The following is a 144,179-nucleotide window of genomic DNA, read 5'->3' on the forward strand; positions in this document are numbered from 1 at the left end:
CCCAAAACTTGGAGGTAAAGATGCTGCCACGGTCTGAAGAGAACAACGGCGGAATGCCGTGCAGAGAGACAATCTGAGAGGTATAAAGCTCCGCCAATTGAGGTGCAGTGATAGACTCTTTGATAGGCAGGAAATGAGCCACTTTAGTGAGTTTGTCGATGACAAGAAATAAAGCATCATTGCCACGCTTGGACTTTAGAAACCCAGTCACGAATTCCATCTCAATGTGGTCAAACTTCCATTCTGGAATGGCAAGAGGTTGAAGGAGACCAGCTGGTCATTGGTGTTCTGCCTTCACTCTTCTGCAAACATCACATTCATTCACGAACTGAGCAATCTCGCGCTTCATTCGAGTCCACCAATAAGCCTGCTTGAGGTCCTGGTATATCTTCGTACTCCCGGAGTGGATAGAGAGCACTGAATTGTGAGCCTCATTCATAATGACCTTACGAAGATCACCTTTAGGCACAACAATGCGATCCTCGAAGAAGCGAGTATCCTTGTCATCAAGGCGATAGCACTTGTACTTGGGTTGACTCTTGGCAGTCCCAATCTTCACCTTCTTCACCATAGTATCAAGAAGTTGAGCCTCGCGAATGTGATCTTCCAAAGTAGGAGAGACTTGAAGGTTGGCGAGGAAACCTTGAGGAACAACTTGCAAATTGAGTTTGCGGAAAGCTTCACAAAGCTCGGGTTGGTAAGGCTTGAGAATCAGACTGTTGCAGTAAGCCTTCCTGCTCAAAGCGTCAACAATCACATTGGCCTTGCCTGGAGTATATTCGATGCACGGGTTATACTCTTGAATCATTTCGACCCAACGAGTCTGCTTGAGGTTGAGATTAGGCTGAGTGAAAATGTACTTGAGACTCTTGTGGTCAGTGAAAATGTCCACTTTTCTTCCCAATAAGAGATGTCTCCAAGTCAAAAGAGCATGCACCACTGCCGCCAACTCGAGGTCATGAGTGGGGTAGTTCTTCTCGTTGGGCTTCAACTGGCGATAGGTATAAGCCACAACTTTCTTCTCTTGCATCAACACTGCACCAAGACCTTGAAGAGAAGAATCGCAGAAGACCTCGAACGGTTTGGATTCATTAGGAGGAGTCAGAACTGGAGCAGTGACTAATTTCTCTTTCAAAGTGTTGAAAGCGATGTCACACTCAGGAGACCAAACATACTTGACGTGATTTTGGAGAAGGTTGGAAAGCGTCTTCGCGATCTTTGAAAAGTTCTCAACGAACCTTCGATAGTAGCTTGCGAGACCAAGGAAGCTGTGGAGTTGCTTCATGTTCTGAGGTGGTTCCCAATTCACAATTGCAGACACTTTCTCAGGATTCACCGCTATGCCCTTGGCAGAGATGATATGCCCAAGGTAGAGAACCTCATCGAGCCAAAACTCCCACTTTGAGAACTTTGCGTGGAACTGATGTTCTCTGAGCTTATCGAGCACCAAACGCAAATGCTTGGCATGATCTTCCTTGTTCTTCGAAAAGACCAAAATGTCATCGAGGTAGACCAAGACGAAGTCATTTGTGTAGGCGTTGAAGATGAAGTTCATCATGCGAGAGAAAGTTAGAGGAGCGTTGACGAGGCCAAAAGACATGACAGTGTATTCATATGAACCATAGCTTGTTCTGAATGTCGTCTTGGGAATATCTTGCTCACGGATACGAATCTGGTGATAGCCCATACGGAGATCAAGCTTGGAGAATACTTGAGCACCTTTGAGTTGTTCAAACAGCTCGTTGATGTTGGGAAGTGGGTACTTGTTCTTTATAATCTTCTTGTTCAATGGACAGTATTCAACACAAAGTCGGTCCATTCCATCCTTCTTCTTCACAAAAAGAACTCCACAACCCCATGGAGAAGAACTAGGTCGGATGAGACCCATTCGCTCTTGAATATCGAGTTGCTTCTTCTGCTCCTTCAACTCTTCAGGTCCAAGCTTGTAAGAACGTTTGCAAACATGTTCCGTGCCCGGCTCAAGATCGATGACGAACTCAACTGGCCGGTGCGGAGGCATTCCTGGAAGCTCTTCTGGAAAGACGTCTTGATATTCGCAAACGACTGGAATTTGAGAGATGGCATCCAGTTCACCCTTCTCATTGAGAGAAAATAGACGGATGGTATTATTCCGAGCGACAAAGACAATTACATCCTCAGACGAATGAGTCAATTGAATCTGCCTGGCGGCACAATCAAGCTGAGCCTTGTGCTTAGAAAGCCAGTCCATTCCAAGAATAAGATCAATATCCGAGTTACCAAGGACCATTGGAGAAGCCAGAAACTTGAAATCACCCATCATGATAGAAATATCCGGAATCTCGTAGTCTGTAAGCAAACATTTACCCGGTCAGACAACTGCTAACGGTTTATGCAAAACTTGAGAAGACAACTCATGCTTAGATGCAAAAGGTCTCGAGATGAAACAATGCAATGCACCAATGTCAAAAAGTACTTTTGCAGGAACATCATTAACAGGAAGGTTACCCATGACGACATCTGACGAGTCCTCTGCCTAAGCTGCATTACTCAAGTTGACCTTGGCGTGCTTGGGGTTATGCTTGACCACAGCTGTACTTGCCGATCTCACAGGAGGAGGAGGAGGGAGACGCCTCTGATTGAAGCATTTGTTGGCATAGTGACCCTTCTGTTGGCACTTGTTGCACGTGACATCGGAAAGCGGACGGTGATACAGAGCACTTGCTCTTGGAGCTTGAGACGAAGTCTTGTTCTGAAAGCCAGGGTTGGGGGGGGGGGAAGATCCACTACCACCTTTGCTCTTCTGCTGATAAGGCTGACGGAACGGAGGAGGAGGAAGCCAATACTTCTACTTCTTAGCCACTTGAGTTGAGGAAGAAGGAGTTGCATCTCTGACTCACTTCTTGGAAGCATCGCACTTCAGTTGAGCAGTCTCTTGCTTCATTGCCATGTTGTAAAACTCATCGTACCTCTTGGTCTCAAAGAGAACGAGAGCTAGCTGGATTTCTTCTCTGAGAACACCCCTGAACTGATATATCATGCTCTTCTCGTCAGGGACGTCTTGCTTAGCAAAACGGGCAAGCTTCTAAAACATCTTGTTGTACTCGTAAACAGACATAGAGCCTTGCTTCAGGTTGCGGAATTCCTCACGCTTGCCTTCAACCACGCTCTGAGGAATATGATGAGCTTTGAAGTCTTGACGGAATTCATCCCAGGTAATCACATGGCCTCCTCTGGAATCTTTGTACTACTGAAACCATTCTGCAGCTTGGTCTTTGAGTTGGAAGGAAGCGAACTTGACAAAGTCCTCAGGCCTGACGTTAATGCACTTGAAATGCTTGCATATGTCCACGAGCCAATCATCAGCGTCTGTTGCCTCAACACAATTGCTGAAGGTCTTTGGCTGGTTAGCAAGGAACTGGTTGAGTGTAGCAAAGTGATTCTGATTGTTGCCTTGGCCCTGTTTCCCTTGATTGCGCTCTTGAAGAAGTTGCATGATCAGCTGCGTGTTTGCATTGGTAGCGGCCATCACAGCTTGCCATGCCTCCGGAGGTGGAGGTGGTGGTGGCGCATCAGGATTCAGAGTCATGCGCGTTGGAGGAGCCATCCTGAAGAGGTTGACATCCATTAGCACATTGACAGACAAATATTGAAGCTGAATCAAACGGGTAAATTGCAACATATAGTCTTCACATCCAAACAAAATGAACGAATGCATTCCAGTAGAAATGGTCACATATCCATAAATTGAGAAGCCACTTAGAATTGATGTAGAAGAATAAAACCAACAAGGTACGGAACAAGAACGAATACTCGGTAAGGATCACCCAATCTCAAACCAAATATCCGTGGAAGAAGAACTAGAGCTACAAGAATTCCCACCTATGAAACTCCCGAACCTTTCCGGTTATGCAATCAAGTGTTGGGGATACAGGGGAAGCATAATATCTCACCCAAATCTAGCAAATCCTACATCCAGCTGTATCCATCCTTCAACACATAACCGAGAAAAACTTCGGAAATTGTCTACCTCATCCTTCGAAAAGCATCCGTTATACAAGTTATGGAAATACTCCCAAACTCCCGCCCCAGTACTGGGTGGCGTCGAGGTTATCTCACCAACAATTGCATAAAAGAGATTTTCAATGTCGGTGAAACTAAACTCAGGTATTCCAGAACAGCAACGATAAAATTGTGACGACAACACCACGGAGCTGAACTCCCCGGGGCACGGCCACAACCCCTAAATGACAGGAGGCACCAAGAACAATGTTCTCGTCACAAATCGATCAGAACGATTCCAAGATACCCGTGTGATCCTAAAAAAATTAGTGAAATTTGAGAAGAGAAGAGTCAAAACTCTACGTCAGGATGCCTTACCAGAGCGATGAAGGGACTGGGGAGTAAAAAGAAGTCCTAACTCTCCGATATATATAATCCTAAATGACTCAAAACATTTTTCTAGACTCCACAACGCCAGCTATTCGATCAAGTAGGGGGGCTCCTAAGGTCGGGGAAGGCTCTGATACCAACTTGTAATGCCCTCGATTCGGCTATATCTCCTATGTGTCGAAGCACGACTTAGAGGCATAACCGCATTGAAAGCAATGTCGCAAGTAAGGTAATATTCACAACAACCCATGTAAATAGATAAAAGGGGTAAAGGTACATAGTTGGCTTACACTCGCCACGTCACACAAATACATGAATAACATTACAATCATCCAATACACTCATGGTCCGACTATGGTACCAAAATAAAAGATCAACCCCAACATGCGACACGGTCCCCGATCGCCCCAACTGGGCACCACTACTGATCATCTGGGAAAGACACATAGTAATGACGAGAGTCTTCATCGAACTCCCACTTGAGCTCAAGCGCATCATCTGGAATGGTATCATCGGTCCCTGCATCTGGTTTTGGAAGTAAATTGTGAGTCACGGGGACTCAACAATCTCGCACCCTCGCGATCAAGACTATTTAAGCTTATAGGTAAGGCAAGGTAATATGTGGAGATGCAGCAAGTGACTAGCATATATGGTGGCTATCCTGTTCGCAAAAGAGAGCGAGAAGAGAAGGCAAAGCACGAACAAAGAACTATGATCAAGAAGTGATCCTAGAACAACCTACGTCAAACATTACTCCAACACCGTGTTCACTTCCCGGACTCCGCTGAGAAGAGACCATCACGGTTACACACGCGGTTGATTCATTTTAGTTAAGTTAAGTTTCATGTTATCTACAACCGGACATTAACAAATTCCCATCTGCCCATAACGGCGGGCACGGCTTTCGAAAGTTCAAATCCCTGCAGGGGAGTCCCAACTTAGCCCATCACAAGCTCTCACGGTCAACGAAGGATATTCCTTCTCTCGAGACATTCCGATCAGACTCGGCATCCCGGTTCTACAAGACATCCTCGACAATGGTAAAACAAGTCCAGCAACACCGCCCGAATGTGCCAACAAATCCCGATAGGAGCTGCACATATCTCGTTCTTAGGGCACACTCAGATTGTCCAAACTTCCGGTAGGCCAGCCCATATTTGCCCCTGGTGGCCACCGGCGGCTGACGCGGTGGACCAACACTCAGAGGAGCACTGGCCCGGGGGGGTTTAAATAAAGATGACCCTTGGTCTCCGGAAACCCAAGGGAAAAAGAGGCTAGGTGGCAAATGGTAAAACCAAGGTTGGGCATTGCTGGAGGAGTTTTATTCAAGGCGAACTGTCAAGGGGTTCCCATTATCACCCAACCGCATAAGGAACGCAAATTCTGGGAACATAACAACGATATGACGGAAACTAGGGCGGCAAGAGTGGAACAAAACACTAGGCATAGGGCCGAGCCTTCCACCCTTTACCAAGTATATAGCTGCATTAAGATAACACGATAATATAGTGATATCCCAACAATAAACAATGTTCCAACAAGGAACGATCTCCAATCTTCACCTACAACTAGCAACGCTATAAGAGGGGCTGAGCAAAGCGGTAACATAGCCAATCAACGGTTTGCTAGGACATGGTGGGTTAGAGATTTGACATGGCAATTTGGGAGGCATGATAAGCAAGTGGTAGGGATAGCAAAAGAGCAAGCATCTAGCAGGCAAAGATAGAAGTGATTTCGAGGGTATGATCATCTTGCCTGCAAAGTTGTCAGAGTTGACTTGATCCTCGTAAGCAAACTCAACGGGCTCCTCATTAGAGAACTCGTCTCCTGGCTCTACCCAAACAAGACAAACAAGAAAAAGTAACACAATCAACCACGTGCGGTGCTCAAACAACATGATGCGAACATGGTATGCTATGCGGGATGCGATATGTGATGCATATGCAAGATTTGACAGGGAATGATTGAACCTGGCCTCTACTTGGAAATCCGAGAGTTCCACTTGAAAGGTGAGGTGATTTCGGTTGAAATCGATATAAAGATCACCGGAATCGGATGCATGTTTTGCAAATGGCAAGCAAAACAAATATGGCACCGGTCTGCGATAATCAGCAAGTAGCCATCTAAAAGCATCAAGATAATTATGCTACAGCACTCAAACATGACAACAAAATACATGGCAGGGATTCACTCATGATTTTTGACAAAAGATGAACACTGAGCTGCGGTCAATTCATCCATTAACAGGTTCAAATAAGCATGGAAAAAACGCAAATTAACACAAGTCTGGAATTTTAACATCAGGTAGCACAATTTAGAGCATGAAAACTACATGCTACAGGAACTTAACATGGCAAATCAATGCGTGGCACGAAGCTACTCAAAGCACTTAACAAAAGTCCCTTAGTGACCTTGAGCCAAAAGGGATCAGAAAATACAATTGCAAGCATGTGAACATGGCAAAAACATAATCAGATCTCAGACTTAGTGAAAAACTGGAGCATGCAAAACAGTTAGCGAGTAGGCATGTTTACGAGCTCGATGCACTCACTACAGAGCATGGCATGAAAAACTAATCATACACCCATCAAGAATACAAGGCATATAAGCTAGACATGGCAAGAACAACAACATAGCACGCACGGATCAATAGCAACATCCTCGGCAAAATTGCTAACAAGTCAACAATCTGCCGGGATTCACGAAATAGCAAAAGTAGAGCTCGATGGACTCAAGATAGGGTGCTCCATAAATGCAAACAAAGACATGGATGGATAGAGCACCACAATGTTAACAAATCATCCTTACTTATCATCCTCAAAAGAGGCACAGATCACTAGGAAACAACATGAACATATGGCATAATGACAAAATCAGGACAAGGACTTGGTGAAATTCTAAGTCCCTGAAATTAGCATTACCGATTGCACTACTTTGCAAGCTTGTGCTAGTCACCACACATATCACAAAAATACATGGTAAGCACCTCTGTAAAGATGGCATGACATATAACAAAACTCATGTAGAGCTCAGGAGCATATCATGCACACATTAAATATGGCAAAAATGACAAATCGCTATTTGATGAAACAGATCTGACAATTTTATCACATAGCCCACTTTGAGAAATGAAAATGAAAATGATGCAATGATATGAAATGATGTACTCTTTGAGACGAACATTTTGATATGCTACACGCACTAATCGGAGCTACGGATGCGGAGTTATAGCATGATGAATAATGCAAATTAGCTAGGGTTTCTCGGGGAAGAAGTCAAACGATCCAGATCTAGAGATCTACTGTAGCAACACTGTAGCAGGGCGCGGACAACGAGGATCCTCGGCGTTGACGAACAGTGCGGCGGCCGGAGCTGAGGAAGCTCGACGGGGCGGCTCGCCGGCTGGAGAGGAAGGCAGCGAAGGGCGGCGGACGTCGGCGGCGAGGTGGCCGCTGACGTGGCCGCCGCCGGTGGCCGGGGCGGCGCGTGCCGGCGACCGGGCCGGCGGACGTCGGTGGTGGGGTGGCGGCCGGTCGGCGATGTCGGCGGCGGGGCTGGAGCGACGTCGAGCACGGGAGGGCGCGGCCCGGTGGTGCGGCGAGGAGGGCCGGCCTCGGGCCCGGCGGGCCGGAGGAGAGATACGGTGGCGGAGGGACAGGTGGCGGGCTCCTATTGGCGGCGGCGGTGCGTCCGGGCGGCGACGGACATGTCCGGCCGCGCGGAGAGGAGCGGGACTAGGGTCAGGGTAGGATGATCCACGAATTTTGGGAGATGAACTATATATAGGGGTAGAAGAGGCTAGGAAGCTCCAAATGGAGTGCGGTTTTCGGCCACGCGATCCTGATCGAACGCTCTAGATGATGGAAAGGTTTTTGTTGGGTTTTGGGCCAAATTTGAGGGGTGTTGGGCTGCAACACAAACGAGGCCTTCTCGGTCCCTCGGTTAACCGTTGGAGTATCAAACGAAGTCCAAATGACATGAAACTTGACAGGCAGTCTACCGGTAGTAAACCAAGGCCGCTTGACAAGTCTCGGTCCAATCCGGAAATGTTTAAATCCCACACACGAAAAGAGGTAGAAAGGGGCACCGGAGGAGATAGGAGCGCCAGAATGCAAAACGGACAACGGGGAAAATGCTCGTATGCATGAGACGAACACGTATGCAAATGCAATGCACATGATGACATGATATGAGATGCATGACAGAGGCAACAACACACGGAGACAAAAACCCGAACCCGAGGAAAATAAAATAACTTAGGCCGCAAACGGCAAGAGTTGGGATACATATAAGGTAAATTACATCCAGGGGTGTTACAGGGCCAAAACCGAGTGGGCACGTTAGAGTGAAAGAGTAACTATCGGATTCTGGGTTCTGGCAAACCCTTCAGGTTCGAACACTGGGACGCTCACGAAGATCTCTCTCTCCCTAGCTCGCCCTCGCAACTATCTCAAGGCCTAGCTCGCCGAACCCAAGGAACAAGTGACACGAGAGATTATACATGTTCGGGCCACCGTTGTGGTGTAATACCCTACTCTAGTGTGGTGTGGTGGATTGCCTCGTGGGCTGAGGATGAACTAGTACAATGGATGAACAACCTCCTAAGGAGAGAGGTGTTCTTGAGCTCGATGAGCTGGTGTGCTTGAGGATGGTCCGAATGATTCATCCCTTGCTATGGTGGTGGCTAGTCCTATTTATAGAGGCCCTAGTTCTCTTTCCAAATGTTTAGGCGGGAAGGGATACGACAACGGCCAATTTTGAAGGCAGACAACTAGTACAAGTTATCCTGACAAAAGGTGGTCTTCGCCTGCCAAAGGCTATGGTGGTGACGCCGTCGTGGGCTCCGCGGTGACCTCCGTCCTGCCGTCCTGCTGGTCTTGGTCTTGTTGCACCGATATGGAAATGTTTGCCTGATGCCTTGGGACTCCTCACCTGCGCCTGCTTCCTTAGCACCAAAGAGGAAACTGGCACTCTGCACCCGCTGGCGCCGGCCTAGCCTTGGTCATCATGGCTCACATCACGCGGACCTCGCGAGATGCCCCTTGCATAGATATATTTGCTCCTCACGAGGCTGCCCTAGAGGAGGTCTTGGTGTCGTCCTCCTCGCGAGGATCTTGAGTGGTTGCTGATGAAGTTGGGCCGTACCTGGCCATTGGTGGGGCCATGCCCTGGGCCGCAGGCAGGCAAATTTGGGTACCCCCCGTTCCCAGGACGCCGACAGTAACATGCGAACGCGGTCATTAAGTGTGCGGAGGATACGCTCGGCATGACTGTTCTGCTGGGAGGTGTAAGGGCAAGTTATATGGAAGGTGGTGCCATGATAGGCGAGAAGTGTGCGGAGAGCGACGTTGTCAAACTCTTTTCTATTTGGAGTGCAATTATGGGGCGACCGAACTAGGTGGTGTCATAAGAATAAGAGGGAGTGAGTGTGGCTAAAGCATTGGATTTATGACGAAGAGGAGAAGTCCACACATCATGAGAAAAATCATCTAAAATCACCAAGTAGAATAGATAGCATGTGTTACTCGCAACGGGAGACGTCCAAGGATCACTGTGAAGTAATTGAAACAGAAAGGTGGAAACTATAGTACATGCAGTAAAGGGAAGGCGAACGTGCTTGCCCAAACGACAAGCCTCACAAGTATGCTCGTCGAGCTTATTACAGGAGAAAGAAAAACTCCTAAGAATCTTACGCAAAACGGCGGGGTTGGGGTGGCCCTAGCGAGCATGCCAAAGGTCGACACCAGTGGTGAGGGCGACGGGTGTGGAGGTGGAGGCACCGGCATGCATGGGATAGAGCCCGTCAGGGCTATCACATCTGGGGAGCACCATCCGGGTACGAGCATCCTTCACAGAAAAACCAACACTGTCAAATTCAACTGTAAGTGTATTTCTCACTAGTAAGACGACGAACGGAAACTAAACTAGTGACTAATTCAGGGGAGACAAGGACATTAGACATAGTGATATGTGTGGAACTAGAAGGAAAACTAGTACTACCGACATGAGTGATAGGTAAAGAAGAACCGTTGCCAACGGTGATGTGAGTGGGAGTATTAACTAGAGTGGAGGGGGATAGGTTAGCAGGATGAGCCATCATGTGCGCAGTAGCACCTGAGTCCATGTACAAGTCGCCACCACCACCTTAGTTACTCGGCGAAGGGGCGGAGTGAAGGGCGGCCAGGAGGGCAGGGTCCCACGGTGCAGGTACCGGCGGCGACCGATGAACGAGGGGTAGCCACCGAGGGGTGGCGGCATGAGCAGAGCACCGTACGGCTGGTAGGGGTGCCGATGAACGCCTGGTGGCCCATGGCGCGGGGACCAAGGAGACCCGGTGCAGGGGCCCGCGAGACTGGCATGTGATAGGCATGGGTGAAGCCCGTCCATGGGTTCTGCCTGGTGGCCCACGGCGCAGGAGCCTGCTGATAGCGGGGCACTACTCCCGCACGTTGTGCCTACTGCTGGCGGCGGCCCCCGCCGCCCCGCTGATTGCACCGGCCCCCGCCACCTTGGGGCTGCTTGGGAGGCGCGGGGGTGCGGGCGTCAGCGGGAAGTAGCCGATGGGCGCAGGTGGCGCACACGGACCAGGCGCGGCCGGTGGAGAAGGACCGCCACGGGTGGTGCCGACGGCGAGGGCGGTGTGCTGGACCCACTCCTTCAGCTTCGTCATCCGGCGCTCCTCAAGTTTGAGGTACGGGGCGAAGCGCTGGAAAGTGGGCTGCGGTAGTAGGGTGAGTTGGATGCCGCTTTGCCGAAGTCCTCATTAAGTTCGGCGATGAGGGTGCTCAACATGAGGTCGTCAGAGACCTTAGCACCGATGTCGCAAAGCTTGTTGGCGAGAATCTTGAGCCTCATGCAGAATTTATCAATGGTGGAATTGTCCTGGTGACAACTGAAGAACTCCTGCTGCATGAAAACAAGGCGCTACAGTTTGTTGTCGGTGAAGAGCGCGTTGATCTTGGCCCACACGGCACAAGCGTTGTCGTCCTCAGTGACAACCGTGTGGAAGATGTCCTTCGAGACGGTCTGGTAGAACCATCGGATGATCGTTGCCTCAATGGCGGACCTCTCCAGATCGCTCCGCATGTACTCTCTATCCACAGAACCGTCGATGTGCTTGGTGAGGTAGTACTCGCGGAAGATGAGGTTGAAGTAGATCTTCTATGCGTAGTACGACGTGGTGGAGCTATTGAGATGGATAGGGACCCGGGCCTCGATGTTGACGTCATAGATGGTGGCGGTGGAGGGCTCCGGGCTGGCGAAGGGGTTCGACGAGCGGGACGTGGAGGAGCTTGGGGAAGACATGTTGGCGAGTAGGGTTAGGGTTTTGGGAGGACGAGGAGGAGGCAGCTGCGGGGGAGACAGCTGTGGTGGCGTGCGGCTTCGGAAGGGCACAACATGGGTAGGGGCAGCGGGCGGCGCGAGCGGCGACGGTGATGGAGGGAGAGAGCGACACGGCATTACGCAGTGGGCGGCACGTCGCAGAGGAAGGCACGGCGCGGCAGAGGGGGCGGCGCGGCAGAGGGGGAGGAAGCGGTGAATGGGGCGGCACGGCGCGGGTAGAGGAGGGGCGCGGCGGTGGTGGCTTGCAGCGGTGGTGGGTGCGGCAGCAGTGGCGACGGTGAACCCGAGGTTAGGACCGAAAAGGATGATACCATGCGGATGGGCAAGTTTGCAATACAATGAACGATGTATTGATGGGGTGCTGGTGCATGTATATATAATTACATGGTAGGCCTCAACGTCAACTATACAGGACTAGGAGGTCGGCCACAACAAGAATATACATGCAACACAAAATATATACTCAACATAGTTGGCCAAACCAAATCAATAGATTAGAGAGAAATACAAAGCTATAATAATCATGCATAAAAGAGTTCAGAGAGGACTCTAATAATATGCATGGATAATCTGATGTTAAACTCACAATTCAGCGGATCCCAACAAACACAGTGCAAAAAGATTATATCGAATAGGTGCCCAAGAACATCGAGGAGAACATTTTATTGAAGATCAAAGAGAGAGAATAAGCCATCTAGCTACTAGCTATGGGCCCGTAGGTCAGTGATAAACTACCCACGCCTCATCGGAGGGGTAGCAAGGTTGATGTAGAAGCCATCTGTGATTGATTCCCCCTCTAGCAGAGTGTCAGAAAAGCCGCCAGATGGTATCTCGCGAGAATAGAAACTTGCGGCAGCGGAAAAGGTTTTTTTGGTGGCTCTGTATTGGTTTCCTGATTTTAGATAATTTATAGAGGCGAAATTAGGTCAAACGGAGCAAAGGTGGGACCACAAGGCATCAGGGTGCGCCCTGGTGCCTTGTGGCCACCTCCTTCGCCTTCTGACTTCTCCTGAAGCTTCTAGGGTCTCTTATGTCCAGAAAAAAATCATGAAAGTTTCGTGTCATTTGGACTTCATTTCGTACTGATTTCCTGGAAAACCAAAAATAGGCAAAAAATAGCTACTAGCACTTGGCACTAGGTTAATAGGTTAGTCCTAAAAATGATATATGATGATATATAATTGCCTATAAAACATCGAAGATTGATAATATAATAGCATGGAACAATCAAATATTATATATACATTGGAGATGTATCACTAATGTTCCTGGTTGTTCCACGCATCAGGAAAAATTTATATTGTAGTAGATGCACCTAGCGTAGGCCAATAAAGACCCAGTTGGGGATGATGGTGTATCCACCATCCATAAATTCATACCATCAGATCTACATCTAACGCATGTGATGTAAGTTATGGCATTTATGCAACATGACTCTCTCTGCACCAATTTGCAGAGCGCCTTAATCTACAAACTAACCACATCCTTCCCTCACCTCATCCAAAAAATCATGAGGAATACATTTTGGGTGAAACCTAATATATTGTAACACCCAGTATGTGAATCCCACATGTGTCGAAGCACGACTTACAGGCATAAGCACATATTAGGCTCGTCACCAGGATGGTTATATCTTCGCACATACCATGTAATGAACAAGGGTGAATACTAGATAAAGGCTTATAGTCGCCACATGTATACAACATAATATTCAATCATTCATACATTCATCCCAAAGAAGACAAGGTCCGGCCAAATGAGAAATGGCATAACTGCCCACGCTACAGTCCCGATCGACCCGGAAATGAAACATACATATGACCATGGTCCTCATGTTACTCCCACTGGAGCTCTGTACTATCACCTATATCTATATTGTTACCTGCAGCTATTGTCTCAATAATCTGTGAGCCACGAGGAATCAGCAATCTCATTACCCAGGGTATCAAAACTAGCGAAGCTCAATGGGTGACGTGTGGGTAGTGGTGAGGTTGCAGCAAGCACCACTACAAAAAAAATACACTCCCGTGATGATACATGTTTGTCACAGTAGGTCGTGTTTTTGTCATGCATGTACATCCATGACGATTTTATGACAGAATCAAGATAGTCATACGTGTGCTGTCGTAGAAGTGTTCCATGACATTACCAAAATTGTCATCACGGAAGTGTCCACTTCCATGATGATAAATCACGCGTCACAGAAGTGCTTTCGTCAAGGGTGACCGACACGTGGCATCCACCATAACGGAACGACGTTGAGCTATCGGGTCAGGTTTTGGATCCGATAACACGTTAATAGCCTCGACCAATGGGAAATTTCCATGTGTAAAATTCTTATGGGCCGAATGAAACACGTGTCAGCTCGTTAGTTGGTCAGATAGGCGCCTATGATATGTCGACACGTGCCACGGCCCACCACTGGCCCATTTAGCTTACAAAGCCATCCCGTTTGACTTGGTCAAAAGTTAACGGGCTGGCCCATGAAAAGCCTGTTAACGGTCTCTTCGCAAATAGCCCATTTTACGGCCCGTTAACTCATGGCCCGTTAGGCCCTAAAGGAAATCAGCCCAACAACATCATGTGGGCTGTCGAATATAACACCAGTCCATTTCACTTTCGGCCCATGTATGGCCCACGACGTCTTTCGGCCCATATGAGGTCTTCGTATCTTTCGGCCCTTTACAGGCCCACGGTGACTCCAGCCCATAATGAACAGTAATTTTCTTTATACCCGTTAACGGCCCGTGATTTACATGGGCCGTTTCCAGCCCATGTTAGCTTTCAGCCTATTGACGGCCCATACGTTCTTGGGCTCCTTTTCGGCCCTCGATTACTTCCGGCCTGTTACTGGCATGTTCCCCTAATGGGCCAAATTTGACCCATGGCAAGAGTCGGCCCGTTACTGGCATGTTCCCCTAATGGGCCAAATTCGGCCATGGCAAGAGTCGGCCCATTACTGGCCTATTACCCTAATGGGCCAAATTCGGCCCATGGTAAGAGTCGGCCCGTTTCTGGCCTGTTAACCCGTTGCGCCGTTTCCAGCCCGTCCTATATTCTGGCCCATTAACGACCCGTTATGCCTGTGATAGAATTAAGCCTTTGCTGTCCTACAGCCTGTTAACGGCATGTTACCGTGATGGGCCGATACCAATTACGCCCGATTACGGCCCATGTAGACCCATTTATCCGATGGCCCGAGGCCCAGCGATTACAGGCCCATTTCTCGACGGCCCATAGGAGACACATGGATCCTACGGCCTGTATATGGCCCATGGTAGTTGCGGCCACTAGCAAACCAGGGAAAAAGAAGACTAGGAAATAAATAAGGCCGAAACTAACACTAGGCTATTAAGGCGATTGCACAGATTACATCCACTCAGCATCAAAGATCGCCACAAGTGCAAATATAGGGAACACCCTACACTATACAAAAATGGCTTGCTGTTTTCTTCAGCCGGTGGCTGCACATTAAGAATAAATTTTGTATCGCACCAAAACAAATTATAACTATATAACAAAAGGAAGGTTGGCATAAAACTTAACAGTCTATTAGATAAATGCACCACCAGAAGTTTAGAAGCTCAGTTCATTTGACTTGACTGTTACGTTTTCATGCTGTATTGTCCGATGGAGCACCATAACCCTCGCCTTCGTTTCCCCTAGGCTCCTGAACAACATAGCAAATGTCTGATAGTCTGGTTTCAAAACCATGCATATCTTGACGACATTGAGCAATGTTTCTCCTTGTTTCACAAAGGATCTCTGTTAGGGAATGGCTTGTGTCTGGAGCGCAGATACAACATTGCTTTGAGCTTGCATATCATGATCATGAGGCAGTTTGGACGATATTGCCTTAACAACCAACCCAGTATTACCAAGGAACGTGCTTTTGGCACTGTTAGTGGACAGGTACTGACCCACTGCAGCAAGAGCTGACATTGCGGTTACAGTTGCCTTGCCACCTTCAGAAGGTGGTGGTTCCACCATTTTTTCGATAGCTTGCTGAAAAGTTGAGGTTTTACATTAGTAGTACCAGGACAGAAGATATTAAGGAGGCAGCAAAACCAAACAAAATAGCTTTGGTCTATATACAGAACTTATTCTGGTGAAGACATGTAAAATATTAGTTGTATTTTATTGCAAAGTACATAATAAAACCAGGTTCCAAACATATGACCATGTACCATCGCTAATGTATTGTCTATTTCTTCACATTGTATTGAGGGCTATGGATAAAGAGACGAAGTTTATAATACGATAAGCATAGTATGACATCATTCATATCACAAAACAACTGAGAACAGACAAACAGGCAATTGTAACGTTGTGTGGGCAAGTCCAGCACGGAACTAGGTTACGGGTCAAGATCAAAGGAACATCACTCCTCTCTTTTAAACCTTGTAAGGTGCAATGATATGCTAAGACAATTGTGTATAAAATTGAAAAGAGTAATAGACATTGGCTACAAACCATGCACTTCAAGGCACAAGTCAGAGTAATTAGTACTTAAAAGGCATGAGGATTAAGGACTTACAACAATGGCTTTGACTCGTGTAGTCATGCCCTTCTTCTTGCTGGTGTGACAGTCCTTGAAGATTTCAACATCATTTGGTTCAGGTACTTTTTGGTCCTTGCGGGCCTTCCTCTGCATTTCGAACAAGTCAATATAGATCTAATAAAATGGTACAACGAAAAGAGTGAAACAGCATCTAATTACAAGAGCCTCACAGTGTGCAATATAGCTACGAGATCCTGTCGTCTGTTGGAATTTCACTTTCGTACGGTTGGCCTTGTTCTTTGAACAGTTCACCTACAAGAAGATAGATTTGTGTGGCACATGCGTAAATAGGACTTCAACATGTGATCTGATCACATATATATAATGTACCTGATACTTCGGATCAGACCAGTGTTTAACAAGTCCCCTCCAGTCTTCATCCGATATATTTTCCACTAGAGATGTTTGGGGAAGTTCACTGTTAGCCTTGCCTCCAGTGAATTGTAATACGACTCACTATAGGGCGAATTCGAGCTCGGTACCCGGGGATCCTCTAGAGTCGACCTGCAGGCATGCAAGCTTGTCTGGTTGCATCATCTTGGCTATCCAACTTGAACCTCATCTATTGAAAATTATGGGAGTCTCATTATCAGCAACCTAGAAAGTATGGGACAGAGCAAGACGATATTACTAGTTTCCATACATAACCATACTTACAGATAAATGGTCGAGGAAGGTGTTGAACTGGGTTTCGTCTTTGTCATTCCTGTAGTGAATCCATGTTGGGAGGATACGTACCTGACACCTAACAGCAACTTCTGCCTATGATACTAACTTGGCTGACTCTGTATCATCACGTGGCCTTTTTAAACCTGCCTCAAAACGGATCTCGTTTCTTCCTCCTCTAGATTTAGTTAACCTATTGAGCATTATCCCTGATGTTTTTTTCCTCTTGCGCCTAGGTGCTAGTCCAACAACGAACATAGGAAGTGTTAGTGTACATCAAACTGTGAGACTACATATAAAGAAGCATGCAACTGTAACTTGACTCCAGCAACTACCTTCTTGCTGTTGAAGCTCACAAGGTTCATCTGATATTGCCAACTCGTCTTGTGTCAAGGGTGCTTGGGAAGTACTGTCAGGTGGCAAGGGAGCTTGGGAACATGCTGCTAGCTCAGTTGACGCACGAGTAAGTCGTGCAGCTGGTAGTACTGTGGTAGGTGTTGCAAGAACTAGGGCTGTCTCTGCTTGTTTGGTGGCAACTATTTGTTTCTGTTTGGCCTTTTTTGCAACTCATGTAGCATGGGATGCCGTGTTTGTAGAATTTTCCGCTGGACTTTGACATTCTATTGCACCATCAGTACCAGCAGAATCTGCAGGATTCATCCGCTTCTCATTCCCTAACATTCTGTGTTTCTTCCTCTTTCTTTGTGCCATGTTAAGTCAAGCCGACAAGGAAAACGAATAACAATTTAGCTCTTGAGAACAAATTGATGCATGATGCAGACGAACTGAACTTTGATGTTAGACAACCACATGATAGGAGGATGTAATATGTATGAAAAATAGGACGGAAGAGATAACTAGAACTATGATGTGTAAACTAAGAAGAAGACATTTCACCAAATTAGAAGCAATGCAATGGAAGGTAGACACCATATGAAAGATGCTACAAATATCGCTCTGCCAAGTTAACAATGTCTCATCATAAATGGTGTTTAAACAAATGTGAAGCAGTACAAGAAATAAATCATATGCAAGATGCAAAGAACATCACACTACCATGTTAGAGGTCTCTCGTCATTAGTGCCATTGCATATTCACAGCATTGCATATTCACAGCTTATGATGTGTAATCTAAGGAGAAGGCATTTCAACAAATTAGAAGCAATGAAAGCTAGACACCATATGAAAGATGCAACGAATATCACTCTACCAAGTTAAAATTGTCGCGTCATAAGTGCCATTTCAACAAATTACTAGTACAAGCTAGAAAAGAATGTGAGATGTAACCTATATCACACTCTGAAGTCAAACGTGTCTTATGATAAGTGATTGTTGCAGGTTACACAACAGTAGTAATTTGATGTAAGAACATGATGTGATAGACAGATATTGTATGTTGTAGAAACAGGAACACATGTCTTCTTCAAGTATAATGTGTAAAGTAAGCAGATGGAATTCAAAAAAATTAGAAGCAATACAAGCTAGACATCACACATAATATGCAACCACATATAACAGTGCCAAGTTAGAGGGAGCACCGGTGATGCTGCACTAGGGGAGACGTGCTCATCATAAACACAGCTTTGTTGAGTGTCTATGCATGTGTAGTCTTGGAAATCATCTTGGGGGTGTGGAGGAGTAGAAACTGTAGAGGCCCTCCGTTCGGAAGGAGCACCTTTATCCGCTGCCTTGCTAACTTCCTTCCGCTTTATTGATTTTGAATTGTCAAGTAAAACCGACAAGAAAAAGCAATAAAATTCTCTCTTCAGAACTCATTCATGCATGATACTGACAACCACTACTTTGATGTAAGGCAAACACATGATACCAGGATGGAATATGTATGAAAAATAGGACGGCATGGCATATTCACAATTGTTTGTGTAAACTAAGCAGAAACCATTCCAGCAAATAAGAAGCAATGCAATCTAGACAACACATGAAAGATGCAACCAATATGACTCTGCCAAGTTAAAAGCGTCCCATCATAAATGGAATTTTAACAAATTAGAAGCAGTGCATGCTATAAATCATATGAAAGATGCAACTAATATCGCACTCCATATACTAAAGGTGTCTCGTCATGTTGATTGATGCGGGATAGAAAAAAAATAATAGTTTTATGTAAGGACATGCATAATAGACCGATGTACTATGTAGTAAATACAAGAAGGCATGTCACATTAATAGGTATAATGTATAAGCTAAGCAGACTAGCACATGCAGTTTAACCAGATTGGAAGAATTACAATCTAGACACCATATGCAACATGCAACCACATATCACGCTGCCAAGTTAGAGCAAGCACCTATGATGCTAGTGTAGGGGAAATGTTGTAATCAACTACAGAGCTACGTTCACTATCTTCATCTAGCATTTCTGTCTCTTGAGAATCCTGTCGAGAGGCTGACGCTGCATTCTTTAAATGAGGAGTAGTCCCCTGCCTACCTGCCTCGTCATAAGAGATTGATGAGGGATACACAAGAACATTAGTTTGATGTAAGAACATGGTTAATACACACATGTACTAGTATGTACCAAAAACAGAAAGGCATGTCATATTCTAAGGTATAATGTGTAAGCTAAGCAGATGCAATTTAACCAAATTGGAAGCAATACAACCTAGACATCCTGCTGGAGTGGTGAGCATGATCATCTAGGACCTGAGAGCCTGGTGGGAGGCGGGCTGCTTCGCCGCCATCGCAACTTTTTAGTTGACTCCCAGGTGATGCCTATCTTTGCTGGGCTTGTCACTGGCTCGGCCAGTGCCCTGACAAGCTATTTGTCTTCTGGTGCTCACGGGATGGTGGTTCATGTAAAAAAATATCTTTCCTTATCTTACCGACTTCGGCCTTTCGAATACAAGCTAGACACCATATGGAACATGCAACCACATATGACACCGTGAAGTTAAGGCAAGCACCTGGGATGGGGGTTCATTGCGAGCGAGGTCATCAACTCCAGAGCTACGTTTACCGTCTCCATCTGCTGACACTGCACCCTTTATAGCGCTGTAACGTGTCTTGCCTACCCGCATATGAAGCTGGAGTGACTTCTCTCTTCTCTTTTTCGCTTCTCTCATGGCAGCAGAGTCTGAAATACCCTTGCATAAAAACACAATAGTGAGAGTAAGGCTGAAGTGTGTGCAGAACTAGTGCACTGTAAAAGTAGCAGATAATAGGTGGCTGAAAAATAAATGACAGCAGACATATGATAGGTCTACAACATTGCATGGCAAACAAAATTCGATTCTACTCCATATGATTTTCTAATATATGAGCACAGGAAATGCAGGTACTCCTCCAGCACACCACCACATGTGGTCATATCTAAGATAACAGTCGACTGAAAATAAATAGGTTAGTCAATTTTTTAATGAACCATCCGATCCATAAGGAACGGGCAGATGGCCTTCGTCTACCTCCTGCCAGTCACTGTTGACGATCTTTCTCGAACCGCCAGCGACCACCGGCCCAGACCCCTGCCTCCCCCGCCCCGCCCTCCCATCGACCTCACACCACTGTCGTGCTTGGCAGCGCCCCCAGGCCATCCCTTTAATCCCGGCCGACCTCCAGATCGGGCGGCTCCAGCTCTAGGCCGCACACGCCCCTGAGATAAACACCAATGCGTTGCTTCCCCGGTGTAATATGCGTACTAGCGCCTGTTACGCCGGGGAATGCTTCCGTTAATTCGGAATCAACTAGCCAGAAATTGAAATTTAGGGGGGTGACGGACCTCTAGCTAAGGTGAAATAGTATATGAGGAGAAGCCTTGTGCATCGCGAGTTACTAGGAACATCTAGTATCAAGAAGAAGCGGTCAACTAGTTTCTTCTGTGGGATGAATATCCTGCAAGCAGAGACGTAAGATTTGCATGAATAAGGGAAGAGGAGTACCTTTTTTGGTTGCCGTTGTGGTCACCTCCACATGTCACGCTGATCTTCTTCTGTTTACCGGGGAAACCGATGTTCTGGAGGGTGCAGGCTTGGACGAACCCATGGCCAAATTGTGGACTGTGTTGCCGTGGCCGTATGTCGGCGGAGGGGAAGCAGATCCGAGGCGGCGAAGGATGGTGTAGTAGGAATAGCTCCGGTGCGGTGGAGGGTGGCGAAGTTGGAGCAGTAGCGGTGAGGCACAGGACGGCGTGGTTGAACTAGCTCTGGTACGGACGACTCGGCCTCGGCTTCAACTACTAGCCATGGAGGGCGTTGCGGTGGACGACGACGTCGGGGTATCGGCTCCAGCGTGATGGAGGAGGGCGGCGGTTAATGGGTGTGATGGGGTGGCGGACGGAGGACGCCGGGGTTTCGCGGCTGGTTGAGAGGTAGTTTTGGTGCCCACGGAGTACGAATGGGGAATCGGACGGGTTGGGGGAACCATGTTTCGGTCTGGGACGCGCTTGTTTTTGGCTTTTTTGAACAGAAGATGGGACGCGCTTGTTTGAAATTTGGGGAAAGTACAAACTTTGCCCCCCTCTTAAATTTCGGACCTACTGCGGGTTGGGGGTAGGATGGTAATCCCAGGTGTCCCAAATAGTGGGCAGTAGCGATTTCGGCCGGGCGCATGTGTGCTTAGGCAGCCATTGTGTATGAATGTTTTTCGGATGCGGTTGCGTGGTGTCTAGATGAAGCTACAAACCTACCCCGGTTTAGACCTTTGGACGTCGGGCCGGTAGGTTTCACGGGTCGGAGTTATTAGAAAAGTAATTTCCTTGTACTACCAAACATTGGTCTCACGCGGTTTCAGGCGAGGAGAGGCTCTTTTGGCGCTTCGTTCGAAATTTTGAAACACAAGCATTCACGTTTAGACTACTCTTGAACTATGAGGATTGACCTAAATAGACAGCGTTATATTTGACCTTGTATGTTTGAAAATCTCATTAAATTATCCGCTTCTTTTTGAAATTTTGACACTTGGAAATCCTATAACTACGATTATTTCGGAATGGAGGAGCTATATTTGAATCTATTTTGTACACGACTACATATGCTATTATGTACAAAATCAGAGCAAAGATTGGTGCCCCCATAATTTAGGTATGGTTTACAAATGCCATGATATCAAATTCAAATTATTGAATGGACTTCATGTTGAATTCAATTTTTTTAAACTACCTTAAGTTGAATTCAAATGTATGCTAGTTCATAGGTAGCTATTTATAATGTCCATTGTGTAACTTTTGTATGTATAATGTGCTTTACACACACAACATGAACTATACTCACGTTTATATTCGATTGCTAAAGTGATGCATTGTATGGAGTTCAAAATACTAACTATGTGGATCAATTGTGTCGAATAATAACATAGACATGATCAAATTCGATAGAATCTAGATGTCTGATGGATCAATGACCGCTCCTTACGCGAATTGCAAATATCATGATCCCATCCTAATATTTGGATACAATTTATGTCTTTAATCAATGTGTAGAGCAGTCTTTTACGTGTATTTTCACTCTCCATCGATGGTCTCTCACACATGCTCACACACTCTCTCCCGAGGTGTCTTTCTCGCACACATGCTCTAGATATAACCCTCCCTCCCTCTCGTAACCATTTACAACTGTTTTCACTAACCTTTATCACAAGCACTCTTCCTCTCGCAAACATACACACGCACAATCCTCATCAACCCTTTCTATATACATGGACCTGCCTACGTGTCTCATGTACGCACATTATCTTTACGCCTGTCTCTCACGCATTGTCTCACACCTCTCTTCCTAATCGACGAGTATGATTCTAGCAGAGCATTCTGTAGGATGGCCCTTAAAGTTAGGTTGGATGAATAGTAATATCAGATATAAAGGGGTTACCTTAGTCCGAGAACCTAGGGTTACAAATCCTAGCCAGCTTTGTCAGTGGACACAGAGTCCTTCACAATTCTGCTATCTTTGTCTTGTACGACTAGTCATCCATGGGTCTTCCTAAATGCGTCACGGGCCGACCAATGTGGCGCAGGATGGAACCGAAAGAAGGGCCTCACCTCGACCCACCGGACCTCATGCGGTGACACACCCTCTGCCCCCACGTCTCATTATCTTTTCACACCCACACATACCAACACAAACACCACACACACAGAAAATTTCCCCTGGTGCCTCTATTCCCCCCCTTGCATATACACACTCAAGGGAATGGAATCTCTTGTCGTGACGTCATATTCGTCTCTCTCTCTAGACCACTCTCATTTCTCGTGCTATCTCTCCCACACCCCCCCCCCCCCCCCGCCCCCTCTATCCATGCCTCTCTCGAATACGTAATACACACACATACCTCTCTAGGCCCCGCCAAATGCATCAACTACACATTCACACATGTTACATCACGTACCCCATTGATCTAAAAAGCCCTCTCTTCACGTTTATTTCGCATACAACATTCCTTTTGAATAAAGTGTGGCCAAAAAATTATTTTAGAGTTTCTACATATATACAACATTACAAAGTTATATGGAGGAGTACGAACGCTAATTTGCATTGCATGGTGCCCACAATGATATTTATTCCGCACTGTGAATTTGTATATTTTTATACTATATACAAAGTTAGTCATAATAAAGAGAAACGAAGAGCATCTCTCTCTCCATCGCATACCCCCCTGTACGCCCCTTTCACGTATGCACACAAAACTATCTCCAGGTCCTCTAAAAGTAAGCCCCCAGAAAATTCATGCATGTTTCATCTTTCTCTCGCGATATATGCAATGACGATCATTGTATTTGAAGCGAAAGCACGATACATACATTGGACTTCAGAATCCACTCATTACGGTCACCATTTATTAGTGGTTATTATACAGTCACGGGCTCACCGTACAACTCTGTATTTGCTCATGACATGACTAGTTGACCAGTTAAACGCTCCACGTGGCACCTCTAGTGTTGCATCACATTATCTCACTACCATCGTGCCCACCTGTCGACTTGTATCTACTCTACATCTACACTCTTATAAAATACATAAAATACGCTCTTATAAAAAACAGAGCGGGCCAGCTGCGGGAGGAGGCTGGCGGTACCATATGGCACCCTGTGGTTGGGCGCGGGCGGCGGCGCGGCGTGTCCGGCGGCGGACGGACACGTCCAGCACGGAGAGGAAGGTATGTAGGGTTTCGCCGGAATTTTTGGGAAGGGTATTATATAGGCATAGAGGGAGCTAGGAGAGTCCAAATGAGGTGCGGTTTTCGGCCACGTGATCGTGATCAACGCTCTAGATGATGGAGAGGATTTTGGTGGGTTTTGGGCCAAATTGGAAGGGTGTTGGGCTGCAACACACACGAGGCATTTCCTCGTTCCCTCGGTTAACCGTTGGAGTATCAAACGAAGTCCAAATGGTACGAAACTTGATAGGCGGTCTACCGTAGTAAACCAAGGCCGCTTGGCAAGTCTCGGTCCAATCCGGAAATGTTTAACCCCCACACACGAAAGGAAGGTAGAAAGGACCACCGGAGGAGATAGGAGCGCTGGAATGCAAAACGGACAACGGGGAAAATGCTCGGATGCATGAGACGAACACGTATGCAAATGCAATGCACATGATGACATGATTTGAGATGCATGAGAAAGACAAAAGAAACACGAAGACAAAAACCCGACAACGAGGAAATATCATAACTTAGTGCCGGAAATGGCAAGAGTTGGAATACATATATGGTAAATTACATCCGGGGTGTTACAGCTATATACCTCCAGGATTGTCTCTCTGCACGGCATTCCACAGTTGATTTCTTCAGATCGTGGAAGCATCTTTACCTCTAAGTTCTGGGATTCCTTTTAGAAGGCCATGGGCACCAACATTCGCTTCAGCACAACCTTTCATCCTCAAACCGGTGGCCAAGTCGAGCGAGTCAATCAAATTCTTGAAGATATGCTCAGGGCTTGTGTCATTTCTTTCGGTATGAAGTGGGAAGATTGTCTTCCATATGCCGAGTTCTCCTACAACAACAACTTCCAAGAGAGTTTGGGCAAGGCCCCATTCGAGATTCTCTATGGCAGGAAGTGTCGTACTCCTCTTAACTGGTCAGAGACTGGTGAACGCGAACTTCTTGGCAATGACTTGATCACAGAGGCTGAAGAAGTGTGCAAAGTCATTCGTGAAAATCTCAAAGCCGCACAATCGCGCCAGAAGAGTTACTATGATAGCAAGCATCGCGATTTGGCTTTCGAGATCAGAGACCATGTCTACCTCCAATTAAAGGTATGCGTCGCTTCGGTATCAAAGGGAAGCTTGCCCCTAGATACGTGGGTCCTTTCAATATCATTGGCAAAAGAAGCGATCTCGCCTATCAACTTGAGCTTCCATCCAACTTTGCAACCATGCACGACGTGTTTCATGTATCTCAGCTTCGCAAATGTTTCAAGACTCCTGACCGCACCATCAACTTTGAAGAGATTGATCTCCAAGAAGACCTGTCTTATCATGAGCATCCCGTTGCTATTCTTGAAGAAACTGAGCGCAAGACTCGCAACAAGTCTATCAAATTCCTGAAAGTGAAGTTGTCACATCATTCCGACCGTGAAGCCACCTGGGAACGCGAGGACCACCTCCGTTCTAAATATCCGGAGTTTTTCCAGTCCTAGATCTCAGGACGAGATCCTTTCGTAGTGGTGGAGTGTTGTAACGCCCCATATGTAACCTGCCATATTTGTATTCCAACTCTTGCCATTTCCGGCACTAAGTTATGATATTTCCTCGTTGTCGGGTTTTTGTCTTCGTGTTTCTTTTGTCTTTCTCATGCATCTCAAATCATGTCATCATGTGCATCGCATTTGCATACGTGTTCGTCTCATCCATCCGAGCTTTTTCCCCGTTGTCCGTTTTGCTTTCCGGCGTTCCTATGTCCTCCGGTGTCCCGTTTTGCCTCTTTTTGTGTGCAGGTGTTAAACATTCTCGGATTGGACCGAGACTTTCCAAGCGGCCTTGGTTTGCTACCGGTAGACCACCTATCAAGTTTCGTGCCATTTGGACTTCGTTTGATACTCCAACGGTTAACAGAGGAACTGTAAAGGCCTCGTGTGTGTTGCAGCACAACACCCCTCCAAAGTGGCCCAAAACCCACCAAAACCCCCTCCATCATCTGGGCCGTTCGATCACGATCGCGTGGCCGCACACCGTGCTCAATTTGGAGCCTCCTAGCTCCCTCTACCTATAAAAAGGCATCTCCCCCGAAAATCACAGATGAAACCCTAACCTCTCCATCTCCTCACGCCGACGGACGAAAAATCGTCGGTCGGACGTGTCCGGTCCGCCCGCCGCCGCCACGTGTCGTCGCCCGATTCGCCCGCCGCCCGCGCACCCACATCGCCGCATCGGCCCGCCGGGGCCCAGGCAGGGCCCTCTCGGCCCAAAGCCGCCGCCGCCCGAGGGTCGCCCGCCTCCTCGCGCCCCGATCGTCGCCTCCGCTCCCCGCTCGCCGGCCGGAGCTCGTCGCCGGCAGCTCCCGCGCCCCCCGCGAGGCGCCTTGCCTCCCGATCTGCCTGAGGTGGCCGGAACCGCCGCCCGCCGCCGGATCCATACGGGGAAGGGCCAGATCCGCCCTTCTCCGGCCTCCCCCTCGCTGGAGCAGCCACCACCTCGCCGGAGTTCCCTCGGTTCACGTGCCCGCGAAGAATCCTAGATCTGAGAGAGGTTGACCTCGTTTTTTCCCTAAGTCCTAGTAATTTTTAGCATACTTCATCGCATCATAACTATGCACCCGTGGCTCCATTTGGGCGTGTAGCATATCAAATTGTTCGTCTCGATGTGTACTTCATTTCATTCCATTGCACTATGTTCATTTGAGTTCATCTTGCTGCCCTAAGTGCTATGTAATGTTAGTTTCAGGTTCTTAACAGATATTGGACATTTTTCATTTTTGCCATGTTTAATGTGTGCCTCATACGAACTTGAGCCCTACATGTGTTTTGAAGTATGCCATGCCATCTTTACAGGGGTGTATGCCATGTATTTTTGTGATCTTTGTGGTGACTAGAACAAGCATGAAAAGTAGCTCTCGTAATGTTGCTGATTTCAGGGACTTAGAATTCTTCTATGTCTTGACCCTGATGATATTTTTATGCCATCTATTCTTGTTGCTACAGAGTGATCCATGTATCTTTTCAGCATGTTCAGTAAGGGTGATTTTGAGATATTGTTTTGCTCGATCCATCCATGTCTTTGTTTGCAATTATGGAGCACCCTAGCATGACTCAATCTTGCTCTACTTTTGCTATAAAATGCTTCCGGTTAATACAATTCTAGCATGAATAATAAACATTTATCATGATATAAGGAAATATATAATAACTTTATTATTGCCTCTAGGGCATATTTCCTTCACGAAGAAGGGCGGAGGTGCGGCCAAGCGAATGGCCGCATAACCCCTCCATGGAGGGGATCGGGATTCATCAAGAGTTCGCCCAATTCGCTGCAAACGCCGGGCTAACTGACTTCATCGCAACTGAGTGTGAACAATACCATCTCCTTACAAATTCCTTTGTGCAAAATTTTCATTTTTTGAGTAGGAATAATCCTCCCGAGGTGCAGTTTAACTTATATGCTGAAACCCGTCAGATACCACTCACTAACTTTTGTGATATATGCTCGATCCCTTTTGACAGGGAAATAAGAGAGCCTAGACCTGTTTGAGTTTGAGGACTTTTATCGTACTCTATCAGTGGGAGATGAGAGGGGCATGTTGAGTGTCACTGCCACTATTTTGCAGTTCCCTTCTATGCATTATTTTGTGATATTCATTGCTAAGTGTTTAATTGCTAGAGAGAAGGTGGGTGCACTCAGTGCTTTGGACTTCGCCATCTTACGTCGTGCATCGCCTGGTGATCTAAATATTGTTGTTGGTACCCGTGGATTCGGCTAGCCATGGAGTGTGTTTGTTGGTTGAGGGGGAGTAAACCTTTACGTTTATTGCTTGGCAACCGCCAATAATGTGTTTAGGATGGAAGATATTGATAACTTTCGGTCGTGACATAAACAGGAAGGGTCCATTTCCCAAAATCTCATTTATCTCTGTTTTTAAAACTTTGAGCTCTAGCACCTCTGCAAATCCCTGCTTCCCTCTGTGAAGGGACTATCTGTTAAATTTTATGTTGAGTCATCACCTTCTCAAATAAGCACCAGATCTGAGAGGATTATTGTCATCCTCGGGAATTGTGTATAGTTAATGTTGGATGCATAATGACTGGATCTTTTCTACCATGAATTACAATGTTTAGTCTCTGCTTGAACTTTGGAGGTGCTCTGCATTTATGTTTTGCGATCTCAGTAAGGGCTAGTGAGATACCATTGTTGTCATATTATATCATGATTGTTTTGACAAAGTGCTGGCATTTGAGATATCTTATTATTGCTCGCTAGTTGATTATGTCATTGATATGAGTTAATATATTTTTTATGAGTTATTGTTGATATGGTTAGTCATGATCTTTACTGAAAACCTGGGTGCTACTTAAGCTTATTTATGTAAACAAGAGCAAAAGAGTTTATAGAAGTTTTTCTTTTTCACTTTTAGATTATCAACTGAATTGCTTGAGGACAAGCAAAGGTTTAAGCTTGGGGGAGTTGATACGTCTCTGTCGTATATAATTTTCCTAACGCTTTTCCTCTTGTTTTGGACTCAAATTTGCATGATTTGAATGAAACTAACCCAGACTGAGGTTGTTTTCCGCAGAACTACCATGGTGATGTTTTTTGTGCAGAAATAAAAGTTATCGAAATGGAATAAAACTTTTTGGAGAATGATTTCAGAATACATAAGAAACACTAGAGCCAAGAACCACCAGAGGGGGGACCCTCGGTGAGCACAACCCACCAAGGCGCCCTCCTCCAGGCGTGCCAATGTGGGTTGTGCCCACCTGGTGGCCCCGCAGGCCCTAATTCCAACTCCTTAAATACCCATATTTGGAGAAAAAATAGGGGAGGAAGTTTCATCGCGTTTCACGATACGGAGCCACCGTAACCACCTGTTCGTCATCGGGAGGACAGATCTGGAGTCCATTTTGAGCTCCGAAGAGGGGGATCTTCAATCTTCGTCATCACCAACCCTCCTTCATCACCAATTCCATGATGCTCCCCACCAGGAGTGAGTTATTCCTTCAGAGGCTCGCTGGTCGATGAGGCGTTGGATGAGATTCATCATGTAATTGAGTTAGTTTTGTTAAGGCTTGATCCCTTGTATTCATTATGTTTTGAGATTGAAGTTGTTATGACTTTTCCTTGCTTAATACTTGTCACTTTGGGCCCGGGTACCTCATTTAATATCTGAAGCGTTTATGCTTTCACCATTATATCTATGTTCTAGATCCGGTCTTGCAAGTCATTGTAACGCCCCATATGTAACCTGCCATATTTGTATTCCAACTCTTGCCATTTCCGGCACTAAGTTATGATATTTCCTCATTGTCGGGTTTTGTCTTCGTGTTTCTTTTGTCTTTGTCATGCATCTCATATCATGTGCATCGCATTTGCATACGTGTTCGTCTCATGCATCCGAGCTTTTTCCCCGTTGTCCTTTTTGCATTCCGACGCTCCAATGTCCTCCGGTGTCCCCTTTTGCCTCTTTTCGTGTGCAGGTGTTAAACGTTCTTGGATTGGACCGAGACTTTCCAAGCGGCCTAGGTTTACTACCGGTAGACTGCCGTCAAGTTTCGTGCCATTTGGACTTCGTTTGATACTCCAACGGTTAACCGAGGAACCGTAAAGGCCTCGTATGTGTTGCAGCCCAACACCCCTCCAAAGTGGCCCAAAACGCACCTAAACACCCTCCATCATCTCGGTTGTTCGATCACGATCGTGTGGCCGCAAACTGTGCTCAATTTGGAGCCTCCTAGCTCCCTCTACCTATAAAAAAGGCATCTCCCCCGAAAATCATGGATGAAACCCTAACCTCTCCATCTTCTCGCGCCGCCGGACGAAAAATCGCCGGTCGAACGTGTCCGGTCCGCCCGCCGCCGCCACGTGTCGTCGCCCGATTCGCCCGCCGCCCGCGCGCCCACATCGCCGCACCGGCCCGCCGGGGCCCAGGCGGGGCCCTCCCGGCCTGAAGTCGTCGCCGCCTGAGGGTCGCCCGCCTCCTCGCGCCCCGATCGCCGCCTCCGCTGCCCAGGTCGCCGTCTCCGCCGCCCCACTCCCCGCTCGCCGGCCGGAGCTCATCGCCGGCAGCTCCCGCGCCCCCAGCGAGGCGCCTTGCCTCCCGATCTGCCCGAGGTGGCCGGAGCCGCCGCCCGCCGCCGGATCCGGACGAGGAAGCGCCGGATCCACCCTTCTCCGGCCTCCCCCTCGCCTTTCCCTCGTCGGAGCAGCCACCTCCTCGCCGGAGTTCCCTCGGTTCGCGCGCCCATGAAGAACCCTAGATCTGAGAGAGGTTGACCTCGTTCTATTCCCTAAGTGCCAGTAATTTTTCGCATACTTCATCGCTTCATAACTTTGCACCCGTGGCTCCGTTTGGGCGTGTAGCATATCAAATTGTTCATCTTGATGTGTACTTCATTTCATTCAATTGCACCATGTTCATTTGAGTTCATCTTGATGCCCTAAATGCTATTGCAAGAGTGCTATGTAATGTTAGTTTCAGGTTCTTAACATATATTGGACATTTGTCATTTTTGTCATGTTTAATGTGTGCCTCATGTGAACTTGAGCCCTACATGTATTTTGAAGTATGCCATGCCATCTTTATAGGGGTGTATGCCATGTATTTTTGTGATCTTTGTGGTGACTAGCACAAGCATGCAAAGTAGCTCTCGTAATGTTGCTGATTTCAGGGACTTAAAATTCTTCTAAGTCTTGACCCTGATGATATTTTTATACCATATATTCTTGTTGCTAGAGAGTGATCCATGCGTCTTTTGAGCATGTTCAGTAAGGGTGATTTTGAGATATTGTTATGCTCGATCCATCCATATCTTTGTTTGCAATTATGGAGGACCCTAGCATGACTCAATCTTGCTCTACTTTTGCTATAAAATGTTACTGGTAGATTGTTTACGTGTTAAGCAATTTTGCCGAGGTTGTTGTAGTTGATCCATGCATGCTATGAGGTTGTTCTTGCCATGTTTAGCTTCTATGACATGTATAATTTCTGGGTGTATGCTTAGTTTGTCATGCAATACCTTGTGGTGAGTGCTTCGAGCTCGCAAACATGCCTACGTGAATCTGTTTTGCCATGTTCCAGTTTTCTGCTAAGTCTGAATCTGTTAACAAAACTTACTATGTTCACATGGTTGCCATTGTATGCTTTGAGTAGCTTCATGCCATGCTTTGCTTTGCCATGATATGTTCCTGTAGCATGTTGTTATCTTTCTCTAAACATTGCTTCCTGATGTTAAATCCTGACATGTTGTTATTTTCACTAAGTCTGTAACCTGATATCTTTTGCACTTTTGTCATGCTTGTTTGAACCTGCTATTAAGTGAATTAGCCGTAGCACAGTGTTCATCTTTTGTCAACCATCTTGAGTGGATCACTGCCATGTGCTTTGTTGTTATGTTAGAGTGCAGTAGCTTGTTGTTCTTGAGGCATTTAGATGGCCTCGTGCTGTTAATCGCCGCTTTGTGCCATTATTGTTTTGCTTGGCATTTGCAAACCGTGCGTCCGATTCCGGTGATCTTTATATCGATTTTGACCGAAATCAACTCATATTTCCAGCGGCACTCTTGGTTTTCCAAGTTGAGGCCAGGTTCAATCTTTCCTTTCCGAAACTTGCATATGCATTGCATATCACATCCCGCATATCATGCCATGGTTTGCATCTTGTTGCTTGCGCATTGCACCGTGGATGATTGTGTCTCCTTTGCTTGTGTTATTGCTTTGGGTAGAGCCGGGAGACGAGTACGTGATCGAGGAACCCGTTGAGAACATTTACGAGGATCAAGCTTACGTCAACTCGGAGAACTTTGCAGGCAAGATGACCATACCCTCGAAATCACTTCTATCTTTGCTTGCTAGATGCTCGCTCTTTTGCTATGCCTATGCTATGATGCCTACCACTTGCTTATCATGCCTCCCATATTTCCATGTCAAACCTGTAACCCACCTTGTCCTAGAAAACCGTTGTTTGGCTATGTTACCATTTTGCTCAGCCCCTGTTATAGCATTGTTAGTTGCAGGTAAAGATTGGAGTTTGTGCCTTGTTGGAACATGTTTATTGTTGGGATATCATTATTATATCTTGTTTACTTTAATGCATCTATATACTTGGTAAAGGGTGGAAGTCTCGGCCTTATGCCTGGTGTTTTGTTCCACTCTTGCCGCCTTAGTTTCCATCATACCGGTGTTATGTTCCTTGATTTTGCGTTCCTTACATGGTTGGGTTGTAATGGGAACCCCTTGAAAGTTCACCTTGAATAAAACTCATCCAGCAAGGCCCAACCTTGGTTTTACCTTTTGCCACCTAGCCTTTTTCCCTTGGGTTCCGCGGACTCAAGGGTCATCTTTATTTTAACCCCCTGGGCCAGTGCTCCTTTGAGTGTTGGTCCGAAATAGGCAGCGTGCGGGGCCACCTCGGGGCAACTCGAGGGTTGGTTTTACTCGTAGCTTGACCTATCCGGTGTGCCCTGAGAACAAGATACGTGCGACTCCTATCTGGATTTGTCGGCACATTGGGCGGCTTTGCTAGTTTAGTTTTACCATTGTCGAGAAGTCTTATAACCGGGATTCCGAGTCTGATCGGGCCGTCCTGGGAGAAGGAATATCCTTCGTTGACCATGAGAGCTTGTGATGGGCTAAGTTGGGACACCCCTGCAGGGATTTGATCTTTCGAAAGCCATGCCCGCGGTTATGGGAAGATGGGAATTTGTTATTGTACGGTTGTAGAAAACCTAAAACTTAACTTAATTAAAATGAATCAACAGCGTGTGTAGCCGTGATAGTCTCTTTTCGGTGGAGTCCGGGAACAGAACACTGTCTCATGTTATGCTTGAACGTAGGTTGTTCTAGGATCACTTCTTGATCATAGTTTCTCGACCATGCCTTGGCTTCTCTTCTTGCTCTCATTTACGTATGTTAGCCACCATATATGTTAGTGCTTGCCGCAGCTCCACCTCATACCTTTTCCCTACCGATATGCTTAAATAGTCTTGATCGCGAGGGTGAGAGATTGCTGAGTCCCCGTGACTCACAGATTACTTCAAAACCAGATGTAGGGACCAATGATACCGTTCCAGGAGATGCGAGTGAGCTCAAGTGGGAGTTCGATGAGGACTTAGGATGATACTACGTTTCCTTTCCAAACGATCAGTAGTGGAGCCCAGTTGGGGTGATTGGGGACATTATGCTTTTGGGGTTGTCTTTATTTTGGTTCCATAGTCGGACCTTGAGTGTATCTGGATGATTGTAATGCTATATTTATGTATTGTGTGACGTGGCGATTGTAAGGCAACTATGTACCTCTTTCCTTATTCAGTACATGGGATGTGTAAAGATTACCCCTCTTGCAACATTGCCTACAATGCGGTTATGCCTCTAAGTCGTGCCCCGACACATGGGAGATATAGCCGCATCGTGGGTGTTACAGTCATATTCACCTATTACATGTTAGGATCCGTAAACCCCAGGGTGACAATAATCGGGATACTTTCCGGTGATGACTGTAGTTAGAGGAGTTCATGTATTCACTATGTGTTATTGTTTTGTTCTGGTTCTCTAGTAAAAGGAGGCTATAATGTCCCTTAGTTTCTTATGGTCCCCGCTGCCATCGGAGGGTAGGACAAATGATGTCATACAAGTTCTTTCCATAAGCACATATGACTATTTACGGAATACATGCCTACATTATACTTATGAACTGGAGTTAGTTTTGTATCGCTCTAGGTTATGACTGTTGTATGGTGAATATCATCCAACGAATCCACCGATCCAATACCTACGAATTTCCTACATATTGTTCTTTCTAAGTTGCTACTGCTACTGTTATAGTTACAACTACTACAAAATCATTGCTATCACTGTTACCGTTACTACTGTTGTTACCCCTACTATCAAAATTGTCATACTACTATGCTACTGATCACTTTGCTACAGATATTTAATCCCTAGGTGTGGTTGAATTGATAACTCAGTTGCTAATACTTACAAATATTCTTTGGCTCCCCTTATGTCGAATCTATAAATATGGGTTGAATACTTGACCCTCGAAAATTGTTGCGATCCCCTATACTTGTGGGTTACCAGCAGACAACTATTTGAACTATCTGGATGAGCAACAATGGTTGTTGCAGTACCCCCATGCCACATCCGAGGGTTGCATCGAGACCGACACTGGCACCGACACTAGCACCGACATCGGCACCGATGCTGGCGAATTAGCAGGTAAAGAGCCCCACCGAAGAGGATACGGCACCCAAACCAGCTCAGCTCTACTAGACTGGTGGTCATGGCGATGGACCCTAGCAATTTCGAGCCAATAGAGCCTCAGGAAGCGCGCATGTGATATGGCAATCGATTAGGGTACATCCTATGGGAAATTTCCACCATCAACGACGAAAAATTAAGAAAGATACCAAATAAGCAGTACTTCCTCCTAACTAAGTTGCACGAGAGATTCTTGTTCTCGGGCTGGGATGAAAAAGAATATCCTTGACCATGGCAAGACCTGGCAATGAAGAATATAAACAACAAAGCCACAGGAAAGTTTAGGGGCGTGTTGTCTCCTTGGAAAGTAAGGGTGAAACATCGGATCATCGTCACAAACGAAACCTACTCCGAGATTGTAAAGGATAATCCGACAATTACGGAAGAGTAGTTTGAAATATTCAAAAAGGGTTCAATAGCTGCCAAAGAAAATTTGGAGTACATGAAGGGGCTCCAAGAAATGAACATGGGGTACCACTGCCTCAGAATATGAGGTTACGTGGGGAAGAGGAAATTATTGGCCAAGGAGGACGCAGAACGCGAAAATCTAGGGCTCCCAGACCCCTCGGGGGAGTTCACTGTGCCGCAGGTGCGTGACATCATCAGGTCTCCGTACCATTGGGACCTACTCAAGAAGGTTTTCGAAACTGGCACAATCACGAGGGATTTCATGAGACTTCTGGTAATTATATATTTACTACCTTACTTTAGACTCTCATCAATTTGACTGCAAGTTTAGACACATTAGTAAACGATCCATGTTCCTTTTGCAGAAAGAGCAACATAGGATTGCGGTCGGAAGTGAATCGCCGATTGAGGCATTGGCTAGGCCAAAGAGGGACACCCCATTCTACTGGGCCTTGAACATATTGAAAAGACTCCCGGTGGACACTCGGTCATCGTATAGACGCGTGCACAGCGTCAGAGATGATGCCATGTGGAAGCACTACTACCGTGAGGAAGCCGAGGAGAGAAATCAAAGATGGAGGTTAAACAAAATAAACATCGACAAGAAGGTTGAGATTGTGGTCGATAAGAAATCAGCTAAGACCAAAGAAGTGATACGGCCTGAGTTGCTGACCGAGGCAGTCAAAGCAGCGGTAGCTGCCGCAAGAGAGGAAATGGTATCTTCTTTTGGTGCCTAGATTCCGGCTGTCATCAATTGGACCAAGTAAAATCCACATAAAGAGGCAGCGAACTTTCACCTTCCTAGCTTCGTCAGGAACAGCTTGTTTAGCATTGCACCAGCACCTGCTCACGCAACCGCACTTGCTCCTGCACCTCCTCCTGCACCTGCTCCCAAACCAGTTCCTGCACCTGCTCATACAGCCCATCCTCCGTCTCAAGCATGCTCAGCGGGGCTTCGTCTTTGGCTGAGCTCGACGCCCTAATGGTAACTACCTTGCACACCAGCCCTCTTCAATATATGTATAATCTCCCATTTCCGTTGCATTTCGGATGTCTCACGTCGCAGACATGTCTTCGCAGGCCGACGAAACCTCGTGCACCATACTGTACACCATTAGCAGCTGAAAGGTGGACATGGGAAAGATGAAGATAGTGAAGCTGAAGGAACAGTTGTTCCACAACCGGCCGATGCCCCTTGGCGTATTCAAGGTTTTTGTGTCCAGTGTCAAAGCGGGCTACAAGAATTTGGCTCCTCCGATATCACCATGGCGAGATGACGACGAGACCCTGCCATGGCATGGCAATTGCAAGAGTTGGGTCATGTTGTGGCTGAAGAGTTTCCTTCATCTGGAGGGTGCTAGGAGCACACCAATGACCATGCAGCCTTAATTAGGAAGGTATGAAGACCACCACCCCACCTACCCAATTAGCGGTGCCTATCATTCCGGGTGATAGCGGAAGGCGTCAGGAAGATCAGGCTCCATTAGTGGCTGGTGATGTCGCCACCGTCGAATAAGAAATGGCTGATGCCATGGACGAGGATTATGATCCTCTACAGTATCTCAATATCAGCAGCTATGACAATGGAGGATTGATGGCTTTGCAGTATGACTCGGGGTTTGAGCATGATGAGTTGATGCTTGAATTGCTGGAGCGGGATCGTCTTAAGGCTGATTTCAAGAAGTCTCTCTTCGTGCAATCATCGTAGGACACACCTTCAGATGGTGCCTTGACCGAGCAGCAGCAGCAACAACAACAACAACAACAACAACAACAACAACCAAATGTAGCTCGCACATTAAGGCTGGCCCGAGAACACTGGGGGCGGTGGTCAGGGACGGTATGATAGGCTCACATCCGGAACCAAAGAAACGTAGGAAGAGACCAAAGAAAGGCCCTAATGCTGCCAAAGTTGCTTCTATGAGCCAGCCGCCTCCTCAGCCTCGAATGGAAGCCCATATACCTGTCAAAGGTGCGGCGAAATACCGTATCCCCGATGATTCGATCCTACCTAAGAAAGCGTTAGAGGCCATAGACGGCGATCTAAGGAGGCTTCATGACGATGTGTTGTTCAGTGAGAAGCCTTATCGCCTCGAAAAATCCAGGATACCCGCTCTACGTGGTTAACATGCCGCAGCTAAGGTTCTACGTCCACACATTCCCCGCGGATAAGTTCTTCCTCCGATTTGATTACATCTTCAACATGTTTCAAATGACAAAGCTGGATTTTACATTCGTCCGCCTTTATGCGTTGTACATGAACTACATCATCAAGCGCGAGCAAATATCTCATATATGTGTCGCTGACCCGTACTTTATGCATGAGGGCTTTTTGACAGTCTGCTCAAAGCACCATGAGTTGCCAATAAGGACAAGGATACGATTCTCTTGCCTTATTTACCCATGTAAGTCATCCCCGGATATTCTTCTTTCGATTTCAATGATTCATTTGCACGCGTGGAAGCTAATTTGAGGTGTACTTATTTTGCGCAGCGAGGGGCGTGCCGTCCTCATCATTCTTTACCCCCGATTCTCCCATGCTCTGTACTTGGACTCGTCAAAGAACATAAATAAAAAGGATTACACACACATCAAGGATGTTCTCAAAAGTGCTATCTAAAGGTACAGCCACCGAGGTGGGGAGATCATGGTCAAGAGGACAAAGAACTGCTCGCCCTTTATCAACCATAAGACCGACTTCTGCTGCATCCAACAACTGAGAGGCACTCTTAGTGATGGATTCTGTCGGTGTTCTAGAAACCAGGGTACCCAGACTTGCCTGCATGCGGCCCATGGCATGGCACCATCAATGGCCTGGTATGGCCCCTCGTCAGCACCGACAACACAAGACCCTCGCGAGGCGGACGATGGCAAGACCTCCAGAGGGAGCGGCCTCCCTAGGCTGGCTCCTGAGGAGCGGAGATTCCTATGCATGTGCTCACCTTGTGAGGTTAAGGTGACACAAGCCGTGATGAGCAAGGCCAGGTGGGCGCCAGCGGGCGCAGTACAGCAGGCTTCCTCTTTGGTGCTAAGGAGGCAAGCGCGGGCGCGGAGTCCCGAGGAATCAGCCAAAGGTTTCCGTTTCCGTGCTACAAGACCAAGACCGCCAGGACAGCAGGATGGAGGTCATCGCCGAGCCCACCACGACGACACGACCAGAAGATTTGTAGGCGAAGACCACCTTTTGTCAGGATAAGATGTACTATTTGTCTCCCTTCAAACTTGGCCATTGTGGGATGCCTTCTCTCCTTTAGTTTGGGGGAGGAGGACCAAGGCCACTATAAACATAGGTTATCCACCACCATAGCGGGGATAGAATCCACTCCTTCCTTCGCAGCTCACACACAAGAACTGACCTCCTGAGGTTGTTCTTCCTCTGTACTAGTTTATCCTCTGCCCACCGCAAGGCTAATCCACCACAAAGCAGGAGTAGGGTCTTCACCGCAAGGTGGCCCGAACCTCGGTAAACTGTTGTGTCCCTTTCCTTCTCCGTTCATCGAGCTAGGCTGTGGGAGCATCGTATAGGTAGGCTGAGGAGATTGAGTTATTTGCATGCACCCCACAGTTTGAATCTTCCTTGGGTCCGTGGAGCCCCGAATCCGACATTTGGCGCGCCAGGTAGGGGTGCGTCGAAGATTCACCTCCTCGTCTGTTGTATCCTGCCCTCACTGCTCGGCTCGCATGGAAGGCGTCGCTCCACTCGCCATGCCGTCGGGCGCATTCAGTGGGATTGCAGGCCACCGAGCTTTCACTGCCGCCATGCGACAAGTGCAGTGGCCGCCAAAGTTCAGGCCGGAGCTGCCGCCTTGATACGATGGCACGGCAGATCCGGCAGGGTTTCTCCTGGCGTATGCGGAGGCTGTCTGGGCAGCCGGCGGCGACGACAAGGTCATGGAGAATTGGCTCCCCATGGCCCGTATAGGTGTGTCGCGCGCCTGGCTCCTGGGGTTGCCGGAGTCTTCACTGGCCTCTTGGGAAGAGCTGTGCGGCCTCTTCATCACGTTCTTCGAGACAACAGTGCCCGACACCATCACGGCCCTCCTTGGCGGCTTGCAGGCTCTGGCCACGGACCGCCACATCAAGCAATTCTTTTGCCAGGCGGGCGCCACCCACGGCCAGCGAGGAGCCCCTCCGGGCTGGGTGGAGCCTAAGGCTGACCTCACCTTCGACTCGAGGGACCACCCCGAGACCACAGTCCGCGCCGGCGTGCTCCCTATGCTCTGCAACCCCACCATCTGCAATGTGGCAGTCACCAGGACCCTCATCGACGATGGCGCTGGCCTCAACGTCCTCTCCACGGAGGCGTTCGGCCTGCTTCATGTGCCTGACGGCCTACTCCTCCCCACCAAGCCTTTCTATGGGGTCTTTGATGGCTCCACCTGCCCCCTACACTACAAAAAAAAGACACATCCGTGAAATTTTGGGCCGAACGAATTTTTTTCTGTCATACATATGACACTTCTATGACGATAATTGTGACAAAACCTGGTATCATCATAGATGTGGTGGGCTCCTACTACTATGACAAAAAATCATGACAGAAAATGGGCTTTTCGTCCTGGGCGGGCCGGAGACGCAGCTGCATGACATTCTTTGGGTCGTCCATGACGGAAAAAACCGTGGTAGAAGCGAGGGGGAGGAAAATTTCAGGGAGTTCCCAGTTACGGTGGGAGGTCGGGGGCTAAGCGTTGCGCGTTTCTCTCGTACACGTACGCGCGTGTGTGCGAGGCGTTAGCTCTAACTAAACCGGAGCGAGGCGTTGGGCTCTAACTGAACCCGAGCGATTGCACTGCAGGCTGCGCGTTACTGAACCCGAGCGATCGATCGATGGATGTTAACTGAACCCGATCGAGCGATTCCTTTGCTACTGTTGCTAACTGAAGCCGATCGATGCTGCCTCTGGGATGAACAGTGAGCGTTGCAGGGGGGTTTGGATGAACAGTGAGCGGTGGTGTTGCCTCTGGATGAACAGGACCCCGTGGTGTGGTGGAGGGCTGTATGAACAGTAGACGGTGGAGGGGTGCCCGTGGAGGGGTGGTTGAACAGGACCCCGTGGTGTGGAGGGCTGGATGAACAGTAGACGGTGGAGGGGTGGTTGAACAGTAGATGGTGGAGTAGCGCGCGGTGGAGGCTGGATGAACAGGAGCACGTGGAAGCTGGATCAACAGGAGCCCGTGGAGGCTGGAGGAGGTCGACGGTGGAGATGAACAGTATCCCATGGAGTCCCGTTTCGCGGTACGCCACACCCCTCCCGATGAAGAAGACCCCCGTTTCGACCGTAGCGCTACAACACAAGTCCGTTTCCTCCGTTTTGCGGTACGCCACACCCCTCCCGATCAACAGGACCCCCGTTTCGACCATAGGAGGTCCGTTTCCTCCATTTTACGGTACGCCACACCCCTCCTGATCAACAGGACCCCCGTTTCGACCGTAGGAGGTCCGTTTCCTCCGTTTTGCGGTAAGCCACACCCCTCTCGATTAACAGGACCCCCGTTTCGACCGTAGGAGGTCCGTTTCCTCCGTTTTGCGGTACGCCACACCCCTCCTGATGAACAGGATCCCGTTTCGAACGTGGCCGGTCGAACACAAGGCCGTTTCCTCCATTCAGCAGTACGCCAGGCCTCATTTCCATCGCCTGTTCCATCCAAGCCCTCCCGATGAACATGATGCATTCCGTTGCCTCCCCATGAACATGACGCCATCTGTTGCCTCCCCATGAACACGACGCATTCCGTTGCCTCCCCATGAACACGACGACGTTGTTTCCCCGTTCCGACCCAGCCATGTACACGAGCCCTGGCCATACGTATGCGCGAGTAGGCGTTCGAGACCCCGCCCGTATGTACACGTACGTGGCCGTATTTTCTTTCTTGCACCCTGGCTGCCTCTACTACGACACGTGCGCGCCTCTACATCGACCAGTATAGATAAATGTACACGTTCGTGACCAGAATGGCAACGCTACGTATGCTTCGACCAGGTGGGTCTCGACTGTCACGCACTTCCTTGCGTGCGAAGATGTAGCTGGTGGGTCCCAGCAGTTAGGGGGGCGAAATACGGTGGCCCGTCCGGTGGGTCTCGCTGTCAGGTGGAGGAATAATTATTTTGCATGTAATCAGGAGGCACTTCCTTGCTGCGGCCATGGACCCAGCTGTCAGCCTCTCCACATACAGTCCACGTCCGATGGAAGCCGTTCCTTGACCACGTTGACCACGCCGCACCGAGAGCACCAGGGCGGTGGACGACGGCAATGCCTAGGAAGGGGACGACATGGAGCCGGGGAAGACGCGGAAGTGGATGCCCACGCGTAGAGGAGTACGAGGGTTCACTAGTTCGCTGCGGTGTGAGGCTGTCGTCGCCGTAGAATAACAGGGGGTGTGGGTGAGTAGAGGGATGGCCTGGCCAGCGGTGGGAGTAGTAGGGGGCGGTGACGCCTCCGCCGCATCGTAGCCGGCCACGGGAGGCAGGAGCACGAGGCACGACCGGCGCTGGTTTGGGCGGCTGGAGCAAGAAGACCAGAGGTTGAAGAAGCACTACGGCCGTTGGATGGACATCGTTCGGTCACTGGAGCTAGAATCGTGCATATTGAGTAAGTTGACAAAGCCCTCCGTCCCCGTCAACTTAGTAGGCCCACAAGTCAGCCTGCCACTATACTGGGTCCTAGCTAATAGGGGGAGTATTCATTTTTTTGTGCGTAATAAAGAGGCACTTCCTTGCGTGTGAAGATATAGCTGGTGGGTCCGAGCTGTCAGCGGCGGTAACGTTTTTTCGCGAAATACAGAGGCCCGTTTGGTGGGTCCCTGATGTCAGGTGGAGGAATCATTATTTTGCGCATAATAAGGAGGCATTTCCTTGCGTGCGGCCATGGACCCAGTTGTCGGCCTCTCCACGTAAAGTCCACTTCAGATGCATGTCAGTCATTGACCATGTTGACCAGGCCGTGCCGAGAGCACCAGGGCGGTGGACGATGGCGAGGCCTAGGAAGGGAACGCCACGGAGGCAGGGAAGACTCGGCAGTTGTTTCCCACGCGGAGGGGAGTACGACTGTACGAGGGTTTACTGGTTCGTCTGCCATCGCCGGAGAATAACAGCAGGTGTGGGTGAGTAGACGGATGGCTAGGCCAGCGATGGGAGTACGGTGGGGCGGTGAGGCCTGCGCGGCAGCGGAGCCGGCCGTGGGGAGGAGGGAGCAGGCAGTCCCGCCGACGCCAGTTTGAGCGGCTGGAGCAGGAAGAGCAGAGATTGAAGAAGCACGACGGCCGTTGGATGGCCATCCAACAGTCACTGCTTGTGCGTCAACCTTTTTTTAGGAAAGCCTCAAATCTGTGGAAAACAGCATACACCCCATCTGCCATTATTTCTAATAATTTACAGCCCATTTGCTAATTATTAAGGTTTTTTTGGAGCCCATATTCTTTTTGTTAGCACTACAGCCCATATTGTGGCCACGGTGAAAAAATTATAGGAAATTTTGCATATTTCGGTGCGGTCCGAACTGTTTTTAATCCCGAAATTTCGAATCACATTCAAACTGATTTTAAAAATAAATGTATATCAATATAAAATCCAACAAATTCACCACGCATAAAATTAATGTAATTTCAAATCTCGAAATGAAAAAAAGATATTTGAAACTAATTGCCAGTTTGATGTGTTTTAAAAATGTACAGCCCATTTCTCATTACTGATGGGCCATTTTCTTGGCCAGCTGAATGAAAGCTCTTCTCGTCTTGAAAGATTTGCAGCCCAACAGGCCTGACAAAGCGACTTACTTGGCAAATCACAAAAAAACTGGGCTGTGGACCCAGCTGTCAGCCTCTCCATGTACAGTACTCTTTCGATGGAATGTCGTTGACCACGTTGACCACGCCGCGTCGAGAGCACCAACGCGGTGGACGACGATGAGGCCTAGGAAGGGGACGACGCGGAGCCGGGGAAGACATGGCAGTGGATGCCCATGCAGAGAGGAGTACGAGGGTTCACTGGTTCGGCTGCGGTGTGAGGCTGCCGTCGCCGCAGGGCCTGGCTAGCGGTGGGAGTAGGAGGGGGCGATGAGGCCTCATCGGCAGCATAGCCGGCCACTGGAGGCAGGAGCAGGCGGTCTCCTCGGCGCTGCTTTGGGTGGATGGTGCAAGAAGAGAAGTGATTGAAGAAGCAGTAGGACCGTTCAATTCAAATCCAGCGGTTACTGCTGCTAGAATCGTTTGTTGACTAAGTTGACAAGCCCTGCGTACGCGTCAACTTAGTAGGCCCACAGGTCAGCCTCCCAACCGGTGCGCCCCAGATGTCAGTGGGAGGAATCATTTTTTTCGCGTAATAAGGAGGCAGTTGATTGCGTGCGGCCAGGCCATCGGAGGGAGTAGGGTGGGCCGGGGAAGCCTGCGCGACATCACAGCGGGCCACAAGAGGAGGAAGCAAGCAGTCCCACCGGCGCTAGTTTAGGCAGCTGGAGCAGGAAGATCAGAGATTGAAGAAGCACGTCGGCCGTTGGATGGACATCCAGCACTAATTGCTGCTAGAATCGTGTGTTCACTGACAAAGCCTTGCGTAAACAAGTCAGCCTTGAAATCTGTGGCGTGTACAACCCATTTGCTATTATTTTTGTAATTTTTACTCATTTTCTAATTCATATGGAATTTATTGAAGCCCGTTTTCCATTTTTAGAATTGCTGGCCATTTTTAGGTCAGTACCAAGGTCAAAAAGTTAACTAAATATGTGGGAAATTTTGAAAATTCGCAATTTTTTCTCGAGAACGAAATATTCTTAATCCAAAAATTAATAGCCATACTAAAACAAATTTAAAAATAAATTAGTACTATGTCATGTTAAATCCAATGAAATACATATAAGATATCAGTGAAGAACAAAAACAAAAAAAAGAAACTTATATCCCATTTACTATAATTTTTTTGGAAGTTTCAACCCCTTTTGATATTACATTTAATAGACATTGACCATACTCTTAAGCCAGGCTGGCATGCATCCCTCCTCGTCTTGAAAGATTTGCAGCCCGGTAATTCGGAGAAAACAAATAGGCCTAGCTTGGGTATTCTTCAAAAAAAATACTGGGCTACCTATTTTCCCAAAGAACTGGTGCATGAGCATTTAGCTTTATTTATTTATTTATTTATTTACTTATTTATGTTTAGGGGACCATGAGCATGTAATTGGGCCGGATTCATGTGAGAGCCTCCCTTCTAGTTAATTATGGGCTTCTCTATTGGGCCTTCATCAGTGGGCTGCATGTTATCAACAAGTGGAAAATGTGTTTCGAGTTTCAAAAAAAATGTGTTCCGTATGATAAATAGTATGCGCTACATACGGTACGGGGCACTAAAGGATCAAACCGTGCAACGACTTCCAAAATATTGTGTTTGTCATTCTAACAACACATTTATTCAACCAACAAACGAAATATACTACTGATTGTACACTGAAAACAACAGCAGCAGCAACCGGGGCTGGGGGTGCAACATAAGCAGTAAGCAGGCCAGGAAAGTGAAGACGCAACTCTCTCTTCCAAACCAAACATCAGCCATCATTACAAAAGGGCTACCAAAAAAGAACAAGTGTATGCATCAAATTAAATAAAGATCCTACTACACCAAGTGTACGCATCTAACTAACTTGCTCAGTTAGACGTTACTATTTATTAAGCTGTGGAGATTGGCTCACGGCTTGAACCAGACGGGTGCCTGACGGGGGAAACTCCAGCCAGCAGGTCGAAGTCTGATACTTGCGACCCTCTCTCCTACTTTGGGCTACAGAGCGTGGCGGCACATATCAGGGTATGGTGCATGCAGAGATGCATGGTACGCTGTGTACACACAGTTTTCCCTGATGAACGAAACCGCGCTGCCATCATGATCCTTGCCGTCGGTTATCTCTTGGTTAATCAGATAATTCAGTCCGACAAATAGAGAGCGTGTACCAATCCTACTTACCAGCCTCAGTCAAAAATTCCTGAAGGCCCAGAGAAGCTGGGATCCTGCTCAAAGACCTTGAAGTGACTGTGATTGTATTCCGCGAAACAACACGCCCGGTACGTGCGAACGATCGTCAATCTTTCACCGTCGTCTGATCGAGCCAGGAACCACCTGCAACCGCCATGCCGCTTTTCTTTGAAAGGTTCTGGGATTAGGAAGGGTAGGGACACCAGGCGGCCTACAACATCATATCAAGTTGGAGTCAAATAAAAAAGGGCTCTTGGTTTAGTCAATCTTAAGAACAGCATGTTGTGAGCATGTTGACAGTAATATAAGCAAGCCATCATGATATCATAGGAAAGTAACATACTGCTGTAACAGCCGTTTGTAGCGATGACTGGAGTAGGCCAGCAATACGTCCAGCCATAGAAGGAGTCGACAACGTAAATGAAGCCCTTGTGTTCAATGGCATCAGAGAACCATAGAGGATGTATGATCCTGCGATGGACGTGCAGATTTATCCACTTACCGTAGTGACCTATCAGATAGGCGAGACCGCGGTTGAAGAACGCAATTAGCATGAAGTCTTTATAATTCGCAGATCTTGTGGGCACTTGGCAGATTACAACCTTGAGCAAATCAAACTTGGTATCATCTTGGCTACTGTAAGATTCCGAGTATTCTGGGTTGCGGTGCCAAAGCAATGCAGTGTTAATCGAAGGAAGGGGGATCAATCGCCGGGTGTAGACCTCCACGAGCATCCAGCTGTCGCGACCGTCGACGAGCACCATCTAAGACGTGTTCATGCCGACCCAGTACATACCATTAATGTAGTTGAGGCTGATGGGGATCGGATCGCAGTCAATGGGGTTGATGCTCGCCACCCTACGATCGTTATGCTGTGTGACACGCCGTTTCTGAAGATCAGGCGGAATCAGCAAGCAAGGAGCTGGCTTAAAAAGCTCCGGCCTGAGGGCTTTGAGTAAACGGTACAGCCCCGACGAGCACGCGACGAGCGGCATGGTACTGAGATTGTCCACACGCGAAACAATGAGCTTGATTACCTCTATGGGGAGAGAATTCCAGCCACTCTTTCGGTGGACGTTGCTCGGTTCTGCTAGTGTTAGTGCTTGGGTTTTGGACGAGGGGGGAGGCGCCTTAGCGGGGATGGAAGATTGGACGAGATTATGTGCAGACAAATATGGAGAAGCGAATATGTGCTGCGGGAAGTGGACAGGTGATGATGACTACTGCGCGCCGCTTGGCTTACGAGACACATACCAGCAGCGTAGTGTCATGTCGATGTCAGACAACTTGCTTGAGTGATCACAGTACTGGTACTCCCTACAATGATATGCCCTAACTTGCTTGAGTAGAGTAGTAGAGTAGGACTCTGCTCTACTACTAGCACCGGAGGAGTAGTATATTCTAATCTAAAATAGTTACAAACTTCAATGCCCGAGCATGGAACGACTACGAACCATACTCAAAGAACGTGTCTACCTGGTGTTTGGACATGGGCGACAACCTCAATGCCAACGGTGCTGATCCCGTTGCACCGTATGTGTTTCTGTCCTTCCTGTTGCTCATATATTCAACTGGCGCAACGTCCCCTACAGCCACTCCCGTTTCATGGACGGCCTGGTCGATGTTGGAATTTTGCTAGTAGGCCTTTATAAGGTGAGCTCTTCTACCACTTGTATGAGCATGACAAGAGGAGACCTACATGTGCGCTCCTCCTCCTTGCTCGCCTCACCACGCCACGCCTCGTCACGATGCGCCGCGGGTTGCGGGATTGAGCCGAGCTGAGGACAGAGCTATACTCCCACGACCTACCCGGCCCGCACTATATAGTTTCTCACCACCGTTCCAGATCATTGCGCCACCAAGCAAGTCTTCTCCATCCCTCCTTTCGGTGTGCACCGGGAGAAGGGACAACAGGCCTCTGGAACCCCACCTCTCGTGATCCTGTACGGGAGAGGGGCGATCAGGTTTTTGGGGAGCGCACTCGCGTGACTGCTGGCAGCGACGACTTTGCGAACGACGACTTCTTCCCTGACCTCGGCAATCTCATCCTCAATGACATGGGCGACAACGTCAATGCTGGCAACCAGTGAGATAGAGTGTGTAGGAAGCGGTTTGGGAATTTGCATGCCTTTCCAACCAGTGAGATACTCCGTACAAAGTACGACAGAGAAATAACCACAGAGAAGGAAGCTAAAAGTAAACAATCAAACGAGCATTTTTTGCATTTGTTTTGCATCAAATTGTTTCACAAGCTTGACTAGTGTTGTTTTTCTACATTTACAAAAACCACATCGTAATGTTAAAACGTGCATTTGCACATACATAAGTAATAGTAGTACTCCCCCCGTCAAGGTGTATAAGTCTTCCCTCTTTCTTGGTCGCGATGCACAACCGAAGATGACTTATTGACCTGGACGGAGGGAGTAGCACAGTCTGCAAGCATATATCGAGAGAGACGTGTAGTGCGATAGTATATAGTAAAGTTTGTGCTATATGCACGTACTTGCAAAATGCGTACGAATACACAAGGTTTCCAAACTTTCCCTTTTACATACTTAATTAAGGATGCTAAAAATTCTTGAACGTTCGGGATTTATCATTTGCGTCCCAAAACTAATGAGATTGCCTTACGAAACAAAATTATACTCCTCCTAAAAGCCACGGCACTCGCAAGAGCGCTTGCGGTGCGCCACGAGTGCCCTGGTGCGCGGCCGTTTCCCAGCGCGCCGACACAACGCCTCTTCCTCAGCCTCGCAACTCGTGAGGTGCTGATTGGCGGCTTGCCGGCGGGCGAGCGTGATCTCACCGATGTGGTGATCCGGCACCAACAGGTACTCCTTGCTGGAAGCGTGCACCCGGTCCACGTACCGCCAAGCGTAGATGAGGCGCTTGGGCCCGACTGCACTCAGGGCGTTGGCACGGGCGTCCTACACCACCCTCACGGCCCTCGCACGAACCTTCTGCCAAAGAGGCAATTGCCTGACTCTATCGGACGCGACATAGGCCTCCCAGGCAGCTTGTTCCGCGGTGCGCTTCTCTTCCTCGGCCTTCTTCTCCGCCTCTATTTTGGCGTGCTCTGCTAGAGGCAAAGCCTCCCACAAGGCAACATCCATTTCTTTCCAAAGCTCCTCAAGGCTGGGGGGATCGGCGGGCGGCGCGGCGTTCTCCTTGTAGCGGGGAGCCGACGCGTCCTCCGGCACGCGTGCTGGTGAGATTGGGAACGCCGACGCGTCGCGGCGAGGAGCGGAACACCGACGCGTCCTCCTCGACTAGTGGCAGCGAGGAACGGAACGGCGATGCGTCGCGTCGCGGCGAGGAGCGGAACACAGACGCGTCCTCCTCGACTAGTGGTGGTGAGGAACGGAATAGCGACGCGTCGCGTAGTGGCGAGGAGTGGAACACCGACGCCTCCTCCTCGACTAGTGGCGACGAGGAACGGAACGGTGACGCGTGACCGTTGGCGCGGTGCAACGAGGGGCTCCTAGGGCTTGGGAGGGGCGATGCCATGGTGGTCAACGTGAGAGGGAGGGGAGGAGATAGCGATGAACATGAACATGAGGGGGAGGAGATAGCGCTGTCATGGGAGGCGCAGTATTTATAGCGAGCAATGGCACACCTACGTAAGATATGGACTGAGCTGCACTGACTTAACTGCCGGTCCAGTTGCGTCACTGACATGTGGGCCAGACCCCTGTTGGTCCCATATGTCAGTGACCGAATGCACCTGCACTTAAGTAACAGCTACGTGGGCATATTTGTTGGAGTAAATTACGGGGGAGCGAAGGGGTGGAAATATTGCTGGTCACAACGGATTGGACGAGCATGGGGGGAGGAGAGTCATGCATGCAAATTTTTTCACACGGGGTGGAGTGGTGGGACCGCCGGAGGGAGAAGGAGAGTTTGGCAGGCATATTGTTTCCACCCATGGAGAGGAAAGATTTGGAGACGAACGGGTTTCCTGCAGGTATGGGGAACGGTGCATAATAAGTCATCTTGCATGCCGGGCTAGGTATAGTCTCAAGTCATTAAAAACAAACATGCCCCACACATGTTCATATTTCAAGGTGCACTAAATTATTGCATGCGATGATTAAGGCTGGCCATAATGGTGGTATCTTAGCTGGTATCATGCACGCGGGAATAGCAAACATGCTGATGTGGCAAAGAATTAAAGAAGAGAGGGGGGTTAGAGTAACTAGTGTTTCATGCATGCATTGGTAAACACATTTTTTTGTGGAGAACGACAGCACTAGTTGAGTACTTTTGCAGACTTCAAAAACTATTCCACAATTTGTTAACATTCACAATGTCAAATCAATATTTTTACACTCATTATAAAACGTAGTTCTTATACTCATTATAATCAGTACTCCCTCCGTCTAGGTGAGCAAGTCATCTTAGATTGTGCACTGTGACCAAGGAGGAGGGGAAAACAAGAGATATTAATGTTTATTTGCTAATTAATAGCATTGCATGCAATGAACTAACCACTGCATGTCATGTTTGGTAGTCTCAAGTCATTAAAAGCATGCACACTCACATCTCCTATTGGTTGATATGTCAAGAAACAAGAAACGAGGTAGAAGTTAATGCACCGCGCCTATGTCTTTTGGGAGTATTGTAGATATTGATATTTTTAGTATAAATTTGGTCGTGGGATTTCATTGATGCCTGTCAAAGCGTTGAAAGGTCTGCTATGCGTGACCTGAAGATGAAAGCGTTGAGCATCTCGAGGTTGATCAACAATCTTCAATTGTCAAAGATTAGTCGTTCGGCCAATAAGGTGGCACACTTAATCGCTAAGTATAGCTTTGACAATAGATTAGATGGTATTCTTGTAAATAATGTACCGCCCTGTGTGGTGAATATTGTATCGAATGAGTGTACTGGTGTGGCTGGTTAATTAATATAAGGTGGTGATCAAGAAAAGTATAAATTTGGTCAAACACTTTGCAAACGGTTGAAGGGAGTAAAAAGGACCAGAGGGAGTATCATGCATGCGGAGTAGGCAAAAAAATTCTCATTTATAGCCGGTCGAAGTCTCAAAGGGTGTGACCGCGCAAGGGAGGCAAAGGTCGTGGGAGGCGCGACGTTTGATGGAATTAAGTGAAGTTACATCCACACGCCGGCATGGCGTGCGAACAGGCAGAAGCTATAATGGTTCAATGCCTGCGCTATGAGAGGTCGCGTCCGTGTCAGAGAAATCACTCCCTCCAGTCATTTTTTGTTTGGGTATAACAAAATCTCATTTTCCATTCACATTTTACAAGTAAAGTTCGTGGACAAACTTTGACCCAAAGTACGATGGGGACTAGTAAACCAGAATGGAGGTAGTAGTTTTTTTAATCGAAGAAGGGTTTCCCCTTCCGATTTTCATTAAAGAAAACCAACATCTAAATCTAAACCATAGTATTTGCCCTAGAACTACTAGGTTCAACATCTCGCAACATAAACCCATACAACCTCCATCACAAAAAACAAACCATACAACCATACACCAAGGAGGTACGTAGCACTATGAATTCCATTTTCGCTCCATACCAATCGTTCTAAAAACTACTTACTACTTATAACGCGCCACTGAAAATCGGAACTCTTAACCCCACTAAAAAACGATATTTTAAACGTGGTTACTCGATCTATGGCAACTGGCGAGCCACCGTGCTCCAAGTCGTTCACCTGTGGTCCCGACCATCAACTCCTACGGATCAAATTATCACGCGAGCTGACTATTCCGACAAAGGTGCTCCACCACGTACCCGGTACCCGCGAATGTAGCAATCGTGCCCCTAGGGTTTTAGGGTTTATTTGTTAATTTTGCCTTTACGTAACACTCATGTGGACAAGACAGCGAGAGGCCGACTGCGTGCGTGCGCCTCTTATCTTCGTATATGTACTCCATCGTTTGTCTGGTGTCCAAAAAATTATAACAACTACTAGCAATGTGCCAATGCGTTGCCACACGATCAAAGTAGATTAATCATAATACATATTCACCGATTTCATAGAAAAAAAGTCTAGCTTTGAAATATGTTATGTTTCACTCAAAATATATTCCTTTGGCGGTTTTGATGAGATAAGGGAGGAATGTTGTTGGTTTCAAGATTCGAGAAGTGGTATATGTCTAATTTCTACTCTTACTAGCAAGATGCCCATGCGTTGCACGGAACATCAAGATATTGTGGGAGAAAAGGATGAGCGAGGGAAGGCCTTATCTGCAAATGTGGTGAAGAGTGCGGGTAAATTGCAATATTTTCCTTCCTATCTGTCAGATATAAATCAGACGACCTACATTGCAGGATGGCAGGCCCACTATCATCACCAACTCTATTTTTTATCCCTACTCTTATAATAAGCATTGTCGGTGATGATCGTGTGTCTGCCATCCCGCAATATAGGCCGTCCGATCTATATTTGACGGATAGGAAGGAAACTATGGCAATTTTACAAAAAGATACCCACATCCCTCTCCACATTTGCAAATAAGGCCTTCCCTCGTTCATCCTTTTCCCCCACAAGATAAAATACTCATACAAATGCATCTTGATGTTCCGTGCAACGCATGGGCATCTTGCTAGTTGTTGCAAAAAGCCCATGTGTGTGTGAGAGAGAGGGCGAGTGGAGGAGGACGGAGTGTATGTGTGACAAAGACACAAGGAGTGTGTGTGCGATAGGTATCAGCTTAAAATGAGGCGATAGTGTGTGTGTGCACGATCGAGAGGGCGTGTCTCAAGAAGGGAAGAAAAATCTACATAGATACAAGGAGCGGGAGACAGACATGTATGCAATGGTGGAAGCACGAGTGTGCGGGTGTATAAACCTATCTAGAGGCTAGCTAGTCGAAAATGTTTGTGAGAGAAATACGAGTTGGGGTGCGAAAGCGAGTGTTTTGTGTGTGTGAGAGAGAGACGGTAGTCGGGAAGGGGAGTGGAATCAGGAGTTGTGCGTGTGTGTCTGTGAGAGAGAGAGAGGAGACGGTAGTCGGGGTTGTCTGATCGGTAAACAAATGAATAATGTCAGTCTGGGATGGAGACGAAAAGGAGACTGCAACAAATGTTGTGTCTATAGGAGAGATAGAGAGAGTAATTTTAGTGTTATGAGTCATATGTAGAGACATATAGGGTGTGTGAGAGAATCCCATAGAGAGAAAGACAAAGTGAAAGACGAGTGGAGACTGTGTGTTTGGCGGTGAAAAAGAAACTTAGGTACTGAGTGATACCAGAGAACAGTAGCGACGTGAGAGATAATGAAAACCGTGTAATTTATAATGATAGGGAGAGTGTGACACTTCTCAAGGGAGACGTCGAGAGACCATGTTTGCGAGGATAGGAGCAACATGAAGTGAGCGTGCGGGTGAGCTGGAGAAAAGAGAGTGATAGCTACCTGAAGGAGCATGCATGCGAGAGAGACGGGCGTGAAAGGAGTGAACAAAAAAGGGATTCAAATATTTGAATTTGGGATGATGATACATGTAATCCATACTCGAACCAAAATTGATCTATCAAACATGCATACTCATATGAATTCACGCACATCTATGTTATTTAATATGTAGATATTACTGATCCATACATTTTAGTAGAACATAATTTGGTTAAAAAATTTCGAATTCAACCTTAAGATTTCGAGATTGTTGTATTTGTAAATCATATTATACATATAAAGGAGCAGAATTCTTTGTTGTGCTTTTGAAAGTATATATAAAAAATGATGTATATAGAATGTAATTCCAATTGAAAAACGATCCCGCCTGAAAAAAAATAGAATACAAACGGGATTAGAATTGAGTTGGCACGGTAAACATGCACTCTGCAAAATTTGAACGAAGCGGGGAATGTCGCAGTAACCGCCCGAAACCAAAATCTGCGAGATGGAAATCACTACTGCCTATCCCTGCCACGCAAAGCCTATATGCTGGATTTCTATAGGTTTCGATAGGGGTAGGTTTGTAATTTCACCCAAACGTGACGTAACCGCCTCTCACCCGGATTGATACACGGTAGGCGCCAAAACACGGTGTGTCCTCGGCCGAAATCAACTCCCTCCCCGATTCATATTCATACATGGTGGGCGCCAAAAACAAACTCTCGTCGGCAAATATTCGGTGTATGCGAGATTACCGTCCTATCCCCAACCGACTAGTGTTGCTGTGATGTAGTAGAAATTTGAAACGGGGGCTAAGTTTGTAAATTTCCTCGCATTTGAGACAAGCGCTCCCTGAATACATGGTTCCCCCCTTCCTCTCTACCTCCCTTTTCCCCATTCATACTCAGTGGGCGCCAAAACACCCTCTCCACCCCACCCTCCTCCGTCCGCCGCTGTCCGCCACCCCATCCACCGCCGTCCTCCTCCACCATGCCGGAGCTGATACCCCGATGCCGCCGTCCATTACAAGAGATCGACCTCTCTCATCCACGGCTTCGGACCAGGATCCTTGCATCCTGTCCTCTCGCTTCATCCCCGTCGTCGTCCACCTTGCCGCCGCTGCTCCTACGACCGTCTCGTCCACCGCACCCTGCCGCCACCGTCTACCCTCCTTGATCTGCTTCCACGCCGCCAATAGCCATCGCTACCACAGCACCGCCAAATTCTCAGCAGATGCATACACGGCGCCGCACCAGAGGCGGTACTCTTTCGTATCTGCTCAACTTATTTATCGCAGCAAGAAAATAGATCGGCACTGCTTTACTCTGATTTGTTGTCTTGGTTGTGAAGTTGCCTTTATCCGGTTTGCAGCTTCAGATCCGCCATGGCACGCTCAACACCATACTCGCAATGCTTATGGTTTTCCCCTTTTATATTCCACACTAGTTAAATCACAGTAGACTAAATTTCAAAATTGGGTTAGTCGATTTTTCAGAGCTCGCCGGAGTTCGCTGGTGCGATCGAATGGGCTCGGGTGGGGGCGGTGGTTGTGGGGGCGATGGTGGGGCCTCATCGAACGAAGAAAACTCGACGCGGGTGGGGGCGGGGGTGGGGTGGCGGAGGAACACAGGCAGTGGGGCCGGTGGTTCGGCCGGCGGCCCATGTGGTGTTCTGTATGGGAAGCACAGTATGTTCCTTGTCAGGAAGGGGAGCAAGGACATCTGCAGTCAACAGCTGATAGAGCTGATAGGCTTTCAATTACTAGCGGCAATACAACATTGTAATTTCCAGCCAGTTCCACTTTCCCGATTTATATATCCTGGTTATGGTGTACCCCTGTTATGTACACTATGATCTGCCTAGTTGATGTGTGCTCTTGTTATCATGGTTTGGCAATAAACTCTCTATATAGTATATTATGAACCTATCATCTGCCAGCTATCCTTACTTCTGGAGCCTATTTTTTGTGTACTTGTGCCAAATTATATAAATGCACGCACCATATTACAGCACACATGAGCTCTCTCATCAGAATCCAGTGATAGCACACAAGTGTTTACAGGGGCGCCCCTATATTAGAATATCATCTGCATTACAAATATAATCTCACAACTATTTATGTTTTCATGGTTCTCAGATATTATATGCAATTATAGTGAATATCAGAATCCGCGCATCAGAAGAATATTGTGGAACACTGCAATGACTTACAAAATTAGCAGCAAGGCATTGAGTGCCATTCTGGAAGCAATGAAACTAGTACGCTCCCCACCTATTGATTCTTGTTCAGAATATCATCCTAATGACTATTCTAACCTCGAGGAGTCAAAGGCAGATGGCCTGTCCTGTTCACCCATCAAGGTGCCTGTTCTAATTTGGCAAGGCTTTATTGATTGTGCATATCTTGCATATATTGTCTTGCATTTCTTCTACTTTGTTGCACCGCCATCTTCTTAGTTTACTCATCATATATGTCGAGATGCCATGCCCATCCATTTCAATACATATTCCATCTGTCATCATACCATGTTTTTCCACTCAAATGATGTTCGTGTGCATCATACATCAAAAAGGAAGAGGGTGATTGCCGAACCTGAAGGAGCACCAGCAAAGTCCTCGAAAAACATGGTGGTGCCAGAGAAATCAGACAGCACCCCACTTATATTGGCTGTACAACCAGTGACACAAAACGTAGGACCGACTCCAGCAGACTGTACCCATACTTCACTGGCCACACCACTAGCCCCACCACACAGGACCTGCACTCCAGCAAAAGGTATACCGATTTCATTTGCCATAGCACCAGATGTACCACAGAAAAATCCCACTCCAGCAAAAAGTACAGCAAGTCCACCGGCCGAAGACCTATCCCAACTGTAGAGACAGCTAATTCCTGGAGATTGGAACCCCATTCCATTTATTCCCAGTTTAAAAGACAATGCTTTCAATGTTGTTAGGGACTACATGCATATATTCCCATCATGGGAAGATTATTGTGAAGACAAACACCATTTTGACATCTTCCTGTCCAACTTACGTGTAAGTGCTATTATTCATGGTTATTATTTTCATGTTTTCTACTGATTGAACACATCAATGATTTACATTACATTGTTGTAACTAGGCGAGGGTCAATCTGGATAGTCATGACGAGCAAAGCTTGCTTGTGCTTTTCAAGGAAGCATTGCAGCAGTATCGGTGTTACCTGAGGAAATCACACTTTGATGGCAAGTCTATAAACGAATTTCTAGTGAAGTCTCATGTGCTAAATTTAGAAGACATTGAATGTAAAAACCTTGTTATGCACTGGTCTCATTCCCAGGATGAGGTACTGTCTATGAAATCACATGATATTTTGAACTTCTACTTTTCCGCATGTGCCTTACGGATCTTTTTTGCAAGAAATCTGCTCGAAGAAGAATTCCGGTTTGACAAGAACGACAGGATATCGCAAATATGCTGCCCACTGCTTTGCTCTTGTTAGTACCTGTTGTCCTGTATCATTGTACTCGCATACATACCTGGTTCATTATGTGACAGCAGTATGCATGATAGCTTGCTTATCAATTATTCGCTCCAAATTATCTGATCTGTATGAATGGTTACATTAGTGTAGAATATATCCAATGCCAATGTTTTTACCTCTGCATTGTTCTTGTAAGTACATGCTGTCCTTTATCAGTGTACTTATAATGACAGGTAGTTGTTCATGTATCATCACTCTGCAGCTTATTTTCCTTTGCCCTCCATTTTCTACACATCGGATCTATATTTACTCTTACCATAAGGTTGGTACTGAAGAAGTTTAGCTGTGCATTGCTCTTGGCTGTACCTTTTTCCTGTATCACTGCACTTACATTTATAGCTACTTGGTTATGTAGCATCACTCTTCATCTTATCTTAAATATTCTCCATTTTTTCGTATATATTTACTCTTAACAAAATGTAGAATAAAGGCAATGATTTTGAAGAAGATTCTGTGGTAAACTTCTTGAATTGCCCCCCCCCCATCAGCATGGACAAGGCCTTTATAGAGCCTGTCTTCACCAATAATGTAAGTTTGTCCATCTCAAGCCTTCAGACTTTGTTGTATATATTTGGTTAGGCATGACTACAACAGCTGTTTATTTTTGGTGTTTGCATCAAATTGCTTGTTTAATGTTTATTATATGTAGTTCATAAACAAAAGTTCGTCCTTTCTCAATTTAAGTTTTCATTTGTCCAACCAAGTTCCTTCTTCATACCATGTAAATTAAACTATATAGAGCAAGTGATCTTCTTTTGCACTGCATGTATGCTTCTGTTCTTCATCTGTAATCCAGTGGTGTGGTGAACCTACCCACTACAGCACAATGTCATATTCTGCAATGTCTTAACTATGAAATATGTCATATCATTCTACTATTATTTAAACCATCTCTTTATTTGCCAATCTGAAATGGTATAAATTGACAGCACACTAACCATTGATACTTATGAGTTCTTGATCTGTAATCCAGTGGTGTCGTGAAGCTGCCAACTCCTTCACAATGTCATTTCCTGCCATGTCTTGACCTGAACAATACCATATTGTGTTAATGCAAATTTAAACTGTGTCACTTTATTCGTTAGTAAGAAATGTGATGAATTGTCAGCACTGATACTTTTATGTGCAGAACATGTCATCTGTCTGCTTGTTTATCTTTCAGACTGAGGAAGATATAAGTGTTGAACAAGCGCAGTCTCATCATCTTGCTCAGCTGCTTGCGCTGCGGCTCCCTAGCAGGGCTAACCTTTCTTGAACTCTATTGAAGTGCTGCCGGTTTTGTATATTATTTTGTCGGCGTGTTTATTTGCACTGGTGGCGATCTTTGATGCCCAGTGTATGTAATCTGTTGTCTGCTTGTGCTTTATTATCATAGTGGCGAACTTTGATGCCCAATGGATGTAATATGTCGTAATTTCTTTATTGTATAGTATAGGTTTTTTCTTATTCACTATGCTGCATTTATTTTACTGTATATATATCTTGTCTTCGCAGTAAACTGGCCAAAGCGAAAATTACGGTACATAATTGGGCCGTCATGCAATCACGATGTAGGTTGGGCCTGAAACGTGTCGATCAGCTCACCGGCTAGCAGCAACCCAAAATGAACCCCGGCCCATGATTGTGCGAATCAAATCATGGGCTTTTAACAGGCCGAAAAATTGTCTCGGTCCTTGTTTGGCCCAATCAGATATCGGCTGCGAGTAGGCCGGGATGCAAATCGGGCCATAGTTAGGCCCAACTATATGACGGGCTTTTAACAGGCTAAAATTAATATAGGGCCGAAATGTTAAACGGGCCCTTAACATGCCAAAACTAATATCAGGCCGAATTAGTAAGTGGGCCTTTAGCAAGTGGGCCCAAAAGCATAGTGTCCAGTTGACGGGCCGAATCTGATATGGGCCATAATTAGGCCCAAAACCTCTTAAAGGGCCGGACCTGATCTGGGCCGTAATTTGGCCCAGAACGTGGTAGGCTTTTAACGGGCTGGATCTCATATGGGCCACTATTAGGCCCGGAGCATGGCAGACCATTAATAGACCGGGTCAAATATGGGCTGGCATTTGGCCCAAAACATGGCAGCCAGTTAACGGGCCGGCCTACTAGGTTCCTCAAAATCTTGTGGGCCTACAGCTGGGCCGGCCCATTAATGTCGGCGAAATCTCGTGGGCCTTTAGCTGGGCCGGCCCATTATGATCCGCAAGAATTTTGTGGGCCTTTACCTGGGCCAGCCTATTATGGCTCACAAAAATCTTGTGGGCCTTTACCTGGGCCGGCCCATTATGGCCCGCAAAATCTTGTGGGCCTTTAGCTGGGCCAGCCCATTATGGTGAGCAAAATCTCGTGGGCCTTTAGCTAGGCCGGCCCATTATGGTCTGCAAAATCTTGTGGGCCTTTTGTTGGTCCGGCCCATTTAAACTTGTTGGGCCGTGTCATGTGTCGAATTATCATAGGCGCCTTCTGTCCAGTGAGTGGATGACATCTGTCCCGATGATGAGCCGACATGTGTTTCCTCTAGCCAAATGATGATTTTACACATGGAAAATCCCCATTGGTTAGGGCTGTTAACGGGTTATCGGATCCAAAACCTGACCTGATAGCTTAACGGTGTTCCGTTACGGTGGATGCGACGTGTCAGTCACCCTTGACGAAAGCACTTCTGTGACGTGCGATTTATCGTCATGGAAGTGGACACTTCCGTGATGATAATTTTGGTAATGTCATGGAACACTTGTACGATAGCACAGGTATGACTATCTTGATTCTGTCATAAATTTGTCATGGATGTACATGCATGACAAAAAAAGAGACCTACTGTGACAAACACGTATCATCACGGAAGTCTATTTTTTTGTAGTGCTAGGGCAGATCCGCATCCCTGTCACCTTTCGCATACATGATAACTACCGCACCGAGCTTGTCGACTTAGACATCGCCCGCATCAGTCTCCCGTACAACGCCATCCTCGAGTATCCATCCCTGGCCAAGTTCATGGTGGTGACTCATCCCGGCTACAACCTCATCAAGATGCCAGGAAGTAGTGGTGTCCTCACCGTGGCAGGGGATAATAAGGACGCGCTCTTGGCCCTCAAGCTCGCCTTCAAGCGTCGATTTCACCAACCTCAACAAGGCTTGTCCTCCAGACCCTTTTCCTCTCCCACGCATCGATCAGATCGTCGATTGCACCGCCAAGTGCGATTTACTGTGCTTCCTGGACGCCTTCTCAGGCTATCACCAAATCAAGATGGCAGTGCAGGATGTTGAGAAGACAACCTTCCTGACCCCGTGCAGGGTGTACTGGTACACCTACATGCCGTTCGGGCTGCGCAATGCCGGGACAACCTTCCAGTGGCTGATGCACATTGCCCTAGGTCAGCGGCTTGGGAGGAACGCCGAGGCATACGTCGATGACATAGTGGTGAAATCTCGGGAGGCAAGAACCCTTATCGAAGATTTGGAGGAGACATTTGCCAACCTGTGCAAGGTGAACCCGCGACTAAACCTGGAAAAATGTGAGTTTGGCGTCCCATCTGGCAAGCTACTGGGTTTCCTGGTGTCGCACAGAGGGATTGAGGCCATCCCGAAGAAGGTCAAGGCTATATAGAGGATTAGTCCGCCGCAAACCCTCAAGGAGATGCAGAAGCTGGCAGGCTGCGTAACCTCGCTCGGGTGTTTCATCTCCAAGCTAGGGTAGCGCGCCCGCCCCTTCTTCAAGCTGATGAAAAAGAAGGGCATGTTTGAGTGGACTCTGGAGGCTGACGCGGCCTTCCAAGACCTTAAGCAGTTCCTCACCAGCCCACCGGTGATCGTAGCGCCGCGCCCCCTCGAACCCTTGGTGCTCTACCAGGCCACCACACCTCACTCAGCTAGCACAGCCTGCGTGGCGGTCCGGGAGGAGCACCTGGTTATGGGCACATAGCGCAGCGCCCCGCACCCGGCCGAGATGCCGCAGCCTCAGGGTTGTGCTCCTAAGGCCTTAGCCATCCCCTCGATCAGCGGGAGTCCTAAGGATGGTGCTCATGTGGCCACGATTGCTCCGTCAGATGACGAAACTCCTGAGGTTCCCCTACCTCGGGAGGCACGGGACCCTGCCGACGCTTCGACCGTCGTCAAGCACCCAGTGTACTTCGTCAGCACGGTGTTGCGCGATGCCCGGGCGCGCTACCCCATGCCAAAAAAGCTCTTGCTCGCACTCCTTGTTGCCTCCCAGAAACTGCGTCACTACTTCCAAAGCCACCCCATCAAGGTGGTCTCAGCTTACCCCTTGGAGAGGGTACCCCGGAGCCCTAACATCGCGGGAAGGGTCACCGAATGGAACATTGAATTGCATGCGTTCCAGTTGGAGTTCAACACCACCAGAATCATCAAGGGTGCGGCCCTCGCCAATTTTCTAGCAGAGTGGACTAACTCCCCTGACCGAGAAGTGGGCGAGGACCGTTCTCTCGCGCCCGGAGACGAAGCACCGGATGGTTGGGTCATGTACTTCGGCGGTGCGTTCGCGTGTCAGGCCACGGGGGCTGGAGTTGTGCTCATCTCGCCCACCTAGGAAAAGCTCTACTACACTGTGCAGCTCTGCTTGCGGCATGGCGAGAAGGTCTCCAACAACATCACGGAATATGATGGCCTAATCACTGGCCTCAAGGCTGTGGCGGCTCTTGGGGTGAGGTGCCTCACCATCAGGGCCGACTCCCAGCTCCTTGTCAACTTCTCCAACAAGGTGTACAAGCCAAAGGACGAGCACGTGGAGGCATACCTTGAGGAGGTACGCAAAATTGAGAAACGATTCTTGGGATTGGAATTGGAATTGCAGCATGTGCCACGAGGCACGAACAAGGAGGCGGACGACATCGCCAAGAGAGCATCCCGACGTCAACCTCAGGAGCCTGGCGTCTTTGAGGAGCAGCTCTTCAAGCCATCGGCAGCTCCCCTGTTGCGGGACCAGCATTGCCTCAGGAGGAGCTCCCGCCGGCGCCTCCTTAGGGTGCCCCAGCTTGCGGCCCAACATCGGGAGCCTACCTGCTCCTTGCGCTCGAGCCTCAGGAGGGGTGCTGGACCGAGGAGTTTAAGGCGTACCTGCTTCGGGGCACCTTACTGCATACAGGACGGCGAGCTCTACCGAAGGTGCCCGAACGATATTTCTTTACGATGCATCTCCAGGGAGCAGGGATGCGAGCTGCTGGTTGACATACATGGTGGGGACTACGTGCATCACTCCTCATCATGCATCCTCGTGGGCAAGGCATTCCATAGCGAATTCTACTGGCCCATGGCGCTCAATGATGCCACCGAGCTGGTAAGATCTTGTGACGCATGTCAGTTCCAAGCCAAGCAGATCCACCAACCCACTTAGGGACTCTAGACTATCTCTCTCTCTTTCTCTCATGGCCATTCATGGTCTGGGGGTTGGGCATTCTTGGCCCGTTCACACAGGCGCGCGGGGGCTACCGCTACCTCTACGTCCCCATCGACAAGTTCAGAAAGTGGGCGGAGGTGGAGGCCGTCTGCACCATCCCAGCTGGCTTAGCCATCAAGTTCGCCAAGGGCATTGTGAGTTGTTTCGGGGTTCGTAACCACATCATCACCGACAATGTCTCTCGGTTCACGAGCAACCTTTTCAAAACATATTGTGCTAACCTTGAAGCGCAGATATGCTACGCTTCGGTGGCACACCCATGGAGCAATAGCCAGGCCGAGCGCGCCAACGCAGAGGTCCTGAGGGGCCTCAAGGCGAGGACCTTCAAGAAAAAGCTCAAGGCCTGCGGCAGGGGCTGGCTCGATGAGCTCCGATCCGTGTTGTGGTCCATCCGCACCACCGCAACCAATCCCACGGACGAGACTCCGTTCTTCCTCGTCTATGGAGCCGAGGCAATCCTCTCTCATGAGGTCAGGCATCGCTCCGGGCACGTCTTGGCATTCGACGAGGCACACCAGGATGCATGGCGGGGGATGGACCTCGTGCTAGGGGAGGAGCACCGCTTCCAAGCCTTGCTCCGTGCAGCGAGGTACCAGCAGGTGCTGTCGCGGTATCACTGCAGCCCCTCCAGGACACTCGAGGTGGGTGATCTCATCCTGAGGCAGGTGCTCTCGAGGGAAGGGCTTCATAAGCTCTCACCCATGCGGGAGCGCTCATTCAGGATCGCCCGTGTCTCCAAGCCTAGCGCGGCGCGCCTGGAGACGTAGGACGGGATCCCCATCCAGAACGCCTGGAACATCCAACATCTCCAGAAGTTCTACGCATGACCAAGGCTCTGCGCCAATGAAGATCTCCCCTCGTGACACTCTCACATAATAATGAGTTGGGGCTGTACACGCCCCGGGGTCTCCTGAGTGCCACCCTGTGCATCACGGGGGCTCCCACCCATGTCCTACTCGAGGCCCCATGCTCCGCGCTGGTGGGAAGACAAGAAGACTAGTCTAGGTGCCGAACGCGGCTGTTCTTTTGCTTGCTTCCTGTCGTTGTTTTGCAACTTCTTGAATGAAATTTAGAGTTTTCGCATCTTTCATTCGCAAGGGTCGGGAAATCTCTTTCTTTTTCTCTCCTCGCAGTATTCGCCCTTTGAATTTTGCCTTTGGGAGAGTGGTAGTTGCCGTCGCTCTTCCTCGCGCATCCCGCGTGCGGGGGCTGGGTACGGTGTGTGCGCCTAGGCTCGCCCACGACCACACCTTCCCAAAACCTTGCTGCCCCAGCTTTGGTGCCTTAGTCCTCGCAGGATGCTCTCAAACGAGCTCACGGGCAGGTGCGCCCTCTCGAGTCCATGCTTCCGGGCATCACGACGTGGCACACTAGCCGCAATTAACCCGCGATGGGGGTCTTGCGAGAGGTATGGCGCCTCGTGAGGTTTTCTAACCTTGCAGCCACATGTAGCCTCCGGGGGTTTGACCATCCTCAAGTTTCCAAGAAGGGGGCCCTCAGGAGTCTACCGCGAGCACATCGAGCTATATCACCCTAACCACACCCAGTTGCAACGCAGACATCATGACATAACATAAAACTAACGAGCATAGCATTATGGCGCAAGCGCCATGGTTCACTACACGCCCCAAGAGGGCCTTCTAATTTTTCGAGGTAGGAGAAAGAAAGAAACAAAAAGCAAGCTGCACGGCTACAGCGGCTCCAGCAACGCTCGAGCTCAGTCGGAGTCTTCCTCCTATTTCATTGAGGTGCACCAGTGATGTAGCTCGTCATCCTCCCTGGTCCAAGCCCTTCGGCATGGCGGCTCGTCCTGCTTCACCGAGGAGCCTCTGCTGCTGGAGGCGGCGCAGCCGTCACCAAGGGCAAGCTCACCGCCAGCGGTGACACCGGTGTTGTCATCCTCGTCGTCGCTGTCGCTCTCTGGGCAGCACCCCAGGCATCGGCCATTTTCCTGAAGACCCTGAAATAGAAGGTCGCGGCGCTGTCATACCTGAAGTGGAGGGCGCACCTCCCATGAAAGCCACGCGTGCGGGCAAATGGCTGCCACCCGTGGTTCAGGAACACTTTGACAGCTGCGGTGAATTCAACGTCCACCCATGAGGCCTTGCTGCAGCAACCATCAGCCTGCAGCCAGAGGTCACCGGGCCCTCGGGCCGGCAGCGCGCCCATGAAGGAACGTGGAAGGTGGAACCAGATGCCTCTGGCCTCCCGGACCACAGGACAAATTCCGGAGATGTGTCGGCTGAGTGGGAGCGTGGCCGTGGTGGCCGAGCGATCACCACCCGCCTCCACCCATCACTGAGGTCACCCCGTCCGCGGCAGCTCCTACCTCGAGAAGCGGCACTACAACGGCTGCCAGAGGCAACACCGGCCGTCAAAGGGGTGCGCCCGCGCCCCCGAGAGGCTGCCACCGGAGTCACCGCATGCTTTCGGGGCCGCCCACGACCTCTCTTGGGCGGCGGCGAGCCTGGCCCCTCCTTGGTGTCCTTCCCTTTCTCCGCTGGAAAACCTCCTCACCGGCGCCATGGATGCTTCGATCAGACAACGAAATAGGAAGGAAGAAGAAGGAGCAAGCAGCAAGAAGACGAAGATGAGCAGGGGACTCCGCCCCCCCCCCCCCCCCCCCCCCCGCCCCATTTATAGCTACAGGGAGGCCAACCGCTGGCCTCCCACGATCCCCAGTAATGATGATCTTTTTGCATGCAGCAGGCCATTGTCAAATCGAAACGATCGCCGAGGCAGCATGGAGAAGTGGAGACGCCCATGTCCCATCAAGCGCCATGTGTCAACAGGGTCTATAGGCAGTTGGGGCCCGTCGAGCTTCGCCCTTGCCCTTTGGCCTCGCCTTGAAGCCAAGCCCGAGCCCTTGGACCCGGGGGCTATTGTTGGTGTTCTGGGAACCAAGGTACCCAGACTTGTCTGCCTGCGGCCCACGGTGTCGCACCATCAACGGCCTGGTACGGCCCGTCTTCAGCATGGACAACACCAGACCCTCGCGAGGGGCCAAGCCTCGCGAGGCGGAAAACACTAAGACCTCTAGAGGGAGCAGCCTCCCTAGTCTAGATCCCGAGGAGCGGAGATTCCTATACAGGCGCTAACCTGATGAGGTTAAGGTGACGTAATCCATGACGGCCATGGCCAGGCGGGCACCTGCGGGTGCAGTACATTAGGTCTCCTCTTTGGTGCTAAGGTGGCAAGCGCAGGAGCAGAATCCCGACGAGGCATCCAAAGGTTTCCATTTCCGTGCTACAAGACCAAGACCTCCAGGACAGCAGGACGGAGGTCATCGCCGAGCCCACCACGATGTCATGACCAGAAGCTTTGCAGGCGAAGACCACCTTTAGTTAGGATAAGATGTACTATTTGTCTCCCATGAAACTTGGACGTTGTGGGATCCCTTCCCGCCTTCATTTTGGGGGAAGAGGACCAAGGCCACTATAAATATAGGTTAGCCACCACCATACACTACAAAAAAAAGACACATCCGTGACATTTTGGGCCGAACGAAAAAAATATGTCATACTTATGAGACTTCTATGACGATAATTGTGACAAAACCCGGTATCATCGTAGATGTGGTGGGGTCCTACTTCTATGACAAAAAATCATGATAGAAAATGGGCTTTTCATCCTGGGCGGCCCGGAGACGCAGCTGCATGACATTCTTTGGGCCGTCCATGACGGAAAAAACCATGGTAGAAGCGAGGGCGAGGAAAATATCAGGGAGTTCCCGGTTACGCTGGGTGGTCGGGGTCCGAGCGATGCACATTTCTCTCGTACGTACGCACGTGTGTGCGCGGCGTTGCGCTCTAACTGAACCCAAGCGAGGCGTTGGGCTCTAACTGAACCCAAGTGATTGCACTGCAAGCAAGACGTTACTGAACCCGAGAGGTCGATCGATCCCTTACTGTTAACTAAACCTGAGTGATTCCTTCGCTACAGCTTCTAACTGAAGCCGATCGATGCTGCCTCTGGATGAACAGTGTAACACCCACGATGCGGCTATATCTCCCACGTGTCGAGGCACGACTTAGAGGCATAGCCGCATGGTGGTTTAGTCACAAGTGGGGTAATCTTCACACAATCCCATGTACTTAATAAGAAAGGGATACAGAGTTGGCTTACAATCGCCACTTCACACAAATAACAAGTTAAACATACATCATCTAGAGTACAATCAAAGGTCCGACTATGGAACCAAAACAAAGGAAGACAACCCCAAATGGTAGATCCCCGATCGTCCCGACTGGGCTCCACTACTGAACAACAGGAAAATGACACATTGTAACGACCCAGATCCTCGCCGAGCTCCCACTTGAGCTCGGTTGCATCACCTGCTCTAGTATTGTCGGCACCCACAACTATTTGGAAGTATTGGTGAGTCATGAGGACTCAGCAATCTCACACCCACAAGATCAAGACTATTTAAGATTATGGGTAGGATAAAGTAATGAGGTGGAGCTGCAGCAAGCGCTAAGCAAATATGGTGGCTAACATACGCAAATAAGAGCGAGAAGAGAAGCAACGCAACGGTCGAGAAGCTAGAAGCGATCAAGAAGTGATCCTGAAACTACTTACGTTCATACGTAACACAAAACCGTGTTCACTTCTCGGACTCCGCCGAAAAGAGACCATCACGGCTACACACGCGGTTGACGTATTTTAATTAAGTCAAGTTTCAAGTTCTCTACAACCGGATATTAACAAATTCCCATCTGCCACATAACCACGGGCACGACTCTCGAAACTTTATACCCTGTAGGGATGTCCCAACTTAGCCCGTCACAAGCTCTCACGCTCAACGAAGGATATTCCTTCTCCCGGGAAGACCCAATCAGGCTCGGAATCCCAGTTACAAGACATTTCGACAATGGTAAAACAAGACCAGCAAAGCCGCCCGAATGTGCCGACAAATCCCGATAGGAGCTGCACATATCTCGTTCTCAAGGCACACCGGATTGTCCAAACTCTCGGTAGGCCAGCCCAGAGTTGCCCCTGGTGGCCACCGGCGGTTGACGGGTTGGACCAACACTCAGAGGAGCACTGGCCCAGGGGATTAAAATAAAGATGACCCTTGAGTCTGCAGAACCCAAGGGAAAAAGGCTTAGGTGGCAAATGTTAAAACCAAGGTTGGGCCTTGCTCGAGGAGTTTTATTCAAAGCGAACTGTCAAGGGTTTCCCATAACACCCAACCGCATAAGGAACACAAAATCAAGGAATATAACACCGGCATGATGGAAACTAGGACGGCAAGAGTGGAACAAAACACCAGGCATAAGGTCAAGCCTTCCACCCTTTACCAAGTATATAGATGCATTAATTAAAATAAGAGATATTGTGATATCCCAATATATCCATGTTCCAACATGGAACAAACTTCACCTGCAACTAGCAACGCTATAAGAGGGGCTGAGCAAAAGCGGTAACATAGCCAAACAACGGTTTGCTAGGAAGGTGGGTTAGAGGCTTGACATGGCAATACGGGAGGCATGATATAACAAGTGGTAGGTAGCGCGACATAGCGATAGAGCGAACAACTAGCAAGCAAAGTTATAACAAGGGGAACTTGACGAATCTGAGTCCTTCGGGTGTCGATGGTAGGAGTACACAGTTCATAGCTGTTCGAGTCATCGGTAGAGGAACTTGACGGACTTGAAACCCTTCGCGGTTGTCGTGGTACTTGGGGTCTTCAGATTTGTCGGTCTCACTCTTGTGATGGTAGTCAAACTTTACATTTCAAAGGGGCTCCGGATGTCGTGGTACTTGGCGAATCCGCGTTGTCATACATGCCAAGAAGAAATTTATGCGACATCGTGACACCTGGCGCATCCACAGGGTACTTGATGGGTCCGGTCTTGGCATGCGAATGAGGATCACAGAACCATGGGGTGCAAGTTGTGCCAAGGTGGTATTTGGCAGCGAGCATGGAGGCCTCGGGGCTGCGTCTTGGCGTGCAGCGAACAATGGTGTGATGTACAGGTGTAGCAGTGGTCTTGGCGTCCAGCGACAACAGTACAGGAAGGCAAGGGCATGGCCGAAGGTGAGGTTGCAGTGGGCCTTGGGCGTGAACTCCAGCGACGGTACGACGGGGAACGGCGGACTTGACGGTGGAGGAGGAGGTTGGTGCAGGCCATGATCAGCGGCGCGAGATGCAGCGAGGTCATGGCGGCGCGAGACTTGGATGTCGGCTGCAGGGAAGCTTGGGGCAGGGGAAGCAGCCACCATGGGGACCGGGAGGAGCTCGGCTTTCCTCGGGCATTGCAGGCTGCTGGTGGAGGAGACGCGCGGGCGAGGTGGCTCATGTTCGGCGTAGAGGAAGCAGAGGACGGCGCGGGTCCGGCGACGAAGGAGAACGGCAGGATGCGGCGAGGCTGCGCTGGTAGTTGGTGAAGGCGTGGCCATGGACGACGGTGAGGCGGGTCGAGGGCGGCTGCGCTCCCAGTCGCAGCGGATGGGATCCGGTGACGTGCTGCTTTGGCTGCTCGATGAAGGGGCACGGCAGGGACCGATGCAGGTCGTGACAATGACAGCGACGCGGGACTTGGCGTGCGGCAGCGGCGGGACATGGCAGCAGGGCAGCGGCCTACAGGGTCGTCGGCGCGGACGCCATGGACGGAGGCCAAGGTAGGAGTCAAGGGGATCGGGCATGGGGTGCTGCCCCTCTGCGTGCGTGTGTGTTGTGTGTGTGGCGGCGCGAGCTGGGGAACGAGGGAGAGGGGGTCGAGCGAGGCTAGGGTTACAGGTATAGATGTGTCAGATGGGCCTAGGCCTTAGCAGGCTGCTGGGAGGCCTGGGTGGGCTGGACTCTCTTCTCTCTCCCTCTCTCTTAATTTCTCTTTTTAGCAAAAGGGATAGGCCAAATATAATTAAAAGAAGAGGCCATGGAGACGAACAAAATTATGAGACATTTTTGTATGGCTTTATGGAATATTTCCACCCCAACAAAAGTGGTTCCAACAAATTAGGAGAAGTTAAACCCAAACAAGTTGACTTGAGCCAAGGAGTTTGAATGGAGGCTAGGCTTTACGAGACTCCAAATATTTTGAGAATTACCATGGAGCTTGGGAATAAAATAAAAGAATTAAGGGCAAAGTTTGGGAACGAACTTGAAATAGAATATGCATGGAATTAAAAATGCAAGTGTGTTTGAGGGGTGGTTCCAAACTAATGGGATATTTTATAGTAGCTCCCTAAAATATTGGGAGAATCTGTTTTAAAGAGAAATCACCATAGTGAATATCCCTCGATTTAAATGAATCGAAGATCCATACAATTTAATTGGTTGACTTTTTAAAAGGGGTGCAAGTTGACATGATGCAATGCAAAATATGCAATGATGAATGCAACAAGCAAAACAAATCACACGACAAAACTCGGAAAACATGGAAGGCATCTGGAGCACCGGTCTTGAGGTGTTACAAACAATGAGCGTTGTTGGGGGCTTTGGATGAACAGTTCCCGGTGGGGGTTTGGATGAACAGGACCCCATGGTAGTAGAGGTCGTTGCCGCTAGATGAACAGTACCCCAATCGATCGAGCCGGTGGATGAACAGGACCCCGTGGAGGGCTTGATGAACTGGACCCCGTGGAGGGCTGGATGAACAGGAAGACCCCGTGGAGGGCTGGTTGAATAGTTGCCGGTGGAGGGCTGGATAAACAATAGCCCGTGGAGGGGTAGATGAACAGGACCCTGTGGAGAGGGCTGGTTGAACAGTAGCCGGTGGAGGAGCACGCGGTGGAGGCTGCATGAATAGGAGACCGTGGATGAACAGTCGGAGGAGGTCGAGGGTGGATGAACAGTGGCCCGTGGAGGCAGTCGACGGTGGAGATAAACAGTATCCCGTGGAGTCCTGTTTTGCGGTACGCCACACCCCTCCCGATGAATAGGACCCCCATTTTGACCGTAGCGCTACAACACAAGTCTGTTTCCTCCGTTTTGCAGTACGCCACACTCCTCCCGATTAACAGGACCCCGTTTCCACCATAGGAGGTCCATTCCATCCCTTTTGCGGTACACCAGACCCCTTCCGATGAACATGATCCTGTTTCGACCGTGGCCTGTCGAACACAAGGCCGTTTGATACGTCTCCAACGTATCTATAATTTTTGATTGCTCCATGCTATATTATCTACTGTTTTGGACATTATTGGGCTTTATTATCCACATTTATATTATTTTTGGGACTAACCTATTAACCGGAGGCCCAGCCCAGAATTGCTGTTTTTGCCTATTTTAGGGTTTCGAAGAAAAGGAATATCAAACGGAGTCCAAACGGAATGAAACCTTCGGGAACGTGATTTTCTCAACGAACAAGACCCAGGAGACTTGGACCCTACGTCAAGAAACAAAAGAGGAGGCCACGAGGTAGGGCGCGCGCCTACCCCCCAGGCGCGCCCTCCACCCTCGTGCCCCCCTGTTGCTACACTGACGTACTCCTTCCTCCTATATATACCTACGTACCCCCAAATGATCAGATACGGAGCCAAAACCCTAATTCCACCGCCGCAACTTTCTGTATCCACAAGATCCCATCTTGGGGCCTGTTCCGGAGCTCCGCCGGATGGGGCATCGATCACGGAGGGCTTCTACATCATCACCATAGCCCCTCCGATGAAGTGTGAGTAGTTCACCTCAGACCTACGGGTCCATAGTTATTAGCTAGATGGCTTCTTCTCTCTTTTTGGATCTCAATACAATGTTCTCCCCCCTCTCTTGTGGAGATCTATTCGATGTAATCTTATTTCTGTGATGTGTTTGTTGAGACCAATGAATTGTGCATTTATGATCAAGTCTATCTATGAATAATATTTGAATCCTCTCTGAATTATTTTATGTATGATTGGTTATCTTTGCAAGTCTCTTCGAATTATCAGTTTGGTTTGGCCTACTAGATTGATCTTTCTTGCAATGGGAGAAGTGCTTAGCTTTGGGTTCAATCTTGCGGTGTCCTTTCCTAGTGACAGTAGGGGCAGCAAGGCACGTATTGTATTGTTGCCATCGAGGATAACAAGATGGGGTTTTCATCATATTGCATGAGTTTATCCCTCTACATCATGTCATCTTGCTTAAGGCATTACTTTGTTTTCATTAACTAAATACTCTAGATGCATGCTGGATTGCGGTGGATGAGTGGAGTAATAGTAGTAGATGCAGGCAGGAGTCGGTCTACTTTTCTCGTACGTGATGCCTATATACATGATCATACCTAGATATTCTCATAACTACGCTCAATTCTGTCAATTGCTCAACAGTAATTCGTTCACCCATCGTAGAATACTTATGCTCTTGAGAGAAGCCACTAGTGAAACCTATGGCCCCCGGGTCTATCTTCATCATATTAATCTTCCAATACATAGTCATTTCCTTTGCTTTTTTTACTTTGCTTTTATTTTACTTTGCATCTTTATCATAAAAATACCAAAAATATTATATTATCATATCTATCAGATCTCACTCTCGAAAGTGGCCGTGTAGGGATTGACAACCCGTTATCGCGTTGGTTGCGAGGATTTATTTGTTTTGTGCAGGTACGAGGGACTCGCGCGTAGCCTCCTATTGGATTGATACCTTGGTTATCAAAAACTGAGGGAAATACTTATGCTACTTTGCTGCATCATCCCTTCCTCTTCGGGGAAAACCAACGCAGTGCTCAAGAGGTAGCAAGAAGGATTTCTGGCACCGTTGCCGGGGAGTCTACGCAAAAGTCAATATACCAGGTACCCATCACAATCCCTATCTCCCGCATTACATTATTTGCCATTTGCCTCTCGTTTTCCTCTCCCCCACTTCACCCTTGCCGTTTTATTCGCCCTCTCTCTCTATCCTCCCTCTCTTTCTCTATTTGCCTCTTTTTTCCTTTGCACCTTCTTCCGTTATGTCTGAAATTGGGGAAATTATTGTCGATATGGACAATAATAATATCATGAAAAATTCTGATGCTCCTCCTAAAGAACCACCCATCTTACATACAAAAAATTCCGTGTTGGTAGTGGTAATATTATTGGAAAAGGAGTTATTCAAGATTTCTTTACTTGTGCCGGTGCTTTACCTTCTATGGGTAGTTCTATCCTTCACAGAACTAGTAGTCTTGCGGACGCTATTGCCATGCTTGTAGTTGAACTTGAAAGAAAATTCATGCACATGCATCCTTGCATACAAAGGATTTTCCTAGAATTTTCTAATATTGAGAATTCTTCTATTAAGCGTGCCGCTACTATCTTTTTGGCTCATGAGTTTAGATTCATAATAAAAGAGGCCAAAGAAATCTTTGCGCATTATAGGGTGGACGCTTGCCGTCCTCCCATAGAGGCTATCCTTTTTGATGAAGAAGAAATAATGTGTTTTCAATCTCTAGACTATATTGCTTTCAATGAAAATCATAGAAAAAGGGTTCCTTCCAATGTTTTAGTTGATAGAATTTATGAGCTTAATAATGATTTGGCCATTCGAAATAATGAACTAGGATGTTCTCTTGAATATAGGCTCACAAAGTTCTGTCAAAAGAAAGCTTATAATGATGAATTGGTTGTGCAATACGAAGGACCAAAGGAGGAACCTATACCTCCCAAGGTTGATCTTGGGGACTTTTCCCCATTAAATTTAGCCCTTTTGATTACTTTTGCTTGCCTCAAAGAAAACTTGCTGCCGAACGTAGAGAATATGAAATGAGTTTTAATGATATATCTTATTATTATGGCAATACCTAGATCTATCCTTGCTTTTCATGCCTAGCTAGGGGCGTTAAACGATAGCGATTGTTGGGAGGCAACCCAATTTTATTTTTATTTCTTGCTTTTTGCTCCTGTTTAGTAATAAATAATTTATCTAGCCTCTGTTTAGGTTGTGTTTTTTTGTTTAATTAGTGTTTGTGCCAAGTAGAACCGTTGGGAAGACTTGGGGAAAGTCTTGTTAATCTTGCTGTAAAAAACAGAAACTTTAGCGCTCACGAGAACTGCTGCCAATTTTATTTGTAAAGTGCTATTTAGTTAATTATTTTTGCAGATGATAAACAGATAAATTCCTCACGTCCAGAAATTTATTTTAGAATTTTTGGGGTTCTAGATCTTGCGCTAGCTACAGATTACTATAGACTGTTCTATTTTTGACAGATTCTGTTTTTCGTGTGTTGTTTGCTTATTTTGATGAATCTATGGATAGTAAAATAGTTTATAAACCATAGAGAAGTTTGAATAAAGTAGGTTTAACACCAATATAAATAAATAATGAGTTCATTACAGTACCTTGAAGTGGTCTTTTGTTTTCTTTCGCTAACGGAGCTCATGGGATTTTCTACTTTAAGTTTTGTGTTGTGAAGTTTTCAAGTTTTGGGTAAAGATTTGATGGATTATGGAACAAGGAGTGGCAAGAGCCTAACCTTCAGGATGCCTATGGCACACCCAATATAATCTAAGGACACCTAAAATCCAAACTTGGGGATGCCCCGGAAGGCATCCCCTCTTTTCGTCTACTTCTATCGGTAACTTTACTTGGAGCTATATTTTATTCACCACATGATATGTGTTTTCCTTGGAGCGTCTTGTATGATTTGAGTCTTTGCTTTTTAGTTTACCACAATCATCCTTTCTGTACACACCTTTTGAGAGAGCCATACATGATTTGGAATTTGTTAGAATACTCTATGTGCTTTACTTATATCATTTGAGTTCTATAGTTTTGCTCTACTACTTCACTTATATCTTTTAGAGCATGGTGGTGGATTTTTTTTATAGAAACTATTGATCCCTCATGCTTCACTTAGATTATTTTGAGAGTCTTAAATAGCATGGTAATTTGCTTAAATAATCCTAATATGCTTGGAATTCAAGAATAGTAAAATAACTTTCTTATGAGTGTGTTCAATGCTCTGAGAAGTTTGATGCTTGATAATTGTTTTGAGATATGAAGATGGTGATATTAGATTTATGCTAGTTGAGTAGTTGTGAATTTGAGAAATACTTGTGTTAAAGTTTGTGATTCCCGTAGCATGCACGTACGGTGAACCGTTATGTGATGAAGTCGGAGCATGATTTATTTTTTGATTGTCTTCCTTATGAGTGGCGGTCGGGGACGAGCGATGGTCTTTTCCTACCAATCTATCCCCCTTGGAGCATGCGAGTAATACTTTGCTTTGATAACTTGTAGATTTTTGCAATAAGTATATGAGTTCTTTATGACAAATGTTGAGTCCATGGAGTATACGCACTTTTCTCACCCTTCCACCTTTGCTAGCCTCTCTAATACCGCGCACCTTTCGCAGGTATCATACACCCACCATATACCTTCCTCAAAACAGCCACCGTACCTACCTATTATGGCATTTCCATAGCCATTCCGAGATATATTGCCATGCAACTTTCCACCGTTCCGTTTATTATGACACACTTCATCATTGTCATATTGCTTAGCATGATCATGTAGTTGACATCATATTTGTGGCAAAGCCACCATTCATAATTCTTTCATACGTGTCACTCTTGATTCATTGCATATCTCGGTACACCGCCAGAGGCATTCATATAGAGTCATATTTTGTTCTAAGTATCGAGTTGTAATTGTTGAGTTGTAAGAAAAATAAAAGTGTGATGATCATCATTATTAGAGCATTGTCCCAGTGAGGAAAGGATGATGGAGACTATGATTCCCCCACAAGTCGGGATGAGACTCTGGATGAAAAATAAAAAAAAGAGAAAGAAAAGAGGCCAACAAAAAGAGAAAAGGCCCAAAAAACGAGAGAAAAAGAGAGAAGGGACAATGTTACTATCCTTTTACCACACTTGTGCTTCAAAGTAGCACCATGATCTTCATGATAGAGAGTCTCCTATGTTATCACTTTCATATACTAGTGGGATTTTTTCATTATAGAACTTGGCTTGCATATTCCAATGATGGGCTTCCTCAAAATGCCCTAGGTCTTCGTGAGCAAGCAAGTTAGATGCACACCCACTTAGTTTCTTTTTGAACTTTCATATACTTATAGCTCTAGTGCATCCGTTGCATGGTAATCCCTACTCACTCGCATTGATATCTATTAATGGGCATCTCCATAGCCCGGTTATACACCTAGTTGATGTGAGACTATCTTCCCCCTTTTTGTCTTCTCCACAACCACCATTCTATTCCACTTATAGTGCTATATGCATGGCTCACGCTCATGTATTGCGTGAATATTGAAAAAGTTTGAGAACACCAAAAGTATGAAACAATTGCTTGGCTTGTCATCGGGGTTGTGCATGATTTAAATATTTTGTGTGGTGAAGATGGAGCATATCCAGACTATATGATTTTGTAGGGATAACTTTCTTTGGCCATGTTATTTTGAGAAGACATAATTGCTTTGTTAGTATGCTTGAAGTATTATTATTTTTATGTCAATATTAAACCTTTATCTTGAATCTTTCGGATCTGAATATTCATACCACAATTAAGAAGAATTACATTAAAATTATGCCAAGTAGAACTCCGCATCAAAAATTCTGTTTTTATCATTTACCTAATTGAGGACGAGCAGGAATTAAGCTTGGGGATGCTTGATATGTCTCCAACGTATCTATAATTTTTGATTGATCCATGCTATATTATCTACTGTTTTGGACATTATTGGGCTTTATTATCCACTTTTATATTATTTTTGGGACTAACCTATTAACCGGAGGCCCGGCCCAGAATTTTTTTTGCCTATTTTAGGGTTTCGAAGAAAAGGAATATCAAACGGAGTCCAAACAGAATGAAACCTTCAGGAACGTGAATTTCTCAACGAACAAGACCTAGGAGACTTGGACCCTACATCAAGAAACAAAATAGGAGGCCACGAGGCAGGGGGGCACGCCTACCCCCCAGGCGCGCCCTCCACCCTCGTGGGCCCCCTGTTGCTCCACCGACGTACTCCTTCCACCTATATATACCTACGTACCCCCAAACAATCAGATACGGAGCCAAAACCCTAATTCCATCGCCGCAACATTCTGTATCCACAAGATCCCATCTTGGGGCCTGTTCCGGAGCTCCGCCGGAGGGGGCATCGATCACGGAGGGCTTCTACATCATCACCATAGCCCCTCCGATGAAGTGTGAGTAGTTCACCTCAGACCTACGGGTCCATAGTTATTAGCTAGATGTCTTCTTCTCTATTTTTAGATCTCAATACAATGTTACCCCCTCTCTTGTGGAGATCTATTTGATGTAATCTTCTTTTTGCGATGTGTTTGTTGAGACCAATGAATTGTGGATTTATGATCAAGTCTATCTATGAATAAGATTGGAATCCTCTCTGAATTCTTTTATGTATGATTGGTTATCTTTGCAAGTCTCTTCGAATTATCAGTTTGGTTTGGCCTACTAGATTGATCTTTCTTGCAATGGGAGAAGTGCTTAGCTTTGGGTTCAATCTTGCGGTGTCCTTTCCCAGTGAAAGTAGGGGCAGCAAGGCACGTATTGTATTGTTGCCATCGAGGATAACAAGATGGGGTTTTCATCATATTGCATGAGTTTATCCCTCTACATCATGTCATCTTGCTTAAGGCGTTACTCTATTTTCATTAACTAAATACTCTAGATGCATGCTGGATTGGGGTGGATGAGTGGAGTAATAGTAGTAGATGCAGGCAGGAGTCGGTCTACTTGTCTCGGACGTGATGCCTATATACATGATCATACCTAGATATTCTCATAACTATTCTCAATTCTGTCAATTGCTCAACAGTAATTTGTTCACCCACCGTAGAATACTTATGCTCTTGAGAGAAGCCACTAGTGAAACCTATGGCCCCCGGGTCTATCTTCATCATATTAATCTTCCAATACATAGTCATTTCCTTTGCTTTTTTACTTTGCTTTTATCATATTTATCAGATCTCACTCTCGCAAGTGGCCATGTAGGGATTGACAACCCCTTATCGCGTTGGTTGAGAGGATTTATTTGTTTTGTGCAGGTATAAGGGGCTCGTGCGTTGTAACATCCCAAATTTTCAATTTGGAATGTTATACATTAGATCATCATGCATATCATATTTTACTTTGCATTTTGGTTGATCCTAGAAATTCTACGCAACTCAATGACCAACGGAGAGAGTTGGGGATTTCGTTATTTTCATATTTGAGCTCTCTCAAATTTTGAGAATGGGATCATTTGATTTTTCTATTTTATCATCAATTATTTCTACTACAAAAATATGAGAGAGGGAATAAAATGACTTTCCCAAAATAAAGAAATATTGAGGATTTAATAATAAAATCAAATAAGATTTTATTTCGGAGTTTTTCAGTGTTTTATTTGAATTTAGGAAAAAATGTGCCTTTTTCAAAATTGCATTTAGGGCCCAAATAAATGTTCACCTTGTGCGGCTTGATTTTATAAGCCCGTGAAAATTTATTTCAGAATTTTTGGAGTCCGTTTAGTATTTCTTTTTATTTTTTCTTCCGAGCAGAATAATTAAAAAAAACAAACCAACTTCGGGCCGTACCCGAGTGGGACACCGCCAGGGGGCAGCCTTTAAATAGCGCCGCCCCGAGCCGCCCCAGCCCATCAGCCCCGCCTCGATCTGCGCGCATCGCTGGAGCTGCCGCCGACGATCCCGCCGCCCGAGGTTCGTCGCACCTCTATTTTCGTGCCGAAAAAAAAGAGAGAAAAAAATTTCGGCGTTCGTCGTTTTTCTTTTTCTCGGATTAAATCCGCGATGTTTCTGATCGCGATTCCTGATCCGATTTTTGTTTTAGTTTAACTTTTCGCTCATTTATCGGAATCAGGCGATTCAAGCGCCTAGGGATTCGTCTCGAAACCCTCTATCCGTTTAACCAACTTAAACAAGTTTTTGTTACTGTAAAATTTTCCCTAGATCCAGATTACTAGAACGAAGTTGTTTTCTTTCACCGTTCGTCTTTCGTTGTTTCGTTCGATTTGAATCTTTTTGCCAACCGGAGTTCTTAAGTTGAACCTTCTGGTTAGATCTCTTATTTGAGTTTTACCTGTGCATTAGATGAGTACTTATTGTATGCTTGTTTGTTTGTCTGCGATAGAGTACCCGGAGTGTGCCGCCTGTTACTTCGAATCGTTAGGTTTCGCAGATCATCAGCAAGGCAAGTAACACTTTGATCATACCTTTTCTACTACCCAGTTTTATTGCATTAGATCAATCCTCACACATTGCATGATTAGGATCTAATTAAATTGTGGGATGGGAAGTAGATGAGGTAGTACCTATTACCTGTTTATTATCAAACCTTTGGGAGTTACTTCTACGTTTGCTTATTATGCCATGCTATGCTAGTAGACGTGGATTGGGTGAGTGAAATCCATGACAGATGTGAGATTGTTAATTAATGGTTTATTTAAGGTGGCAACTTAAACACACATCTGGGTGGATTGAGGCACCTGGGTATTCCAGGACTTGCCTGTTTTCTTTTGGACCGCCACCCAGGCTCAAAGGGATCATGAGACTATTCATACTAGAAACTTTCGTGTCCAGCCACAAGCTATTATGGGCTCTAGCATAGTTGACTAAGTCGTGCGAACTCTTACAGTGGTAGACTAGCAGATCTAGGGGATGTAGGTGGTACGGTCTACCCATCGTAAGGTGCTACGCTTCTGAAAGACTATGTCTCGGTCATCCGTCTTCTCAAACACCATGTAGTGCGAGAAAACAAACGGAGGCGATCGAGTCTTGTGGGGAAAAGTGCGCAAACCTCTGCAGAGTGTAATAAACTAATCATGGTTAGCCGTGTCCCCGGTTATGGACATCTTGAGTATCTAGTACTTGAATTTTCATGTGAATCTCAACATGTTACTCTAAATTAATTTTGTTGGGTTATGTTTAATGATGATTCTTAATTGGGATTGAGAATGCTGTCAACCATTCTCAATGTTTAACAACCACCATGATAGTAATTAAATTTTATTCCTTTGTAGTAGGGAAAAATTGGCTTTACGCAAAACTGTAACCATAGAGCTTTCCACCAGCCAAATATGCATATAGTATAGCTGTGTCATTCCATTACTCTCTATGTGTTACCTTGCCAGCATATTCCATGTGCTGACCCGTTTTCGGGCTGCAACGTTAATGTTGCAGACTTTTCAGATGACGATTAAGGAGTTTTAGGTCGTGGTCCTATACTCAGTGATGCCGTTGGAGTTGATGGACTCACTTATCTTCCAAGCCTTCCGCTGTTATCGTTATTAGATGGCCTTAAGCCATATTTATTGTAATAAGTTCTCTTTTGAGACACTCGATGTAATAAGTGTGTGATTGCTACTCTGCTATAAATCCTCCGAGTAATGTGTGGTGTCAGCATTACTGATCCAGGGATGACACCGGAGCACAGAGATCAGACTATTTGAGGTATGGTCGCTACACACGTAGCCTCCTACTGGATTGATACCTTGGTTCTCAAAAACTGAGGGAAATACTTACGCTACTTTGCTCCATCATCCCTTCCTCTTCGGGGGAAACCAACGCAGTGCTCAAGAGGTAGCACCGTTTCCTCCGTTCTGCGGTATGCCATGCCTCCTTTCCATCGGCTATTTTATCCAAGCCGGTTGGCTCCCGATGAACAGCACGCATTCCGTTGCCTCCCGATGAACACGACACATTCCATTGCCTCCCCATGAACACGACGACGACACAGTTTCTCCATTTCGACCCAGCCATATAAAGGAGCCCTAGCCGTACGTATGCGTGAGTAGGCGTTCGAGACCCCGCCCGTATGTACGTAGGTGGCCGTATTTACTTTCTTGCACCTTGTCCGCTGTACATACCTGTACATGCTACAGGCGTGCCTCTACTACGACACGTGCCCTTCCTTACACAGCCACGGTTCATCGTTGCAGCCTGCAGACAGACCGATCGTATGTACGTACATGTTCGCGACCAGAATGACAACGCTACGTACGCTTCGACCAGGTGGTTCCCGACTATTTGGCACTTCCTTGCGCGTGAAGATGTAGCTGGTGGGTCGAGCTGTCAGCGGGGTGAAATATTTCTTTTTTGTCCTTAATATGGACGCACTTCCTTGCGTGCGAAGATGTAGCTGGTGGGTCCGAGCAGTCAGGGGGAAACGTTTTTTCGCAAAATACGGTGGCCTGTCCAGTGGGTCCTTGCTGTCAGGTGGAGGAATCATTATTTTCTGTGTAATAAGGAGGCACTTCCTTGCTGCAGCCATGGACCCAGCTGTCAGCCTCTCCACGTACAGTACTCTTCCGACGGAAGTCGTTCCTTGACCATGTTGACCATGCCACACCGAGAGCACCAGAGCGGTGGACGACGGCGATGCGTAGGAAGGGGACAACGCGGAGACGGGGAAGACGTGGCAGTGGTTGCCCACGCAGAGAGGAGTACGAGGGTTCACTGGTTCGGCTGCGGTGTGAGGCTACCATCGCCGCAAAATAACAGGGGTTGTGGGTGAGTAGAGGGATGGCCAGGCCAGCGGTGGGAGTAGTAGCGACGGTGAGGCCTCCGCGGCATCACAGCCAGCCACAAGAGGTAGGAGCAAGCGGCACGACTGGCGCTACTTTGGGCGGCAGGAGCAAGAAGACCAGAGGTTGAAGAAGCACTACGACCGTTGGATGGACATCGTACGGTCACTGGTGATACAATCGTTCATATTGACAAAGTTGACAAAGCCCTCCGTCCGCGTCAACTTAGTAGGCCCACAAGTCAGCCTCCCACTATGGTGGGTCCCAGCTAGCAAGGGGAGTATTCATTTTTTTGTGCGTAATAAGGAGGCACTTCCTTGCGTGCAAAGATATAGCTGGTGGGTCTAAGCTGTCAGCGGGAGTATTCATTCTTTTTGCTGTAATAAGGAGGTACTTGCTTGCGTGCGGCCATGGACCATGTGGGTCCCAATTGTCAGCCTCTCCATGTACGTCCCTCTTCCGATTTTGTCATTTGTTGACAACGTTGACCACGCCGTGCCGAGAACACCAGCGCGATGGACGACGGCGAGACACAGGAAGGGACTAACCCGGAGGCGGCGAAGCCACAGTAGTGGAGGGATGTGGGTGAGTAGAGGGATGGCCTGGACAGCGGTGGGAGTAGTAGGGGTGGTGAGGCCTGCGCGGCAGCACAGCCGGCCATGGGAGGCGGGAGCAGGTGGTCCCGTCGGCGCTGGATTTGGCGGCTGGAGCAAGAAGATCAAAGATTGAAGAAACATGACTGCCATTGGATTCAGATCCAATGGTTACGTCTGCTAGAATCATTTGTTTCTATATATAATAAGTAAAAAAATCTTGCATACGCGTCAACTTAATAGGCCCACAAGTCAGACCATTCCCTATTTTTTTTAATAATTTATATATAGCTCATTGCAACTTCTTATGCAATTTATTGCAGTCTGTTTTTTTCGGTGGCCAGGTCCAGGGTTAAAAATTTAAACGAAATTTCGCATATTTCTGTGGGTTCCAAACTATTTTTAATACCTAAATGTCGAGCTAGATTTAAAGTACTTTGAAGATATATTTAAATTAGGTTAAAGCCCAGTGAAATTGGCATCTACAGTGGGAGCTTCACCAACGCCTGCACTTGTCAGAGGTGGCGAGTGAAGGCGGGGGAGGCGGTCACAGTGTCCGGCGGAGTCGAACGGACTCGGGCACGCGTTCCAGCAAAAAGACGGACGGCGAGGCGTCTGAAGCGGGGAAGGAGCACGGGCGACGCACTTGGGTGCCGGCACGATGGTCGATGGAGAAGGGCTTGGCGCGGCGGGGACGAGCTCACTCCGGTGAGGGTGCAGAGGTGCAAGGCACGGCTCCCGTCGACGTGGACGAGGCGAGGAAGAGCTGCTGCCGTTCGTCTCGGTGCTCGACAGAACGACGCAGGCAGGACTTGGCGGCAGGGCCTCGGCAGCAGGGAGGCGCGGCCATGGCAGGGCCCGACGGATCCGGACGGGGGCGGCGCTTAACGACGGAGGGCGACGAGAGGCAGAGGAGATCGAGGGCGTGAGGTGGCGGCGCTACGGGATCGAGCGAGAGGCTCTCGCTCCTCTCTGGCGGCGCGAGCGGGGGAAGGCGGGAGAGACCAGGGGATCGAGAGGAGGTGATCGGGGATAGGGTTAGATAGGCGCTAGGGTTGGGCCTAAGCGCAGATGGGCCTTCCTGGCTAGTTCTGCTGGGCTCTCTTCTCCCTCTCTCTTATTCTCTAGAAACAGAAAATAACATAGAAGAAAAGGAGAAGAAAGGAGGTGTTGGGGAAGAAATTGGTCACGCGGATAATTTTTTCCGGACTCACAAAAATGTGCTTGATCCTGGGAAAATAGAAATGGTCACACGCGAGAAGTTGAATTCAAACTCATTTGAATTTAATTCAAATGGTTTGAACTAGGACAAGGTTTTTGAAGTGTCCAAAAATGTTGAGATTGTTGGTGGAGCTCCGAAAAATGATGAAAGAAATTATGGGCAAGGTTGGAGACCAGGAATTGAGATAACAAAGGCATGGGATATTTTCCAAGTGTGTTATGGTTAATTCCAAATAAATGGAATAATTTTATTATAGCTCCCTAATTATTAGGAGGATATGTTATAAAGAGAAGTCACTCTTCCCTAGATTTAAATGGATCGAAGATCCACACAATTTATTTAGTTGAGAAGCAAAAGATTATGAGATGATGGCATGATGACATGATGCAATGCACATGATGCAACGAATCAAACAAATCACACGTCGAAACCCGGAAACCCTGGAAGGCATCTGAAGCTCCGGTCTTGCGGCGTTACAAGTTCTCCCTCCGGGCTGAGGGTATGTACCAGTAGCTATGTGTTTGATCTCTCTCTCTCTCTCTCGTGTTCTTGATTTGGCACGATCTTGATGTATCGCGAGCTTCGCTATTATAGTTGGATCTTATGTTTCTTCTCCCCATCTACTCTCTTGTAATGGATTGAGTTTCCCCTTCGAAGTTATCTTATCGGATTGAGTCTTTAAAGATTTGAGAACACTTGATGTATGTCTTGCCGTGCGTATCGGTGGTGACAATGGGATATCACATGATTCACGTGATGTATGTTTTGGTGATCAACTTGTAGGTTCCGCCCATGAACCTATGCATAGGGGTTGGCACACGTTTTCGTCGTGATTCTCCGGTAGAAACTTTGGGGCACTCTTTGAGGTTCTATGTGTTGGTTGAATAGATGAATCTGATATTGTGTGATGCATATCATATAATCATACCCACGGATACTGGAGGTGACATTGGAGTATCTAGGTGACATTAGGGTTTTGGTTGATTTGTGTCTTAAGGTGTTATTCTAGTACGAACTTTGGGGCTGTTTGTGACACTTATAGGAATAGCCCAACGGATTGATTGGAAATAATAACTTTGAGGTGGTTTCGTACCCTACCATAATCTCTTCGTTTGTTCTCCGCTATTAGTGACTTTGGAGTGACTCTTTGTTGCATGTTGAGGGATAGTTATATGATCCAGTTATGTTATTATTGTTGAGGGAACTTGCACTAGTGAAAGTATGAACCCTAGGCCTTGTTTCCTAGCATTGAAATACCGTTTATGCTCACTTTTATCATTAGTTACCTTGCTGTTTTTATAATTTCAGATTACAAGAACCTTTATCTACTATCCATATTGCACTTGTATCACCATCTCTTCGCCGAACTAGTGCACCTATACAATTTACCATTGTATTGGGTGTGTTGGGGACACAAGAGACTCTTTGTTATTTGGTTGTAGGGTTTCTTGAGAGAGACCATCTTCATCCTACGCCTCCTATGGATTGATAAACCTTAGGTCATCCACTTGAGGGACATTTGCTACTGTCCTACAAACCTCTGCACTTGGAGCCCAACAACGTCTATAAGAAGAAAGTTGTGTAGTACACATCAAGCTCTTTTCTGGCGCCGTTGCCGGGGAGGTGAGTGCTTGAAGGTATATCTTTAGATCTTGCAATCGAATCTTTTTGTTTCTTGTTTTATCACTACTTTAGTCTATAAAAGAAAACTATAAAAAAATGGAATTAAGTTTGCCTCATATGCTTCATCTTTTTAATATCTTTCGTGAGTATGATGGAAAGGAATATTGTGCCAAAGTGTTAGAAGAAGAATGCATTAAAATGTTTGGCACTAAATCTTTGAATGATGAGCATGATTGCAATGTTGTTAGTATGAACTCCTTGAATATCCATAGTACTAATGATGATTGCCCTAGTTATGATGAAAATGTCTCCTATAAACATGTCAATTTTTGTGGAGTGCATTGGGTTTGTAAGTACACACCAAATATGGAATATAGATATTGCAAGAGGCATAAGTACTTAGAAACTAAATTGTTGCAAGAAAGGCTAGATGATTGTGCTGAAAATTTAAATTTTCTTGGTCGTACTTGTGGACTCTGCAATGAACAGGGTCATTTAGCTATCCGATGCAAATTGTTTCATGACCAAATCGTGTCCAAAAATTGTGATTACTTGATTTCCCTTGCACATTATAATGAACTCAGTTTGCTTATGGGTTACGAAGAAATGAAACGTATAACTAAGCATCTTCCAGTATTTGCCCGTGATAAACTTCTTGGCTTTGATCTAGAGGAAATTTATATGTATTGTGCTGTGAATTGTGTTGAAAATCCTTATGTTGCCAACTACATAAAGAAAAGAAAACAAATAGAAGATGAAGAGAATACTAATGAAAGGGAAGAGGCTTCCCAATACCCTCCTATTATTTCTTATGATGAATCAGGTAACGAGGAGGAGCCTCCTATTCAACCAATCTCATTAATAAGGAGCTCCAAAAAGAGGATTGAACCCACACATGATGTGGTGAAGAAGAAGAAAAGAAAAAGGAAGAGAGGTAAAAAGATATATCTCCCAAATAATGCTCCTCCTATTACTATTGTGCCTCATGAAAATATAATTGTGGAAGATAATGATACTTCTTATGATCTTGAAAATCTTTTTGGCACTTTCTTGGAAGAATATGATAATTGCTACACTATTGGTGCTATCCATACTATTGATGATGAGAGTGATTATGCTTATGATATGAAAAGGGCCAAGCTTGGGGATGCTATGTTTGAAGAAGATGATGTTTTTGAGAATATCTTTGCTGAAATTAATGTTTGTCCCAAGCTTGGGGATGCTATGTTTAATGAAGATGATATTTTTAGTCTCCCAAGTTTTGATATGCCAATTTATAATGATGATAGCATGCCTCCTACCTATGATGATTATTGTGATGATACATATGCTATAAAAAGTAGTGATGATTATATTTATAAAAAAAATCATGATTATGATTACCATTTTTCTGAACATTACTCTTTTAATGTGGAAACAATTTATAGTATTCGAGTCTCTTATGATCCTCCCACTATTCTGAATGAGAAGAATTTTGCTTATGTGGAGAGTAATAAAAATTCTATGCTTGTAGATCATGAAAATAATGATTTAGGTGCTGGTTATATTGTTGAATTCATTCATGATGCTACTGAAAATTATTATGAGGGAGGAATATATGCTTGTAGGAATTGCAATAATATCAAGTTTCCTCTCTATGTGCTTAAAATTTTGAAGTTATGCTTGTTCTACCTTCCTATGCAAGTTGATTCTTGTTCTCACAAGTTTTTTGCTCACAAAATCCCTATGAATAGGAAGTGGTTAGAATTAAATGTGCTAGTCATATTCTTCATGATGCTCTCTTTATGTTTCAATTCTAATCTTTTATGTGAGCATCATTGAAATCATCATGCTTAGCTAGGGGCGTTAAACGATAGCGCTTGTTGGGAGGCAACCCAATTTTAATTTTGTTCCTTGATTTTTGCTCCTGTTTAGTAATAAATAATTTATCTAGCCTCTGTTTTGGTTGTTTTTTTGTGTTTAATTAGTGTTTGTGCCAAGTAGAACCGTTGGGAAGACTTGGGGAAAGTCTTGTTAATCTTGCTGTAAAAAAACAGAAACTTTAGCGCTCACGAGAATTGCTGCCAGTTTTTATTGGAGAGTACTATTGAGTTAATTATTTTTGAAGATGATTAATAGACAAATTAATCAGGTCCAACAATTTATTTTAGAATTTTATGAGTTCCATAAGTATACGTTTGATCCAGATTACTACAGACTGTTCTGTTTTTGACAGATTCTGTTGTCGATGTATTGTTTGCTTATTTTGATGAATCTATGAGTAGTATCGGAGGGTATGAACCATATATAAGTTGGAATACAGTATATATTACAACAATATGAATTTAGAATGAGTTCACAACAGTACCTATGTAGTGATTTATTTTCTTATACTAACGGAGCTTACGAGTTTTCTGTTAAGTTTTGTGTTGTGAAGTTTTCAAGTTTTGGGTAAAGATTCGACGGACTATGGAATAAGGAGTGGCAAGAGCCTAAGCTTGGGGATGCCCAAGGCACCCCAAGGTAATATTCAACGACAACCAAGAGCCTAAGCTTGGGGATGCTCCGGAAGGCATCACCTCTTTCGTCTTCGTTCATCGGTAACTTTACTTGGAGCTAGATTTTTATTTACCACATGATATGTGTTTTGCTTGGAATGTCATTTTATTTTATTTAGTTTTTCTTGTTGTTTGAATAAAAATACCAAGATCTGAAATTCTTAAATGTTAGAGAGTCTTCACATAGTTGCATAATTATTCAACTACTCATTGATCTTCACTTATATCTTTTGGAGTAGTTTGTTGTTGCTCTAGTGCTTCACTTATATCTTTTTAGAGCACGGTGGTGGTTTTATTTTGAAGAAATAGATGAACTATCGTGCTTCACTTATATTATTTTGAGAGTCTTTAGAACAGCATGGTAATTTGCTTTGGTTATGAATTTAGTCCTAATATGATGGGCATCCAAGAGGGGTATAATAAAAACTTTCATATAAAGTGCATTGAATACTATGAGAAGTTTGATACTTGATGATTGTTTTGAGATATGAAGATGGTGATATTAGAGTCATGCTAGTTGAGTAGTTGTGAATTTGAGAAATACTTGTGTTGAAGTTTGTGATTCCCGTAGCATGCACGTATGGTGAACTGTTATGTGATGAAGTCGGAGCATGATTTATTTATTGACTGTCTTCCTTATGAGTGGCGGTCGGGGACGAGCGATGGTCTTTTCCTACCAATCTATCCCCCTAGGAGCATGCGCGTAGTACTTTGTTTTGATAACTAATAAATTTTTGCAATAAGTATGTGAGTTCTTCATGACTAATGTTAAGTCCATGGATTATACGCACTCTCACCCTTCCACCATTGCTAGCCTCTCTAATACCGCGCAACTTTCGCCAGTACCATAAACCCACCATATATCTTCCTCCAAACAGCCACCATACCTACCTATTATGGCATTTCCATAGCCATTCCGAGATATATTGCCATGCAACTTTCCACTGTTCCGTTTATTATGACACGCTTCATCATTGTCATATTGCTTTGCATGATCATGTAGTTGACATCGTATTTGTGGCAAAGCCATCGTTCATAATTCTTTCATACATGTCACTCATGCATCATTGCACATCCCGGTACACCACCGGAGGCATTCATATAGAGTCATATCTTGTTCTAAGTATCGAGTTGTAATTCTTGAGTTGTAAGTAAATAAAAGTGTGATGATCATCATTATTAGAGCATTGTCCCAGTGAGGAAAGGATGATGGAGACTATGATTCCCCCACAAGTCGGGAGGAGACTCCGGACGAGAAAAAAAAGAGGCCAAAGAAGCCCAAATACAAAAAGCAAAGACCATAAAAAAAGAGAGAAGGCCCAAATAAAAAAAAATGAGAGAAAAAGAGAGAAGGGACAATGCTACTATCCTTTTACCACACTTGTGCTTCAAAGTAGCACCATGATCTTCATGATAGAGAGTCTCCTATGTTGTCACTTTCATATACTAGTGGGAATCTTTCATTATAGAACTTGGCATGTATATTCCAATGATGGGCTTCCTCAAAATGCCCTAGGTATTCGTGAGCAAGCGAGTTGGATGCACACCCACTTAGTTCCTTTTGTTGAGCTTTCATACACTTATAGCTCTACTGCATCTGTTGCATGGCAATCCCTACTCACTCACATTGATATCTATTGATGGGCATCTCCATAGCCCGTTGATACGCCTAGTTGATGTGAGACTATCTTCTCCTTTTTGTCTTCTCCACAACCATCATTCTATTACACCTATAGTGCTATGTCCATGGCTCACGCTCATGTATTGCGTGAAGATTGAAGAAGTTTGAGAACATCAAAAGTATGAAACAATTGCTTGGCTTGTCATCGGGGTTGTGCATGATCTAAATATTTTGTGTGGTGAAGATGGAGCATAGCCAGACTATTTGATTTTGTAGGGATAGCTTTCTTTGGCTATCTTATTTTGAGAAGACATGATTGCTTGGTTAGTATACTTGAAGTATTATTATTTTTATGTCAATATTAAACTTTTTTCTTCAATCTTATGGATCTGAATATTCATGCCACAATAAAGAGAATTACATGGATAAATATGTTAGGTAGCATTCCACATCAAAAATTCTGTTTTTATCATTTACCTACTCGAGGACGAGCAGGAATTAAGCTTGGGGATCCTGATACGTCTCCAATGTATCTATAATTTTTGATTGTTCCATGCTATTATATTATCAACATTGGATGTTTTATATGCATTTATATGCTATTTTATATGATTTTTGGGACTAACCTATTAACCTAGAGCCCAGTGCCAGTTTTTGTTTTTTCCTTGTTTTAGGGTTCCGAAGAAAAGGAATATCAAACGGAGTCCAAACAGAATGAAACCTTCGGAAAAGTTATTTTTGGAAAGAAAGCAACACAGGAGACTTGGAGTGCACGTCAGCGGATCAACGAGGAAGCCACGAGGCAAGGGGCGCGCCCACCCCCTGGGTGCGCCCTCCAGCCTCGTGGGCCCCTCGTGGCTCCCCTGATGTATTTCTTCCGCCTATATATATCCATATACCCTAAGATGATCGAGGAGCATAATAGACCGGGAGTTCCGCCGCCAGAAGCCTCCGTAGCCACCAAAAACCAATCTAGACCCGTTCTGGCACCCTGCCGGAGGGGGCAATCGCTCTCTGGTGCCATCTTCATCATCCCGGTGCTCTCCATGACGAGCAGGGAGTAGTTCTCCCTCAGGGCTGAGGGTATGTACCAGTAGCTATGTGTTTGCTCTCTCTCTCTCTCGTGTTCTTGATTTGGCACGATCTTGATGTATCGCGAGCTTCGCTATTATAGTTGGATATTATGTTTCTTCTCCCCCTCTACTCTCTTGTAATGGATTGAGTTTCCCCTTCAAAGTTATCTTATCGGATTGAGTCTTTAAAGATTCGAGAACACTTGATGTATGTCTTGTCGTGCATATCTGTGCTGACAATGGGATATCACGTGATTCACTTGATGTATGTTTTGGTGATCAACTTGCGGGTTCCGCCCATGAATCTATGCATAGGGGTTGGCACACGTTTTCGTCGTGATTCTCCGGTAGAAACTTTGGGTCACTCTTTCAGGTTCTATGTGTTGGTTGAATAGATGAATCTGAGATTGTGTGATGCATATCGTATAATCATACCCACGGATACTTGAGGTGACATTGGAGTATCTAGGTGACATTAGGGTTTTGGTTAATTTGTGTCTTAAGGTGTTATTCTAGTACGAACTCTAGGGCTGTTTGTGACACTTATAGGAATAGCCCAACGAATTGATTGGAAAGAATAACTTTGAGGTGGTTTCGTACCCTACCATAATCTCTTCGTTTGTTCTCCGCTATTAGTGACTTTGGAGTGACTCTTTGTTGCATGTTGAGGGATAGTTATATGATCCAATTATGTTATTATTGTTGAGGGAACTTGCACTAGTGAAAGTATGAACCCTAGGCCTTGTTTCCTAGCATTGAAATACCGTTTATGCTCACTTTTATCATTAGTTACCTTGCTGTTTTTATAATTTCAGATTACAAAAACCTTTATCTAGTATCCATATTGCACTTGTATCACCATCTCTTCGCCGAACTAGTGCACCTATACAATTTACCATTGTATTGGGTGTGTTGGGGACACAAGAGACTCTTTGTTATTTGGTTGCAGGGTTGCTTGAGAGAGACCATCTTCATCCTATGCCTCCTACGGATTGATAAACCTTAGGTCGTCCACTTGAGGGAAATTTGCTACTGTCCTACAAACCTCTGCACTTGGAGGCCCAACAACGTCTATAATAAGAAGGTTGTGTAGTACACATCACCCCGCCGCGCTGGTTTGGTTTTGGCGGCTAGAGGAAGACATGATTGAAGAAACATGATAGACAGTAAAAGCAGCAGGAGTACTTAACAACCTTAACTGAAACCAGCAGGGGCACTTAACAACCATCGTTGAAAGCAGTATGACTACTTATACAGGTTCAACCATACAAAGCACGCCTCGAACAGTGCTACTTTTCCTATAGTTAACCAAAGGGTGAGGCCGCCAAGCCCCAGGACAAGGCCCAGGCACCACCCCGCGCATCCACAACCTTCTGAAAGTGGCTTCATCTCGCAATGTGGTCAATAAATACGATATTCTCTTTAGAGCCATGGAAAAGCAAGAACAAAATCTTCTGTCCTATTCTCCAAGATGGACGGGCCTTCATTATTTGAGACCACCCATGAATAAGTATCTTTTCACCTCCAAGGGGAATGGAGTAGGTCGACATAAACATCATGTTGTGACCAAGCACAAGTCTGACCCGACCATGGTCAGGCATCTGTATAGGAATAATAGAACTGGGCAGTTCCTGTTTCAAGAAGATCACAGCTATTAAACTGTGCATAAGCAAGAGTTTATGAACAACATATATAACAGAAAACAGCTCGTACCATAAGTTTCTCAACACAGTTGGACCTGTTCAATGAGTGCAGCAGTGGTACACATATCCCACACGGCCTTCCACCATTGAAACACCCCACAAGGACCTCAAGATGATCAATAAAGTGTAGGAACTTATGGAAGTCAACTTCAGTGCCGTGTGTAACAGCCGAGTTCTGAAAAAACCTACACGTGCCACCAATTATAAGAAAATATTAGTTAGAAGTAGCATCTTCGTGAGAGATTCGTTGCTACTTCTAAAGTTAAATTGTGAATAGTTAGATAGAATAGGTGGATTAAGAAGTAATCGAGGCAACAAGCAAGAAACAGATACAAAACTAACATGGATGAACAATTGGAATGACGTCGGGGCGGAAGATCGCAGTGAAGATGAGACCAGGTTCTGCTATTTCCATCAACATTTGTGCGCCAACTTTCAGTCTGTAACACTTGAGAAAGTTTATCCAACTTCGGCCATAAAAAAGTAGAGATCTTCTTGGTTTATGAACCCAACTAGTAACTTATATCCATGGCTTGTCTTCATTGTGACCATTAAACTGGTGTATTCAGTTATGGCAAGGTTGAGCATCTTGAGTACATGTGTTCTGCAGAGCAAGGAATGCACTGCAGGAAAAATAATATGAGAACACAATGTAATCCCTGTATCCAAATCTAGAAATAATTTCCTCCTTCACGTCAGTGTTGACCATCGTACTAGTACCTTTTATCCAAATAGAGCAATCCAAATTTCCAAATTAGTCGACAGCATGTTCAAAAAAAACCATCCTCCCGGATAGAAAAGAGGATTCTAGGAACATACTATGCGTGTTTTAAAATCAAGTGTTAGGATGAGAAGGAACATGTGTGGCGTCTCACCGAGGGCACAGAAACATGTAGGGTCCTTGAACTTTGGGCACTGCAAATGAAACACACTAGATTCAGTAGGAATAAAAATGCATCAATGGTGGCGGCTGCCATCCTAGGAGTACCCACGACCAAGGGACTTGGATTTATCGGGGATGGATGAAGAATCCGTACCAAGTTCTCCATGAGAATACCCTATGCAATCGCCGAGCGGGGGTTTTCTATGAACAAGCAGATGAGGGAGAAGGGGATTCAGGCTGAGTGAAATATTGTCGCTTCGTCCGTCCAGCTTACTGCTGAAGTTGGAAAGGTGGGGTTTTTTGTGATTTGATGGCTCATTGGGCATTACTGCGGCGCTATGACCGGGGTGTGTCTACCGTGCAGTTGTGCACTCTAATTTGGTGCATATGGCACGTGGCCCCTGTTGCCGGAGGCCCCACATATCAGCGAAAGGAAGTAGAAAGACAGGAGGAACTAGTTTCACATAAATATATTTTTGACAGAGAGATACTCCCTCTGTAAAGAAATATAATGATCTTTTATATCACAACTTTATACATAAGAAAAATCAAGGGGGATATATATACCATATATAATTTAGAAAACAGAGTTTTTTTAACACGGTATAGATGAGTTGGTGATAATGGTGTGCCTGCCATCCTGCAATATAGGTCGTCCAATTTATATCTGATGGATAGGAAGGCAACTATGGCAATTTTGCAAAAAGGTACCCACACACCTCTCCACATTTGCAAATAAGGCCTTCCCTCGTTCATCCTTTCCTCTGACAAGATAAAATACTCATACAAATGCATCTTGATGTTACATGCAATGCACGGGCATTATGGGGGTTCAATTGAGAAATACGCAGACAGGCTCATGGTTCTGGACTTTGGGCCACAGGCCGGTGGGCTTGCATGTTTGGGGGGTCATGTGTTCTACCTCAACGCTTTTCATATTGCAAGCGATCGGTACGGCGCTGGTTTTAGATGTTGTCGCAAGGTGAATACACAAAATTGAATAAAGCACGACAGCTATTGGAATGAAATCAAACGACAGTTCCTAACCAGCAATCAGAGTTGCAGTTCTATCAACGATATTGTTGTACTACTTATACATACAGGACACTTGTTACACCGTGCCAGAGTATGACATCAAAATCTCTCGGAGGATAGATCAGGTCGGCAGTTGCGTGCTGCTGCTGAAGAATTTCAAAGTTGATTTGGACCAGCTCTTCTTGCCGAGAAAGTTCGATTTTGACATCATCCCCTATGTAAGATATGATTTATATTTGAACCTTGACCATCCTTTAGCATCAATCATCATGCGACCATCCTTTGTACTTACGGTATATTGAGCGGGATCATTCACACCAAGGCTGCGCATGGTAAGAGAAACTTGGCCACGGTCGCTGATACATCTCCGTCTTATCTACTTTTCCAAACACTTTTGCCCTTGTTTTGGCTCTAACTTGCATGATTTGAATGGAACTAACCCGAACTGACGTTGTTTTCAGCAGAATTGCCATGGTGTTATTTTTGTGCAGAAATAAAAGTTCTCGGAATGACCTGAAAATCAACGGAGATTATTTTTGTAATATATAAAAAATACTGGAAGAAGAATCCATGTCAGGGGGCCCACACCATGTCCACGAGGGTGGGGGCGCGCCTACCCCCTTGGCGCGCCCCCTGCCTCGTGGTCCCCCTGACGCTCCACCGACCTCAACTCCAACTCCATATATTCGTGTTTAGGGAGAAAAAAATTAGAGAGAAGGATTCATTGCATTTTACAATACGAAGCCGCCGCCAAGCCCTAAACTCTATCAGGAGGGCTGATCTAGAGTCCGTTCGTGGCTCTAGAGAGGGGAATCTGTTGCCATCGCCATCATCAACCTTCCTCCATCACCAATTTCATGATGCTCACTGCCGTGTGTGAGTAATTCCATCGTAGGCTTGCTGGACAGTGATGGTTGGATGATATTTATCATGTAATCAAGTTAGTTTTGTTAGGGTTTGATCCCTAGTATCCACTATGTTCTAAGATTGATGTTGCTATGACTTTGCTATGCTTAATGCTTGTTAGTAGGGCTCGAGTGCCATGATTTCAGATTTGAACCTATTATGTTTTCATGAATATATGTGATTTCTTGATCCTATCTTGCAAGTCTATAGTCACCTATTATGTTTTATGATCCGTTAACCCCGAAGTGACAATAATCGGGACCATTACCGGTGATGACCGTAGTTTGAGGAGTTCATGTGTTCACTATGTGTTAATGCTTTGGTCTGATACTCTATTAAAAGGAAGCCTTAATATCCCTTAGTTTGCAATAGGACCGCACTGCCACGGGAGGGTAGGACAAAAGATGTCACGCAAGTTCTTTTCCATAAGCACGTATGACTATATTCAGAATACATGCCTACATTACATTGATGAACTGGAGCTAGTTCGGTGTCACCCTATGTTATAACTATTGCAAGATCGATCACATCCGACATAATTCTCCATCACTGATCCAATGCCTACGAGCTTTTCCTATATTGTTCTTCGCTTATTTACTTTTCTGTTGCTATTGTTACAATCACTATAAAATCCAAAAATATTACTTTTGCTACCGTTACCATTATTATCATACTACTTTGCTACTAAATACTTTGCTGCAGATATTAAGTTTCCAGGTGTGGTTGAATTGACAACTCAGCTGCTAATACTTGAGAATATTCTTTGGCTCCCCTTTTGTCGAATCAATAAATTTGGGTTGAATACTCTACCCTCGAAAACTTTTGCGATCCCCTATACTTGTTGGTTATCAAGACTATTTTCTGGCGTCGTTGTCGGGGAGCATAGCTCTACTCTTTGAGTCACTTGGGATTTATATCTGTTTATCACTATGAAGAACTTGAAAGATCAAAGAACCAAGATTTTTCCCTCAACTACGAGGGGAGGTAAGGAACTGCCATCTAGCTCTGCACTTGATTCACCTTCTGTTTAGAGTAAACTTTCGATACCTACACATGCTATTGATTCTGATAGGTCGCATGTTATTGATGATGCCACTTCTGCTTTGCCTGATATTTATGATGAAACTACTTCTATGCTTGATAATACTGTGCCACTAGGTGAATTTCTTGACGAACAACTTGCTAGGGCTAGAGAGAATGAAATTATTGAAACTGATAATATTGATGAAAGTGATGATGAAGATTCTCCCCCTAGATATGAATTGCCTATTGTGCTTGAGGATTATATTATGGATGAAGAAACTGCTAGAGACTTCTTAGCTTGCAATGATAGATCTTATCTTAAGAAATTATTAGCTAAGCTTAAAGAAAAGTCTTTGAATGCTAGAATGAAATATGACCCTGCTTTTGCTACTTCACCTATCTTTATTACTGATAAGGATTATGATTTCTCTGTCGATCCTGAGTTAATTACTTTTGTTGAATCTGATCCTTTTTATGGCAATGAATCTGAAACTGTTGTGGCACATCTTACTAAATTAAATGATATAGCCACCCTGTTTACTCATGATGAGAAAACTCCCTATTACTTTATCCTTAAGTTGTTTCCGTTCTCATTAAAGGGTGACGCTAAAACATGGTTTAATTATCTTGATCTTGGTTGTGTGCGTAGTCCCCGGGATATGATTTATTACTCATCTGCTAAATATTTCCCCACTCATAAGAAACAAGCTGCTTTAAGGGAAATATATAATTTTGTGCAAATTGAAGAAGAGAGTCTCCCACAAGCTTGGGGGAGGCTTCTTCGGTTACTTAATGCTTTGCATGATCATCCTCTCAAGAAAAATGAAATACTTGATATCTTTTATAATGGACTAACAGATGCTTCCAAAGATTACCTGGATAGTTGTGCTGGTTGTGTTTTCCGGGAAAGAACTGTTGATCAAGCTGAACTGCTATTGAATAATATGTTGACAAATGAAAATAATTGGACACTTCCTGAACCAACTCCTAAGCCAACTCTGAAGAAAAGGGGTATTCTATTTCTCAGTCCTGAAGATATGCAAGAGGCAAAGAAATCTATGAAAGAAAAAGGTATTAAAGCTGAAGATGTTAAGAATTTACCATCTATTGAAGAAATACATGGTCTTGATAACCAGACACAGGTAGTAAAGGTAAATTGTCTCTATAGATTTGATAAATGTGAAATTCCATTTACTAAGTTTGCTAGCCAATGCTTGGATGAGTTTGATGACTTTATGGTTAAACAAGAAAATTTCAATGCTTATGTTGGTAGACAATTGAAACACAATGCTGATATGCTTGAACACTTGAGTGATCATATGGCTAGTGTTAAATGTGAACTTAAACTTATTAGTAAACATGCTTCTATGGTTACCACTCATGTAGAACAAGTACTTAAAGCTCAGAATGATTTGCTCAATGAATTAAATAATAAGAAGAATGATAATGATGTTAGAGTTATGACTAGAGGTGGTAAAATGACTCAGGAACCTTTGTATCCTAAGGGTCATCCTAGGAGAATTGAGAAAGATTCTCAGGGAACTAATGTTGATACACCTAGTCCTTCTAAGAGGAAGAAAAAGAAAAATGATAGGACTCTGCATGCTTCTAGTGAACCTGTTGTGGACACACCTAAGAATCACAAGGATATTTATATTTTTGATGCTGAAACACAATCTGGTAATGAACATTAACCTAGTGATAATGTTAATGATGATGTTCATGTTGATGCTCAACCTAGCAATGATAATGATGTAGAGATTGAACCTGCTGTTGATCTTAAAAACCCACAATCAAAGAAATCAACGTTATGATAAGAAAGACTTTGTTGCTAGGAAGCATGGTAAAGAAAGAGAACCATAGGTACAGAAACCCATGCCTTTTCCTCCTAAACCATCCAAGAAAAAGGATGATGAGGATTTTGAGCGCTTTGCTGAAATGATTAGACCTATCTTTTTGCATATGTGTTTGACTGGTATGCTTAAAATGAACCCTTATGCTAAGTACATGAAAGATATTGCTACTAATAAAAGAAAGATACCAGAAGCTGAAATTTCCACCATTCTTGCTAATTATACTTTTAAGGGTGGAATACCAAAGAAACTTGGACATCCAGGAGTCCCAACTATACCATGTTCCATTAAAAGAAACTATGTTAAAACTGCTTTATGTGATCTTGGAGCCGGTGTTAGTGTTATGCCTCTCTCTTTATATCGTAGACTTGATTTGAATAAGTTGATACCTACTAAAATATCTCTGCAAATGGTTGACAAATCAAATGCTATACCTATCGGTATTTGTGAGGATGTGCCCGTTGTGGTTGCAAACATTACTATTCTAACAGACTTTGTTATTCTTGACATTCATACAGTACACTTTCCGAGGAAACAACCTCAAGTCCACAGTATCAATTCTATTGGAAAATTTTCAACAATTACTATTGGAGGTTTTGAATTTCCTCTTCCTACCGTCAAGAAGAAATATGATATTCTTATTGTTGGGGACATGTGTAACATCCCAAATTTTCAATTTGTAATGTTATACATAGATCATTCTTGCATATCATATTTTATTGCATTTCGTCTCATGATCCTCGAAATCCTAAGCAACTCAAGGACACTCGGAGAGAGTTGGGGATTTCCCCGGTTTTCAAATTTGATTTTTATCAAATATTGAAATGAGGATTTTTGGTTTTAATTATTTTTCCCTCCGAAAATATTTCATATTAAAGTATATGAGAGGATATAATATGACTTCTCCAAAATAATTAAAATATTGGAGGAAAAATATTAAAATCAAATATTTTTTATTTGGATTTTATTGCAATTTTGTTAGCATTAGAAAAATTGCACGTTTTCAAAATTGCATTTTAGGGCCAAGAAAATGTTCATCTCGTTCTAAATATTTTATTTAGACGGTGAAAATTTGTTTTGGCATTTTTATATTTTTTATTTTATTTTTCTAGGATTTTTTCTGTTCGGCGGAATTGTTTAAAAAAAGTCTTCGGGAGCCGACTGGGCCGAAACCCAGCCGGGCCGGCCCATCTTCCCCGCCGCCTCGTCCCGTGCAAGGACAGCGTCGCCGCCGACTCGGATGGAGTCCGAGCGGGACTCCGGGTCCCCGCCGTCTTGCCCCCTCCCCTCTTTGCCACCACCACCCACCCCGCTGCCCGCAGCCCCACCACCGCCTCGCCTCGCCGCCACCTCGCCGCCTCGCCCCGCCGACGCTCCCGCGTCTCGCCGGACCCGACGAGGTACCCGTTCGCCGCCGGTTTTTTCTTAAAAAAAGAAACCGTTTCGGTTTTTTATTGAAAAACCTAGTTCATTTTTTTAGATCGGTTCGCCGGTTTTTCCCGGTTCTTCTCTTTAGTGGACGTTCGTCCATACGTTCGTTTTAACGAACGGTTTTCGCTCATTAGTTACAGACAACGAACGCTCGTTCGTTAGCCTATTCATCAGCTTTCTTTTATCGGATTTTTCCGCGATTATTTCTGATCGCGATTTCTGATCCGATTTCCGTTTCAGTTTATCTTTTCGCTCGTTTATCGGAATCAGGCGATTCAAGCGCCTAGATCTTCATCCCAAGACCCTCTTTCTGTTTAATCAACTTAAACAAGATTTTGCTACCGTAAAATTTGACCTTAGTCCTGATTAGCAAACGGATCTTGTTTCTTTCGCCGTTTGAGTTTCGTTGCTCCGTTTGATTGGATTCTTTTTGCAGCCGGAGTTCTTAAGTTCAACTTTCTATTAGATCTTCTTATTTGAGATTTACCCGTGCTTCTTTACTTGATTGCTTATGTATTCTATTGTTTGTTTGCGATAGAATTCCCGGAGTGAGAAGCGTGTTATTTGGAGTCCCTAGGTTTCGCGGATCATCGGCAAGGAAAGTAACACTTTGATCATACCCCTTTATCACCTAGTTTTTATGCATTAGTTCCAATCCTCAAACATTGCATGATTAGGATGCCATTAACATGTGGGTTGGGAAGTAGTTGATGAGGTAGAACCTATTGCCCTGCTATATTCAAACCTTGGGAGTTACTTATACGAATTGCTTATATTGCTATGCTATGCTCGTAGACGTGGTTTGGTTGAGTGAAATCCATGACAAACGTGAGATTGTTAATTAATGGTTTAACTTAAGGTGGCAACTTGAATGCACATCTGGGTGGATTGAGGCACCTGGAGAACCCAGTGTTGCCTGTATTTTTGGAAATCCCGGGGTTCCGTGTGATTTTCCTATGGACCGCCACCCAGGCTCAAAGGGAACTGATATGATTCATGCTAGAAACTTCCGTGTGCAGCCACAAGCTATTATGGGCTCTAGCATAGTTGAGTAAGTTACGTGAAGCTCTTGAAGAGGTGGATCAACAGGTAGTGGGTTGTAGGTTTGGTATGGTCTGCCCGGAGTAGAGAGTTAATGTTCCTAAAAGACTGTGTCTCGGTCATCCGTTTCTCAAACACCATGTAGTGCGAGAAATCCAACGGAGGCGATTGAGTCTTGTGGGGAAAAGTGCGCAAACCTCTGCAGAGTGTAAAAACTAATCATGGTTAGCCGTGTCCCCGATTATGGACATCTTGAGTATCTAGTACTTGGAGTATCTTAAGTATCTCATCACTTTTTAACTTAATATTGTTGGGTTGATAATTACTTTAATTGGGATTGAGCTGGAGGAACCTTCTCAATGATGTTTCAACTACCATGATAGTTAAATTAAAATCTATTCCTTTGTTGTAGGGAAAAATTGGCTTTTCACAAAAACTATAACCATAGAGCTTTCCACCAGTCAAATATGCATGTAGTGATAGCATTATTCTGTTCTTGCTTTACCGTGTTCCTTTGCCAGCATATTCCATGCGCTGACCCATTTTCAAGCTGCAACGTATTATGTTGCAGACTTTTCAGACGAGGAGTAAGGTTCGTTAGGTCGTTGTCGTGCAGCTCAGCTATGCCGTTGGAGTTGATGGACTCACTTTATCTTCTAAGCCTTCCACTGTTATCGTATTAGATGGCCTTAAGACATATTTATTGTAATAAGTTCTCTTTGGAGACATTCGATGTAATAAGTGTGTGATTGCTACTCTGTTATAAATCCTCGAGTACTATGTGTGTCAGCATGTCACAGCCCTAGCTTTACCCTGGCCTCGGACTAGTTTGGTTTCTGCATCATGTTTAAATTCAATTGAAATTTGAATTGAGGAATTTTCCAAGCCTCAGAAAACCTCTAAAAAAATAACCAACATTTAAATCTCATCAAATGAGTCCAAGAAAATGTTCCTGTTATTCTATGAAAATATTGGCATGAGGTGAAATTCAAACCAATATTTTTGGAGTCACAGAAATAATTTATTTGGGCCATTGATTTAGATCAATAATATATTTGGGTTGGAATTATTTCTGTATTATAAGAAATAATGTCCAAATAATCCTAAACTGAAATGTTCCATGTTGGGTTTATTCCATACAGTGAGCATGAGTAGTTTGGTGATTTTTGGAAGTGTCTAGGTATTTTTAATAAATCCCTAAAGACTACAGAATAATAGAAAAAAATTAAAAGAGAAAGAGGGAGAACCTACCTGGTGGGCCAACCGGCCCACCACTGTAGCAGCCCAGCCGGGCAAAGCCAGCCCAGCCCACCTCCACCTCCCTGTCGTCTTCCACCTCCTGCCAGTAGGCAGGAGGGCGTGTCACCGCGCGCGCGCTCGCCCCTGGCCACCTCCTGCTTCCTCCCCGGGCCTTCTAGCGACGCCACGGTGAAGCCCCGTGACCCCTCGCTCCTCTCCCTCACTCTCTGCTCTCCCCCCTCGCCCTCTGCTCCCTCTCCCGAGCACACCCGAGCGGAGCTCGTCGCCGCCGTACGTCGTAGACGCGGCCTCCGTGCTCCCCTCGCCTCCCCGACGTGTCCACGAGCATCGCCACGCCTCCCACGTCCTCTCCGTCCGACCATGCCTCGCCGGAGGCCTTGCATCGACGCCATCTTCATCGTCTTCGTCGCCGGCCACCGGAGATGCCTCTCGCCGCCCCGCTCGCTCCGGTGCTTCCCCGAGCACGCCGAGGCCACCTCTGCATCCACCGTGAGCCCCTGCCCCTAACCCCCTCCTCTATGCCTCGGTTGCGCCCCCTAGCCACCATCTCCACCGAGCCCAAGCACTCTGCTCCGCCGGTGAGGCTGTCGACGTGGCCACAGCCACGCGGGCTCGAAACCGAGCGCGTCACCGCGTTTGTCACACTCCCAGGAGGCCGTAGCCCCTCTCCACGCCCCTGTTGTGCATCCCAGCGCCGAACCCGAGCACACCCGAGCTCCGGCCGCCGCCACGAGCCCCGTTCCGGCGAGCTCCGGCGCCCCCATGGCCACCCACCTACCTCCCTAGATGCGGGCGAGTCCGGGCTACGCCCCGATGCCCTTAGCCACCGCCCCCGTCGCCTTTAGCGTAAGTCCGGCGCGTTGCCGCCGCAGGTTTTGTCACCACCGGCCAACTCCGGCGACAGCCGACGTGGCGGGGTCATTAGTGCTAATCCCCGCCAGCTGGACCTCACCTAGTCACTGACAGCGGGCCCCGCAGTGGGTCAAAGCCCAGTTAGCATCGGGTTTGACCCGAGGTTGACCTTTGTTTGACCCTTGAGTCACTGACATGCGGGCCTCGCCCGACTAACCCAGTTAGTTAGAGCTAAACTTAATTAAGTTAGTTTAGTTAGTCACTGACCAGTGGGCCCAGTGTTGTTTAGTTAGTCTAGTTAACCCAAATAGTTAACTGTGAGACTGACTAGTGGGGCCCAACAGTCAGGTTTGACCTGGATAGCCCTGTTGACCTGTTGACGCCAGCATGACGCAATGCTGAAGCAGTTAATCATTTTCTGGATTTAAAATAATTCAGAATTCCAGCAAAATGCCAAAACTTCTAAAAATCATAGAAATTCAACTGTAACTCCAAATGAAATAAATTATATATGAAAAATTATCAGAAAAATCCAATCTATCCATTTATGATATTTTCATGCATGTTCAACCAACTTATACCCCCTGTATAAATGAAAACATGATAATGGCATTTTAAATGCTAAATATGGGGTTTGCATATGAACCCTTGGTCCATATGGACTTCATTTAAATTGTTGCTAGATGCATTAGTGCAAAACACATTCATATTGCCATGTCATAGCATGCATCATATTGTTGCATATCGTCATGTGTTGATTGAGTTCTTTCTCAGTTGCTGGTGTTTGTCCCCTCTCGATAGACGTTGTACTGACGCTGTGATCGTTGACACTGATGAAGACCCAATGATATCTTCAGAAGTTCCAGGCAAGCAAAACCCCTTGTTCATTCCTATACAATCCCACCCTCTCGCTCCTGCTCTCTTTACTGCATTAGGACAACAACGATTCAACTATTACATGTTGCGGTAGTTGAACCCCTTTCCTCTGCATGACCTGTCATTGCCATAGTAAATAGATGAAAGCCACTAGCATGAGTAGGAGTTGTTTGAGCCCTGACGTGCCTACTCATTCATGCTTGTTTATCATGCCTGTTATTGCATAGAGTCGTGTCAGGTCTGGTTCATCGAGGATGAATCGGAGGTGTGTGAACATGTCCTACTGTGTGAGCTAAGTGTGTGAACACGATTTGGTAAAGGTAGCGGTGAGAGGCCATGTAGGAGTACATGGTGGGTTGTCTCACTAAAACCGTCCTCAGGAACTGAGTTCTGTGTTTGTGATCCATGAAACAGCTACTACCACACATTGGGCCCTGAAATATGACCCCGCTCGACTTATTGACCCCTCTCGTCCTCTGTCAGGAGTTGCAACTAGTTTCTGGTGTTTGTAGATTATGTGTTGGCGGCCGTGCGTAGCGCTGACCCTAGGGGTGGGCTATGATGCGGTAGATACACTGTGGCCGGGTATGCCGGGCACCCGTTTGGCGTCTCTGGACCCTGTACATATTGTTTGGGGCCGTTGAGGACACCCCGGCCGGATTTCCTTGCGGATGGAACCCGAATAGGCGATAAACCTAGACTAGAGACTTGTGTGGTTAGTCAGGTCGTGGTCTACACCCACGTCGGTTTTCGCTTGAAGTCTGCCGAGCACATGTCGTGTGCAGACGCTAAGTGGTGGAAACATGTGAGACAAAGTACACCCCTGCAGTGTTATAAATGATCTATTTGAATAGACATGTCCGTGGTAAAGGACTTCTGGGTTGCCTATAACAGTTCATAGACAAGTGAAAGTGGATACTCTAAAACTCGCAAGATAAGTGTGAGTGCTATGGATGGCCTTCTCGTAGGGAGATGGGAGCGGATCCATAGTGGTGTATTGATATGGTGAATATGTGGACTCGTGTGCGCCACCTCAAAAGAGTTACTTGCAGTCGTAGTTCAGGTTAGCCACTGAGTCAAAGCTGGCTTGCTACAGTTAAACTCCACTACCCCTTGTTGATACCGATGCATATGTACTTAGTTCTGATGTAAGTCTTGCTGGGTACATTTGTTCTCACGTTTGCTTAATTTATGTTTTGCAGAGAGACTTCAGTCTCGCTAGTAGTACCATGTGGACTTCGACGTCTAGCTTGATACCTCAGCTACGATCTTGTGCCCTCGGCAGGATCTGGTAGATAGTCAGACTTCTTAGCCTTTTCATTTGTAGATGTCTATACTCAGACATGTTAAGCTTCCGCATGTGCTTTGATTGTATGCTATGATTGTTGGGTCATGAGACCCATGTTTGTAATATCTCGCTCCTCGGAGCCTAATGAATAAAGTACTTGAGTTGTAGAGTTTTTGTTGTGATGCCATGTTGTATGTACTCATATCGGGAATATTGCGTGTATGATCGAAATGCTTGGTATGAGTGGGATCCGACAATCTAGTTGTTTATCCTTGGCAACCTTTCTTATGGGGAAATGTAGTCTAGTGTTCCTCGAGCCATAGTAGTCCGCTACAACCCGGTTCACCGGAGTCCTGCTAGCCCAGCACTACTGCTCAGGACACTTGACTGGCCGGCATGTGTTTCACTTCGTTCCCATGTCTGTCCCTTCGGGGAAATGTCACGCGGTGACATCCGGAGTCCTGCCTAGCCTGCTACAGCCCGGGTTCCCCGGAGTCCTATTAGCCCAGTGCTACAGCCCGGATTCACTCGCTGATGACCGACATGCTCGATGTGATTCATGGATGCCTGTCTCCATAGGTCTGCTCCGCCTTGGGTTCACAACTAGCCATGTCGGCCCGGGTTCTCTGTCATAGGGATGCTAGGGACACTATCATATACGTGAGCCAAAAGGCGCAAACGGTCCCGGGCCATGGTAAGGCGACACCCGTGGGGATACCGAGCGTGAGGCCGCAATGTGATATGAGGTGTTACCGGCTAGATCGATGTGACTTGGAATCAGGGTCCTGACACAGCATTACCGATCCAAGGATGACACTGAAGCACAGAGACTTGACCGTTTGAGGTCCGGTCGCTACAAGATGGTATCAGAGCACACGCTGAGTGTAGGACAGGACCATTAAGCTAAAGCCATAGATCACTATTCTCTTCTCATTTCTGACTCCTCTCCATTTTCCACTCTTTAGGATGGCGGATGCAAGGAACAAGTTTGCACAACCGGATGAAGACACACCTTTTGGACGACACTTGAAGGAAGTCACTAGGTACCTGAACATAGGAATACCAAGCTTCACCGGGACTTACAATGCCACTTTACCACAAGAGGAGCGATGGATGATTTAAGTTCAAGTTCCAGGAAGGACCTTCACTCCAGTCACTAAACCCATAGAGTTTTCCTTTGATGCACCAACTTGGAGTCTAGGAAAGAGCATGGCAGCTCACATCACCATGGGACGCATTGGAGAAGTTTACCGAAAGGAGCTTAAGGATACTATCTTCTAGATCTGTGGGCATTGAGATGAGCAATGGGAGATGATCAGCACCAGGAAAGATAGATCAATTGCAGCTTTCATCCGGGAACTAAACCAGCACATTCGATGCCAGGAGAATCAAATGTGCGCAGGCATGATAGATATGAAGAAGGCGAAGACAAGGATCATCGAACTGGAAGAATAACTTAAGTCTACATGCGATGGATACGAGGAGGAAATTGCGACACTATTGGAGAAGAATAACGACCTGATTAAGAAGATCGGAGTATTCATGGGAGACCCCGCACCAGTAGAAGAAGACGAAGAACCAAAGGAGATTCGTTAGGAGGAATACATCATCATCGACAACACCGACTCTGACCTTAGCGATGATGACTTTGAAGACGAAGCTGGAGCAGATATCATGGTGTCTTCAACCGAGGAATATTTTTAGTAGACCACCACATCAGTAGTAGTATTCCACCATGTAAATAGTGTAGTCCGAGCACTTTTGCGATAGTTCTAGACCGATTGTATGCCCCTGATTGATTGATTGAGTGAAATGATTGTGTTTGTCTCATGTGCATATGGGTAGTGCTTTGTCATTAGACCTCATTCTATTCTAATCTCTTCCCTCTAAAAACCCATCAGATGCCTCCGAGACGTGACCCCGGATTCGCTTTCCCACCCGAGCTCACTTAGTTGATCCAACAGCAGAATACCCTGATGCAGTTGTTAGTCCAGAACCAAGGCAACAACAACAACAACAACAATCCACCACCACCACCACCAGTTCACAACTTAGCCCGTTTTATGAGGTTGCAACCGCCAGTGTTTTCCAGTAGCATCGAGCCTATAGTAGCAGATGATTGGCTCCGCAGGATTGGAAGGGATTTAACAACTGCAAGATGTACCGATGCCTAGAAGGTGCGTTTTGCCGCACATCAGTTGGATGGACCAGCAGCCTCATGGTGGGAGAATTACACTGTCACCTACCCTATATCCACGGTGACATGGGACCAGTTTCAGCAAGCCTTCCGTACAGCCCATGTCTCAACTGGAGCTATGAGTCTGAAGAAGCGTGAGTTTTGCAACTTACGCCAGGGGAACCATACTGTGGCTCAGTACGCAGATGATTTTAGCAAGTTATCTCTCTATGCCCTTGATGATGTGGCTGAATGATGAGATGAGCATGCAGTTGATGGTGGCAACATTCAACAACTACCAGGAGTTGGTCGATAAGGCTCTTATGATTGAAGGGAAGCAGCAGCAGATTGAGAACCGTAAGAGGAAGTATGGACAAGGGAGGTATACCTCAGGAACTCAGCAGAAGCCTCGCCTAACCCTGAACTCGGGAGGACTTGTTCATAACCATGGAGGCCACACCCATAATGGAGGAAGTAACCATAATCATATTGGGCCAAGGAATGGGAATGGGAATGGAGCAAGCAACAATCAGAACCGCCCCAATCCAGCCACACCCACCAAGAGAGACCTAAGCCATGTTACTTGTTTCAAGTGCGGGAAGACTGGACACTATGCCACGGATTTCCCTAAAGGGAAGAATGGAAATGAAAATGGGAGCCTTGGGAAGAATCCTAATCCATTCAACAAAGGACAAGTGAACCACGTTAACGTGGAGGAGGTTGAAGAGCAGCCAGACGCGGTTATAGGTAAGTTTTTGGTTAAGTCATTTACCGCTCTTGTTCTTTTTGATACTGGTGCATCGCATTCATACATATCAAGGGAATTCGTGGATAAGTTTAAACTACCAACCCAAACCCTTAGGATCGCTCTGTTAGTAAGTTCACCTGGAGCAGAGTATATCGCTAGTCGATGGTGCGACCAGATACCCTTAACCATTGGCAACCATGTTTTTCCGTCCGACCTAATTATCTTGGAGTCACAAGGATTGGATGTGATATTAGGAATGGACTGGATGTCAAAGTACGGAGGAAGCATTGACTGTGTTAGTAGATCAATTTGCCTCGCCACCCCTGAGGGAAAAAGGATCAAGTATGTATCTAGGCATGCGCCAAGAAGTAGCCAAGTAAATACCCTCACGGAAGTTGTTCAGAAGGAAGTGCCTGTAGTAAAGGATTACCCGGATGTTTTCCCAGAGGAGTTACCAGGCATGCCACCGGATCGAGATATCGAGTTTTTGATAGAGCTATTGCCAGGCACAGGGCCAATATCCAAGAGACCCTGTTGGATGCCCGCGAATGATCTGGAAGAGATTAAGAAACAGATCAAGGAGTTATTGGAGAAAGGTTACATTCGACGGAGTTCATCACCATGGGGAGCCCCAGTGCTTTTGGTTGAGAAGAAGGATAAGTCCCGAAGAATGGTTGTTGATTATCGGGCCTTGAACGAAGTGACGATTAAGAACAAGTACCCATTGTTGATCATCAATGATCTATTTAATCAGTTGTAAGGAGCTAAGGTGTTTTTGAAGATCGATCTGCGATCGGGATACCATCAGTTGAAGATGCGAGAGAAGGATATACCAAAGACAGCATTCACCACACGGTATGGGTTATATGAATATATAGTCATGTCGTTTGGACTGACTAACGCCCCTGCCTATTTCATGAGCATGATGAACAAGGTGTTCATGGAATATTTGGATAAGTTTGTTGTGGTGTTCATTGATGATATAATGGTATATTCGAAGAATGAAGAGGAGCACAAGGAGCATTTGCATTTAGTTCTCGAGAAACTCGGGGAACATCACTGTATGCCAAGTTCAGCAAATGCGAGTTTTGGTTGAAGGAAGTTGGATTCCTTGGACATGTTATATCAGGAGAGGTTATAGCAGTAGACCCCACCAAGGTTCAGTCAGTCACTAAATGGTTGGCACCCACTTCAGTTAGCGAGATCCGCAGAAGCCTCGCCTAACCCTGAACTCGGGAGGACTTGTTCATAACCATGGAGGCCACACCCATAATGGAGGAAGTAACCATAATCATATTGGGCCAAGGAATGGGAATGGGAATGGAGCAAGCAACAATCAGAACCGCCCCAATCCAGCCACACCCACCAAGAGAGACCTAAGCCATGTTACTTGTTTCAAGTGCGGGAAGACTGGACACTATGCCACGGAGTTCCCTAAAGGGAAGAATGGAAATGAAAATGGGAGCCTTGGGAAGAATCCTAATCCATTCAACAAAGGACAAGTGAACCACGTTAACGTGGAGGAGGTTGAAGAGCAGCCAGACGCGGTTATAGGTAAGTTTTTGGTTAAGTCATTTACCGCTCTTGTTCTTTTTGATACTGGTGCATCGCATTCATACATATCAAGGGAATTCGTGGATAAGTTTAAACTACCAACCCAAACCCTTAGGATCGCTCTGTTAGTAAGTTCACCTGGAGCAGAGTATATCGCTAGTCGATGGTGCGACCAGATACCCTTAACCATTGGCAACCATGTTTTTCCGTCCGACCTAATTATCTTGGAGTCACAAGGATTGGATGTGATATTAGGAATGGACTGGATGTCAAAGTACGGAGGAAGCATTGACTGTGTTAGTAGATCAATTTTGTCTCACCACCCCGGAGGGAAAAAGGATCAAGTATATATCTAGGCATGCATCTAGAAGTAGCCAAGTAAATACCCTCACGGGAGTTGTTCAGGAGGAAGTGCCTGTAGTAAAGGATTACCCGGATGTTTTCTCAGAGAAGTTACCAGGCATGCCACCGGATCGAGATATCGAGTTTTTGATAGAGCTATTGCCAGGCACAGGGCCAATATCCAAGAGACCCTATCGGATGCCCGCGAATGATCTAGAGGAGATTAAGAAACAGATCAAGGAGTTATTGGAGAAAGGTTATATTCGACGGAGTTCATCACCATGGGGAGCCCCAGTGCTTTTGGTTGAGAAGAAGGATAAGTCCCTAAGAATGGTTGTTGATTATCGGGCATTGAATGAAGTAACGATTAAGAACAAGTACCCATTGCCGATGATCAATGATCTGTTTGACCAGCTGCAAGGAGCTAAGGTGTTTTCGAAGATCGATCTGCGATCAGGATATCACCAGCTGAAGATACGAGAGAAAGATATACCAAAGACAACATTCACCACACGGTACGGGTTATGCGAATATACGGTCATGTCGTTTGGACTGACTAACGCCCCTACCTATTTCATGAGCATGATGAACAAAGTATTCATGGAATATTTAGATAAGTTTGTTGTGGTGTTCATTGATGATATAATGGTATATTCGAAGAATGAAGAGGAGCACAAGGAGCATTTGCGTTTAGTTCTCGAGAAACTCAGGGAACATCAGTTGTATGCCAAGTTCAGCAAATGCGAGTTTTGGTTGAAGGAAGTCGGATTCCTTGGACATGTTATATCAGGAGAAGGTATAGCAGTAGACCCCACCAAGGTACAGTCAGTCACTGAATGGTTGGCACCCACTTCAGTTAGCGAGATCCGCAGTTTTCTTGGACTCGCAGGATACTATCGGAGATTCATTGAGAATTTTTCCAAGGTTGCGAAGCCAATGACGGAATTGTTGAAGAAGGATACCAAGTTTAAATGGATGGAAGATTGCGAGGCAAGTTTCCAGGAGCTGAAGAAACGTTTGACTACAGCCCCAATGCTGACACTGCCAGATATACGTAAGGATTTCCAAGTGTATTGCGACGCCTCTCGCCTAGGACTTGGAAGTGTGCTTATGCAGGACGGAAGAGTTGTTTCGTATGCCTCACGACTAAAACCACACGAGTTGAATTATGCCACGCATGATTTGGAGCTAGAGCCGTAGTGCATGCGTTGAAGACTTGGAGACATTACCTTATTGGAAACCATTGTGATGTGTACACGGATCATAAGAGTTTGAAGTACATTTTCACACAGAAGGAATTGAACCTTAGGCAGAGGAGATGGTTGGAGCTCATAAAGGATTATGACATGAAGCTTCACTATCATCCAGGAAAGGCCAATGTCGTAGCAGACGCTTTGAGCCGGAAGAGTTATGCTAATACCCTAGAGAGCACGGATTGCCGAAGGAGTTAGCAGAGGATCTCCGGAACTTCGATTGGAGATTGTTCCTAGAGGTTTTGTTGCAACAATGGAGGTTCAGTCTACATTGTTGGGAAAAGATTCGAGAAGCTCAGAAGGATGACAAAGAGATTGCGAGATAAAAGAGAGAAATGAGCGAAGGAAAGGCCAAAGGTTTTCGTGAGGATGAGCACGACACCTTATGGTTTGAGGACCGTGTTTATGTGCCCAATAACACAGAGATCAGGAAAATTAATACTTCAGGAGGCTCATGACTCACCATACTCGATACACCCCGGAAACACCAAGATGTATTTGGATTTGAAGGAACGTTTCTGGTGGACAGGGATGAAGAAGGATATCGCCGAGTATGTAGCCGTATGTGATGTATGTCAGAGAGTGAAGGCAGAGCATCAAAAGCCAGCAGGATTGCTACAGCCTATGCCGATACCCGAATGGAAGTGGGATAAACTTGGCATGGATTTTATCACCGGATTACCCAGGACCAAATCAGGTTATGATTCTATATGGGTAGTAGTTGACCGCTTGACCAAAGTGGCACACTTTATCCCAGTGAAAACAACTTATACCAGTGCAAAGTTGGCCAAGATATATATGACCAGGATCGTATGTCTGCATGGAGTTCCGAGGACCATCATATCAGATAGAGGAACACAGTTTACCTCAAAGTTTTGGCATCAGCTGCACCAGACTTTGGGAACGAGATTGGAGTTCAGTACAACATTTCACCGCAGACGATGGACAGACCGAGAGAGTCAACCAGATTCTGGAGGACATGTTGAGGGCATGTGCGCTAGATTATGGATCTAGTTGGGATGACAATCTTGCCTTACGCAGAGTTCTCATACAACAATAGTTACCAAGCCAGTCTTGAAGATGGCACCGTTCGAAGCCCTGTATGGACGAAGGTGCAGAACACCGTTGATGTGGGATGAAGTTGAGACCGACAGTTGTTTGGACCAGACTTGATCAAAGAGTCTGAGGAGAAGGTTAAACTGATTCGAGATAGATTGAAGATAGCTCAGTCCAGACAGAAGAGTTATGCAGATTCGAAACGCAAGGAGGTAACCTATGAAATTGGAGATAGAGCATATCTGCGAGTATCACCTTTGCGAGGAGTGAAACGTTTTGGAGTTAAGGGAAAGTTAGCCCCGAGATTTGTAGGACCGTATCGTGTTTTGGAACGGATGGGAGAAGTTGCCTACAAGTTGGAGTTACCTGAAGGACTGTTCAGGAGTTCACGATGTGTTTCACGTTTCCCAGTTGAAGAAGTGCCATGCTGAGATGGCCGATATACCGCTAAGAGATACCGTACCCTTGGAGGCGATTCAGTTGGACAATGATTTGACTTATGAGGAGAAGCCTCAAGATTTTGGAGTTTGCCAGTCGAGTCACCCGCAGCAAGGTTATCAAGTTTTGCAAAGTTCAGTGGAGCCACCATACCGAGGATGAAGCCACCTGGGAACGAGAGGATGATCTTCGCAAAGACCACCCACACCTATTTTCTAGCCAACCCGAATCTCGAGGGCGAGATTCATCTTAAGGGGGGTAGGTTTGTAACATCCCAAATTTTCAATTTGGAATGTTATACATAGATCATTCTTGCATATCATATTTTATTGCATTTCGTCTCGCGATCCTCAAAATCCTAAGCAACTCAAGGACCCTGGAGAGAGTTGGGTATTTCCCCAGTTTTCCTATTTGATTTTATCAAATATTGAAACGAGTATTTTTGGTTTTAATTATTTTTCCCTCCGAAAATATTTCATATTGCAATTTTGTTTGCATTAGAAAAATTGCACGTTTTCAAAATTGCATTTTAGGGCCAAGAAAATGTTCATCTCGTTCTAAATATTTTATTTAGACGGTGAAAATTTGTTTTGGCATTTTTAGAATTTTATTTTATTTTCTAGGATTTTTTTTGTTTCGGCGGAATTATTTAAAAAAAAGTTGCGCAGGGGCTAACCAGGCCGAAGCCCAGCCGTCGGCCCGCTTCTCCCGTGCGCCGTCTCCCTCCAGGAGACCGGCCGCGCGGTCGCCGCCCCGACTCGGACCGGGAGTCCGGCCAGGACTCCTCTCCGCCGCCTCTTGCCCCCTCCCCAAGGCACCCCTCCCCTTTATATACACCCCCAGCCGCCACCACCACCCACCCCGCCGCCCGCAGCCCCGCCACCGCCTCGCTCCACCGCCTCCCCTCACCGCCACCTTGCCGCCTCGCGCCGCCGCCGCTCCCGCATCTCGCCGGACCCGACGAGGTAGCCGTTCGCCGCCGTTTTTTCTAAAAAAAGAAACCATTTCGGTTTTTTTGAAAAACCTAGTTCGTTTTTTTAGATCGATTCGCCGGTTTTTCCCGGTTCTTCTCTTTAGTGGACGTTCGTCCGTATGTTCGTTTTAACGAACGGTTCTCACTCATTAGTTACAGACAACTAACGCCCGTTCGTTAGCCTGTTCTTCAGCTTTCTTTTATCGGATTTTTCCGCGATTATTTCTGATCGCGATTTCTGATGCAATTTCCGTTTCAGTTTATCTTTTCGCTCGTTTATCGGAATCAGGCGATTCAAGCGCCTAGATCTTCGTCTCGAGACCCTCTTTCTGTTTAATAAACTTAAACAAGATTTTGCTACTGTAAAATTTGTCCTTAGTCCAGATTAGTAAACGGATCTTGTTTCTTTCGTCGTTTGCGTTTCGTTGCTCCGTTTGATTGGATTCTTTTTGCAGCCGGAGTTCTTAAGTTGAACTTTCTGGTAGATCTTCTTATTTGAGATTTACCCGTGCTTCTTTGCTTGATTGCTTATGTATGCTATTGTTTGTTTGCGATAGAATTCCCGGAGTGCGAAGCGTGTTATTTGGAGTCCCTAGGTTTCGCGGATCATCAGCAAGGCAAGTAACACTTTGATCATACCCCTTTATCACCCAGTTTTTATGCATTAGTTCCAATCCTCAAACATTGCATGATTAGGATGCCATTAACATGTGGGTTGGGAAGTAGTTGATGAGGTAGAACCTATTGCCTTGCTATATTCAAACCTTGGGAGTTACTTATACTAATTGCTTATATTGCTATGCTATGCTCATAGACGTGGTTTGGGTGAGTGAAATCCATGACAGATGTGAGATTTTAAATTAATGGTTTAACTTAAGGTGGCAACTTGAATGCACATCTGGGTGGATTGAGGCGCCTGGAGAACCCAGTGTTGCCTGTATTTTTGGAAATCCCAGGGTTCTGTGTGATTTTCCTATGAACCGCCACCCAGGCTCAAAGGGAACTGAGATGATTCCTGCTAGAAACTTCCGTGTGCAGCCACAAGCTATTATGGTCTCTAGCATAGTTGAGTAAGTTACGTGAAGCTCTTGAAGAGGTGGATCAGCAGGTAGTGGGTTGTAGGTTTGGTATGGTCTGCCCGGAGTAGACACTTAATGTTCCTGAAAGACTGTGTCTCGGTCATCCGTATCTCAAACACCATGTAGTGCGAGAAATCCAACGGAGACGATCGAGTCTTGTGGGGAAAAGTGTGCAAACCTCTGCAGAGTGTACAAACTAATCATGGTTAGCCGTTTCCCCGGTTATGGACTTCTTGAGTATCTAGTAATTGGAGTATCTTAAGTATCTCATCACTTTTTAACTTAATATTGTTGGGTTGATAATTACTTTAATTGTGATTGAGTTGGAGGAACCTTCTCAATGATGTTTCAACTACCATGATAGTTAAATTAAAATCTATTCCTTTGTTGTAGGGAAAAATTGGCTTTTTGCAAAAACTATAACCATAGACCTTTCCACCAGCCAAATATGCATGTAGTGATAGCATTATTCTGTTCTTGCTTTACTGTGTTACTTTGCCAGCATATTCCATGTGCTGACCCATTTTCGGGCTACAACGTATTATGTTGCAGACTTTTCAGACGAGGAGTAAGGTTCGTTAGGTCGTTGCCGTGCAGCTCAGCTATGCTGCTGGAGTTGATGGACTCACTTTATCTTCCAAGCCTTCCGCTGTTATCGTATTAGATGGCTTTAAGCCATATTTATTGTAATAAGTTCTCTCTAAAGACATTCGATGGAATAAGTGTGTGATTGCTACTCTATTATAAATCCTCGAGTACTGTGTGTGTCAGCATTACCGATCCAGGGATGACACTGAAGCACAGAGACTTGACCGTTTGAGGTCGGGTCGCTACAACATGTATATCGCCGTTGAGGTAACCTAGTGTTATACGAAAATTCTCCGGTTTCATGTTATTCGAAATGAGTTTGTTAACAAGACCTGATCAACCTTGTTAGTGGATTCCTTTTGATGAGCATGAGATGGATGAATTTAGAAAACACAACTGTCTGTACCCTCCTTTTACTTCCTGTTATTTATCTTAAATAAAGCAAAAGTAGTATTTTCTGTGTGTTTTCTGAATTATCCTTGCAATAAAAAATACCCCGAAAATAAAAGTTCTCCAAATGCCCTGAAATATAAATATGGTTTTTTCTAGAATATTTGAGAATATCTGGCACTAAGAACATAGCAGGGGGAGCAGCCATGTGCCCACGAGGGTGGAGGGCGCGCCCACCCCCCATGGGCGCACCCCCTGCCTCATGGACCCCACGTGGGTCCCCTCCACTTATTCCAGCCACTACACACTCCTTATTCCTCCCAAAAAATCACCAACCAACTCAAACCCGAGTTCTTGCTCATCTTGCTGCCATTTTCGATCTCCTTGCTCAAAGCTCCATTCACGAAACTACTTTGGGGGATTGTTCTTTGGTATGTGACTCCTCCAATGGTCCAATTAGTTTTTGTTCTAGTGCTTTATTCATTGCAAATTTTTGATGCTTAGGTGACCCTGTTCTTGAGCTTACATGTCAAATTTATATGGTCAAAAGTAGTTTTAATGCATGATATAGCCTCTAGGCACTTGTGGGAGTAGTTGCTATCAATTTTGTTGAGTTTGGTTCACTTTTATTTTAAGTTACTAAAAATTTCAGAAATTTTTCAGAGGCAGAAATATGTTTAGGAAAATGTACCAAGGTGGTTCCTTAAGGAAGCAAGGACCCAGGCCCACAATACGCGAGCCGGACAATGAACTTCCAAGGGATGCTCAAGTGCGGCCTTGTGAATGGTCGTCAGAGAACTTCATGGTTCGAGTAGGAATCAAGGAGGAATTTGAAGCATATGTGCGTAACGCCGATCTTGAGAGCTTCGTGGAAGATGAGTGCCGTCAGTACCTCAATTTAACTGATTCATTTGTGAGAAGTTTTAAATTTACATCATCACGCAATTCTCAAACTGTCCTATTTGACCTTTATGATAAATCTTATACCATGGACTTACAAGATTTTAATACTCCTTGTAAACTCCCACAGTGGGGTAATGTTAGTGAACCTCGTAAATCTGAATATAAAGACTTTCTTGCTAGTATAACTGTGGGGGAATCTAGGGAAATCACGCAAGCTACCATAGGGAGCATTCATTTTCCTGCAATACCTTATTTTGCTCTCCTCATAGGTAGATGCATAAATGGTAAGGATGAGGCATGTCACATGTGTGTTCCTGATCTTAGTGTCACTACTAGGGAAAAGCTTATAGGCAGATGCTTACTAGTAGCGTGGGTTTATAACTCTCGCTGCTGCTACTTACTAGTAGCGCGGGTTTTTAACCCGCGCTACTACTAAGTGGTCTCTACCGTGCCCTCCCGGGACATGCCATAGTAGTAGCGTGGGGTACAAACCCGCGCTACTACTAAGGTGATAGTAGTAGTGCGGTTTTATACCCCTCGCTACTACTAAGTACGAGGTAGGTGGAATCCCCATATCCTCGACCGAATCCCTCCTCTCTCCCTCACTTTTCCCCTCTCTCACTTTCCTCCTCTGTCCCTTGTACTCCAGCGGTGGCCGCCGCTGGTACACTCTGCTTTCTTCCTCCCTCCCTCTCTGAGATCCCTCCGGTGGGAGGTCACCGGAGCTCCTCGCCGCCACCAAGATGCGGAAGCATGACCTCGGAATCCTCCTCCTCACCGCCTTCGCCGTCTTCTTCTCGCTCCAGGTCAGCCCTCCTCCTCCTCCTCCCCCCTCTCCGATTCGATCTGGAACCCTAGCTGACCCATCCCCCTCCTCCTCCGACAGCACGAGGGCCGCCGCGAGGTGCTGCTCCCCACGCACGACGCCAAGATCCAGGTCCTCCTGCTCCCGGCCAATGTCGGGCTGGCCTCCGCGGCCTCCACGGGGCGCGCGTCATGGCCGAGATCTCCCTGCTCCCGGCCAACGTGCGCGTCGCCGTCGGCCGCCGCCCCGTCGGCATGGACGTCGGTGCCGTCGCACGAACCATTGACACCATTGACAGTACACACGGAGTCGAGATTTTTTTTTGTTTTTCAAATTAATAGTAGTAGTGCGGGTCACAGACACGCACTACAGATAGTTAGTAGTAGTAGCGCGGGATGCACCGCGCTACTACTACTAGTTAGCTGTAGCGCCGTAGTAGTAGCGCAGGCACCCGCACTACTGCTAGCTTTTAACCCACGCTACTACTAGGCTTTTTCCTAGTAGTGTGTTCTCAAGAGTGTTGTATTAGGAGATAGACAATATAACTTGGGGGCCATTGTTGCACGTAGGTTGCATAATAATAGTATTGATGAAGATTTCTTTGGTGGAATTTATGCAACCCTTTTAGCTGATTTTATTGAGATACCCATATGTCGAGATGATATTGAGTTGCCTCCTGCTTATCTAGATTATAATGCCATGGTTCGTCATCAGTTTGTTGAGAGGAACAATCAGTTCCTCCAGTACCGAATAATCTTTGACAGACGACGCACCTATCACGTTGCTCTCCCTGCTCCTGCTTTCTTTGACTTTCAAGCAAAAGGGAGATATGTTATAACCAGGGAGGAGGCAACCGAGTACGAGAGGAGGGCGGAGGAAGCTCGCCTCCAAGCTGCAGCTCATCAGGCAATTCCCGCTACATCTCAGTACGACCCCAGCTACAACTTTGACCCATGGGCATAGACCAACTTAGGCCAAAAGCCTAAGCTTGGGGGAGTACGTATTTCTCACCAACATTACATTCATGTTCACACACTCATGCGAGTTGTCGGTGCTCATACTTTTTCATTGTATCATCCATGCTAGTTTATTTTCATTTTCTAGCTTTCTTCTTGTGTGTTTGAAAAACCTTAAGAAAAAACAAAAAAATTAGTTGTAGCTTTTAGCTAGTTTACTTTTCATGCCTGAAGTAGTAGTAATTAAAAAGAAAACCCAAAAAGATTTCTCGTTCTTCTTTTGCTCGTTGGGTGCTTTCCCATGTAAATAGTTTTGTTTCTTTTCTTTGGGGGTCGAGAGGAGAAGACCATAATGAAAATGTTGACTGGCTTCATATGCATTATTGTTGATCTAACAAAGAGCCCATATTACCTTGTCTTCTCTCTTGAATTGAATGCTTGCAGATTCCAGCTTAGTCCAATGCATGTGCACTATTATTATTATCCACACTATTCGGTCGTGCAAGTGAAAGGCAATAATGATGATATATGATGAACTGAATGAGATGAGAAAAGCTGGTATGAACTCGACCTCTCTTGTTTTTGTAAATATGATTAGTCCATCGTTCCTGATTCAGCCTATTATGAAAGAAACATGTTTGCAATGACAATTAGAGATTGTAGTTGCTTATGCCATGCTTAATTAGCTAGGAGTTTATAATGGTTTACCTTGTGTGCTAACATGCTATTAAAATGGTTGTGATGTGGTATGATAGGGTGGTATCCTCCTTTGAACGATTCGAGTGGCTTGACATGGCACATGTTCACGCATGTAGTTGAAACAAAATCAACATAGCCTCCACGATATTTATGTTCATGGTGCATTATATCCTACTCATGCTTGCATTCGGTGTTGATTAATTTGAATGCATGTTCATGACTGTTGTCGCTCTGTAGCTGGTCGCTTCCCAGTATTTTTCTAGCCTTCACTTGTACTAAGCGGGAATACTGTTTGTGCATCCAATTCCATAAACCCCAAAGTTATTCCATATGAGTCCACCATATCTACCTATATAAGGTATCTACCTGTCGTTCCAAGTAAATTTGTATGTGCCAAACTCTAAACCTTCAAATAAACATTCTATTTTGTATGCTCGAATAGCTCATGTATCAACTAGGGATGTTTGTATTCTCCATGCTAGGCGGGTTATTCTCAAGAGGAGTGGACTCCGCTCCTCATTCACGAGAAAATGGCTGGTCACTGGGATGCCGAGTCCCATGCTCAAATCAAATCAAAATAATTGCAAACAAAACTCCCCCAGGATTGTTGTTACTTCGAGGCACCCGTTGTTTCGGGCGAGCCATGGATTGACGCATGTTGATGGTGGGGGAGTATAAACTTTACCATTCTACTTGGGAACCGCCTATAATTTGTGTAGCATGGAAGATATTGAGATCTCTCGGTTGTTATGTTGACAATGAAAGTATACCGCTCAAAATATTATTCTTCTCTATTTCAAAACCGAGCTCTGGCACCTCTACAAATCCCTGCTTCCCTCTGCGAAGGGTTTATCTATTTACTTTTATGTTAAGTCATCATCTTCTTATTAAAAGGCACCAGTTGGGGAGCATCGCTGTCATTTGCATCCATTACTATTAGTTTACATTCACTATGACTGTGATTGGATCTCTTTTACCATGAATTACAATGTCTAGTCAGTCCTTGATCTTTAAAGGTGCTCTGCATTTATGTTTTGCGGTCTCAGAAAGGGCTAGCGAGATACCATCTTGTTATATCAAATCATGATTGTTTTGAGAAAGTGTTGTCATCCGAGATTTGTTATTATTGCTCGCTAGCTGATTATGCCATTGATATGAGTAAACATGAGACTTAAATGTTATTGTGAATATGGTTAGTTCATAATCTTTGCTGAAAACTTGAATGCTGGCTTTACATATTTACAAGAAGAAGAGCAAACAGAGTTTGTAAAAGTTTTTCTTTATCACATTCAGTTTATCAACTGAATTGCTTGAGGACAAGCAAAGATTTAAGCTTGGGGGAGTTGATATGTCTCCGTCGTATCTACTTTTCCAAACACTTTTGCCCTTGTTTTGGACTCTAACTTGCATGATTTGAATGGAACTAACCTAGACTGACGCTGTTTTCAGCAGAATTGCCATGGTGTTATTTTTGTGCAGAAATGAAAGTTCTCAGAATGACCTGAAAATCAATGGAGATTATTTTTGGAATATAAAAAAATACTGGAAGAAGAATCCACGGCAGGGGGCCCACACCATGTCCACGAGGGTGGGGCGCGCCTACCCCCCCCCCCCCCCCCGCGCCCCCCCCCCCCCCCCCCCCCCCTGGGCGCGCCCCTGCCTCTTGGGCCTCCTGACGCTCCACCAACCTCAACTCCAACTCCATATATTCATGCTCGGGGAGAAAAAAATCAGAGAGAAGGATTCATCGCATTTTACGATACGGAGCCGCCACCAAGCCCTAAACTCTCTCGGGAGGGCTGATCTGGAGTCCGTTCGGGGCTCCGGAGAGGGGAATCCGTCGCCATCATCATCATCAACCTTCCTCCATCACCAATTTCATGATGCTCACCGCTGTGCGTGAGTAATTCCATCGTAGGCTTGCTGGACGATGATGGGTTGGCCGATATTTACCATGTAATCGAGTTAGTTTTGTTAGAGTTTGATGCCTAGTATCCACTATGTTCTGAGATTGATGTTCTTATGCCTTTGCTATGCTTAATGCTTGTAAATAGGGCCCGAGTGCCATGATTTCAGATCTGAACCTATTATGTTTTCATGAATATATGTGAGTTATTGATCCTATCTTGCAAAACTATAGTCACCTATTATGTGTTATGATCCGTTAACCCCGAAGTGAAAATAATCGGGACCATTATCGGTGATGACCGTAGTTTGAGGAGTTCATGTATTCACTGTGTGTTAATGCTTTGGTCTGATACTCTATTAAAAGGAGGCCTTAATATCCCTTAGTTTCCAATAGAACCCCACTGCCACGGGAGGGTAGGACAAAAGATGTCATGCAAGTTCGTTTCCATAAGCACGTATGACTATATTCGGAATACATGCCTACATTACATTGATGAACTGGAGCTAGTTCTGTGTCACCCTATGTTATAACTGTTGCATGATCGATTGCATCCGACATAATTCTCCATAACCGATCCAATGCCTACGAGCTTTTCCTATATTTTTCTTCCCTTATTTACTTTTCCGTTGCTATTGTTACAATCACTATAAAACCCAAAAACATTACTTTTTCTACCGTTACCATTATTATCATATTACTTTGCTAATAAATACTTTGTTGCAGATATTAAGTTTCCAGGTGTGGTTGAATTGACAATTCTGCTGCTAATACTTGAGAATATTCTTTGGCTCCCCTTGTGTCGAATCAATAAATTTGGGTTGAATACTCTACCCTCGAAAACTGTTGCGATCCCCTATACTTGTGGGTTATCAGTCGCCCGAATTGTTGAACGACTCCCTCGTTGCTCTAGGAATTCTCTGTTTGCAAACAAGAAGACATACACAAACAGTTAGATCAACATAGTGAATCATGTGAAACACCATGGAAAGAAAAAAGAACGAAGCACTTGGGTGGCCAATGCTTACCAAGAAGGTGGACATGTCAGTTTTTGTAAGGACTTTGGTATATGAAGTGCGAACTACAGCCCAGTCTGTTGCCGGTGCAACTGTTGGTTCTGTTACCGCTTCACGGGCTGGAGCAGATGCAAGTGCAAGTGTTGGTGCAGGTGCCGAAGCCGTTGCTGGTGCCCGTGCCGGTGCGACTGGTAGTGCCACTGCTGCTGCCGGAGATGGTGCTCCTTGTAGAGCTGGTGCCGGTGTCGGAGCAGGTGTCGATGCATGATCCTCCGGTAGATCAGCCTGATCCGCTGACGCAGTCGGTGCCCAATCCTCAGCTGGATCAGACTGAGTTACTGCCATTGTCAGTGCAAGAGCAACTGCCGGAGCTTGATCCGTTGCTGAAGGTGGTACCGATGTGCGAGACAGCGGCGATCGTGTCTGGTCTGCTATGATCAGCTTTCTAACTTGACTAGGCTCCGTGATCATGATCCAGTCTTTTTAGTCATTTCTTTTAAACGCGAGAATGACTAATTGTGGCGTGTTTGTTAAACCAAACTGCAGTTCATCATAGGGATTCAGCTTGTACTCACACAACATACTGATCCAATTTTTTCCAGTAATATAAGTGATGGACAGTGCCTTTGTTACTAACACGACATAAGAAGTGAAACCTGCAAAAATATCCATCGTAGAGCAAACCAAACGGTTTATTCTATGATGAATGTCACATGGCAAAACCTGCATCATAAAATTGCAGCAAAAGAAAGAAAACATGACATTAAATCAATAAGATTTACTTGATGTGACACGACTGAATCCTTACCAGGAAATCACTATGTTGAAGTACTAAACAGAAGATTGGTCGTCCAACTACACGTGGCATGCAGGGCCCCCGCCTACTCCCACGAGCAGGACAGTCCAAAGGTCGTGACAAATCGTATGGACCAAACATCCATGGGACTAGAAATCCTGGTGGGTGCGATAAACCCTGCAATGCCTACAGATATTGGAGTGTAACCATAATTGATAAACCGTCCTCACAAAAAAGATGATCTAGATGCTTCAAAATATACAGACTAAATTGACTGGACAGACATTAACATAGACTGTTCTCAGGACTCACCACACACCAAAAGCGGTAGTACTAAACAATAGAGGGTCCACAAACACATATCAAGTACTGAACAATAGTATTTACTACAGACAAGCAAAGTTGCACTAATTAAACTCTGCAGACTATTTCTTGCCACCGACCTATGGGATGAACCCCGCATAACTGCCTAGGCCATGGACTTCATGAGAGATGTCTACCGGCACCATCACCATCTCCTCAACCTTGGAGAACCTAACAGAGTGGTCTTTCCACTCATAAACATGACGATGAAGACATGTCGCATCAGATTTGTCGGGAAGCTTTACAAGAACCACACCCTTCGTAATCGAAGGCACAACCAGGAAATTGTTGTGGTCAAGTACAGCCTCAAGAACACGCCTGACAACAATGCTACAAGAAAACACTAGTTCAGTACACGTGACGAGAAGGACACATCAGCTGGATAGTTTAGCAGTAGAACTCATCCTCAGGTCTTCCAGTTCACACGACATGACTTTGAGAACTTCATCTCCACCACGGACCTGGTTCTAATTCAAACAGAAACCAAATATTTTATTACTACCTCCGTTCAGAAATATATGATGATTTTCGATACTTTACTCCATACATGACTACATATACGCACATAAATGAGTGAACAAAGACACTAGAACATGTCTTCAAAGGCATGAGAGCAGAGGGATTACTTGCAATATCCATAACACATGTTATTGATGCAAATATACCCTCTTCAAAGGTAGCATTGATGTTCATAAAGTAGTTGAAAGTAATCTATAAAAAATCAGTGTCAACCTCTCGCATGTTTTGGTCAAAAGAGGAATTTAGAACCATCATTTGGCACACAAAAATCACATGCAAGATCACCCAGAAAGTTGTACTCCTAGTACTAGTACTGCGTGTTAGATGAAAAAACACGATCAAGATCGAGAAAAAGATCGTCAAGAAGAGATATTACCTGGACTTGCTTAATGAGGGATCCCAGAGAGGGGGGCTTGGACAAGGCGATGGCTTTGAGCTTGTCTGCAGTAGTCTCGGAGGGGTGCTTGCGCTTCTTCGTACCATGAGCCTCGACGGTTTTAGCCAGAGCCATAGACATCACTTCGGCCAGTGCTCCAGCGTCCATCAAGAAACTGTCAAATAGAAATAGAAGAAAAGAAACCAAAATCACAAACCCAAAAGAAGAACAGAGAGGGAGTTATAGGATCAGTCTCGGGGTTGCAAGACCGGGCCTTGGCCAGAATCAACACCATTAATGCGCTCACCATTCCTTCTTTGGGAGAGAAGAACAATGGCAGAAGTAGGTCGGGGTTTTATTGAAGAAATGAGGAACAAGATGAGGGGGAAGACAGGGTTGGGTAGAGAGGAAGCTAAGAGAGAAGAGTGAAATGATGCTTCATTTGTCCGTCCAACTTACTGCTGGAAAGGAGGGGGTTTTGTGATTTGACGGCTCATTGGGCATTACTGCGGTGCTTCGATCGAGGTAGTCTACCGTGCAGTTGGGCACTCTACTACGGAGTAACTTAGTGCATGGCTGGTGGACCCCATGCTGGCTGTCCCACACGTCGGCGAATGTGAGTAGCAAGGTTACCGATGACCGTCGAGGAGGATCCGCATGGTAGAGCTAGTCCACTGTTTTTTCTGAAGAAAAAAAATGATCACAGCAAGCGTTTCCACTCTTACGATGGAGGAGTGCGAAACACGGTAGCCACTTGAACATACACAATACTCCTACTACTAGGCATGTGCAGTGGTTCATACGTCAGTGCTACATAATCTTGTTGCTAGTGTAGTAAGATATGACGATAACAAATGATGTTGTGCGCATGTCAACTATATGAACAGTATTGTAACATAGTACCGCTTTTTCAACTGTCCGGTCGAGAACGAACGGTGAGATCAATGTTAACAGAACTAGGTCTACAGCGCATGGAGAGTATGGTGCTATAGTACTCCATGAAACATGAACCATATGAAGCATGACTCAGTGTTAGGCAGGTTGTATGAAGGATGCACGGGATGGGAGCAAAAGTTCCCTTCTCCACCCACTTTTGGGTGTTTGGCAGAGTGCATGAAGGGTGCATGAGTCCACACTAGTAGGATAACACAAATACACGAAGAGGGAACAAGTATATTAAGATGAGAATGCAACCAAACACACCCACACACTTTGTGCTACAGTGACTGATCTGCACCGTCCGAGTTTGATCCAATGGTCATGTTGCACCAAGACATGGACATGCCCATGCAGAGGACGCCTAAACACCACCGAAGTCCCTCTGCTTCTCGAGGACGACGTTGGTGATGCAGGGTGCAACGGCCTGCAGAGCCCGCTCCCGGTCGACGGGAGCCATCTCGTCAAAGAAGTCATCCAATGGAACGAATGGATTCTGGTGAGGGAGCCCTGAGAGGGTTCGCCCGGCAACGGCGATGGCAGCCCGCAACCCCTCCTTGTCTAGCCCCGCCCCCACCATTGTGCGGAGACGGCTCAGCTCCTCGAAGATATAGGTGAAGAAGGAGACCAGGTCAGGAAGCCGTAGCTCGTTGAAGTCGACGGGGTGGTCGAACGGGTTTAGCCCAACAGCCGGCATGGCCGCGCTGGCACGACGGTAGGCATCGCGCAGCCGCAACACGTGTGTGTGATACGTCTCTAATGTATCTATAATTATTTATTGTTCCATGCTATTATATTATCTATTTTGGATGTTTAATGGGATTTAATATGCACTTTTACTTTATTTTTTGGGACTAACCTATTAACCGGAGGCCTAGTGCCAGTTTCTGTTTTTTGCCTATTTTAGTGTTTCGCAGAAAAGGAATATCAAACGGAATTCAAACGGAACAAAACCTTCGCGAGGATCTTTCTTGGAACAAACGCAAACCATGAGACTTGGAGTTGAAGTCTGGGACTCCACGAATCTTCCACGAAGCAGGAGGGCGCTCCCAGGGGGGTAGGCGCACCCCCCACCCTCGTGGGCCCCACGGAGCTCCACCAACGTACTTCTTTTGCCTATATATACTCTTATACCCTAAAAACATCAGGGGGAGCCACGAAACCACTTTTCCACTACCGCAACCTTCTGTACCCATGAGATCCCATCTTGGGCCTTTTCCGGCGATCTGCTGGAGGGGGATTCGATCATGGAGAGCTTCTACATCAACACCATAGCCTCTCCGATGATGTGTGAGTTGTTTACCACTGACCTTCGGGTCCATAGTTATTAGCTAGATGGCTTCTTCTCTCTCTTTGGTTCTCAATACAAAGTTCTCTTCGATGTTCTTGGAGATCTATTCGATGTAATACTTTTTGGGTGTGTTTGCCGAGATCCGATGAATTGTGGATTTATGATCAAGTTTATCTATGAACAATATTTGGTTCTTCTCTGAATACTTATATGCATGATTTGATATCTTTGCAGGTCTCTTCGAATTATCGATTTAGTTTGGCCAACTAGATTGATCTTTCTAGCAATGGGAGAAGTGCTTAGCTTTGGGTTCAATCTTGCGGTGTCCCTTCCTAGTGACATTAGGTGCAGCAAGGCACATATTGTATTGTTGCTATCAAGGATAAAAAGATGGGGGTTATATCATATTGCTTGAGTTCATCCCTCTACATCATGTCATCTTGCCTAAAGCATTACTCTGTTCTTATGAACTTAAAACTCTAGATGCATGCTGGATAGCGGTCGATGTGTGGAGTAATAGTAGTAGATGCAGAATCATTTCGGTCTACTTAACACGGACGTGATGCCTATATTTCAAATCATTGCCTAGATATTCTAATAACTATGCGCTCTTCTATCAATTGCTCGGCAGTAATTTGTTCACCCACCGTAATACTTTCTATCATGAGAGAAGCCACTAGTGAAACCTATGGCCCTTGGGCCTCTTCCTTATTATATTGCATCTCTTTTTATTATCGCATCTCATTTACTATTTTGCAATCTACACAACAGAAATACCAAAAATATTTATCTTGTTATCTTTATCAGATCTCACTTTCGGAAATGACACTGAAGGGATTGACAACCCCTTTATCGCGTTGGTTGCGAGGTGCTTGATTGTTTGTGCAGGTACTAGGTGACTTGCGTGTTATCTCCTACTAGATTGATACCTTGGTTCTCAAAAACTAAGGGAAATACTTATGGTACTTTGTTGCATCACCCTTTCCTCTTCAAGGGAAAACCAGTGCATGCTCAAGAGGTAGCAAGAAGGATTTCTGGCGCCGTTGCTGGGGAGATCTACGCTCAAGTCAAGACATACCAAGTACCCATCATAAACTCTTCTCCCTCACATTACATTATTTGCCATTTGCCTCTCGTTTTCCTCTCCCCCACTTCATATTTTCTGTTTTATTCGCCCTTTTCCGTTTGCCTCTTTTTGCTTGCCTCTTGTGTGCATGTTTGCCCTGATGGCCTTGCCTAAAAGCATTGATCCTCACCTTAGAAGATTGGAAGAAATTGAAAACAACATTAGAAGCTTTATGTCTTTGCAATTTGAGCATAATAATTTCTTCAGAAACGAGCTTAAAGAACCAAAAAGTTTTATGGAGTACATGAATAAAGATCTCGATGATATGTCTAAAGAATTTTATGGTTTGAAATCTCAGTATGCTCATCTTGAAAATTTAGTGGGTCAAATTTCAGATAAGCAAGCCACCTTAGTTAATAAGATGGCCGCTAAACCGGAGGATCTACATGATAATAATGATGAAGATCTAAAATTGATTGATGTGTCTCCTATTAAATCTTTGTTTTCCAATATGAATCTTGATAAATATGGGACTGGAGATGAGTCAACTTTAGTTAAAAGATGTCCCAATGAATCAGAGTTTTTAGATCTTGATGCTAAAATTAATAAAAGTGGGATTGAAGAGGTCAAAACATTACATAGCAATGAACCCACTATTTTGGATTTCAAGGAATTTAATTATGATAATTGCTCTTTGATAGATTGTATTTCCTTGTTGGAATCCATGCTAAACTCTCCTCATGCTTATGATCAAAATAAGGCTTTTACTAAACATATCGGTGATGCTTTAATGCAATCCTATGAAGAAAGTCTTGAACTAGAAGTTTCTATTCCTAGAAAACTTTATGATGAGTGGGAACCTGCTATTAAGGTTGAGATTAAAGATTATGAATGCTATGCTTTGTGTGATTTGGGTGCTAGTGTTTCCACGATTCCGAAAACTTTGTGTGATGTGTTAGGTTTCCGCAAATTTGATGATTGTTCTTTAAATTTGCACATTGCGGATTCCACCATTAAGAAACCTATGGGAAGAATTGATGATGTTCTTATTGTTGCAAATAGGAATTATGTTCCCGTAAATTTCATTGTTCTCGATATAGATTGCAATCCTACATGTCCTATTATTCTTGGTGGACCTTAGAACGATTGGTGCAATTATTGACATGAAAGAAAGGAAATATTAGATTCCAATTTCTGTTAAGGAAGGGCATGGAACACTTTCCTAAAAAGAAAATTAAATTGCCTTATGAATCAATAATGAGAGCCACTTATGGATTGCATACCAAAGATGACAATACCTAGATCTATTCTTGCTTTTATGCCTAGCTAAGGGCGTTAAACGATAGCGCTTGTTGGGAGGCAACCCAATTTTATTTTAGTTCTTACTTGTTGTTCCTGTTTAGTAATAAATAATTTATCTAGCCCCTGCTATGATTGTTTTTTATGTTTTAATTAGTTTTTGTGCCAAGTAAAGCCTTTAGGATCTTCTTAGGTGATTGTTGTTTGATCTTGCTGAAAAAAACAGAAAGTATGTGCTCACGAAAATAATTTTCATTTTTTACCAGAGAGCTCTAAAACACCAATTCCAACTGCAGTATATCAATATACAAATTATTTAGGTTGTCCTAATTTTTCAGAATTTTTTGAGTTACATAAGTATTCAAAACCTCCTGATTTCTAGAGATTGTTCTGTTTTGACAGATTCTATTTTTCATGTGTTGTTTGCTTATTTTGATGATACTATGGCTAGTATCGGGGGGTATGAACCATAGAGAAGTTGTAATACAGTAGGTTTAACACCAATATAAATAAAGAATGAGTTAATTGCAGTACATTAAAGTGGTGGTTTGCTTTCTTATACTAACGGAGCTCTTTTGATTTTCTGCTGAGTTTTGTGTTGTGAAGTTTTCAAGTTTTTGGGTAAAGATTTGATGGATTTTGGAACAAGGAGTGGCAAGAGCCTAAGTTTGGGTATGCCCAAGGAACCCCAAGGTAAAATTCAAGGACAACCAAAAGCCTAAGCTTGGGGATGCCCCGGAAGGCATCCCCTCTTTCGTCTTCATCTATCAGTAACTTTACTTGAGGCTATATTTTTATTCACCACATGATATGTGTTTTGCTTGGAGCTTCTTGTTTGATTTGAGTCTTTGATTTTTAGTTTACCACAATCATCCTTGATGTACACACCTTTTTGGAGAGACACACATGAATCGGAATTTATTAGAATACTCTATGTGCTTCACTTATACCTTTTGAGCTAGATAATTTTGCTCTAGTGCTTCAGCTATATCTTTTCAGAGCACGGTGGTGGTTTTATTTTATAGAAATTATTGATCTCTCATGCTTCACTTATATTATTTTGACAGTATTTTAGAACAGAATGGTAATTTGATTTGGTTATGAAATTAGTCCTAATATGATGGGCATTCCAGATGGGTGTAATAAAAAAACTTCCATATAGAGTGCATTGAATAGTTTAATACTTGATAATCATTTTGAGATATAAAGATGGTAATATTAGAGTCGTGCTAGTTGAGTAATCGTGAAATTGAGAAATACTTGTGTTGAGGTTTGCAAGTCCCATAGCATGCACGTATGGTAACCGTTGTGTGACAAATTTGAAGCATGAGGTGTTCTTTGAGTGCCTTCCTTATGAGTGGCGGTCGGGGACGAGTGATGGTATCTTCCTACCAATCTATCCCTCTAGGAGCATGCATGTAGTGCTTGGTTTTGATGACTTGAAGATTTTTGCAGTAAGTATGTGAGTTCTTTATGACTAATGTTGAGTTCATGGATTATACACACTCTCACCCTTCCACCATTGCTAGCCTCTATTGTGCCACGCAACTTTCGCCGGTACCGTAAACCCATCATTTACCTTCCTCAAAATATCCACCATACCTACCTATTATGGCATTTCCATAGCCATTCCGAGATATATTTCCATGTAACTTTCCATCGTTCCTTTTATTATGACATGCTTCATCATGGTCATATTGCTTTGCATGATCATGTAGTTGATATCATATTTGTGGCATGGCCACCATTCATAATTTTTTATACATGTCACTCTTGATTCATTGCACATCCCGGTACACCACCGGAGGCATTCACATAGAGTCATATTTTGTTTAAAGTATCGGGTTGTAATTCTTGAGTTGTAAGTAAATAAAAATGTGATGATCTTCATTATTAGAGCTTTGTCCCATGTGAGGAAATGATGATGGAGACTACGATTCCCCCACAAGTCTGGATGAGACTCCAGACCAAAAAAAGGGGCCATAAAAAAAGAGAAGGCCCAAACAAAAAATGAGAGAAAAAGAGAGAAAGGGCAATGTTACTATCCTTTTTTCCACACTTGTGCTTCAAAGTAGCACCATGATCTTCATGGTAGAGAGTCTCTTATGTTGTCACTTTCATATACTAGTGAGAATTTTTCATTGTAGAAACTTGGCTTGTATATTACAATGATGGGATTCCTCAAATTGCCCTAGGTCTTCGTGAGCAAGAAAGTTGGATGCACACCCACTTAGTTTCTTTTGTTGAGCTTTCATACACTTATAGCTCTAGTGCATCCGTTGCATGGCAATCCCTACTCACTCACATTGATATCTATTGATGGGCATCTCCATAGCCCATTGATACGCCTAGTTGATGTGAGACTATCTTCCTCCCTTTTTGTCTTCTCCACAACCACCATTCTATTCCACCCATAGTGCTATGTCCATGGCTCGCGCTCATATATTGCGTAAAAGTTGAAAAAGTTTGAAAAGGCTAAGTATGAAACAATCGCTTGGCTTGTCATCAGGGTTGTGCATGATGAGAGCATTTTGTGTGACGAAGATGAAGCATGGCCAAAGAATATGATTTTGTAGGGATGAGCTTTCTTTGGCTATGTTATTTTGAGAAGACATAATTGCGTGGTTAGTATGCTTGAAGTATTATTCTTTTTATATCAATATTAAACTTTTGTCTTGAATCTTTCAGATCTGAACATTCATGCCACAATAAAGGAAATTTCATTGAAAATTATGTTAGGTAGCATTCCACATCAAAAATTCTGTTTTTATCATTTACCTACTCGAGGACGAGCAAGAATTAAGCTTGGGGATGCTTGATACGTCTCCAACGTATCTATAATTTTTTATTCTTCCACGCTATTATATTATCTGTTTTGGATATTTAGTGGGCTTTAATATGGACTTTTATATTATTTTTGGGACTAACCTATTAACTGGAGGCCCATTGTCAGTTTCTGTTTTTTTGCCTATTTTAGTGTTTCGCAGAAAAGAAATATCAAACGGAATCCAAACAGAACAAAACCTTCGCGAGGATCTTTCTTGGAACAAACGCAAACCAGGAGAGTTGGAGTTGAAGTCTGGAACTCCGCGAAGCTTCCACGAGGCAGGAGGGCCTGCCCGGGGGGGTAGGTGTGCCCCCCACCCTCATGGGCCCCACGGAGCTCCACCGATGTACTTCTTTTGCCTATATATACTCTTATACCCTAAAAACATCAGGGGGAGCCATGAAACCACTTTTCCACCGCCGCAACTGTTTGTACCCATGAGATCCCATTTGGGGCCTTTTTTGGCGATCTACCGTAGGGGATTCAATCAAGGAGGGCTTCTAAATCAACACCATAGCCTCTCCGATGATGTGTGAGTAGTTTACCACAGACCTTTGGGTCCATAGTTATTAGCTAGATGGATTCTTCTCTCTCTTTGGTTCTCAATACAAAGCTCTCCTCGATGTTCTTGGAGATCTATTCGACGTAATACTTTTTACGATGTGTTTGCCAAGATCCGGTGAATTGTGGAATTATGATCAAGTTTATCTATGAACAATATTTGGTTCTTCTCTGAATACTTATATGCATGATTTGATATCTTTGCAAGTCTCTTCGAATTATCGGTATAGTTTGGCCTACAAGATTGATCTTTCTTGCAACGGGAGAAGTGCTTAGCTTTGGTTTCAATCTTGCGGTGTCTTTCCTAGTGACAGTAGGGGCAGCAAGGCACGTATTGTATTGTTGCCATCGAGTATAAAAAGATGGGGTTTATATCATATTGCTTGAGTTTATCCCTCTACATCATGTCATCTTGCCTAAACCATTACTGCGTTCTTATGAACTTAATACTCTAGATGCATGCTGGATAGTGGTCGATGTGTGGAGTAATAGTAGTAGATGCACAATCTACTTAACATGTACGTGATTCCTATATTTCATAATCATTGTCTAGATATTCTCATAACTATGTGCTCTTCTGTCAATTGCTCGACAGTAATTTGTTCATCCACCGTAATACTTGCTATCATGAGAGAAGACACTAGTGAAACCTATGGCCCCCGGGTCTCTTCCTTATTATATTGCATGTCTTTTTATTATCGCATCTCGTTTACTATGTTGCAATCTATGCAACAAAAATACCAAAAATATTTATCTTATTAACTTTATCATATCTCACTTTCGTGAGTGACGGTGAAGGGATTGACAACCCCTTTATCGCGTTGGTTGCGAGGTTCTTGATTGTTTGTGCAGGTACTAGGTGACTTGCGTGTTATATCCTACTAGATTGATACCTTGGTTCTCAAAAACTGAGGGAAATACTTACGCTACTTCGCTGCATCACCCTTTCCTGTTCAAGGGAAAACCAACGCATGCTCAAGAGGTAGCAGCATGGGAACTTGGTCCACCATGTGGCTGAGGCAATCCTGGACCTCGTCATGATCGGCCTGCTCGCGCTCCAGCCGGCTCCCCTGATGGCCTATCATATCTCCCGCTTTCTGCAGCAACGCCACCGATGCCTCGAAGATCTTTGTGGTGGACGCCTACCACTTTTGAAGCTTCGTGAACTCCCGCACATAACGGAGGAGCATGGCACTCCTCTCCTCCTTGAGCTCACGGAGCTCCACGTCCTTGTCCCTGAGCTCTACATCCTTGGCCTGGAACTCATGTGTCAGGCACCTCACCTCAGACTCCGTGATCTGTTGCGCCGCCATGGCACCAGGTAGAAGCAATGGGGAGATGAAGCAAAGGGGGCGAAATGTCTAAAAGGCAATGCAATCTACGGGAAGGTGGAGGGAGCCAGCCGAGGAGCGGGGAATCTTTAGGTTTTCACCATGGGAAAACACCAGTCGACGACTTCTCACATCAGGGAGCAGCAGGTTTTACAGGCGGAGTCATCGTGACTAATTACTGCCGCGCCTGCTCCCGTCAATCAAAAAATTGAAAATCCTGCCATGCCTGCTCCTGTCAATCAAAAAATTAAAAATCCTGCTGCACCAAAAGACTAGAGCAACGCCGTGGTGGATATTTAAATTTACCTGCCGGCAAGGAGATAAAAAAGGGTGAGAAAACAAATGTGGTGGCGGCCTAGCTAATCGGTCGCACTAGCCCAACTAGCTAGCCACCGTGCTTCACTGATGTACTTGGTGGGAAAGGTGGTATTTCGTGATTTGACAACTCATTTAGTTGCTTCGGCGCTAAGACCGAGGAGGACCCAGAAAACGCGTGGTAGGGTGCCCCACGTCTCGGCAAGGAAGAATATATGCGTGCACCACCCGAGAGGACCCCGAAACAACGCGGTAGGGTGTGCCACATCTCGGCATGGAGGAAAAATTGCGTGTAAAAATATACTGTATCAGACGTAGTAGTACCTATGGTTCAACCTCGGGACCCAGCCAATCTGTCGAAAACACCCCACTAGCCACACAGCTTCATCATGCTAACGTGGCACGGAGGATAGGTGTGGTTACCTCCGTCTCGACAAGCCACAACGTCTCCTGTTCTAGGCGATTCTTCTATTTTCCAAGCTTTTTTAGTTATAATAACACCACGGCCAGCTAGCACCACTCTTCATGAGTGCCCGTGCGTCTAAAGGTTAGACGATGGAGAGGAGAGAGAGATCGCAGACCTGGGACCCACCAGTAAGTGAGTCAACAGTCATGCATGTGTTGACGAGGCACTCCCTCTACTTTACTCAACGTAATACAGTATAAAATATAGATATGGGACAAAGAGAACAACCGTTGTTGTTTCAGGCTATCGACATACGCTTTGTCGTCCAGGTTGCCAGTTCGAATCTTGTCTTTCAGATTTGTTAGTTTTAGGTCCAAATTTGATCAATGACAAGTGGGACCCCCGTGTGTTGTTCTGATATTTCAGTGTAAGATGGCTTTTTGAACAAACACTTTGCGCAGTTAGACAAGTAACGGCACGAGTTACACGTATTTTGCAAGTTTACGAACAAAAATGATAGTAGCATAGAATGTCACATCCCCCCGCAGCTTAGATCATATGGTGATACGAGTTTTTACATCGTTGGAACTAAGATCCAATGGCTTGGGAATAGTCTTTGTAATTATGCGCAATTTCCAAACTCTCCAAGGTTTTTTTTGCAAATAAAACATTCAAGCCTCGTGTGTGCTGCTGCATCTTGGATCCAACGGCTCCCCATTACTCATATTAGGTGCTCCCCGTAGCTTAATTAGTCACTATGGCGATACAAGCATCTAGGTCGTATGATATATGATCAGATGCCACATGCGTAGTACTTGTACTTTCTGCATAATTCCTAAACTCTCTCAGGCATATATTGCAAAAACCTTCAAACCTCCTACTGTGAGCCGTCAGATCTCCATGAACTTGTATCACCATAGAATCTACGATGCGGGAGCACCTCATATTCTCCTGTGCGAGAAAACATCAGGTGCTCTCGCAGCTTGGATGGTACGGTTATACGAGCTTCGAGGTCGTTTGATCTGAGATCCAATGGCATCTGAGCAGTCTTTGTGCTTGTAAGCAGTGGCTGAACTCTTTAGGGGCTTTTCTGCAAAAAAACATTCGAACCACCGAGGAGTTGTTGGGTCACAAATCCAACGTCTCTGAAGAGCTTGTATCACCAAAGTATCTAAGGTGTGGTAGCACATGATATTCTTACATACAGGAGAATATGATGTTCTCCTTCATCTTAGATGCTACGATGATACGAGCTTTGAGGTTGTTGGATATGGGATCCAAGGGAATCTGAATAGTTTTTGTACAAATTGTGTGCAATTCTCAAACTCATTAAGGTTTCCTGTAAAAATATTAAGACATCATGTGAGCTGCTATATCTCAGATCAACAAGCTCCAAGCAACTTGTATCACCATATAGCATCTAAGATGTCGGGGCACATGATATTCTCCCGGGGAGGAGGGGGTGCACAACCAATCAGTGTTTGGGAGGGTGGGGACAAATATAATCTAAACAATCCTAAACAGAGCTTCACAATTTTATCTAGGGTCGAGGGGTTAACCCCCGACAATGTACATAGCTCCGCCTAAACACAACATTTGCATGTACTGTAGTACTAGATTTAATATTCATGTTTCAGTTTCCTGGTCATTTTAAATATTGAATTGAGGACCATGCATGTCTTTCATTTTACTCCCTTCGTTCCTAAATATTAGTATTTTTAGAGATTTCAAATGGACTGCCACATACGGATATATATAGACATATTTTAGAGTGTAGATTCACTCATTTTGCCCTGTATGTAGTCACTTGTTGCAATCTCTAAAAGACTAATATTTAGGAACAGAAGGAGTATTTTTGACTTCGTGTCATACATGCATGGTTTGGAAAAATAGATGCACTATGCTTATTGGATTGTTGTTGTGTTTGTGTGTGTGTGGTCATATGCTTGATATATACAAAGTTTTCTCACCACCATACCGTTCATCTTTTAAATTTTAATTTGCAATGAAAAACTTACTAGGGATACCATGAAATGTGAAATCCACGTTGAGATCACTATATCACAAACTCACTCTAATTCAAGAACTCGTCATATATCAATTACCATGTTGAGATTACTATTTGCAAGGAAAATACGGGCATTGTAATACACATAGATTCGTTCGGCAATTTGAAAGATTCCTCTCGTATTATTTTTTAGGGATCCTTTCCTATTCTCGAATGATAGTACCCAATGGCGTACTAGCTAGACCTTGGCTCGTGTTGATCCTCAAAAAGAGGGACTCATGTCCTTCTGGTGGCATGCGTGGTACGCACATTAGCCAACCCCAACCAGTCGAGCCTCCGCGTTTCGAGTCGAAATATCTGGCGGCCAGAATTCTAGCCCTAGGAAATTCCCCTCATGTCCTGGGTCCATAATGACTACCGATGAACAATGGAGGGATGCTTTAGTAACTAGACAACATGACCTACCATGCCGAGCACGGTTCAATTCCCTCGGTCGCCGCTACCAAGGTCACCCGTCAACTTCATGCCTAGTACTACTACTACACTAGGATGAGCATAGAATTGAGTCCGTTTGTTCATTCCTACTAGTACTTGAGTTAATATATACCCCTAAAAACATGAGTTAATATATCAGGCAATGCACTGGTACAGATGGATTATCCTTTTACTCTGCATTTATAACTTGTCTGAAGTCTAACTAGGCAAAATGTTTGACCAAATCCTTTCTTAAGCAATACAACGGGAACGATGTATCGTATGAAAATTTATTGCATGATGCAGGTTATGATATTGTTTCGAATCCTGGATTCTAAATTTCAGTGAATCCAAAAGTGACCAGAAATTCATGAAACTGAGCATGGTCACGTGATATGGCACAAATATTCCTACATAACTTTTTTCTTCTATTTGAGACAAGCTGCTTATGAGAAGTTGCACAAATGAAGAGCCAAGGTATTTTGGAACAAAGAGCTGTCGTCTTAAGGCGAACGCTTTCACTATTGAAACCGTGGGCATTTACGTGCCACCACAAGTCTCGCTTCTCATCGGCAGGTGTCGTCCGAGCAAGCGTGTTAGTCGACAGGAGGCGTGCGAGCAGACCGCTGCGTAGGCTCACCGGGAGGCGAGCCCTTTGACCAGGCTCTACCGCCCACCTTCGTGCCAACTGATCCCACTTTTAATGTCGCCGATGCCACAGTTTAAAATTCAACTGCGCAGTACCCGGTATCGCTACAATCTTCTCTCTTCCCCTCTGATTCTACTATTGTCTACCTCCAACCATCCTGACCTAACCGTACGCCATGCTGCATCATGATGGTCTGCCTTTAGTCTTCCAGTTTCCTAAGGAAGACACCCAGCTGGAGTCTCAAGAACATATGGCTCTATGGGACGAGCTTCAACCAGCCTTGCGGGAAGATGTCGTGTCTGTCCCCGCTCCCGTTCTGGCTCCCGTCGCCCCGTCTGCGGCAGTGCCCATCCCCGTGGCATTGATGGGCTGGGAGCCGCAAATTGTCGCCGAGCTTGATGCCACGGGGTTCCACGAGGTCCCCGCCGACTTTCACGCGCCCGTGCACCTGCCTGCGCATGCACTGACGCGCACGCCCGTGCCGGTGCCCGTGCTCCTACCAGCGCATGCGCCTGCGCGTGCACTGATGTGCTGGCCCGTGTAGGTGCCCGTGCACACGAATGTCTCCGCGACGCCGTTGCTAGCGCATGTCCCCGTGCGGGTGCCAGTGCCCCCCTCAGCGGCATGGATGGACGCCGTCGACCGCTTCCTTGCACCAACACCAGTCGCCTCCTCCCTCCAGTTGACTCGCTCCTGGAGATCGAAGTCCAGAACATTGTGGCCTTCCTTGAAGCTAGGGCCAGCGTCCAGGAGTACGCCAACAATGGCGCAAGACGCCACCATCGCCGTCGCCATCTGTCAGTGGCCCGACGACACACATAGCACGGCAGAGGAGCCGCTTGCCACCGCAATACGCCCCAGCCGCTGTCGTGTAATCTAAATCTGCCATGAAAAAACATTCGGATTGCCATGCTTAAATCTGAACGTTTATGATTTCCGTTTATTTTAGATCGCTCGTCATGTGAATGTAAAGTCGGAATCAGACTGAATGAAATCTAAGGTTTGATCGATTGAATGTTCTGCTGACTCATATCAAATTTAATATAAAACGTCATCAAGCCACATGTTCCTTCTCATCCAACGACCTAGACTACTTCAATGTCGAACGCTCAACATGTTTAGTGTGAAGTTAATTTCATGCCAAAAATAGTGCTAATCACATAATAACAGGCAAATAATATCCTACTTAATATCCGCATGCACTAAATATACTTTCAAATTAACGTGCATTGCACGTACACATTGACTAGTACTACTAGTACGCGAAATTGGTGCCGTAACTTGTGAACGCATCCAGATATAGTCAACAGAAATATCACCCGTGAGTTCTTCGTGTTTGCCCGTGCGACTAAACGCAGAAGGGGAGGAGAGAGAGAGCACACATGGAACCCACCAGTAAGTGAAGGCGAATAGTACGTGCTAATGAGACGGTCCCACTAATGTACTAAAAATAATATTACATGTTATCCATTAAATAAGTTGTGGTAATATAAAATATTATATGAACAAAGGGGGGTACAACAAACATTGTTGTTCTACGTATGTTGCCTATTGACGTACGGCAGGAACGCCCTGGTCCGCATGTCAATCCCCGTCCTTTATGTTTTAATTTGTATATGGGTCCAAATTTCTTTCATGACGGGTGGGCCCCTCGGTGTGTAGTTTGTAGCACTTTAATTTGTGGGTCGAAATCTGTTCCATTCCAGGTGGACTATCGGTGTGTAGTTTTGTAGCTTATTTGTAATAATTAAAGAGAACAACAGAGTTTTTTGCAATAATACCATGGTGCGAAGTTGAAGGCGAGAAAGGACGTGCGAGAAAGCGATCACCGAGCCAGAGGGAAATCAATTGGGGGAGGTACCGGGGTTGCAACGGTGTTTGGAGTAGTTGTGGGCCGAATGCTACGAAAATATAATCTAAACCCACCGGTATAAATGCATACACAAATTAATCCAAGGTTGGAGTCCACCTCACAACGTAAATAGCTCCGACTTTGCGAGGGATGGAGAGGTAGCTTCAATGTGTGGAAAATACGGTGTGAGAAAGCAAGGTCAATCGAGAGACATATAGATGAGAACAAAGTGAGTTGTTGGTCTGACATCTATGAAAAGGATATATATCTGGAGAGATAATTGTCCGATGGAGATTTTGGGAAGAGTGAGGACTGTGATAGACCTTGAAGAGATGATACAGTCACACACATGTAGATAATATTTTTGTGCGTGGGAGGAAGCAAGGTCAATCGATTACATATATAAAGGGAGAGAGATTGAGCGAGTGTGTGTCGTCATGCGATCGAAAGAGTGAGACGGGTTGGACAGAGTGACCTAGAAAGATATATCGTTTGTGTCCGAGAAAGAGCGAGGTCAATCGAGACATACACACACACAGAGAGAGAGAGAGATTGAGTGAGCGTGGCCCGCCATGAGATTGAAAGAGTGGGGGTGGCTTGGATGGACTAACCTAGATAGACAACCTGCGTGAGAGAGTACCACATGTTCTTCTCATCCAACGACCTAGACTACTTCAATGTCGAACGCTCAACATGTTAGTGTGAGTTAATTTCATGCCAAAAATAGTGCTAATCACATAATAAACAGGCAAATAATATCCTACTTAATATCCGCATGCACTAAATACACTTTCAAATTAACGTGCATTGCACGTACACATTGACTAGTACTACTAGTACGCGAAATTGGTGCCGTAACTTGTGAACGCATCCAGATATAGTCAACAGAAATATCGCCCGTGAGTTCTTCGTGTTTGCCTGTGCGACTAAACGCAGAAGGGGAGGAGAGAGAGAGCACACATGGAACCCACCAGTAAGTGAAGGCGAATAGTACGTGCTAATGAGACGGTCCCACTAATGTACTAAAAATAATATTACATGTTATCCATTAAATAAGTTGTGGTAATATAAAATATTATATGAACAAAGGGGGGTACAACAAACATTGTTGTTCTACGTATGTTGCCTATTGACGTACGGCAGGAACGCCCTGGTCGCATGTTCGATCCTCGTCCTTTATTTTTAATTTGTATATGGGTCCAAATTTGTTTCATGACGGGTGGGCCCCTCGGTGTGTAGTTTGTAGCACTTTAATTTGTGGGTCGAAATTTGTTCCATTCCAGGTGGACTATCGGTGTGTAGTTTTGTAGCTTATTTGTAATAATTAAAGAGAACAACAGAGTTTTTTGCAATAATACCATGGTGCGAAGTTGAAGGCGAGAAAGGACGTGCGAGAAAGCGATCACCGAGCCAGAGGGAAATCAATTGGGGGAGGTACCGGGGTTGCAACGGTGTTTGGAGTAGTTGTGGGCCGAATGCTACGAAAATATAATCTAAACCCACAGGAATAAATGCATACACAAATTAATCCAAGGTTGGAGTCCACCTCACAACGTAAATAGCTCCGACTTTGCGAGGGATGGAGAGGTAGCTTCAATGTGTGGAAAATACGGTGTGAGAAAGCAGGTCAATCGAGAGACATATAGATAGAGACAAAGTGAGTGTGGTCCGACATCTATTGAAAAGATATATATACTCTGGAGAGATATTGTCCGATTGAGATTTTGGGAAGAGTGAGGACTGTGAGATAGACCTTGAGAGATGATACAGTCACACACATGTAGATATATTTTGTGCGTGGGAGGAAGCAAGGTCAATCGATTACATATATAAAGGGAGAGAGATTGAGCGAGTGTGTGTCGTCATGCGATCGAAAGAGTGAGACGGGTTGGACAGAGTGACCTAGAAAGATATATCGTTTGTGTCCGAGAAAGAGCGAGGTCAATCGAGACATACACACACACAGAGAGAGAGAGAGATTGAGTGAGCGTGGCCCGCCATGAGATTGAAAGAGTGGGGGTGGCTTGGATGGACTAACCTAGATAGACAACCTGCGTGAGAGAGTACACATGTTCCTTCTCATCCAACGACCTAGACTACTTCAATGTCGAACGCTCAACATGTTTAGTGTGAAGTTAATTTCATGCCAAAAATAGTGCTAATCACATAATAACAGGCAAATAATATCCTACTTAATATCCGCATGCACTAATATACTTTCAAATTAACGTGCATTGCACGTACACATTGACTAGTACTACTAGTACGCGAAATTGGTGCCGTAACTTGTGAACGCATCCAGATATAGTCAACAGAACTATCGCCCGTGAGTTCTTCGTGTTTGCCTGTGCGACTAACGCAGAAGGGGAGGAGAGAGAGAGCACACATGGAACCCACCAGTAAGTGAAGGCGAATAGTACGTGCTAATGAGACGGTCCCACTAATGTACTAAAAATAATATTACATGTTATCCATTAAATAAGTTGTGGTAATATAAAATATTATATGAACAAAGGGGGGTACAACAAACATTGTTGTTCTACGTATGTTGCCTATTGACGTAGCGGCTTGAAGGCCCTGGTCGCATGTTCGAATCCTCGTCCTTTATTTTTTAATTTGTATATGGGTCCAAATTTGTTTCATGACATGGGTGGGCCCCTCGGTGTGTAGTTTGTAGCACTTTAATTTGTGGGTCGAAATTTGTTCCATTCCAGGTGGACTATCGGTGTGTAGTTTTGTAGCTTATTTGTAATAATTAAAGAGAACAACAGAGTTTTTTGCAATAATACCATGGTGCGAAGTTGAAGGCGAGAAAGGACGTGCGAGAAAGCGATCACCGAGCCAGAGGGAAATCAATTGGGGGAGGTACCGGGGTTGCAACGGTGTTTGGAGTAGTTGTGGGCCGAATGCTACGAAAATATAATCTAAACCCACAGGAATAAATGCACTACACAAATTATCCAAGGTTGGAGTCCACTCACAACGTAAATAGCTCCGACTTTGCGAGGGATGGAGAGGTAGCTTCAATGTGTGGAAAATACGGTGTGAGAAAGCAAGGTCAATCGAGAGACATATAGATAGAGACAAAGTGAGTGTGGTCCGACATCTATTGAAAAGATATATATACTCTGGAGAGATATTGTCCGATTGAGATTTTGGGAAGAGTGAGGACTGTGAGATAGACCTTGAGAGATGATACAGTCACACACATGTAGATATATTTTGTGCGTGGGAGGAGCAAGGTCAATCGATTACATATATAAAGGGAGAGAGATTGAGCGAGTGTGTGTCGTCATGCGATCGAAAGAGTGAGACGGGTTGGACAGAGTGACCTAGAAAGATATATCGTTTGTGTCCGAGAAAGAGCGAGGTCAATCGAGACATACACACACAGAGAGAGAGAGAGAGATTGAGCGAGCGTGGCCCGCCATGAGGTTGAAAGAGTGGGGGTGGCTTGGATGGACTAACCTAGATAGACAACCTGCGTGAGAGAGTACCACATGTTCCTTCTCATCCACCGACCTAGACTACTTCAATGTCGAGCGCTCAACATGTTTAGTGTGAATTAATTTCATGCCAAAAATAGTGCTAATCACATAATAACAGGTAAATAATATCCTACTTAATATCCGCATGCACTAAATATACTTTCAAATTAACGTGCATTGCACGTACACATTGACTAGTACTACTAGTACGTGAAATTGGTGCCGTAACTTGTGAACGCATCCATATATAGTCAACAGAACATCGCCCGCGAGTTCTTCGTGTTTGCCCGTGCGTTGAAATGCAGAAGGGGAGGAGAGAGGAGAGCACACATGGAACCCACCAGTAAGTGAAGGCGAATAGTACGTGCTAATGAGACGGTCCCACTAATGTACTAAAAATAATATTACATGTTATCCATTAAATAAGTTGTGGTAATATAAAATATTATATGAACAAAGGGGGGTACAACAAACATTTTTGTTCTACGTATGTTGCCTATTGACGTACGGCAGGAAGGCCCTAGTCGCATGTTCGATCCTCGTCCTTTATTTTTTAATTTTTATATGGGTCCAAATTTGGTTCATGACAGGTGGGCCCCTCGTTGTGTAGTTTGTAGCACTTTAATTTGTTGGTCGAAATTTGTTCCATTACAGGTGGACTATCGGTGTGTAGTTTTGTAGCTTATTTGTAATAATTAAAGAGAATAACAGAGTTTTTTTGCAATAATACCATAGTGCGACGTTGAAGGCGAGAAAGGACGTGCGAGAGAGCGATGACCGAGCCAGAGGGAAATCAATTGGGGGAGGTGCGGGGGTTGCAACGGTGTTCGGAGTAGTTGTGGGCCGAATGCTATAAAAATATAATCTAAACCCACAGGAATAAATGCCTACACAAATAATCCAAGGTTGGAGTCCCCCTCACAATGTAAATAGCCCGGCTTTGCGAGGGATGGAGAGGTAGCTTCAATGTGTGAAATACGGTGTGAGAAAGCAAGGTCAATCGAGAGACATATAGATAGAGACAAAGTGAGTGTGGTCCGACATCTATTGAAAAGATATATATACTCTGGAGAGATATTGTCCGATTGAGATTTTGGGAAGAGTGAGGACTGTGAGATAGACCTTGAGAGATGATACAGTCACACACATGTAGATATATTTTGTGCGTGGGAGAAGCAAGGTCAATCGATTACATATATAAAGGGAGAGAGATTGAGCGAGTGTGTGTCGTCATGCGATCGAAAGAGTGAGACGGGTTGGACAGAGTGACCTAGAAAGATATATCGTTTGTGTCCGAGAAAGAGCGAGGTCAATCGAGACATACACACACAGAGAGAGAGAGAGATTGAGCGAGCGTGGCCCGCCATGAGGTTGAAAGAGTGGGGGTGGCTTGGATGGACTAACCTAGATAGACAACCTGCGTGAGAGAGTACCACATGTTCCTTCTCATCCACCGACCTAGACTACTTCAATGTCGAACGCTCAACATGTTTAGTGTGAAGTTAATTTCATGCCAAAAATAGTGCTAATCACATAATAACAGGTAAATAATATCCTACTTAATATCCGCATGCACTAAATATACTTTCAAATTAACGTGCATTGCACGTACACATTGACTAGTACTACTAGTACGCGAAATTGGTGCCGTAACTTGTGAACGCATCCATATATAGTCAACAGAAATATCGCCCGCGAGTTCTTCGTGTTTGCCCGTGCGTTGAAATGCAGAAGGGGAGGAGAGAGAGAGCACATGGAACCCACCAGTAAGTGAGGGCGAAAAGTACGTGCTAACGAGTCGGTCCTAATGTACTAAAAATAATATACATGTTATCCATTAAATAGTTTGTGGTAATATAAAATATTATATGAACAAAGGGGGGTACAACAAACATTTGTTGTTCTACGTATGTTGCCTATTGACGTACGGCAGGAACGCCCTGGTCGCATGTTCAATCCCCGTCCTTTATGTTTTAATTTGTATATGGGTCCAAATTTCTTTCATGACGGGTGGGCCCCTCGTGTGTAGTTTGTAGCACTTTAATTTGTGGGTCGAAATTTGTTCCATTCCAGGTGGACTATCGGTGTGTAGTTTTGTAGCTTATTTGTAATAATTAAAGAGAACAACAGAGTTTTTTGCAATAATACCATGGTGCGAAGTTGAAGGCGAGAAAGGACGTGCGAGAAAGCGATCACCGAGCCAGAGGGAAATCAATTGGGGGAGGTACCGGGGTTGCAACGGTGTTTGGAGTAGTTGTGGGCCGAATGCTACGAAAATATAATCTAAACCCACCGGAATAAATGCATACACAAATTAATCCAAGGTTGGAGTCCACCTCACAACGTAAATAGCTCCGACTTTGCGAGGGATGGAGAGGTAGCTTCAATGTGTGGAAAATACGGTGTGAGAAAGCAAGGTCAATCGAGAGACATATAGATAGAGACAAAGTGAGTGTGGTCCGACATCTATTGAAAAGATATATATACTCTGGAGAGATATTGTCCGATTGAGATTTTGGGAAGAGTGAGGACTGTGAGATAGACCTTGAGAGATGATACAGTCACACACATGTAGATATATTTTGTGCGTGGGAGGAAGCAAGGTCAATCGATTACATATATAAAGGGAGAGAGATTGAGCGAGTGTGTGTCGTCATGCGATCGAAAGAGTGAGACGGGTTGGACAGAGTGACCTAGAAAGATATATCGTTTGTGTCCGAGAAAGAGCGAGGTCAATCGAGACATACACACACAGAGAGAGAGAGAGAGATTGAGCGAGCGTGGCCCGCCATGAGGTTGAAAGAGTGGGGGTGGCTTGGATGGACTAACCTAGATAGACAACCTGCGTGAGAGAGTACCACATGTTCCTTCTCATCCACCGACCTAGACTACTTCAATGTCGAACGCTCAACATGTTTAGTGTGAAGTTAATTTCATGCCAAAAATAGTGCTAATCACATAATAACAGGCAAATAATATCCTACTTAATATCCGCATGCACTAAATATACTTTCAAATTAACGTGCATTGCACGTACACATTGACTAGTACTACTAGTACGCGAAATTGGTGCCGTAACTTGTGAACGCATCCAGATATAGTCAACAGAAATATCGCCCGTGAGTTCTTCGTGTTTGCCCGTGCGACTAAACGCAGAAGGGGAGGAGAGAGAGAGCACACATGGAACCCACCAGTAAGTGAAGGCGAATAGTACGTGCTAATGAGACGGTCCCACTAATGTACTAAAAATAATATTACATGTTATCCATTAAATAAGTTGTGGTAATATAAAATATTATATGAACAAAGGGGGGTACAACAAACATTGTTGTTCTACGTATGTTGCCTATTGACGTACGGCAGGAACGCCCTGGTCGCATGTTCAATCCCCGTCCTTTATGTTTTAATTTGTATATGGGTCCAAATTTCTTTCATGACGGGTGGGCCCCTCGGTGTGTAGTTTGTAGCACTTTAATTTGTGGGTCGAAATTTGTTCCATTCCAGGTGGACTATCGGTGTGTAGTTTTGTAGCTTATTTGTAATAATTAAAGAGAACAACAGAGTTTTTTGCAATAATACCATGGTGCGAAGTTGAAGGCGAGAAAGGACGTGCGAGAAAGCGATCACCGAGCCAGAGGGAAATCAATTGGGGGAGGTACCGGGGTTGCAACGGTGTTTGGAGTAGTTGTGGGCCGAATGCTACGAAAATATAATCTAAACCCACCGGAATAAATGCATACACAAATTAATCCAAGGTTGGAGTCCACCTCACAACGTAAATAGCTCCGACTTTGCGAGGGATGGAGAGGTAGCTTCAATGTGTGGAAAATACGGTGTGAGAAAGCAAGGTCAATCGAGAGACATATAGATAGAGACAAAGTGAGTGTGGTCCGACATCTATTGAAAAGATATATATACTCTGGAGAGATATTGTCCGATTGAGATTTTGGGAAGAGTGAGGACTGTGAGATAGACCTTGAGAGATGATACAGTCACACACATGTAGATATATTTTGTGCGTGGGAGGAAGCAAGGTCAATCGATTACATATATAAAGGGAGAGAGATTGAGCGAGTGTGTGTCGTCATGCGATCGAAAGAGTGAGACGGGTTGGACAGAGTGACCTAGAAAGATATATCGTTTGTGTCCGAGAAAGAGCGAGGTCAATCGAGACATACACACACAGAGAGAGAGAGAGAGATTGAGCGAGCGTGGCCCGCCATGAGGTTGAAAGAGTGGGGGTGGCTTGGATGGACTAACCTAGATAGACAACCTGCGTGAGAGAGTACCACATGTTCCTTCTCATCCACCGACCTAGACTACTTCAATGTCGAACGCTCAACATGTTTAGTGTGAAGTTAATTTCATGCCAAAAATAGTGCTAATCACATAATAACAGGCAAATAATATCCTACTTAATATCCGCATGCACTAAATATACTTTCAAATTAACGTGCATTGCACGTACACATTGACTAGTACTACTAGTACGCGAAATTGGTGCCGTAACTTGTGAACGCATCCAGATATAGTCAACAGAAATATCGCCCGTGAGTTCTT

This window comes from Triticum urartu, chromosome 4 (genome assembly GCF_003073215.2).
Source record: "Triticum urartu cultivar G1812 chromosome 4, Tu2.1, whole genome shotgun sequence".
Classification (NCBI taxonomy): Eukaryota; Viridiplantae; Streptophyta; class Magnoliopsida; order Poales; family Poaceae; genus Triticum; species Triticum urartu.